The sequence below is a fragment of the Astyanax mexicanus genome, chromosome 6, assembly GCF_023375975.1.
Source record: "Astyanax mexicanus isolate ESR-SI-001 chromosome 6, AstMex3_surface, whole genome shotgun sequence".
Taxonomy (NCBI): Eukaryota; Metazoa; Chordata; class Actinopteri; order Characiformes; family Acestrorhamphidae; genus Astyanax; species Astyanax mexicanus.
In genome coordinates this window covers 3,326,349-3,470,527 of record NC_064413.1, presented here as the reverse complement: position 1 = coordinate 3,470,527, position 144,179 = coordinate 3,326,349, and the positions used below count along the sequence as shown (strand labels likewise).

At 38.3% G+C, this 144,179-nt stretch overlaps 2 protein-coding genes across 5 annotated transcripts in view; both read left to right on the top strand.

The window, feature by feature from the left end:
• rps19 (ribosomal protein S19) overlaps nt 1-3,866 on the top strand; it is a 7,107-nt gene extending 3,241 nt beyond the window's left edge. For both annotated transcript variants that reach the window (XM_007231140.3, XM_022674241.2), the window contains exons 4-6: nt 1,574-1,757; nt 2,708-2,762; nt 3,811-3,866. In XM_007231140.3, the coding sequence (XP_007231202.1) occupies nt 1,574-1,757; nt 2,708-2,762; nt 3,811-3,837 (266 nt within the window). In that variant the 3' untranslated portion in view covers nt 3,838-3,866. The remainder of the gene's footprint in view (nt 1-1,573; nt 1,758-2,707; nt 2,763-3,810) is intronic.
• Nucleotides 3,867-48,626: 44,760 nt separating this feature from the next.
• Nucleotides 48,627-140,015, top strand: bcam (basal cell adhesion molecule (Lutheran blood group)). 3 transcript variants are annotated; one of them, XM_022674239.2, is made up of 17 exons: nt 48,627-48,826; nt 108,474-108,601; nt 111,579-111,789; nt 117,050-117,123; nt 117,224-117,320; nt 118,041-118,223; nt 119,593-119,714; nt 119,862-120,006; nt 120,851-120,966; nt 122,473-122,614; nt 123,071-123,195; nt 124,263-124,404; nt 125,794-125,817; nt 126,347-126,367; nt 130,038-130,179; nt 130,824-130,917; nt 132,462-140,015. In XM_022674239.2, the coding sequence occupies exons 1-17, from the start codon at nt 48,763-48,765 to the stop codon at nt 132,465-132,467; spliced, it is 1,836 nt and encodes a 611-aa protein (XP_022529960.2). In that variant the 5' UTR covers nt 48,627-48,762; the 3' UTR covers nt 132,468-140,015. The 3 variants fall into 3 exon arrangements, with proteins under 3 accessions (XP_022529960.2, XP_022529961.2, XP_049336807.1); XM_022674240.2 differs by lacking the exon at nt 126,347-126,367 and having other exon boundaries at nt 48,628-48,826; XM_049480850.1 differs by lacking the exons at nt 126,347-126,367; nt 130,038-130,179; nt 130,824-130,917; nt 132,462-140,015 and having other exon boundaries at nt 48,628-48,826; nt 125,794-126,109.
• The last annotated feature ends 4,164 nt before the right edge of the window (nt 140,016-144,179 follow it).

Sequence of the window (144,179 nt, the reverse complement as noted above, 5' to 3'; positions counted from 1 at the left end):
GTTTTAAAAATTGGCAATGGAGGAATGGAAAGTGTGTTATTTTTGTTTTTTAAAAGGTGTAACAATTGTCTATCCTTTTATCCCAGTTTCAGCTGACATATATTTTTTAAAAGAGCGCATGATTGATGGGGCAGCTTCCACTGAAATGACCACTGAGCTCTATAGTTTTCCCACACCATTAGGAGAACTTGTGGAGTGGAGTGATTCACTTAATAGTGTGTTCCACTGTAATATTGTCTGACTTAACTAGAGGGTCAAGGCAGCTGTTGTAACTATAAAGCTGTGTGTGAAACCTCAGTAATGGTGTATTAACTTACCATCCTAATTATTATCTCAAGCATTTATTATATAGAAAAAGTATCAGTGCTGTGGTATCAGTTTGAGCCAGTGGCGTGTTTGGAAACACTCTGCAGATGGATTAGCTTATCAAGTGCTTATTAGACAGTGCAACACTTATAACATGTAAGCAGAGCCTGTAATGGATACAGGAGGGAAAAGCAATTATTGGCTTACCATTTTTCTGCTTCATTTTGTTTCTAAGCTACATATAAATTATGCATTCGAATGTTTCTTTATTCGTGGGTTTGAATGAAGAAATATTTCAATGATCGTCTCAAAGCTTACTCATTTCTGAGAGTATTGAGTTAAAAAAAATTGTGCAGCAGGGTAGAAAGTGAAATCTGGCGTTTCATACTCTTCATATCAGATGAGTGCTTGCTGCTATTCGTGGTTAATCTTCTTGTGTATATTTTAGGATCTGACTTGCAGCAAAGCTTCTCGCTGAGGTTCCCCAGCTTGAAAATTAAGCTTTCAGAACTAGAATAATTTGGGCAGTCAGCATTTATGGCATTTTACAAATGGATGCCCCTATTTTGAACGCTGTGGGTGGGTTAGATTTTGTTCTGCAGTCAGACAAATTAAATGCTTGTTAGAAACTGAGTGACTCCCATCTGGAACTGCCATTTCTCATGACTTGAGAACAATTAGTCAATAACAGCAGTCTAAATTCCTGTAGATACTCTGTATTACTCTGTACCAGTACAGTTTTTACAGAACTTAAAATTGCTTGGTACTTTTTCTTGCCGGGTTCGTACAGTCATGCAAAACCTGGAAAATATTCAATTCCAATTTCCAGTCCTGGATAAGTTTTGGAAAAATAAAAATACTACATTTTGGAAAAGTCATAAAAATTTGGATCTGACACACATTATTATTAAATTCATTTATTTTAAAACTACTATAAACGATTATAGTTTTTGTTGATTTTTTGGGGGCATTTATTGTCCATGTCTGCATTGTTAAAAATTGTATGGTCATGAAAATTTGCCTTAAAGGCATGGAAAAGTCATTATAAAAATCTTGGAAATTTGTTGGTTAAGAAGTGTATGAACCCTGTTCTACTGGGTGAAGTACGACTTAAAGATGTTTGCTTGGTCAGTATGAGTCTGCTAATTGTAGAACTTTAGAAGAACTTGTACTTGACTTGTTAAATCCTGTAAAAAAAAAAAAAAAAAACATTTTTGACCAATTTACCTGCATCTTCCTGACCTTTCTGCTCTTGTTCCTCCCTCAGCCTCCACAATCCGTCACCTTTACATGCGTAGTGGTGTCGGCGTGGGCTCCATGATCAAGGTCTACGGCGGCCGTAAAAGGAACGGAGTGTGCCCCTCTCACTTCAGCGTGGGCTCCAAGAACGTTGCCCGCAAAGTGCTTCAGGCCCTGGAAGCCCTCAAGATGTTGGAGAAGGACCCCAATGGGTGAGTGCCGATAGCTGCCTGTATTTTAACACAAGTGTTTGACTAGATGAATTTCCAGCAGTATCTGGAAATTTGGATGAGTGTACTTTTGAATTACAGGGAGTTGAGTGTGAGCGTATCCCTTCATTAGAAGTGTGCCGTATTGTATATGATATTGCCAACGTTTTTAATATGGTGAACGATATTATACCCTGAAATATGGCGCCATATCGCCCACACTTAATTATCACATCAGGGTCCTATTTGTCTTTTGCTGGTTTTAGCAAAAGTAAAATTCACTGTTCTTATTTCCCATTATAAATCTTCTAGACAGATTATATCTGTCCAGTATCATTTATTTGACTTTAATCCTGGATATATGGAGATATTTGGAGTGCATTGTTATTAAAAGTCTGAGTCTTTTGTTGCAGTATTTCTTTTTTTAATTCAGTGTTTTGTCATATCACAAAGAGTATCATTACCACTGGAATGCCATTAAATAGTGTGATTTTAGGGCCGTATCTCCCACCTCTACGCTCCACAACCCTCTTGTTTTTGATGCACCTTTATCACCTGTTTTTAGTATATTCCAATGGACACCTACTATTTATATCTGAAGTTGTTACAGTACTAGACCTGTAACTGCTTTTGTCTTTGACAGTTTATTGTGCCAGAATTAATTGCTGTAATCAATATGGCCATTTTAAGACTTATAATGAAGTTATGCCAATTTTTAAGAGCAGTGAACTATTAAGAATATTCTGACCTCACGCTATTGGTTCACACAAATGTGCTTATGTTGCTTTAGTAAAAACAATAGGCAAAAACATTGGTAGTGTCAATATATTCAATGATTAGTTGATTAATTGATCATGTAATTGTGACAGGCCTGTGTTGCATGCTTAATATATACTGAAGCTTATCTGAAGAGTTTCTCTCTCTCTAACCCAAAGTGCTTTTTCTTCTGACAGTGGGCGCAGACTGACTCCACAGGGCACCAGGGACCTTGACAGAATCGCTGGTCAGGTAAAGACCCATCTCTTCTCTCTGGCTTATCTGGTCTAAACTCTCTCTCCAGGCCTGACTGAAATCCTAATTTTAGCCGCTACTGGTTACCATAATATCTCATAGCTCAGCATATGCAGTTAACCTGCAGGACTCAATTTTGCATAGTAATTGGGGTGAAACTCACCAAGTTTTTTTAAAGGCTATAGAAATCCAATTGGCACATCAGCATTCTGCTCGAGGGAGTGGGTCCAGATGCACATTTGCAATGAAAACCTGGATTCCGCAGTCATCCATCACTCTAAGACCCTAAGCCGGGTGTCCCAAGGCTTCAGAGAAAGTTTCGTCCGTGAAGAGTAACTGCCTTCGCAGGCACAATAACTGTCAAAGTTGTGAGCCTCGAGAAAGAGAAACAAACCTTAAGAAATTCCCCCCACACTCTTAAAAAAATAAAAAAATAAAGCCTGAGCTTCCGCTCGGCCCGTTTGCCGCAGTTGGCCCCTCGCTGCCAGCCGCGCTGCTGTGACAATCCAAGGCTGCGGGAAGTAAACAAGCCGATTGAATTTCATGCTGGCTGAGCAGCCATATGGCGGCATTTTTATTCCGCCTGATCCCAAATAATGAGCTGAATTCAGATCAGCTAACCTGATTTCAGCAGCATATATTTGAACCCCACAGCCAGGCCTGGCATTTCTAGCGCTGGCAAGTTTATTTAGCCAGTGGGTGCCAGCATGTGCCCGTGCACATCCTTCAGTGCATTACTGATGATGACCAGGTTGCAATAAAGCAAATTGGCAGTGATAACTGGGTTGGACTGGATAATTTCTCTGGGGTGTTTATATATTATATATATAATTTAATGAATCATTTAATGAATGATTTGCATTGAGCGTGCCAGAATGTTTAACAAAGAGTGAAGGCCAGCAGGGCACATGAGCCAGTCCTTTTTTTTTATTTTTTTAATGGTCCTCGTTGCCCTTCCAGCTTTTATTTGAGCTGTGGTAGCAGTTTGAAATAAATTGTCCCTCCTAAGCAACTCACGCTTGGCTCTCTTTTCTGTCTCCTCCAGGTTGCAGCTGCAAGCAAGAAGTCTTGAAATGTAAAATAAAGTTTGTGAAATCCAAAGCTCTTCTGTGGTGCTTCTTTTTTTGGTTACAAAAGAGTTTAGTTTCTGGAAATCTAGCTGTCTGCAGGATTTTCTCGTTTCTCATTCAAACAAGAAAATACTTCAGAGTAAAGTAAACACTGGATTATGAAGGATTCTTTTTGCCTTTGTTATATAGTTAAAAAAAACCATGTTAAAATATATTCTCTGAACAGTGTCGCAATGGCTCACAGAAAATGATGAACAAGTACGAGTTCTGTTTTAACCATATTCAATGTTTTTTTTTTTTTCTTTGCTATTTCTCTTAATGAAGGCTGTAGTTTGTCTGTTACATGTGGACTACATCCAAGATGTGGTCAAATTAAATAGTTAAATCTTATTACGTTAAAATTAGGGTCATCAACATTAGTGTGGAAACATGCAGTTATTCTGGATTTATTTTTAATTTTCTAACACAAATCGTGACCGTTGGCTGCCCGGTGACTGGTTGGCAGGTTTATTTAGTGATCATACCGACACTTATGATTGATTTCTGAAGGATTACTTTTTTGTTAATGGTCATTCTCTTAGTTGATGGCACATTTTTCCTCTAAATTGTTCGACGTGGAATATGGAGCTACACTATGGTCTTGTCTAGCACATTTACAATACTCTAGTTTATAAAACATCAAACTGAAATAGTATAATACAGTACATAAACTATCAGCATTTAAAAAAAATCGTTTTGTTTAAGCTCTCACCAACAATACAGATTGTTTCGAACGCTAATTCTGTTCACATTTTAATACCCCGTATAAAAAGCTTAGTCAAAAGAGGTCTCCATGTACAGCAAAACTGCTATTTTAGAATGAGGTAAAGAATGAAGTTGAAGTTTTCTCTCTCAGTTGTGAGCATTTTAAGGTTAACTACCTGGAACAGTCCTGACATTTAAAATGCCAGACGTACTGAAGTGTGTATTTAGAAATTCACCTTTAAATCAGTGCAATTGTTGTTTATGTCTTTAGGCCTGCTTTCAGAAGCTGCCTCAACAGGCAGTTATAATTGGCATTTAGCAGCAGAATGGATGCGTCCCCGGCGGATCGTGTACCTCAGCGGCCTGGGTTTTGTAATTGCGTGCGTTCAGAGGAACCTTAGACCTTAATCTCGGACCTTTCTCCTGACTGCAGGGCTCCGTTCTTGCTGTTAATGCAGTAAACAGATTAGTGAAGCTGCTTTAAGGTCAGCGCAGTGATTTTGAGGAGGGTAAGGATGGAGACGGTTGGCACAACATTTAAGCAGCAGTGCCACCTTATGGTCACGTGCGTGTTCATGAGATTTGGGAGGATCATTATTAAACTAGAAAAGAAAAGTCTGATACTTGCTAATAGTGTTAAAAAAACTATTTATAAACAGCAAAAAATGTATTTAAAAAAAAATAATCTAGTGCTATCTTAATTTCACTGTTAGCTGCAATAAAAAAATAGTAGTAGTTCCTAAATTTGAAAATGGGGTTAAACATGTTCTAATGTGAGAGAGAGAAGAGAAAGATAGTAACAAGTAGAGAGAGAAATAAAAAGAAAGAGGGATAGGTTGGTAAAAATAGACAATAAAAGTACCACAGAGAGACAAGTACAGAGAAAGGGAGAGGGAGAGATGGAAATAGGGATAAGCAGAGAGAGAAGTAGAAAGAAAGTGTGATGATTGGCAAAAAGAGACAATAAAAAGGCAATAGAGAGAGAGAGAGAAGAGAAAAAGAAAATTAGAGAGAAGTAGAAAAACAAAAATAGAAAGATTGTAACAAGTAAAAATAGAAAGAGGGAAGGAGAGATAATTAGAAAGAAAGAGGGATAGATTGGCAACAAGAGACAATAAGAAAAGTAATAGAGAGAGAGAGATAAGAGAATGGAAAGAAATAGAGAGAAACAGAAAAAAACAGAAATAGTAACAAGTAGAGAGAGAAAGAGTCAGAGAGAGAGAAGTAGAAAGAAAGAGGGATAGATTGGCAAAAAGATACAATAAGAGAAGTAACAGAGAAGAGAGAGAGAAAAAAGAGAAGTCGAGAAAGAAAATAACAGAAATAAAAAGATAGTAACAACTAGAGAGAGAAATAAAGAAAAGGAGAGATAAGTAGAAAGAATGAGGGATAGATTGGCAAAAAGAGACATTAAAAGAAGTAATATAAAAAGAGACAAGTAGAAAGAAAGAGAGCAGAAGAAAAGGAAATAGAGAAAATTAGAGAGAGAGAGAAAGAAATAGAAAGTGACAAACAGAGAAATAAAAATAAGTAGAATGAAAGAGGGATATATTGGCAAAAAGAGAAGTAATAGAGAGTGAGAGAAAGAATGAGGGATAGATTGTCAAAAGACAATAAAAGAATAGAAAGAAAGACAAGTAGGGAGCAAGAGAAAGAAATAGAGAAAAAGAGAGAGGAATAGAGAAACAGAAATAGAAAGATAGTAACAAGTAGAGAGAGAAGGAGAGATAGAGAGAAAAAGAAGGATTGTGTGGAAAAAAGAGACAATAAGCAAATTAATAGAGAGAAAGACAAGTAGAGAACAAGAGACAAAAAGAAAGTTAGAGGGAAAGAGAGAGAAGTAGAGATAGAAGAAGAAAAAAAAACAGAAATAGAAAGATAGTAACAAGTAGAGAGATATAGAGAGAAGGAAAGAGAGAGAGAGAAGTAGTAGAACAATAAGAAAAGTAATAGAGAGAGAAAAAGATGCAAAGAAAGTTTATTTTAACAAATTAGTTAAACCGTTTAAAAAAAAAACATTTAAAAAAACTTTGTTTTCTCTGAAACTGTCAAGTTATGATACAGATTTTTAATGCATCAGTTACTACAGCTTAACCTGTTTTGGCCTTGTGAGAATGTATTTATTTTATGTATTTATTACAAACAAGTGGAAAAAATAAAGTGGTTATAGATGAGCTCCATATACTGGAGTAATGGATCTGTGGGAACTGGAAAATAAAATAGCTTCCTTTGCTTTGGCACCTGTGTGCCCCTCTAGACCACAGTTTCAGATCATTTATTGTGCTGTAATGTAAAACGTTGGGTATGAATTGATGAAAATACTCGGGATGTGGTCACCAGCTGTCAACTGACACTGTAAACATAATGCATCATCATTATGATCTGAGGAGTGAATGAATGACAGTCACTCAGGCAGTCCCTTCTTTAAACACCAGGGGGAGACAAGTGATGGTTTTATTGCTAAATGTAGGAACCCTGATTTTTTTTTAGGTTGGTTTTGCCACAGATTTCTGATTGGATGAGAGCTGGGTTTTGTAGATCTTTACATTTTTTGGTTCAACCACAATTGTGATGCTTTGTTTCTGGGCTGGGGACTCCCACAACATGATACTACTACCACCACCATGCTTCATTGTTGGGTTAGAATTTGTTGAGGAACTGGAAGTGGTTGGTTTGTGCCAATCCCTGCTGAGGAAAAGCATCCCCACAATATGATGCTACCACCCCCATGCTTCACTGATGGGTTAGAATTTGTTGAGAAACTAGAAGTTATTGGCTTGTTCCAGTCCCTGCTTAAGAAATGCATCCTCACAACATGATACTACCACCCCCATGCTTCACTGTTGGGTCACAGTGTGTTGTGGAATTAGCACTGTAATGTTTGTATCAGTTTGTGCTGAGGAAAAGGACCCCCACAGCATGATACTATCACCACCATGCTTCACTGTAGGGTTAGGGTTTGTTGAGGAACTGGAAGTGGTTGGCTTGTGCCAGTCCCTGCTAAAGAAAAGTACCCCCACAACATGATACTACCACCGCCATGCTTCACTGTTCGTTTAGGGTTTTGTAAGGAACTGGAAGTGGTTGGTTTTTGCCAGTCCCTACTGAGGAAAAGTACCCCCACAGCATGATACTGCCACCCCCATGCTTCACTGTTGGGTTAGGGTTTGTTAAGGAACTGGAGTTGGTTGGTTTGTGCCAGACCCTGCTGTGGAAAAGTATTCCCACAGCATGATACTACCACCACCATGCTTCATTGTTGGGTCAGGGTTTGTCTTTACTCGAGTATGAACCACTAATTGTTGCCCTCTGTAATGCTTCACTCAGAAGTCCCCTTTTTGCCCCCTCTTGCGCAAACACACACATTCCTTTCTTTACAGTTTGTCAGTTTGTAATGGACAACTAGTGACTACCTCGCTGATGTTACTCACGAAGACTTCCTGCCCTGTCATTATCTCTGAGCTGCTACCTTTATCTGATTTTACAGTGATCTGATGTTTTGCCCACAGCTGCTTACATATCCATAACCAAATCCTGCCTGTCCTTTAGGAGTAAGTATCTTAAAATCAGGAGCCATAAAATAAAAACTTCCTTAAAAATGAACCTCTTGAGATCCTGCATCCTCAAATAGGGTTTAAAACGTTGACCCTTTGTCATCATACGTATAGAGACGCTGCCTGTACCTCTAGTGGTCATATGGCAACACTACATTCAACTGACTTAAAACAAGATGTCAGGAATCCCAGTCAAACGTTTCTACAGCCAGTCCAGACAGAAACATGTGCCAGGTAAAAATTTGCATTCAATTTTATGTTTAAAACTAGATTATTTACGTACTGTAAAAAGGTTACATTTAATTTTTAGACAAATAAGTATCATTTTTAAATGTTTAAATTGTTTTTTTTGTTTGTTTTTTTTGTTGCAAAAAATACTTCCTGTTCAAAGACCAAGTTTAGTTAAGAGTCGTACTAAGATTTGTCAGGTTATCAAACAAACTTTAATATCAGACAAATATAACGTGAACGTAAATGATGATTTCATTTAAGTGGGTAAAAAAGCAATCCAAACAATCATGGCTCTAAGCGACAACATATTTGCCTTATCATTAATTAACTGGGATTAAATAAATTATTTGAAAAGTTAAGTTCAATTTCTCTAGCTTTCCTAAATTACTCCAAAAGGGCATGGACAACTCATCCAGGAGGTCTTGAACTAAAGAACTGCAGGTTTCCCCCACTTTAGTTAAAGTCAGTGTTAATTATTTAATAAAAAAAAAAGATGAAAATGATATACTTATTTCCAAATATACTTTTGTATATTCTTAGCAAAGTGCGTAAAATAAAAACAACTGTTACAGTAGTTCACTTAAAGTACAATGTATCTTATATGTAACTTTTTTAGAAAGTAAATTAAATTACTACTACTAATTAAAAAAAATAAGTGAATTTGTAACATTCTAAAAATTGTAGTACAGTATATTAAAATATATTTTTATAAATATATAATGAATTATACTAATATACTAGAAGTGTGCTACTTACACAAAAGACAGGAACAAGAAGCATATTTGTGCTCTAATGCAAATATATCAAATATATTTAACATCAATTCTTACTACTTTCCTAATAAACCTGGTGTATAATAAATACAGTTGATACAGTTGCAATACTCATTAAATGTATAATATATTTTTTAAATATGAAAGCATATTTAAAATATGGAGCTACATACATGAAGTAGTGTGTTAATTTAATAATTAAAATATTACTTAAGTACTGTATATTTAAAAAGGTTTCATTTTAGTACAGCTAAGAACACTTTTTTGTACTATTATACTGTAATTAAAGTATAATAAGTATAATAAGTACAAAAAAAGTTGTTCCATTTTAGCACTATATATTAAATATACTGATTAATAATTAATAATGTGGCTATGAGTATATTTAAGTGCACTATAGCATAATAATGCTTAGTATAATTTAATCTATTTATTTTTAATAGGGATGAAAGGTGTCAATTTGAAGCTGTATTTTTTCCCACGTGGGTTTTAATATTGCGGTTCGGTTGCCAGATCCCACTGCTGTTTGTATTTCCCGTGTTTACTTATCTGTGTTTACCTATGTGTGTGTGTGTGTGTGTTCAGATGATCTGCGGAAACAAGTGAGCCGCCCCCACCCCGTGTATCTGTAGTGCGCTGGGTGAGTGTGTGTACACAGTGCCCCGGTCCTGTGCCAGGTTATCTACAGAGAGGTGTGTGTACAGATCTATATGAAAACTGGCAACATGCACATCAAACACCAGGCCTTTCATCACTCATTTACATCTCTCTGGGTATTCGAACAGTGGAGCCAGTGGTGTCTCTCTCTCTCTCTCTCTCTCTCTCTCTCTCTCTCTCTCTCTCTCTCTCTCTCTCTCTCTCTCTCTCTCTCTCTCTCTCTCTCTCTCTCTCTGCTGGTGTTTTTTTAAAGCCAGCTGTTCTGGAACACCTGAACTCCGCCCCCTCCCCTTTCCCCGGTCTCTAATTTGCAGTGAGAGGCAGATAAACATGTCCTTGAGGCCTCTGCGGGAATGTGAGGAATTCTGCCCTTCCCAGAGACGTGCCGATTCCCTCGCTACTGTGCCAGAGATTCGTCCCTGCTGAGCATCTTCCCCCTCACCTGGAGGCGGGGCTTAAAAGTTTTCCAATATGTTGCATTAAAGTGCCCATATCTGAATTTTTTTTTTTATTAAATCTTATTTTTTTCTCATTTTGTATTTTCTGTTTGTATATAAGAAAACTAGGTAGATAACTAGCTAATCTTAAAAATATATATCGAATAAAAATTTACTTTATTTTAGTAATTCAGTTCAAAATGTGAAACTCATATATGTATATATATATATATATATATATATATATATATATATTATATAGACATATTAAAAACACACACAGTGATCTATTTTATCTATATAAGCATTTATATAACCCAAAAATCAGTGTCTCAGAAAATTGGAATATTATATAAGACCGAGTGACACTTTTAGCAGTGTGGGCAGTGTGCCAAGTCCTGCTGGAAAATGAAATCCTCAACTCCATAAAAGTTGGGAAGCAGAGGGAAGCATTTGTTCTATTTCCTCAGCAAATATGTACACATACATTATCATACAGCTCTAAAAAAAAATTAAAGACCACTTAAAAATGATGAGTTTCTTTGATTTTACTAAATTGAAAACCTCTGGAATATAATCACGATAAAGATGGATGATCACAAGCCATCAAACCACCAAACTGAACTGCTTAAATGCTAAACTTTTTGGAGTAAAGCAGCTTAAAGTTATCCAAAAGCAGTGTGTAAGACTGGTGGAGGAGAAGAACATGATGCCAAGATGTATGAAAAAAAAACTGTGATTAAAAAACACCAGGATTATTCCACCAAATATTGATTTCTGAACTCTTAAAACTTTATGAATATGAACTTGTTTTCTTTGCATTATTTGAGGTCTGAGCGCTCTGCATCATTTCTCATTTTCTGTAAATAAATGCTCTAAATGACAATATTTTTATTTGTAATTTGGGAGAAATGTTGTCTGTAGTTTATAGAATAAAACAAAAATGTTCATTTTACTCAAACATAAACCTATAAATAGCAACATCAGAGAAACTGATTCAGAAACGAATGTGTAAAGTGAAGTGGTATCTTAATATTTTTCCAGAGCTGTATGTCTTTTTTTTGATGATCCGTGTTTTTTTTTTTTTTTTTACTAAAAATAAATTTAAAAGCACATCTACATCAGCACAGTCACATCGTATATAATGTTTTTGTCGTCCATTAAAAACAATCGATAAATATCCTCTAAAACTGAAAGTGAGTACAGTCGTGACTCCTGGAGGCTCCGGGAGCACCGGAACAGTCTGGTCTGAGTGCGCGGAGGCTAATGGAAAGCGCAGTGTCCTCTACGCTCAGCGAGTGTTTACACTGAGAGAAGAGTGCAGCAGTAATTGTGTGGATGAGCTGATTAGATCAGTTTTATGACAACAACAGAAAGCAGCACTTCCATAATTACTGACTCTTATCTGATAATGCGCCGCAGTGCATCCTAATGTGCGCAACAACAGGAAGCCCACACACTGCAAGTGCTGCTGCTGTGATATCGTGAAAAAGCATAAATATACAAAACTGCAGTATTGAATATTCAGGAGTTTCAGGATGAAGCTTTCTCGTACTTTCAGAACTTTATGTAGATTAGAAGCTGATTCTGAATAAAGACTAACCTGGCAGGTAAAAGGATTTTCTTTCTAGGCCAAAGATGTAGAAGTATTTAATTAAACAGAGGTCAGCAATAGGCATGAAACATCTGGCCTGTGAGGTTGTTTGAACTTTAATGGACGAAAATGCTCCTCTGGTGAGCTTTTGTTTATATTCCTCCCGTCTCTCTCTCTGACGCGCTCGGCGTGACTTTAGTTTCCGTCTGTTCTCATTTTTCTGCCCGTTCTTGGGCTCCCTATCTCTTTATAAGGGCGTTTTTTTTTTTTTTTCTCGGCCACGTCCCAATTCACTAGCCCAGGCAGCGGTAGTGTATTGGACCACGACCCTGACGACATGGGTTCGATCCCACGTGAGGTGCAGTGTGTTTATTTACTTATTTTTTTTTACTCCTTTCTTCTTGGTTTTACCTGCTTTGAGATCAACTGTTCTGCAATTGGGTTCAACAGCCCTCTGGGCTGGAGAGCTACAGACTAGTATCTGTCCATCCAATTACACTTCAATTTTTAAAACCAACAATTTTAGATGACTTAGCTTTGCACATCTTGTACAGCATTTTCTTAGTCAGCTTTATTATGAGGTAGAGTTGCCTAGAATTCAAGAGTTAATTACTTGAATTTCTTGTCTCTTAATAAAGTGTTTGAGAGCATCAGTTAAAGTAAAGTAGTGAAGAGGTAGAGTTACAGGTATACAGTGAGTAGTGAATATTTGAGTAATGTTCTAATCCAGATTATGAGAAGCAAGAACTACTCAACTAAACAAAAAGAAAAAAAAAAGTAAAAAAAAAAAGATCAATCAATCTGAAAAAAAAAAAAAAATCATCAGAGTTACCAGCTTTAGAGAGCAGTTGTCCTTGCTCTCTCTCTGGGTGGGTACAGTAGATGGCGCTCTTTCCCCTCATCACTCCTAGGGTGATGTAGACCAGCATAAGGCTGCATCTGTGAGCTGATGTATCAGAACCGAGTCGTTGCACTTTTCTTCCGAGCGTTAGCGCACTCACTGTGATGCTACTCGCCAATGCTGCATCAGCAGCAGTTCAAAAATTTATTTTGCTAAGATTACCTTTTTTTTCAGGGCAGAGTTACTGCAGAGATTAGGAGTTAAAAAAAAAAAAAACATCTACTGTTCCCATCTCACATGCCCTCCGGTTTCCCTCGTGAATCGGTATTGTGGTGGCACTGTTTGTGGGTCAGTCTTTAGCTCTCTCTTCCTCTGAGATGTATAAACACTGTATCTTTCCTCCACACAGTGCCAAAGTGTGTGTAAATATTTTTGTCCACTCTCTTTCTCTGGGCCTTCGGGGTCCTAATCTAATCTTAACACTGTCTGCCGGCTGATTGGAGAACAAGGCGGGTGTTGTGGGCTGGGAATGGCGGGTGAGGAGTAAAGCAAATGCCCTGAGAGGAAGCTCTCATCCAGCTCGTTAGCTAAACAAATGAACACAGAGGGCTGTCTGGCCTTTATGTGTGTGTTAAAGACCTCTGGAATCTTCATTCTTTAGTGTTTTTCTGAGCTCTCAGCCACACAGTGCTTCTGTTTAACGCCAGGTTCACACTACATGAATTTAGCCCAGTTTTTTAGACATCTGATCCAGTCAGTGACTGGGAGTCAAGAGCTGTGGCTCGCTCACTTGCTCAGTTGTATAGTGTAAACTTATTATAGACGCTTGCTGAGCCATCACTGAGTAATCACAGACATGTCACAGATGCCCAGCAGATATTTAGCATGCTAAACATCTGGTCCAGTCAGTGACTGGGAGTCAAAAGCAGCGTCTCGCTCACTTGCTCATTTGTGTAGTGTAAACTAATTAAAGACGCTTGCTGAGCCATCACTGAGTAATCACAGACAAGTCACAGATGCCAATTAGATATTTAGCATGCTAAACATTTGATTCAGTCGTTGACTGGGAGTCAAGAGCAGTGACTTGCTCACTTGCTCAGTTGTATAGTGTAAACTAATTAAAGACGCTTGCTGAGCCATCACTGAGTAATCACAGACAAGTCACAGATGCCCAGCAGATATTTAGCATGCTAAACATCTGGTCCAGTCAGTGACTGGGAGTCAAAAGCAGCGTCTCGCTCACTTGCTCAATCGTGTAGTGTAACCTAATGAATGACGCTCGCTGAGCCATCACTGAGTACTCACAGACAAGTCACAGATGCCCAGTAGATATTTAGCATGCTAAACATTTGATTCAGTCAGTGACTGGGAGTCAAGAGCAGCGTCTCGCTCACTTGCTCAATCGTGTAGTGTAACCTAATGAATGACGCTCACCAAGCCATCACTAAGTAATCACCAACATTTCACAGATGCCCAGCAGATATTTAGCATGCTAAACATCTGATCCAGTCAGTGACTGGGAGTCAAGAGCAGTGACTCGCTCACTTGCTCAGTTGTATAGTGTAAACTAATTAAAGACGCTTGCTGAGCCATCACTGAGTAATCACAGACAAGTCACAGATGCCAGTTAGATATTTAGCATGCTAAACATCTGATTCAGTCGGTGACTGGGAGTCAAGAGCAGTGACTCGCTCACTTGCTCAATCGTGTCCTAATGAATGACGCTCGCTGAGCCATCACTGAGTAATCACAGACAAGTCACAGATGCCAATTAGATATTTAGCATGCTAAACATCTGATCCAGTCAGTGACTGGGAGTCAAGAGCAGTGGCTCGCTCACTCGCTCAATTGTGTAGTGTAAACTAATATAAGACGCTCGCCAAGCCATCACTGAGTAATCACAGAAGAGTCGCAGATGCCCATCATATATTTAGCATGCTAAACATCTGATCCAGTCGATGACTGGGAGTCAAGAGCAGTATTCGCGGCATTAAGAGAAAGGGAACCACAGGTCCAAAATGCATCTTCTGCATGAACAGCCAAAGCATTACCAGTTGTCCTCGCATGCTATGCGCATTGCCTTTCTGTTTAACAGTTTGGGGGCGGGGTCAGGGTCATCTCCCTTAGCGAACTGACCACTTTCTCTTTTTTCTCTATATTATCAGAAAATGACTTAAATTCTAGAATCTTTTATGAATGAGGTGAATAGAGCTAAAAGCTCAAACTTAAAAATAATATTTAACTACTTGTTCTAAATATTTATTTTAGAAAATTTTAGAACGTAGAATAATGTATTTTACTAAAAAAAAACAAAAAAGCGTGCCTATATATTTCAGTTTTTCTACAGTAAACAGGTTTAAGGCAGTAAAAGCGCTAGCATTACTGCTACTGTGAGCTGATTGGTTGGCGAGCTGATGGGTTGGTGAGTACATATTTCAGTATATCTGTGATTTAAAAAATGATCAGACATGTATAAATTCAATTGCTCACTTGCTTCATTTGAACCCATTCATTTAAGACTCACTTTAAGTGGGTATTCGCCTCCCTAGATATTTTCCGATATGGCATTGCTGGTTTTGTTTTTATTTAGGGATGTTTAAGTTTAGTTTCGTTTAGAGTAAACCTGACATCTGGCATAAAGAAGAGCTTGAGTGGGCACCAAAAACATTATCAGCCAAAACATTAAAACCACTGGGAGGTGGTTTACTGCAACCCTGTAATGTCAAGTCCTAGGTCGTATTCCATAAGCAGGGCATCACTGCTAATCTAGCACTGTTTCTGTGTTTGTTTTAGGGCAGGTGGTATGGTGAGTTGTGTGTGTGTGTGTGTGTGTGTGTGTGTCAGTGTGTTTATGCATGTGTGTGTGGCACAACCCGAGGGCAGACTGGCGCGTGGGTTGTATTAACTGAAGAGACCCACAGTTCAGACCTAATGGCTTCAATTCCACACCTGTTCTGAGGGCAGAGGGGGCAGGGAACAGATGCTAGTCAGAATGAGTGTTTGTTTTAGCCTAGCGCTCATCCTGAGAACTAGCTATACACCCGCACACCTGTTTATTAGAGGAGAGAAAACTGAGAAGCTGACTTTAAAAAAGGTTCTACCTTATCAGCACTGCTTGATAAAAGTGGAGATAATTATTTTAACTAACTTTATTTAGAAATGCACTTTCCGAGAGGAGGTGCGTTTCATGGCAGGGGTGCAGGTTTTTGAGCGCTTTCAAAATAAAAGTTTTATTTAAACAATTCCTACCTTTTCTTTGGTATCGTTTTTTTTTTTTTTTCACCTCTTTCTGATATTGGGACATGTACCACCCATCCCACCCCAGTTGAACATTTGTGGGCACATAAACATTTAAACTGAGATCTTTGAGTTGAACCAACTTAATAATAACTGAGTTTAGTCTGTTTTGCTATTGGCAGCTTCTTTTCCATTGGCTTCTGTCGCAATCTATTTGCATACTGGGCGTGTCCAACAGATTCTGAATGACACTCACCATCGGTGTGTAGTGATTCCACCTGGGCTATCTTACAAATAAATCAACTTCCATTTAGTTGTAATAACAACTTGATGTTTTACTTTATGCTAACTCAAGTTTTCATTCCCCATTGCTTAAAAAAATTGAGCAAACCGGCTGCTTTAAAGTTAAATCAGCTTCCCCTATAGTTGAAATAACTTGATGTTCTAAGTTATGCTAACTTAATTTTTTATTACCCATTACCAGTTTCCTCAAATTTGTTAAGTAAATTCATTTTATCCGGGCTTACAGTATAGTTCCTAAGCAAATGGTATGCAGTATAGCCATGTTTTTTTTTTTTTATAGGAACTATGCTTTTTCTCACAAACCGGAAACTGGACTGCCAGTAAAAAACTAAAGGAAACATGCATTGAGCCTGTTAGCATTGTGTAGCGTATAGCTTGAATAGTCACGCATTGACCTATGTAACAAATACAAGCACACAATGCTATCTATAAGAACAGCAGGGTAATGACGACACAATCCATTCCACAGCACTATCTGTGATCTATTATTGTACATACTGTACATACCTGCCTCGTGGAGTAGCTGGACCTCCGCACTATCTGGAGTTTGATAATCTCCAGACATGCTGTAGTATGTACAGCTTTATCTATTACATATATATATATATATATATATACCTTTGCGGGTGCGTTTAACACCTTACACACATGAGCTCTACTGTTATACAGTCTGTCTCTGCCTTCACTCCTCAACAGCCATTATCAATCTAACCGTAAACACTGATAACCCAGCAGCTTATCTCCAACGTCTTCAGCGCTCTGCTTCTCCGTCACTGCCCACACGAGACCTGAGCATTTGCATCTGATCTCCTGCCATCTCTCCTTCCTTCTCATCCTCCTCTCCACCTTTTCATTCCGCAACCCCCAATTCCATTGAAGCGCCAACAACAAATTGCATGCGTGCAGTGGTGCTTGAACGTTTATGAACCCTTTCAAAGTCCTGAAAGAAGATATTATACTTTTTACTTTAATTTATTGAGAAAAATGACCCAATATTACATATTTTTAAGCTTTCTGCATTTGCTTTTTTTTTAAGTAAATTTAATTTCTGATAAATTTAAGTAACTTCAACTCGATTTTAAGACTTAAATGAGTAAATATAGAGTAAATAAGTCAATCCTTTCTTTTAGTAAACTTTACCTAATTTCTGCATACAATATTACCTAATTACAATTACTTAGTTTATACAATATATGACAAAATATATACCAAATATGACAAAATACATGGAGAAACAACATCATCAGATTAATAAAAAAAAAAACTGACACTTAGAGCAGCATATGCCTTTCAGTATTTTAATCAGGACACACAGAAAAAAACATATATATATATATATATATATATACACAAATGTAAACTTTTTAATCTAAATATATAAAAATGTGCAAGTAAAGATGTGCGAGGACAATGAAAACTATATAAAGTAGTGCGCACACCATACCATAAAGTTTAGTTTGAGTAAAGCAGGTAGTTTCACACTTTTTTTCTGTGATCACTTTCGAGTCTTTATTTACTGATATTATTTGGTTTGAATCATCATATAAACGTGTTTGAAGCACTAAAGGTAAATAATATTGGTTGGGGAAGGAGATTTTTCACTTTTTTAGGTCTTTTTCTCTCAATGGGTTTCTTGTATATTTCTTGTGCTTTACCGCACTGGGATGTTAACCATCACTATTTTTAGAAAGAGTAAGCTCCGCCCTTTCTAACCAAATATGGATTATGTTTATTTGTGAAGGGATTCCTGAGTAATTAAGCTATGAAAACAAGGTGTGATTTTGGACGGAAAATCCGTCAGTAGGCAGAAAGCTTAGACAAGAAAAATACTGCATGTTCCTTTTGCGTCCTGCTGATGGACGTGTCTGTAGCTCTATAGAGTCTAGGAAGAGTCTATAGAGCCCTGCTCCTGACAGACCAGCAGAACCGGACCATTTCTCATGTCTGAACGCTGCTGTAGACCATGATAATGTACCATGTCACCGGGCATGTATCAGAGCCGATCGGTTCCAGGAACATGACAGTGATTTTCAGCTCCAGTGATCCGCTCAGTCCCTGTACCTCCACTCTACTGAGCGTCTCTGAGACGAGGTCGAGACGCCTGATAACACCGGACTGTTCAGCCATCCATTCTGCAGCAACCGTCCTGCTGAAGTCATGCATCACTGTCTGATCTGCAGCAGCGGCAGGTCACAGGAGAGACCCTGTAAACATTAATATACAGAGGTTCCCCCTCAGGACGGTTTAATACAGCATTTTAAAACATTATATAAATGTATATATATATATATATATAAACATGCTCTTTATTATAAGGTCTGGTGCTACAGAATCTCATACTCGTCAGCATTCACTGTCCACATACCCCTGATTTTTGCACTTTAAAATTAAATTTTACATTTAAAAGTCCGGCATTTTTGCCAATTTCCTGCTAGATATTACGTGTCAATTCTATTCAAGCATTACATATAAAAATAATTGGTTTAATATTTGATAAGAAGTGTAAACCTACAACTGACAAAATACAGCTCTGGAAAAAAAAATGAAGTCAGTTCCTCTGATTTTCTCTGCTATTTATAGGTTTATGTTTGAGTAAAATGAACATTGTCGTTTTTTTCTATAAACTACAGACAACATTTCTCCCAAATTCCAAATAAAAATATTGTTATTTAGAACATTTATTTGCAGGAAATGAAAAATACAAAGAAAACAAGTTCATACATTCATAAAGTTTTAAGAGTTCAGAAATCAATATTTGGTGGAATAACTCTGGTTTTTAATCACAGTTTTCTTCATGCATCTTGGCATCATGTTCTCTCTCCTCCACCAGTCTTACACACTGCTTTTGGATAACATTATGCTGCTTTACCCCTGGTGCAAAAAAAGATTCAAACAGTTTAGCTTGATTTTTAATGGCTTGTGATCATCCATCTTCCTCTTGATTATATTCCAGAGGTTTTCAATTTGGTAAAATCAAAGAAACCCATCATTTTTAAGTGCTCTCTTATTTTTATCCAGGAAAACATGCCAAGATGCATAAACTGTGATTCAAAACCAGGGTTATTCTAGCAAATATTGATTTATTTTTTTCTGAACTCTCAAATTAGATTTTTTTTTTAGTTGTTGCATTATTATTTAAGGTCTTAAAGCTCTTCGTCTTTTTTTTTTTTGCCATTTCTAAATTTTTCTTGCAAATGAATGCTCTAAATTACAGTATTTTTATTTGGAATTTGGGAAAAGATATTGTCCGTAGTTTATAGAACTCTACTGCTACTGAGCATGCTCAGATACTGCAAATTAATCATTGTTATTCAGAATACTACCCTATTAAACAAGAAAAAGCCCTATTTACTAGTTGTACTAGATTAGGTATTAATAAACTGTCAGCTCATCAGTTCCTGAGTGGTTGATGGGGTTTGGTTTTCTCTGTCTTGGGAAATGGTCCCGTAACCTTTCGTGCTAAAATCTAATCGAGGGTTTCTTCCACCTTTTTGGCCTTCAGGATACAGGCGAGGATTTCCCCGAGGGCAGGAGCACAGGGGAGGTCTGGGAAAGCCTTCATTTTACAGAACAGAACACAGGGCGAGCTTCCTGCTCCATCTATACCCACCCTACCCACCCCCACTGCCCCATTAGCCCCATTAGTCTATGCTAACATCCACTGCCCTCCCCTCAACCTCCTACTGTTTACTCTTCTCCCTCCATTTCTTCACCATTTCGCTCCATTCTCCGTTACGCACCACTCATCATCCCTCTCTCTCTCTCGCTCTCTCTCAGTCTGCACACATTCCTCTAACATGAATTCTCTATTAAACATTTACTAGACAGATGTCCTGCACTGGTCAGCGGTTTGCAGAGATAAGCCTCCTGCATTCCTGCAGTTACTCCATTTATTTCAGTTCTCCACACAGTACACTTGATCTTTCCTCACCAGGAAGAGCAGGCATGGTGCAATCAACCCATGCAGTTCTGTTACAGTTCTTTCCAAGACCTATTTTATATTGTTTTTATTAATTTTTATTCGACATATAAAACCATAATTTGTCATTTTCCACTACTGCAAAAACGTGTTTTTCAGAACTAATGCCCAGAAATGTTCTGAAAATTTGCTGTAAAAATGAGTTGAGGCTTTAATTCTAAAAACTAAGATCGTTGTTTAATGGCTAAAAACAAGAACATAGTTGTAATGGCCATACCGTACAATCTGTACTGTCTTTGTAGTGAAATCAAATAAATATGGGTTAAAAAAAAGGATTTGCAAATCCTCGTATTCTTTTATAACTGTATAACTTCATTGGAATTGAGGTTGTACAATATTTGAACTATTCCCTCCAGTGGCTGGAGGACCACAGCGCAAACACCCACATTACAGACATACTATGGATTTAAGTATCATTCATTTTTTTAAAGAATTAAGTTTTGTTTTTTTATACATTTATTTTAATTTTTTCATTTTCTCCCAATTTAGCTAAGCCAATTGTCCCACCCATTTAGCATTGCTGAGTAGCATCACAGCACTAACGCTTGGAGGAAAGCGCAGCGACTCGGTTCTGATACATCAGCTCACAGACGCAGCCTTGTGCTGATCCATATATATATATATATATATATATATCCCGAAAATAGGCCTCTAAATGTCCTTAATCCTCAAGCCTGATATATTTTTTCATTTCTAGCCATATACACTGGCATTTTGAGGGTAAATTAAAAATTTGCCCAAAATTCTCAGCACAGGAAAGCCTACATGTTGTGTTGTTTTGTCATTAAAACATATAATGGATGGATGGAGCTACATGTCATACTGCAAACAGCCAGCAGGGGTGCTAGGGCTATCTGTAATAAAAAAAAAAGTCTCCACCTGGATTAAAGTAAGTAAATGATGTGGGGTTGGTTGGTTGATGCTGCAGTTGGTCTGCAGGTTTAGGTTCAGCAACAGTATGTGCTGGAAGAAAGAATGAGGTCAGCTGAATATACTGAATATAGACCAGGTTATTCCATCAATAAAATATATTCCATATTTCAATATAACAATGTCAGGATTCATGGGGCTGGAATTGTGAAAGAGTTCAGGGTTCAGGGAGCATGAGATCATCATTTATCATTTTCACACATGGATTGAGAGAGAGTTCACCACAGAGTCCAGATCTTAACCTCATTGAGAATCTTTGGGATAAAGTGCTGGATGGAGAAGAGCTGCTTTGTGCAGTGGTCAGACTCTACCATCATCAATGCTGCTGCAAGAGCTTGGTGAAAAATTAATAAATGAATCCAGCAACACTGGATTGAATTCAATCTTATGACTTTTTGAAACATTGCCACAGTAAATGCGCGCAGCAATCAAAGCTAATGGCGCTCCAATGAAACATTAGAGTGTGTGACCTTTTTTTTTTTTTTGGCCAGGAAGTGCATATCTGATATAATTTCCTCTAATTGTCCACTCCAGTTACATCACACCCACAGGCTGTCTGCAGTAACAACACTCTATATCACTTCAACATGAACAGACAGGAATACACTGCTGGATTCTGAATGATGAATGCTGAATACATTCTTGAACCGGAACGTTGTTTAAGTTTTTACACTTAAACTTCAACAGTGGTAATATACTATATGGTACTTATATATTCCTCCCCAAAAAATTCGAATTTTTCATGACAAAGGCCCTGTAATAGCCTCGGGATGGCGGAAGATAATTTATGGATGTGAGATGTAAGAGGTGGTAAGACGTAGGTGGTAATGATATGATGGCTCTGGGCTGGGGTGAGATGGTTTTGGACTGGAGTTTGAGGGTAGGGACTTGTTCCAGCAGCCTGGAGGGATAAACCCCCCCTCATCCCTCTTTCTTCTCCTATTCTTCCTTTATCAGCGCTCAGGTATTCTGCTGTTCTGCGTGCTGAGAGTGTGTTTAGAGTTGGATTGGCTGTAGAAGGTCTTTTGTCTGTAATCTTCTCTCTCTCTCTCTCTCTCTCTCTCTCTCTCTCTCTCTCTCTGTTTCCCCCGGGTCAAATACCTGAGCTCATTTCATGGTTTAGCCTCTCGCCTCGTCTGTAATCACACGCTCTTCCCTCTGTCACCTTTTCATCAGGTGTATTTACCCTGCCGCTCATCCCGGCAATTGACCGAGCCACGCTCTGGACACTAATGCATTTTTTTTTTTTTTTTTTAGTTTTTTTTTGTTGTTGCAGCGACTGATGCAATCCTGGACAAGCTTAAAAGAGTGCTGAAAATAATAATTAAAAAAAAAAAATAAGAATATCATCGACCAGTTAAGTTATTCCAGTAATTTAGTTCAAAATGTGAAACTCATATATTAAAAAGATGTATTAAACACAGATTGATCTACTTTAAGTGTTTATTTTGAACTTTTATTGTTGATGATTATGGCTTTCAGCCAATGAAAACAACCCTAAAATCTGTATCTCAGAAAATTTGAATATTATATAAGAGGACCAATTTGAACTTTTTTTAATATCCGCAGCAGATGTTGAGACGTGTCTCTCCAAACCATCACTGATTGGTGGAAACTTCACACTAGACCTCGAGCAGTTTGGACTGTGTGTCTCTCCACTCTTCCTCCAGACTCTGCTCCCTTGATTTACTAATGAAATGTAAAATTTCCTGATGATCAGTGATGGTTTAGAGAGTCATGTCATTTGCTGGTGTCCACATCTGTTGTATCGTCAAGTCCAAAGTTCCAAAAAGTGCACCTCATGCTTCCCTCTGCTCACAACTATTACGGAGATGTGGATTTCATTTTCCAGCAGGACTTGTCACACTGCCCACACTGTCAAAAAAGTACCAATGGGTCTTTTAATAATATAATATTATAATTTTCTCTTTTGGTTTTCATTCATTGGCTAAAATGGAACAACATTTTTGGACACATTATACTTTAATTGTATAAAAATAGTACAAAAGCATTTTAATGTAGAATTGCTTAATTTTGCTGAATTAAATACAAGTAACAAAGTAAACGAGTAACAAAAATATGAACACCACACAAGGGTTAACTGTAAAAAGTGGTTTCAGCTAGAACTCTGAGGGTCATTTTCACAACCACGACTTCTTTCACAAAGGTGAACATCCACCGTCTGCAGGTCCATCTGCAGGTTCCCTGGTTCTGGATGAAAGGCAGGGTTCCTGCGCTTCATCTCAGAAACACGCGAGCAGTACAGACAGCCACTTAGTGTAACATATGCACTCGCCCGGGGCCATCCACTCCTGCAGTAATGGAGAAGGTCATGCTGGCCTGCCTTATGATAAATGAATGACTCCTTATTTCATATTTCATCACAGGCAGGCCTTTCTCCTGCGCAGCTGTTCCAGAACACACGGCATTTCATACAGGAGAATCCAGCACGAGCTCCAGATCGTGCAGCTGGATTTAGGGCGTGTCAGTGTGTCTTTGGTATCGTAATTGCACAAAAAATACACCTTGCATGAATCAAAATGCGCAAAAGACATTTTCTACTAATTCTCTTCATTAATCATTGGTGGGTTTCGGGGCGTAATAAACCAATCAGTGAGCCAGTTGCTATTTCCTTTAAGAGCCGGGTGAGCTCTGACTTTGGCGCATTCATATCTTAACAGTGTGGTGCTTTTGTGCTTCACTCCTATTCTCTCCTCTTCTTTTCATTTCTCTTGTTTCCCCATCTCTCCTATTCTCTCTTCTCTTCTTTTCTTTTCTTTCTCTTCTCATCTCTTCTCTTCTCATCGCTTATTTTACCTTCACTCCTGTTCCCTTCTTTTCTTTTCTCTTATTTCCCCATCTCTCCTATTCTCTCTTCTTTTCTTTCCCTATCTCTTCTAATCTCTTCTCTTTTCTCTTCTCTTTTATTATCTTCTTTTCTTTTCTCTTCTCTTCTTGTCACTTCTCTCCTATTCGCTTCTCCTCTTTTCTTCTTTCATCTTTAAATCTCTTCTCTTTTCATTGCTTCTCTTGTATTCTCTTACTTTTCTGTCCTCTTCTTTTCTTTTCTCTACTTTTCTATTTTCATCTCTTCTCATCTCTTCTATTATATTCTTTCTCCTTCTTTTCTTTTTCTCCTCTCTTCCCTTCTCTGCTCCCTTAGACTTCTTTTAATTTATTTTTTCTGTCCTCTTCTCTTTTTCTTTTCTTTTTTTTTTCTCTTATATTATCTCCTCTTCTTTTTTCTGTTCTTTCTTTCTCTTCTTTACATTTGTGTCACTTCTATTATTTTCTCTTCTCTTCTTTTCTCTTCTGTTGTCTTCTGTTCTCCATTAGACTTATTTTTATTTATTTTGTATTTTATTCTCTTGCCTTTTTTCTTTTTTTTCTGTAATTCTTTTCTTTCTTCTCAGTGGATTTAGTGCTTGATTGTGTAAATCCCGTGGGGGTAATTAGTGCTGTGATCGCTGTCAGTGTGTTACTGTCAGTCACCCTGTGTGTGTGTGTGTGTGTGTGCGTGGTGTGTGTGTTATGTGTGTGTGTATGGTTTATAGTTGTAGTTTAGCCGTGTGCGGTTAGCCTTTGGTGGTGAGGACATATGGCTGTATTGGCTGTGTGTGGGAGTGCATTCAGATGAGTCCTGAGTCTCGACTGCATTAACACATGACCTTTACACACACACACACACACACACACACTGCCCTTTCAGCACGTCGTCACACACACTGCACTATACCCCCCCCCCCACCCCCCACACAGCCCCCCGACAACTTTATATTATAGTTATATTACCATAAACACAACAACCCCATCACAACCCCCAAATATATCATACATCATAATCAGCATATAGAACACAGAGTTTAACCCTTTCAACACTGAACACCTGTATGACACAGGTTAGTATTGAATTATGTTTATTAGATAGATAGATAGATAGATAGATAGATAGATAGATAGATAGATAGATAGATAGATAGATAGATAGATAGATAGATAGATAGATAGATAGATAGATACTAAATAATTGAATTACTACATACATTGTAGATACTGAAAAGTTACCAAGTAATTAGTACTTATTTAACTAGTAATTACTTTAGGGTATTCTTGGTATTCTGTAGGTATACTGTAGGGTATTCTGAAATAATTAGTTGATACTAATTATTTATACTTATTGAATCGTATGTAGTAACAGACTAATCCCTCAATAAAACACCCAATAGTTACTCAGTAGTTATTGAATAAATAACTGATATCAAATACTTAGTATGTATTGAAAATGTAAAGGTTATTAATAATAATAAGTAGGTACTAAAATAGTCCATATTTAAAGTAATCGATTTTAATCAATTAGTAGGTATTGAACAATTAATGCTTAATAAATATGTAATAGACACGTTGTAATTAGCAGACACATTGAAACATGATTCCTTACAACAAAATCTTTAAGCTGAGCCCCTTTAATACTTTTATTCAGTATTCAATACAATATAATTGTACTATTTTACTAAGGTTAAGGTAAGTACTAAATAGTAGGTATTAAAAAGTTCATGATAATATGAAATAATGATAAGGTTTTGAAAAGCTTTAGAAAGAAATAAGAGACAGCTTCAGTTTTTAAATCCGTTTCCTCTGATGTTGCTATTTATATGTATACATTTCAGTAAAATTAACATTTATGTTTTATTCTAGAAACTATGGACAACATTTCTCCCTAATTCCAAATAAAAATATTAATTTCGATAGTCATTTAGAGCATTTATTTGCAGAAAATGAGAAATGATTTAGAGCTTTCAGACCTCAAATAATGCAAAGAAAACAAGTTTTAGAAGTTCATTAATCACAGTTTTCATGCATCTTGGCATCATGTTCTCCTCCACCAGTCTTACACACTGCTTTTGGATAACTTTATGCTGCTTTACTCCTGGTGCAAAAATTCAAGCAGTTCAGTTTGGTGGTTTGATGGTTTGTGATCATCCATCTTCCTCTTGATTATATTCCAGAGGTTTTTAATTTGGTCAAATCAAAGAAACTCATCTTTTTTTTTTAAAGTGATCTCTTAACTGTATTTTTATATATTCTATATATTTAGGCCACTTTACTGGAAACATGTCTTTTACAGATCCAGTACATTAGTGTGTAATTACAGACTGTAGACCATCTGTTGCTCGACATTTTATCAGCTACCCTCTACTCTAGTCATCAGTGGTCAGTGTTTGACTACAGGACCACTGGTGTCCAGAGCCTTCCCAGCACAGTTCAGTGACTCTGAATCATGTGGTCAAGAGAGTCTGACCACAGATATTAAGTGGTTAATGCCCGGCTTTAGATATGGTAATAAAACAATATTCCGATTCGCCTGCGGAGACATTTACATTACAAAAAGAAGAATCCTGGATGAGCAGAGGATCCTGCAGTCTTAAAAAAGACTTAAATAGTCCTTTATAAAGCCAAAACCTCCTTATACACTCAAGCTCTTTGTAGCCTGAATTAGCATTAGCTTTTCATATGCACTCTTTATACCAGCTGCTATTTTATTTCATATATTAAACCCTCTTCTTTGCACTTTTTTATGCCAAATAATTCTGATGCAGTCCTCATTTCTTACTATTCTATTCACATATTCACTCATGTTTAGAGAATGATGCACCCACCACCATGTTTAACAGTTGGCACAATATCCTAGGGGTTGAATGCTTCAGCTTTGATCATCCAAACATACTAATAATACATAAAATTGTGTCATTTGACCATAAAGCTGTGTATTTTGATGGTTCTCAGCTAAGGATAAATTTAGCACAGTTCCTACTTCTCCTAATAACTTTATTTTAGACACATGAACCATTGAGGAAACATGGTTCAGTGGTGAACCTTCCCAGGAGTGACCAGCCTACTAAAATTGCTCCAAAAGGGCATGGGCAACTCATCCAGAAGGTCCCTAAAAAAACCCAGAACCAGGTTGTTTAGAACAAGATTTTTTTTTACCTTAATAATTGAAAGTGTCATTCAAAAACTGCTTTATATTAGTCTATATTGAATCTGAAAAAGTATTACAAGTATTAAAAAGCAATCACAAAAAAATCTGCACTGTATATATTTAATTATGGGTGCATAATGTTGGCCCTTTGCCTTGAAATTCAGCAAAAAATCAATTTACAATTTGTATTCTTATTAAAAATTTATTTTTTTGCTGAATTTCAAGGCAATACTGGGCCTTCAGTGATTTCTCTAATTGCACAAAATACATTTTCAATTTATCTTCTTATTAAAAATGTATATATATATATATATATATATATATATATATATATATATATATATATATATATAATTAACGGTACAGAAAGGACATATAAGTGTGAGAAAGGCTCTAATAAGCACTTTGAAAAACCTTATATAAAATTATATATATATATATATAATATATATATATATATATATATATATATATATATATATATATATATATATATATATATATATATTGACCACAGGACCACTGGTGTCCAGAAGGTTTTATATATATATATACAATTAATGGCACAGAAAGGACATATAAATGTGAGAAAGACTCTAATAAACTGTTTTCATAATTACATAATTAGTAATTTGAATGAACATTCACAAATCCGATTCAATTAAACTGATGTTATTGAATGATTGTATTATTTTTAATTATTTAATTTATCAGGCGTGCAGGACGTGGATTAAACTGGCACACAGTTTTCATCTGCGTTATTCAGTAAAGACTCACGTTTTTTTTTATTTCTATAAGGTAATTACTGGGTAATTATTCGGTAACGGGTGAATGGGAGTGTGTATGGAAGTGGACCCTTGGGGTTTAAGGGGTTAATTAAGCTGTTAACCTTTATTCAGCCGGGCCCCCCCCCCCCCAACAGCTTTAACACACACTGCCCTTCCTCTACACCCCCCCCACACACTTAACTGCCCTTTGTTACTTCTGTTTTCTCATTTATTGTCTTTCACTCAATCTCTCTTACTTTCATTCATTCACTTACTCTCTCTCTCTCTCTCTCAATCCCTTTCTCTCTTTCTCGCTCTCTCATCTTTCTTCCACTTGTTTTCTCTCTTTCACTCTCTTGCATTCTACTATTCCCTCTCGCTCTTTCACTTTCTCTCTCGCTCTCTCTCGCTCTCTCTCACTTTCTTCCATTCTATCTCTCTCAAACTCTTTCTTGTATCCTACTATTCTCTCTCTCTCTCTCTCTCTCTCTCTCTCGTATCCTACTATTTTCTCTCTCACACTTTCTCTCTCTGTCTCTCACTCAATTCCTTTCATTCTTTCTCTCACAATCTCTCTCTTGCATTCTTCTATTCTCTCTCTCTTGTATTCTACTATTCTTCCTCTTTCTCTCTCTCTCTCTCATCTCTTTCCCTGTCTGTCTGTCTGTCTGTCTTTGATTTTCTCTTATTTTTTTTTATTTATCCTTTTTCTCTTTTTCTTTGTCTTTCTCTCATATTCTTCCATCTCAGCTTCTTTTTCTCTTGTGACTTCTTACATTCTCTCTAAATCCCTCTCAAACTCTTTCTTTCGTTCTATAACTTTCACTCTTTCTCTATATTTCTCCATAATATTCTTTCTTTCTTTCTTTCACACTTTTCTGATTCTCAGTCACTTACACTTTCTTTTATTTTTTTTATCCACCTTTCACTGGCTCCCCCCCCCCCCACCGCCCCACTCTCTCTCTCTTTCTTTCCTCGCCCATTTCCATTTCAATCTTTCGTTCACAGCTGGAGCGGCGGCCCTTTTGCACGCTGATGAAAGAGGGGAACGATAGAGCGGCAGGAGAGAGGAGTGCGGTACAGGAGAGTGAGGGGGAAGAGAAAGGCAGATGAGTGGGTGGGGCATAGAAGAAGAAAGAGAAGAGAGGGTGCAGGGAGAGTGTGTTTTGGAGTTTGTGAGTGTGTATTGGGAGTGTGCGAGTGTGTGTTGGGGTGGTGCGAGTGTGTGTTGGGAGTGTGAGAGTGTGTGTTGGGAAGGTGCGAGTGTGTATTACTTGCCTACTACTAGAACAATGTAAATACTCAATAAATGATTTACTCTGTCAACTTAATGTATACCAGCTCTACTAGTAAAAAAGAGCTATACAGCATAATGCTACCGCTACCATGTTTAACAGTTCATGTTTAAATGTTCTTGAGGTTAAATTGTGTGGTGGTAGTGTGATTGTCTGGGTCTGCTTTGCTGCTTCAGGACCTGGACAACATACTGTAAATGATGGAAGCTTGAATTCTGGTCTTTACTAGGAAATCCTGAAGTTTGACCAGCAGTTTGTGACATAAGCTAAGGCTTACTTGGGTTCTGCAACAGGACAATGACTCATTGGCAGTTATTGCTAGTGCATGGCATAAAGGTGGCACCGCCAAGTTACCTACAACCTAGTTTTAGGGGGCAAAAATATTTTCCCACAGGGCCAGGTTGGTTTGGATAGAGTATTTTTTTTTGTTTTAAATTTGTACTACAAGGAGGGTCAATTTAATAAAAAAGAAATATGCAAAAATGGTCTTCTTTACCCTGGTGAAAAAAATATACTTAATTGTACTTGAAACATATTGAGAAATGCCTATGTATGCTGTAAATGTACTACCAGATACTACAGATATAGTACATACTTACAATATATTAAAAGTACATTCATAATCCGATTTCATCGAATGTTTGAAAGTAAACTTTAATCATACCTAAAAATACTAAAAAGTACAATATAGTGTCTTTAAAATTAATAGACTACTATGAAGTACACTTTTTTATGTGTTTTAATGTAATTAAATGCGCTTCTAAAATACTTATTTCCAAATATACTTTTGTATATTTTTAGTGTATTTTTAAAGTGTGACAAAAGCAACTTTTACAGTAGTTCACTTAATATTAATGTAAATATAAAATATAAATATCAGCACATTTTAGGATACAGTGTTAAATAAGATATTTTATTGTCAGATAAAACATTTAAAGTAAATTTAAATAAAATGCTAAATATTTTAGTACAGTATTTTATTAAAATATATATATATTTTTTAATACCCAACGAAATATACTAGTATGCTAGAAGTGTGCTACTTACAAGAGACAGGAACAAGAAGCATGAATATTTGTGCTCTAATGTGTCACGAAGTGACCCAGGCAGGGAGACGAGGAGGCGGACGCAAGTGCAGGTAGGGTGAAATCAATAAACAATAATTTAATAAATAAATAACAAGTAAACAAATAGACGGATAAACACAGAACAAATGAATGAAACAAGACTATGAACTAAACAAAGCAGAGACAATAACCAGGAATAAACAAGATAAACAAGGAACTAAAACAAGACGGGATAAACACAGAGCAGGAAACCAAGGAGCGCAGGAATGAACACAAGAAACAGAGGTACGACAAACAACAGGGGTTAGTGCAAAGACCGACGAAGGACAAGTGACAGAGGAGGGCTATTTATAGTAACACAAACAAATTAGAATTGGAAACACCTGGGGAAGGGGCGGAGCTACAAATGAGACACACATGGAAAAGTACTGAGACAGGAGACACAGGGGAGCACAGGTCACGTGGGGAAGACACACAGAGACACGAGACGAGGCCAAGACGTGACATAATGTAAATAGATCACATATATTTAACAACATGAATTCTTAGTACATTTCTATAATATACCTGGTGTATAATAGTAATAGTGATACAGTTATAATACTCTTTATTATTAAATGTATTTGTATAATTTTACTGTAAGCATTTTTTTTTATATGAGGTTACATACATGAAGTAGTTTAAGAATGTTTAAATGTTACTTAAGTGTTTTTTTTTATTTAAAATAGTTCCATTTTAGTACAGTTAAGTACACTTAGCATAATTTAACAATTTAAGTAAGACTTTTTAAGCACTATTTTTATACTGTAATTAAAGTATAATAAGTACAAAAAAAAGTTGTTATATTTTATCACTCTTTAAATATACTGAATAATAATAATAATAATAATAATAATAATAATAATGTTGCTACAAGAACACTGTAGTGCACTATAGCTTTATAATAAAGCTTAGTATACTTTAATCTACTTTTTATCACTAACTAACTAACTGCAGGTCAGATCCTAACAGGAAGCTCTGAGTAACAGGTCAGTGTGACACAGCAGTGCTGGTACTTCAGGGTGCATGGTGGTTGAATGAGTCAGGAGCATGGTGTGTGTGTGTGTGTGTGTGTAAGCGCCTGCATGTGACCGAGGGACACAGTGGTTTGCTATTGTCCTCTAAATCCTCTTGTTTGATCAAAGCGACAGGGATCACATCAACAGAGCTGTAGGCTTCACTGCACACACACACACACACACACACACACACACACACACAGGGTACTGTTTCAGACTGCACTCCACCATCTGCTGAGTATTGATTATGATTGCCATTGATTAGTTCTCTCTGTTTCAGGGCTGAATTACGTCTCCAGCGCCGATGGAAATTTACAGTAATGAGAAGTGCATTACGCCCCGCCCCCTCAGAACAACACAGCGCTGTTTTATTACTTTATACTAATAACTTTTAAGTAAGTGCTGAGAACAGCTGAGTCGGACATAGTAAGATACACACAGCCAAGGATTAAATAAGCAAAGTGTACACTTTAACCTCTTAAGCCTATTTTTTTTTACTCAAATTACTCAAATTTAAAGGTTTTGACTCTAAAATGAAATAATTCAGGGGGGCTCAGAGTGGTCCAGAGGTCTAAAGCCACTATGCTGCCACTATGAGCAGGAGGTCGCAGGTTCGAACCCCTGCTCATGCAGCTTCGCCATCAAGCTGCCGGCGCTCAGAGGGAGCACAATTGGCCCTGCTCCCTCCGGGTGGGTAGATGGCGCTCTCTCTCTCTCCCCACATCACTCCTTTGGGTGATGTCCGCAGCACAGGGCGACTGTGAGCTGATGTATTGGGAGGTTATTAACTGTATTATTATTATTATTAATGACCTAAGAACGATGGAGGGATGGGTGGGACCTGTCCCAATATAAGAAATAAGTGGATTTGTCCCTATTTCTTTCTGTGATACCACAGAAAAAGCACTGAAATCTGCACCCCCACCATAAAAAAAGCACCTTCTCTTGGTAACGCGTTTGTAATTAAAGTTAGCTAAAGCAATTCTCTCTGCTTTCATCAACAAGACTGTGGGAAAGCAACCCCTCTCGGGAGAAGCTGAGGGTGACGTTTCTTTTTCCTTTCTTTTCTTACGAGTCAGTGGAGCTTAGAACAGTATCTTGGGTAAAGTGTGGGGATCATCAAGATGTTTATTGGCAAATGTAAGACGGGCCTTTGTGTTCCTTTTTTTTTTATCCCTTTTTTAAAATCATTAGAATCATTAACACTGACCTTGACTAAGGCAAGCATGATCCGCATTTTTCTCTTGATGTTGTTCTTTTAGGTTCTTTTGGGTCTTTTGTGACCTCCTGGATGAGTCGTCCATGCCCTTTTGGAGTAATTCTGCTAGGCTCTATTCGTGAAAACTGACCTAAAAACTGCATTGATGTCTGATTGGGGTTCTAAAACAGACATTGTGATCACTGTTGGTCTTATAAATCAGTATTTGGGTGAATTCACTGCTGAATTGAAAAAGTAAAAAAGTGCCCGCGGGTTTCCGGACTCCATGCCATGCTGCTGATGATGCAGAGCTTTGCTATGTTCCGGGAACTTGGCAGCTTAGAGCAGGATACTAAATCACATCACATCAGCCTGCAGTGCTGTAGATCTGGACTTTATTGCTCATGCTCTGCTTTCTCACTGCATTGGTCACTCTCACTTTCACTCGGCTTCGCAACAGAGACTGGCATTGATGCCGGCATTGATGCCCGCTTTTCGTCACCGCGGGTGAGAGTGTGTCAGAGTCACCCTTCCCTGAATACGCCGTCATCAGGGCCTAATGCCATAATAACTCCCTCCCAATATGAGTAATAGAGGTTATGAGACGGGCAGAAAGGATGGAGGGAGGGGGAAGGAAATAGGAAATATTGGACCACTTAAAATTATGAGTTTCTTTGATTTTACCAAATTAAAATTTTGCACCAGAAATAAAGATATAAAGTTATCCAAAAGCAGTGTGTAAGACTGGTGGAGGAGGAGGACATGATGCCAAGATGCATGATGGAAACTGTGATTAAAAACCAGGGTTATTCCACCAAATATTGATTTCTGGACTCTTAAAACTTTATGAATATGAACTTGTTTTCTTTGCATTATTTAAGCTCTAAAAGCTCTGCATCTTTTTTGGTATTTCAGCCATTTTTATTTTTTTTGCAAATAAATGCTCTAAATGAGAATATTTTTATTTGGAATTTGGGAGAAATGTTGTCTGTAGTTTATAGAATAAAACAACAATGTTTATTTTACTCAAACATAAACCTATAAATAGCAAAATCAGAGAAACTGATTCAGAAACTGAAGCTCCATAAGCATTTTTAGGACACTTTTTAATTATGTTTCCATAAATATGATTTATGGAATAAAAAAGGTCAATTTAAAATATAAAATGTCACATATATAAAAAATATATATATAAAAAAGCTACAAAATATTTTAGTTATTAGGATTTATTTGCTATATAGATTTGCATTACAGACATAAAAAATGCATTCTTACATTTTCTCCATCACCGGAGTTTATTCAGGTCTGAAAGGGTTAAAGGCATCAAACATGTCCTGGCTCATTCACTGCATTTCTGGTGGGGTGGGTGGGGTAATGGAGGGGGGGGGGGCAAAAGTGTAAATTCCATTTTTAGCTGCACTGTCGCTTTAAAGAGGGAAGGGTCAGGAGGCTTTAGGGCAGGGAGGTGGATGGGATGGGGAGGGGTACAGGGGGGGTTGAGGGCATGGCAGGGAGTAGATTTGGGGGGGGGGCTGTGGATTAGTCTGATGGTTGGAGGGTCAATAAGGGGAACATAAAAAAGTCAGGGGTGGGAGTGGGTGGGTTTGGGTGAGGTGTGAGGTGTGGTGGGGTCTGGATGCCAACATTAAGAGAGAGGGCAGTTCGTTGGGGGGGGGGGGGTTGGTGTTGTCACATCAACAGAGCTGTAGGCTTCACTGCACACACACACATACACACACACACACACACACACACACAGATGGGGCCCTGTGTACACACAGGTGGACACATACATCTCGGACTAGGGATTTCCCTGCATGTTCAAATATATGCCCCAATCACTAGCATTGTAAGTCTGTTGGGAGCATCGGCTAAAAGTGCTGTATTTCAGAATGCTGGAAGTGAATGGAGGTGGGCTATTCAACAAAAGTTTGTACTCATTATCATGTTTCACTACAACCCAAGTTAATTTCACACCAGATTTCTCCTTTAAGCCACAACAACTAAAACTAAAGCTAAACTAAAGCCAACTAAAATCACATTGGAGTGATTTGGGTCATTGTCCTGCTGCAGAACCCAAGTACACTTGAGCTTAAGGTCATGAACTGATGGCTGGACATTCTCCTTTAGAATTTTCTGGTGAAAAGCAGATTTTTTTTTACGACACAATCCAGAAACTAGTCACATAAAATGACCAGGTGTAAACAGAGAGTGCTAAAAAACTAAAATTACATTGAAGTGATTAGGGTCATTGTCCTGCTGCAGAACCCAAGTACACCCAACTAAAATCACATATTACCCTTGTGGAAAAAAGTGTTTGCTAATCAAAAATAGTAAAAACCTTGACCGGACCGCACTTGTTGACCGGAAAATTTACGATTTATTAGACATAAAAATAAATAAATAAATAAATAAATAAATAAATAAATAAATAAATAACCAACACGTTTCGGCACTCAGACCTTCATCAGGGGTCTGAATTTTACACTAAAAGAGTCTCGTTTAGGGAATTTGGGGAAATGGGTGTCTATTGCCAGTTTGGCTGTGTTTTTCCATTGTATGTTTTCTTGAACAAAATTTTAGAAGGACTTTTAGAAGAAATTTTAAGTGGAAGTAGTTCCCCTGTGGAATTGAGCGGTCAGCCTTTCATTGACTGATTATGTGTCCTTCGATACTTGGAGTGTTCTCATTGGTTGTTTTGTAATTGTGTGTGTTTTAAAAACTGGAATGTTATTGACTTTTTTGTCTTTTATCTTTGATGAAGGCCTGAGTGCTGAAACACGTTGGTTATTTTATCGTTTTTTTTTTTTTTTTGTAAATTTTTGGAAAATTCTCCAGTCAACAAGTGCTTCTGGTTTTTACCTAAACCTAATAATCGGTTGTGCCGGCAACAATTTCAAACAAGCTTTTGTGATAACTGGCAAAATAAATTTGGTCCAGTCTTCTTTACAGAATAGTTTTAATTCATTTTTTTAGCATTTAAACAGCCATTCAGAAGTGGACATGCTTGGGTGCTTTGGGTCATTGTCCTGCTGCAGAACCCAAGTATGCCTGAGCTTGAAGTCATGAACTGATGGCCGGACATTCTCCTTTAAGATTTTTTAAGGTTTTAAGGACACAATCTAGTTACTACCCAACTGAAATCACATACTTATCATTTATGCATCAAACTACAACTCAAAAACTACTGTAAATACGTGCATTCTTTGGTATTTTGGTAAATTAAACAACTGGCTATATTATGTTTTTACTGCATTACTGTTTTAAGTATGCAATCTATAAAAACCAAGACCTTTTAGAAGCTTGAGACTCAATAGGTTTGTCCTCCTCTCTCTTCATGCAGCTTTTAAAGCCTCGCAGTCAGCAGTTGATATTCATTTCAAGTTGTTTTAATATTCATCTTTAAAAGTGGGTTATGTACACATCGTTCAGTTTTTCACATGAAAAGCTTTAGGGTGAGAAGCAGCAGAACTCCCCCCCCCCCACCACACACACACACAAACACACACACTACACACTACTCACACACACACAGACATACACCGGGTTTCGGACTCGACGACCCCTCAGGCATGCTGAATGTGTGTGCGGGGAGGAAAGCGAGCGAGAGTGAGGTTTAAAAATAGAAAAGGGATTGAGACTCCAGGACTCGAGGCATGTTGTTTTGAATTTTGCAGCACGAGGTATTTCAATCCGTTTTGTGGGGGCAAAAAGATAATTACGTTTCTCATATTAAGAGCGTGCCGCGTGTCGAATGAAAGCTGAAACCCGCCAGAGTTTACAGGACTTTGTGGGTTTTGGTTGCCACTGTAGCTTTTTTATAGCTGCAGTTAAAAACTCTGGAAAACCTCTGGAATATAATCAAGAGGAAGATGGATGATCACAAGCCATCAAACCAAACCATCAAACTGAACTGCTTGAATTTTTGCACCAGGAGTAAAGCAGCATAAAGTTATCCAAAAGCAGTGTGTAAGACTGGTGGAGGAGAGAGAACATGATGCCAAGATGCATGAAAAATCTGTGATTAAAAAAACACCAGGGTTATTCCACCAAATATTGATTTCTGAACTCTTAAAACTTTATGAATATGAAATTTTACTTGTATATTTATTTGTTTAGCCATTTCTCATTTTCTGCAAATAAATGCTTTAAATTACTATATTTATTATATATATATTTATATGGAATTTGGGAAAAACATTGTCTGTAGTTTATAGAATAAAACATGAACAACAATGTTCATTTTACTCAAACTTATACCTACAAATAGCAAAATCCGAGAAACTGATTCAGAAACTAAAGTGGTATCATATGTTTTTCCAGAGCTGTATATTACAGTTTACAGGGCTGTCAAAAAGTATTTGCCTCCTACAGATTTTCTTTTATTGCCTTTTTTAAAATGCTTACATTTTTCATATTATTAAACACACTTTAATATCAGACAAATATAACCTGAGTAATTATAAAACACAGTTTTTTCTTCCTCTTGATTATATTCCAGAGTTTTTCAATTTGGTAAAATCAAAGAAACTCACAATAATTTTTAAGTGCTCTCTTATTACATACAGGGGTTGGATAATAAAACTAAAACATCTGGATTTAGAGCACAATAATTGATTGTGGTGACGGACAGTTTTGGTGGAAACAGGAGAGTTGAGGTGCACATTGAATTCTGAATTTGTGGTTTAATCAGCCGTGGTTTTATGTTTTTTTGGATACAATCCGGGTTAGCACCCGAACATCCCTTTCAGACAGCTTCCTCTTACAGCGTCCACAGTTAATCCTGTTGGATGTGGTGGGTCCTTCTTGGTGGTATCTCGCTGACAATACCCTGGATACCGTGGCTCTTGATGCATCACAAAGACTTGCTGTCTTGGTCACAGATGCGCCAGCAAGACGTGCACCAACAATTTGTCCTCTTTTGAACTCTGCTATGTCACCCATAATGTTATAGTGTGCATTGCACTCTAATATTTAGAGCAGAACTGTGCTCTTACCCTGCTAATTGAACCAACCTTCACACTCTGCTTTTACTGGTGCAATGTGCAATTAATGATTAAAGATTAGACACCAGGCTAAAATGAGACAGGTGTTTCAGTTTCATTGTCCAACCCCTGTAGGTTTTCAATTTGGTAAAAAATCTGAGCCGGGTCTCCTGAACTTAGCCACACAGTGAGTGCCGGGAGTGTCCTCAGAGGCACTTAGTGTAGCCGATAGTGAACAGTGAGCACAGAGTAGTGAGCAGTGGGCAGGGGGATGATAGAGGCTATTGTCTGTGCTTGATGAAGAAGAGCAGGGAAATGTCAGAATCCTCGCCCACATGGCACGCTGCTATAGTAGGCACAAAAATGCAAATGACTTGCGGTGGAATGCTGTATCGTAGACGCAACACACAGGGACTGTTGTGACAGGATGCGGAGAGCAAGACAGCGACTCGCATTCAGGAAAGGCGCCTTGGGTCGCAGATTAAATCTCAGGAACCTGTGTGGTCATGTGTAATCCACGAGTCTGGTTCAGTCAAGCTGGATTAGTTTTTAAAGCCGTATCTCTGCGCTGCATCTGCAGTATATAAACCTGACTAAACCTGAATAGACTGAATAGACAACATAAGTGAGTTTCTTTTTGTGCTAAGATAAGATCAGTCAATCCAGGCAAGTCTAAACTCAACTCGACGTGAGTCTGCAATACAGATCAGAAAAAAACGGGTCGTTTTCACGACATTTTCATCACAATTATCTTGTCCTTTTGAACATGATACATATGCAGCCACTAGACTGCAAAAATCTCACAATCAAAGATTTAGCAATCCTGTATAGCTCCACCAGTCTTACACGCTGCTTTTGGATAACTTTGTGCCAAAGATTCGAGACAGATTTCATACGGATTTGAATACAGATTAAATTTTTAATTTATGAATTTATGGAAGGAAATTCCACACATATCAAGAACCAGCTAATAAAATAGCTTTTTTAAAAAGAAAATCTCTCAGCTCCAGTTCGGCTGGAAAGCTTGATTTTAAGCCAAAAAGAAAAAAAAAATGCAGTTTGCATGTTTAAATTATGTAGTAAACTAAAAATCGACAAAATTGGAGATAAGTGTTTTTCATAGGACAGCAACGTATTGCATTTTTTTTCTTTCTGACTTAAAAATCAAATCAAGCTTTTCAGCAGAACTGAAGCTGACAGATGAGAAAAGCTGTTTTAATGGCTGTTTTTTAATAAGGTATGTGATAAGGTATTTCCTTCCCTAAATTTATAAATTAAAGATATAATCTGTATTAAATCTATATTACATATTAATTATATTAAAAGTCCACACATTTTTTTGTTTGTTTGTTAGACTCGTAGGGCTACAAACATCTTAACTAACAAGCAATAACTGAAATAACACATCAATAATGCAAATAATCCAAATTATATTCAGAAAGTTCAGAAAGGGTTCAGGTCACAGTTTTGTTCATGCATCTTGGCATCATGTTCTCCTCCACCAGTCTTACACACTGCTTTTGGATAACTTTATGCTGCTTTACTCCTGGTGCAAAAATTCAAGCAGTTCAGTTTGGTGGTTTGATGGTTTGTGATCATCCATCTTCCTCTTGATTATATTCCAGAGGTTTTTAATTTGGTAATTTTAAGCGCTCTCTTCGGTTTTGTCCAAAGCTGTATATTTGACTGGCTGAAAATCCTATACGTTTTAGTCAAAGGAGTAATGTTGCATTAAAGGGGATATGGCGGATGGCTTGCTTAAATTCAGAAGGAGCCGCCAGATCTGTATCAGTCTTCTTCCAGCCCAAATTTGATGGGTTTGCCACAGTCTGGAGCCCAGTGAACGCAGTGAAATGAGAGATTGATAGAGTCATGGAAGACTGAATGATGAAAAGAGGGACATAAGTGAAGGGAAAGGCTTTGATTCCTAGGCGAGAATGTGTTAACATGGAGCCTGAGGGAACGGAAAGGCGTTTGGGGAGGGAAGAGAGAGACCCCTGAATGACAAATTGAGGGTTAAAAGAGAGAAAAAGATGAACTGTGGGGCAGAGAGAGAGAGAGAGAGGGAGAAAAACGCAGGCAGACAAAGAACAAAGAGACCTCAGACCAGGCTTTGTAATCGTATCCTCAGTCAAATTTGTGTTTGGAACTGTATTTGTGCCAATTAGCGATTTCTTTAGTGCACTAGCGTATACTCTCAGTGTGGTTCAATTCACCTGCGCGTGCCCTTCCATTTCACCCTGAGTGGTTTTCCTGCAGTGGGCACGCTGTGATGGGAAAATCACTTAAGCACTCTTCCAGTCAGGAAGACAGAAAATGACTTATTTAAATGTAATCTCTCACAAACGCAGCACAAAATCTTTATAATGACTCATTGTCATCCGCTTTGCATAGAAGAGCCTCGCAAGTGGAAACATAGTAAAAAGGGGGAAGTGGGGAAAATTGCTACCGGATGCGAGACGCAATTTTGGTAGGACTGAAATAGAACTGGAAATCTTGTTCAATTATTGCCCCAAAAATATGCTTTTATGAGAAAGTGGTTTATCATCACTGTCCAATAAAAAAAAAATACTTATCTCCAAAACAGCAACTTTACAGGAGAGAGATAAAAAAAAACCTTGTAAACTTTCAATGGAAGTCAATGTAAAAAATAGTTAATTTCAGGTCATTTTGAAGAGTTTCTATTGGTCCGTTCATCAAAAAAAAATTGGCGCAGTGTAAGGGACAGTTTGTCTGTTCAAATTATGTAGCAAACTGAAAATCGACAGCAACGTATTGCATTCTTTTTGGCTTAAAAATCTCTCCTAATTAGTTTAAGATATGCTTTCCTTTGAGTTTGATTGGTTGGAGTGCAGTGTACATAACCTGGTGAAGACGGTCATGTTAGTTAACCCTTTGAAGACATACGGCTGCTCAAAAATATTCAATCGTTCAAAATGTAAAAGGAAGCAGAATTGTTATATTTTCCTGGAACTGATCATGTTTTGCTCAAAATTTGACCAATTTTTACCTATTTTTGAATGTATAGACTTTAAATATATTCACACATATATATATATATACAAAAATGTAAACTACTTAGTAAAAATGTGCAGGTAAAATAAAAACTATATAAAGTAGTGCGCACACCATACCTAGCTTTAGTTTGAGTAAAGCAGGTAGTTTCACACTTTTTTTTCTGTGGACACTTTTGAGTCGTTTACTGATATTATTTGGTTATAGAAACATCATATAAATGTGTTTGAAGCACTAAAGGTAAATAATATTGGTTGGGGAAGGAGATTTTTCACTTTTTTAGGAGTTTTTCTCTCAATGGGTTTCTTGTAGATTTAGCTTTACCGCACTGGGATATGATCATTATTTGACACAGACTCAGAAACAGCTTCATTCCGGAAGCTGTAAGACTCTTAAACTCCACTTAACAACACACTGCACTGACACTTTACAAGGACAAATTACTGTTTACTGTTTACCAACATGGTCACTTCACTTGCACTGAGACACTTTATCTCCACTGCTCTAATTCACATTATCATGCTGCTATAGCACACTTGCACTCTGGACTTCATGTTGCTGAACCTTCTACTCTCTATTTATTTTTTTTTATTCTTGGGATATTTATCTATCTATTTTGTATATTCTATTTCTTTTATTGTATTCTTTTTTTTATCTATATATCTATTAATAACAGCTCTTTGGGTGTAAAACTGGATCGTGAGATCACAATTTCGTTCCACCTCATGTACCACATGTGATGCGAATGACAATAAAATCTCCTTGAATCCTTGAATTATTTTTGGAAAGAGTAAGCTGTAAATACTATGCTGGAAACCACTGGCAATAAAAAGTGAGTGCATCCCTAATTTAATTGTGCTCAATATTTTTCCGAACAACATCATTTTTTAGCACAGTTTTCATGACCTTTCCAAGTTTTAGAACTTTCTACACTTTTCCATATTTATAAATGCAAGAAAAAGAAAATCCTGCCACTCAGGCTGGTTCAGTTTTCAGGTTTTAGCTGTGTAAATCCTCGGATGTGTTGAGGTAGCGAGCTGTAGCCTCGGAGAAGGTCAGTAGGTAGGGTTAGATTACCAGAATGTTCTCCTGGCCCAGACTGATAGCAATAATATGCGCTGCAATCCTATGCTACCTGCACTGCTGCCCAAATGGTGTGTTCACTCAGAGTTCAGAGCCACTATCAGCAAACCTCATCTCCTCTCTAGACCAAACAAACCAACATCTGAATCCTGGTGAAGCATCTCTGCAGCAAAATAACACAGCTGCTAACTTACCTGGTACATTCTGTCATGTCCCATAGAAGCTATGGAATATATATAAAGGATATACAGTATCTTACCACTCATATTAATGCAAAAAATAACTAATTCTTTGATTTTACCAAATTAAAAACCTCTGGAATATAATCAAGAGGAAGATGGATGATTACAACCCATCAAACCAAACTGAACTGCTTGAATTTTTGCACCAGGAGTAAAGTAGCATAAAGTTATCCAAAAGCAGTGTGTAAGACTGGTGGAGGAGAACATGATGCCAAGATACATATAAAAACTGTGATTAAAAACCAGGGTTATTCCACCAAATATTGATTTCTGAGCTCTTAAAACTTTATGAATGTGAACTTGTTTTCTTTGCATTATTTGAGGTCTGAAAGCTCTTGTTAGTGTTGTTAGTATTATTGGTTGGATATTGTTGGTGTTGGTTTTGGTATTGTTGGTGGTGTTGTTGGTTTTGATATTGTTGGTGTTGGTTTTGGTATTGTTGGTGGTGTTGTTGGTTTTGATATTGTTGGTGTTGGTTTTGGTATTGTTGGTGGTGTTGTTGGTATTGTAGGTGTTGTATTGTTGGTTTTGCTATTGTTGGTGTTGGTTTTGGTATTTTTAGCAGTGCTGTTGGTACTGTTGGTGTTGGTTTTGATGTTGGTATTGTTGATGTTGTTAGTATTGTTGGTGTTAGTTTTGATATTGTTAGTGTTGTTTTTTTTATTTTTAGCGGTGTTGTTAATATTGTTGGTGTTGGTTGTGTGCTGTTGTTGGTTTTAATATTGTTGGTGTTGGTTTTCTTGTTGGTATTGTTGATGTTGTTGGTATTGTTGCTGTTGGTTTTGATATTGTTGATGTTGGTTTTGATATTGTTGATGTTGGTTTTGGTATTTGTAGCAGAGTTGTTGGTATTGTTGGTGTAGGTATTTTTGATGTTGATATTGTTGGTATTGGTTTTGGTATTGTTGGTATTGGTTTTGGTATTGTTGGTATTATTAGTTTTTTAATGGTGGTATTGTTGGTGTTTGTATTGTTGATGTGGGTTTTGGTATTGTTGGTGCTGGTTTTGCTATAGTTGGTATTATTAGTTTTTAGTGGTGGTATTGTTGGTGTTGGTATTGGTTTTGGTATTGTTGGGGCTGGTTTTGCTATTGTTGGTATTATTAGTTTTTAAAGGTGGTATTGTTGGTATTGTTGGTGTAGTTGTTGGCATTATTGGTGTTGGTATTGTTGGTGTTGTTAGTTTTGTAATGCTGGGATTGTTTGTGTAGGTGTTGGTACTGTTGGTGATGGGTTTTGTTGGTATTGTTGGTACTGGTTTTGCTATTGTTGGTATTATTAGTTTTTAATGGTGGTATTGTTGGTATTGCTAGTTTTTAATGTGGGTATTGTTGGTGTTGGTATTGTTGGTGTTTGTATTGTTGGTGTGGGTGATGTTGATGGTACGTAGGCGAGCTCTATCTGGGGTTGGGTTATGTGATGACCGCTGCTTTTGCTGTGCTGTCATGGTTCACTCGGTGGCTAAAGTAATGACCCAGCTGGATATCAGACTCTATCTATAACCATAATGAATGCTGCCTTACCCGACCCCCACCTTCCACACCCCTACTTGAAATAGTACTCGAGGGGTATTTCTGATAGAAGAGCAGGAGACCTCCTCCACTCCTCCTCTCCTTTAATCTTTCATTCTTCTCTTTACCTCCGTGCCTCTGGTCTTATCTGGAGCGATAGTGGACTCTCTCGCTGTCTGTGGAGAAAAAAGAGAAGAGGCTTGGAAACGAGAGCAGCTGTTTTGGTCCAGTTATCCCAGGAATCCCTGCTTCAGACCCTGACTGAGAGACCATTATTATCTGAGAGAGAGAGAGAGAGTAGCAGAACTGTGGGCGAATGCCATATCACGCTGTCACGTTTGGCTTGATGCAGTTTGAGGGTCTCCTCAGCAGTCCTGTCTTTTCTAGAGGCATCTTCTCAAAAATTCCCCCACAAGACAAAAGCATAAAACAAGCCTAGATCCTGTGGATCACAATACACTGAACAAAATGATGAGTAAAAAACTTCCTGCATTTGCTTTTTTTTTTTTAAATAAATTTAATTTTAGATAAATTTAAGTAACTTCAACTCGGTTTCAAGACTTAAATATTATGTAAACATTACACTGTCTCAACACATAGATGGCATGTAATACATTCTTTATACCAGTATACTAAAAAAAAAAAATTATTACATGCATCCATGTGTTGAGACAGTGAGACTTGCTCTGTTTACAAAATAAATCTTTTTCTAATTATCTAAATATTTGAATGTGTGTTTTAACTAAAATTATATAATATTATTGTATAAATTAAGTAATTGTAGTGAGGTGATATTGTATGCAGAAATTAAATAAATGATACTAAAAGAAAGGATTGATTCAGTAAAAATAAATGAAGTAAAGTTTAATAAAAGAAAGGATTGACTGAAGTTCAGTTCACTTATTTACTCTATATTTACTCAAGTCTTGAAACCGAGCTGAAGCTACTTAAATTTATCTGAAATTAAACTTACTTAAAAAAGCAAATGTAGAAAGTTGCAGGAAATTTAACTACACTGAAAAAAATTACGAGTAAAATTTACTTAGATTTTAAGTAAATTCTAAGTAAATTTTACTCTTAATTTTTTTCAGTAGTTAAATTTCCTGCTACTGTAAATCAATTATAGAATTATAGAAAAGCACAAATACTATGGTTCCATTCCATCACATTCCTACACGAAAATACAAAATAAAGCCATAACTGTCGGCCATATTGTCAAATTTGCAAATAGAGTCTGTAAAATTGACCAGATGAGGAGTCAGATTCACCGACTCACCTACTGCTAGTTCTAGCAGGAAACTGCAGTGCTCGTCACTTGTCACAATCTCAACCAATCACCAGCTTCCACCTGTCTTTATAAGACTTTATAAGACTTCCTGTTAAAACTGCCCCTGTTCTACCAGTCCAAGTCTCAGACTCAAGTGTCTCAGACTGCCTTCATTGAGTTTTCAGCACAGACTAAAGGACCAGAAACAAAGCAGATGTAACAGTAAAATGCCGTTTCTGTATTTTATTATGCTATAGTTTATATTTGCATTAAGTTACAGTAGAGGAGAGACTCCAAGTGGTCAAGTAGACCACCAAGGTGATGCCACTATGATCAGGAGATCGCTGGTTCGAATCCTGTTCATGTAGGCGGTGGTTGACTTCACATGGGTTTCACCCTGCTGGTGTGTTGGGGCAATAACTAGGGAGTCCTATAGGGGTTTGGGTAATTGGCTGTGTAAATTGGGAGAAAATGGGATAAAAATTAGCATAACTGCATACACAGCAAATCAAGCATGATATTATGATTATCTATAAGTTTCTATACCCATTATCCATATATTTCCATATAGGATCACTGCACACTTTATTATCCTTATCCTTGTATCAGTTTTGTAATTATTATTTTCAATACACCAGGTTTTGAGACAGGGCCATTGTCTCATACAGATATTGTTTTTCTTTAATCTTACACAGGAAGAAGTCTATACTTGAGGCGTGTCTGAAACTTTACCAACGGAAGAGGAAAACCAAAAAAAAGCCCTGTGATAAATAGATAAGCATTTCCAGAACCCTGTAGGATCTGAGAAACCTCACCTCACAACAAAGGCTGCAACTGCACATAACTTACAGGAAGTGTGCAGTCATTACTTGAAGTAACTGAATAATGCAAAAGAGCATTTTCATTATTGCAAGGGCAGTGGAATTTATTATGTGTTATGTAATAACATTATTTAGAGGTGGGTAGAGTGGACAGAAACAGAACTGGTGTAAAAGTACTTTTATTTATAAATAATGCTTACTCAAGTAGAAGCAAATAAAAACATCTTGCAACATCTTGCTGCAGATGCTCTTTGCACAATGAGAGGCTCTATGGTAGAGTAATGCAGAAGAAGCCTTTTCTGAGCACACGCCACAAACAGAGTCGCTTCAGGTATGCTTAAGCACATTTGAACAAGCCAGCTTCATTTTGGAATAAGGTGCTGTTGAAACTTGGTTTATTTGGAGGGCAGTTATTTATGCATGGCAGAAAAAGAACGCAGCGTTCCAAGATAAACACTTTACTGCTCCCCACAGTAAAATTTGGTGGTGATTCCATCATGCTGTGAGGCTGTGGGACCAGTGCAAGTACTGAGAATCTTGTTAAAGTTGAGGGTTGCATGGATTCCAGTCAATATCAGCAGATTCTTGAGAACAAAGTTGAAGAATCAGTGAGAAAGTTGAAGTTAAAGCGCCGGGGCTGGATCTTTCAACAAGACAACGACCCTAAACACTAAACCCTAAACACTGCTCAACATCTACTAAAGCACTAAAGTATTCATGCAGACGAATAAGTACAACGTTCTGGAATGATCATCTCAGATCATCTCAGTCCCCAGACCTGAATATTATTGAAATATAATCTGTGGTGTGATTTAATGCGGGCTGCTGTTCATGATCAGAAACCTGAATCAAACCTGACTGAACTGGAGATGTTTTACAAAGAAGAATGGTCCAAAATACCTTCAACCAGAAGCCAGAGTCTCATTGGAAGCTGTAGGAAGAGTTTAGATGCTGTTATTTCTGCAAAAGCAGGATCTACTAATCAATTAAATATTGATGTCTTTTTCTGTTTGGTGCCTTTATTTAATACTTTATTTACAGTACCTGTCAATTTTCTCCTACATAGTAAATAAATAGTGGCGTGATCTATCAGACTATAAAGGACCACATAAGGAAGTATGTAGTAAATTAAAAGTGTTAAACAAACCAAAAAAGGCCGGTAACTCTGAAGAACTTATCCTATACAACCGAGAAACTCTTGCTCTTCCTTTCCCTGGGTGATCCTGATGAGGGCCAGTTCCATCATAACCTTTTCGATTATCTTTTTATTTATTATCAAGCTAAAAATGAAATAAAAAATATTTTCGGTGTTTGTTCGAATAAGTGAATAAGTCTAATAACTCATACTAAAATGTTGTGTTTAATTGGTTTAAAGATCTGAAACTGTGAATAAATCAGGGTGAGAAATTTTTTTCTCAGCTCTGTATACACAGTGTATTCATATAGTTAGAGAGAGTGTTTATGCTGCTCCACCACTGTAGCGTAGCTCCGGGGGGAGGGTCACCTTTTGTGTAAATATATCAACCAAAGCCACTGCCGCCCTCATCAGATTTCCAAAAGAGAGAGAGAGAAAGAGAGAGAGAGAGAGAGAGGTGTAGGAAGAAAGTAAGTGAGGGACCATCTCTAAACACAGTTTACAGCATACAGTCTATTACTCGTTATATTTCTTCTGTCCTATTATCTTGTAAAAGTGTTAAATACAGCTTTGGGATTACAAATGTGAATAATTATCATGCTAATAAATGTAGTGGTAGAGAGAGTGAGAGACTGGAGCTAGCTAGAGGTAGAGAAAGAGAGTGATGGAGGTAGAAAGAGAAAAAAAAAGTCGTGAGAGGAAAAGAATGCCAAAAAGTGAATATAGAGGTGGAAAGAGAGTGAGAGAGTGGTTAAGAAACAGGTAGAGAGTGGTAGAGGTAGACAGAGAGCGAGAAAGTGATGGAGAATGAGAAAGCATTAGAAGGATAGAGGTAGAGTAAAGCCCTATCAGGATGGGATTAGTTTCTCAGGGGGTTCTGGGGTAATTTTCTCTTTTTTTGGAGGGTCCTCTGTGATTTTATTCCCGTCCAGAACGACCATATATGTGTTTTTCTCAGACGTCCTCTGAGATAAAAAAAATTACAGACTAAATTGTCTACTGTTTTAATACTGTAAACACAACAGCGAGTGGAAATGGAGGAGCTACTGAACGTGATGTCATGTGACCGAGAAAGCCAAAAAAACTCATTGGTCCTCCTGTTTTTCAATTGCAATTGAGTAAAAGTGTGAAATATTTTTCACAGACGACCCCCTGAGAAATTAATCTTGTCCGGATAGAGCTTAAGTGAATTTAGAGGTAAAAAGAGATTGTATTGTATTGACTGGTTTTATAACTGTGTAAATATGATGTGCCCTCAAAATAGAACGTTTATGAGAGTGAGAGAGTTAATTAATGCTCGGGCAAAACTGTAATTTACTATGTATATATATATATATATATATATATATATATATATATATATATATATATCAATACAATGATATCAAATATCAATTACAATGATAATTAATGTCTAATTTAAATGTATCAAATTATTTATGTATATGTGAATTGTTTATGTATGTTATAACTGATCAATTATTATTCTTTATTTTCTTCAATTAATAATTTAATTAATTAATGCTTTGGCAATACTGAGAGAGTGGTAGAGAGAGAGAGAGAGAGAGAGAGAAAGAGAGAGAGGTAAAGAGCAGTAGAGGTAGAAAGAGAGAGAGAGAGGTAAAGAGGTAGAAATAGTGAGTGAGAGAGTGGTAGAGAGAGAGAGAGAGAAAGAGAGAGAGGTAAAGAGCAGTAGAGGTAGAAATAGTTAGCGAGAGAGTGGTAGAGAGAGAGAGAGAGAGAGAGAGAGAGAGAGAGAGAGAGAGAGAGAGAGAGAGAGAGAGAAAGAGAGAGAGGTAAAGAGCAGTAGAGGTAGTAGAAAGAGAGAGAGAGAGAGAGGTAAAGAGGTAGAAATAGTGAGTGAGAGAGTGGTAGAGAGAGAGAGAGAAAGAGAGAGAGAAAGAGAGAGAGGTAAAGAGCAGTAGAGGTAGAAATAGTGAGCGAGAGAGTGGTAGAGAGAGAGAGAGGGAGAGGTAAAGAGCAGTAGAGGTAGTAGAAAGAGAGTGATTGGGTGAGTGAGTAAAAGAGAGTGGTAGAGAGAGAGACAGACAGGAGGGAGGGAGGGGGGTGAGAAAACAGCGCTGGTGGGTGTGTGTGCGCGCGCAGTGCGGAGTGTGTGTGTTGGTGTGTGAGGCTGAGAGGAGTCTTCTCACCGAGGCGAGACGGACTGAAGAGCCGCAGCGGAGCAGCAGGAGAGCCGGAGAAGTTTGTAGAGGAGCAGCGATGGCGGGAGAGACTCTGAGGAGCGCGCTGGTGGTGCTGGTGGTGCTGGTTTTGTCACTGGAAGGTAAGAGCAGGACTTTCTCTGGGCTTTTTATTCTTTTAAGAGACTGTCCCCGGTCTCCTGCGTGCGCTCTGAGCTTCACACACTTAGTTTTTAAGCTTTTATCCGGTTTCTGACAGGGAATGTATCGAGTCAGCGTGTTTTTCTGTGATTGTTTGGTATTTTGGATATTTTGGTTGGTTTGGCGCCACAACCTGTTCCTTACAGAAGCGCGCACGGCTTGTATAGACAGGCGCGCGCTTTAAATGGCTCGAGGCGAAGGATTTTTTCCACAAAACGGATTTAAAACAATATGAACAACCCAAACTTGCGGAGTTTAATTCGGTTTAGTCCAGATTAGGATTCTAAGGAGGGTTAAATGCCAGGAGGGTTGTGTTGTGGCGTTTTACCCTGTCCTGCAAAGACGCGGAGGCTCCGTTCAGCGCGTGCGTGTGCGCGCATGCACTGCACTGCACAGTGCGCGAGCGTGTGTTTGTGTGTGTGTGTGTGTGTGTGTTGTAGCGGCCCGTCTCTTTGAGGTTCAGAGAAGCTCGAGGGACAAGAGCCACACCGAGAAGAGAGATATATAAAACAGTAAAAAGAAAAACGAGAAGTGAAAGAAAGTGTGAACAAAGGGACAGAGGAAGAGAAGAAAGTGATGGAAAATTAGCGAGACGTCGAGGAAAAGCAGAAAAAGACAGACAGAAAAGTCAGGTGTGCAAAGATAAAAGAAACAGAGAGAAAAAAAGAACTGTAGAGAAAGAGAGAAGAGGAGAATAGAGGGAGAAAGGGGTGTAGAGAATGATATAAAGAGTGGTGTAAAAAGAGAGGCGGGTGTAGAGAAAGAGATTCAAAAAGGTGTAGAGAAAAAGAGATATAAGGAATGAGAGAGGGGTAAGAGAAAATAGAGAAAAAGAAAGAAAGAGTTGTAAAGAATGAGATAAAGAGTGGTATAGAAAATGTGAGTAGAGATGTGTAGAGAATGATATTAGGGAAAGAATGAAGAGAGGAAACAAGAGAGAGAGAGAGAGAAAGGGGTGTAGAGAGTGAGATAAAGAGTGGTGTAAAAACAGAGGTGCAGTGAAAGAAAGAGGTGTAGAGAATGAGAGTGGGAAAAGAGAGGAAGAGAGAGAGGTGTAGAGAATGAGATAGTGGTAGAGTGGTATGGAAAAGAGGGGTGTAGCGATTGAAGAAAGAAAGACATGCAGAGAAATAACAAAAAAGAGAGAGGGGAGAAAAAAAGAGTGTGAAGTGAAAGAGGGGTAGCGAAATAGAGTAAAAAGGAGTGTAAAGAAAGAGAAAGAGAGAGAGAGAGGAAGATGTATGAAGAAAAATAGAAAGAAAGATAATTTGGTGAATTATTGTTGGTGTTGTTTTGCTGATGGTGTTCTACTGCCTGATGGACCGATCAGAGAGAGAGAGAGAGAGAGAGAGAGAGAGAGAGAGAGAAATAGAGAGAGGGAGAGAGAGAGAGAGAAAGATAGAAAGAGAGAGAGACAGAAAGAGAGAGAGAGACAGTTTATGACACTCAGACTTGAGCAGTGCTAAAGAACACAGTCATTTTTAAACAAACACTTCAGTCTGATCAGCAGCACCTGGACAGACTGGGCTCAGGAACAGCTGGAGCAGCGCAGCTGTTAGATGAGGGTTATTGATATTAATCCTGGCGTTGGATCAGGATTAAGCCTTGGATTAAGCCTAGACCTGCCAGTGGTTCCAGTTGTGACCATTACAGATTATTCCCAGTCTAGATTTAGACTCAGTTTCAGAATCACTGGAATTATAATAAAACGAAGACCCTTATTTCTCTCAAATTTGGTGCAATCTGTCTTTTCTTTCTTTTTTGGTTTTCGCTCCCTGGCCGCTCCCCTCTGCGTCCCCCCCCCCATACCCCTTCGAACCCCCTGCTCCTCCTTCCCTCTCTCTCACTGCGCTTCTTTTTTATGCCTCTGCCTCTTTTTTTTCTGCTTTACTGTCTGTTAAATATATAGTACTGCATGATATACAGGGGTTGGACAGTGAAACTGAAACACCTGGTTTTAGACCACAATCATTTATTATCCTATCGTGATTTGATCAGCCGTGGTTTTATGTTTTTTTTGGATACAATCTGGATTAGCACCCGAACATCCCTTTCAGACAGCTTCCTCTTACAGCGTCCACAGTTAATCCTGTTGGATGTGGTTGGTTCTTCTTGGTGGTATGCTGACATTACCCTGGATACCGTGGCTCTTGATGCATCACAAAGACTCGCTGTCTTGGTCACAGATGCTCCAGCAAGACGTGCACCAACAATTTGTCCTCTTTTGAACTCTGGTATGTCACCCATAATGTTGTGTGCATTGCAATATTTAGAGCAGAACTGTGTTCTTACCCTGATAATTGAACCTTCACACTCTTACAGCTCTTACTGGTGCAATGTGCAATTAATGAAGAATAGAATGAAATAGCTTTATGACGTGTTTTCTCAAGGGCCATCTTGGAAACATCCACTCTTGGTGTTCGTAAGTTGTGAGGTGCTATCTTGTGAGGTTGAAAAGATGCCAAGTTAGCAAGTAATGCTAATGCTTTGTAGGTTATCGAGTTTCGAAGATATAAAGTTTGAACAAGGCCTGATAGATGTCATAGAAGGCACTGTCCACACCCTGCCACTATGATTGGGAGATCACTGGTTCGAATCCCAGTCATGCAGCTTGCCATCAGCTGCCGGAGCCTTGAGAAAACACAATTGGCCTTGCTCTCTCTGGGTGGGTACAGTAGATGCCGCTCTTTCCCCTCATCACTCCAAAGGGTGATGTGGATCAGCACAAGGCTGCGTCTGTGAGCTGATGTATCAGAACCGAGTCACTGCCTATCAGCTCTTTTTTATTGTATCTGCTGCTTTCCATCAATTTGCCTTCAAACTCTCCTCCAACACATGTTCTCCACACCTGTTCCTGCTGTTTAGGAGTTTCTCTCTCTTTCTCTTTCTCTCTCTCTCTCTCTCTCTCTCTCTCTCTCTCTTGCTTTCAATATTTCACACTCACCACGTTATCCATCCTCTCTGCAACCACTCACTTATTACAATCGCACCCACTTCTATGAGTGCTCTCAACACTCTATGCAATCTACTCTCTATGCAAATATTAGACACGACTTTGCACACACTCAACCTCACTTCTACTGTGTGTGTGTGAACATTTATGTGTGTGTGTGTGTGTTGTGCTAGCACTTGTATTGTGGCTGTAAGTGGCTGAAGTGAGCGGATGGATATTTTGAGTGTGTCCTCATGAATCTGACGTTTTTACATAAGACACAATTCAAGATTCTAGAACATTTCTGCTTTTTTTTTATTCATGCTCCGCCCACAAATACATTCTGTCGTAGCAACTGTTGCTCGATTTGCAGAACATTGGCAACAGTCCCATTTGGCCTGACTAGAAACTGTAGGGCACTTGATAGGGTCTGGTAAGCAATTTGGAAAACAAGCAGTCATAAAGATTTGTAACTCAGTGATCGATTAGCTAAAAATAAAACTCAGATGAAGTGAAAAGATGCCCTGTTAGGCTGGTATTGGGGGTTTTGAGCAGCTCTGACCAATAAGCAGAGAGAATGTTATGAGTTTGTTTTCATGCATTTTGATACATTTGGATTTTCCCCTGTATGAAAACAAACCAAACCAATGGAGGAATGGTTCAAGTTTACAAAACTAAATATCTACTAGAAACAGATTATATCTGTCCAGTATCATTTTCTTAACTTTAATCTTGGATATATGGAGATTTGCATTATTATTATTAGTATCATGACATTCTGGATCATTGACTTCTGTTACAAATCTGATCAAATTCTTGTAATGTAAAAAGTATTCTTGAAATAATTTTATCATTCAGTTTTTTGTCATATCGCCAAAAGTATCGCTATCGCAAAAATACCATGAAGTATCGTGATATTATTTTAGGACCATATCACCCTGCTGCATCAGTGTTGTTTATATATGTTTATATTTAGTGTTTAAGCTGGTAGTCACTGTGTGTAAACTTTAACTTCAATTATTTACACTTTCATAGGCCCTACAATTGAACCCTGTGGAACACCATGATTCACAATAGTTTTAGTGTTAGTCTATCTATCTGTCATTTACAAGAATAATACCTTTTATTTGTTAGCTCCATTAAAGACACTCATGGTCATCTTACATCCAAGAGATCCCCTGTACATAAATCAAATAGCAAGTAAATAAAGATAAAATTAAATGAGTAAAGTAAAAACAAGACAAGATTAATACAGATTGATTAAAATTACTTAAAAACAACAATGACAATAAGTAAGCTGTCTTAAAATAAATTTTAAGAGCAGTTTTAAACTGTGTAATCAACTGTGAGTCCAACCCACGTATGTTTAGTCACTGCATAAGAAAAGGCTCTAGCACTAATCAATAATCAATAATTTGCTTATGGAAAACTGAGTACGGCCTATAAACTAGCACCAGTAGGAGGTACTTAAGCTTTTAGGTTTGATCATGGGTGGGACAATACTTTAAAAGTTTAAGAACTACTGTTTTAGCTGATTTAGACCAAAGCAAACCAACCATAGGTGCCAAAAAAATATATAAAATATATATTCCTTACCTTTGTTGGCAAGTCAATTTTGCATCTCTGCATTTATACAGGTTCATTTTCATTCCCTCTATCTATAACTGACTGCCTTATCATTGTTACCATAGTATTCTTGGCAGCTTGTTCATTCATGTGTCCTTCCTGCTACTCTATGCCAGATATATTTACCCAAGTAGCTGCTAACATCTAGAAGCTAACTGGCTTAAAGAGAGAAAACTGCAAATACTGCAAATCGTATTGGAACAAATCAATGGAAAACGTTTATCAGCCCCCCCATTGGCCCCCCAGCATCTCAACCTACGCCACTCAAAGGTGCGTCTGTGATCACGGCCGTAGAGCGCTGGAACGGTGGTGTAAAGAATCGCTGAGACAGGTCGAGTCTCAGGTTAAAGGCGGCGTTCGGAAACACCACGCTTCCCCTCTGTGTCTATTAGGAGCTTATTTCCCCGCACTCATTTCCTTGCTGTAATTTCACCTCTCAAATGCACCCCCCCCCCCAACACCACTACCACACACACACACACACACACACACACACAGACTTGCACTCTCTATCTCACACACAGGCACACACCACCCCCCACAGCCATCAGTAATTATTATGGTATTAGGCGCCTTCAAATGAAAAAAAACGCTCTTTTCATCTGGGACACCAGATAAAAGCCAAACCCCCGTTTTAAGGCCCTTCCTGGGCTCAGAGGCTCACACACACTAACACACACACACACTAACACACACACACACACACTAACACTCACTTGTGCATTCTCACCCAAAATGGTAAGGGTGTCCTGCACAGTTTAGTGGCCTACTTGCAGAAACACAGGTTTCTTTTTAAGGGTGGATCTATACTTTAACAGTAGTGTATGGCCATGGCCATGTAGATGACTCATACAACAGCAGGATTTTACATTATTTTAAAGCTTTTATTTTCTGGACGAATTTTCATCATTAACCCGAAAAAGCACAGTTTTGTAAAAAAAAAAAAAAAATTAATAATTTGTACAACAATAGCCTATTAATGGCAAAAATTGCAGTCACATGCCAAAAAGATGTAGGATAGCATTATATTATGAACCAATCATGATTTTGTATCAGGTACCTGTGCATTGTATGCTTTACACCACTACCACCAGTGTTTACATACACTCTAAATCACGCATTCATAATCGTATTGAAGTCGTAGAATGATCTAAATCTAGAACAGAGTATGGTCTAGAAAATTCTACTAAGAAATCTGATAATAGAGCTGAACATCATGCGTTCCTCTATTAACAACTTGTATGGAGGTGTGAATTTCATTTTCCAGCAGGACTTGGCACACTGCCCACACTGCCAAAAGTAACTTAGAGTTCTGGAAAAAAATAAGAGATGAGTTTCTTTGATTTTACCAAATTGAAAACCTCTGGAATATAATCAAGAGGAAGAAGGATGATCACAAGATATCAAACCAAACCATTAAGCTGAACTGCTTGAATTTTTGCACCAGGAGTAAAGCAGCATAAAGTTATCCAAAAGCAGTGTGTAAGACTGGTGGAGGAGAAGAACATGATGCCAAGATGCATGAAAAACAAATCTGTGAATAAAAACCATTATTATTCCAGCAAATATTGACTTCGAACTTGCTTTTCTTGTATTATTTGAGGTCTGAAAGCTGTACATCTTTTTTTTGTTGTTGTTATTTCAGCCATTTCTCATTTTCTGCAAATAAATGCTCTAAATGACTTTTTTTTATTTGGAATTTGGGAGAAATGTTGTCTGTAGTTTATAGAATAAAACAACACTGCACAATGCAGGCGGTCAGTGTATTTAAATACTAAATACAGTGTATTTTATCAGTCAGGGTGGTAATTGTGATGGCAGGGCTGTTGTTAGGACTGATATAGAGCTTTTTTTTGTGGGGGGTTGTGGGTTGTGATTTAGCATGTAGCTCAGGGCCCCTGGCTTTTCTTATTAGCTGTGATTCATGCATGGCGAGCAGGAGGGGGACCCAGGCTGGAATGAGAGGCATTCAACTGGACAGGCTGTATCTCGCCCTCAGACCCCAGTCAGTCAGTCAATCTCTCTCTCTCTCTCTCTCTCTCTCTCTATACCTCCCCCTCTCTCTCTCTCTCTCTCTCTGCTCGGCTGGGCGTACACAGGTTGCCACAGTGTGGCACGCTGGTGCCAATCCAAAACTGCAATATGGCACGTTGGTGTTACTCTGTGTTCCATTCATTATGTGCTGCCCACATTTTAGGGGTTTAGTGGTTTTCCTTTGGAGACCAGCACATGGTGAATTTCATTTTATTATTATTGTGTATTTAATTGTGTAGTATATACAGGTGGATCTTAAAACATATAACATCATTGAAAAGCTACTTCATTCCAGTGATTCAGTTCAAAAAGTGGAACTAATATATTATATACTGTAGATGTATTACACACAGTGATCTATTTAAAGCATTTATTTATTTTATTGTTGATGATTATGGCTTACAGTCAAGTCACAACCCACATCCCCCCACCAAAAAAGCTCTATATCACTCCCACCAACTGCCCTGCCATCACAATTACCACCATGACTAAAATATAATAAAATATACAGTATAAATCCTCTGACTGCACTTCATTAAAACCATTAAAACCATCTTTTTTCCACACTATATAGGAACCAGCTATACGAAAATTAGTATATCATTGAAAAGTTACTTTATTCAATTCAGTAATTTAGTTCCAAATGTGAAACTCATATATTATATAGATGTATTAAACACAGAGTGATCCATTTTAAGGGTTTATTATTGGCTTACAGACAATTAAAACCCAAAAATCAGTGTCTCAGACAACATATTAGAGAATATTATATAAGGCCAATTGGTACTTTTGGCAGTGTGGGCAGTGTGCCAAGTCCTGCTGGAAAATGAAATCTGCATCTATATAATAAAGGTTGTCAGCAGAGGGAAGCATGAAATGCTGTACCATTGGACTTGATAATAAAACACAGTGGACCAACACCAGCAGATGACAGACATGACTCTCCAAACCATCACTGATCATCAGTAAATTTTACATTTCACTTGTAAAAATCAAGGGATCAGAGTCTGGAGGAAGAGTGGAGAGACACACAGTCCAGAGTTTCACATTTTGAAGTGAATTACTGAAATAAAGTAACTTTTCAATTATATTCTAGATTTTCACGGAAATAATTTAATTTGTGGTATGTTAAATGGTGCAAAAACTGTTCAGTTTGCAGTCATGTGCAGTTAAGAGCTTTTTGTTTGATATTAGTATTAGCAGTGCTACTTTAAGGTAGCACTTCTTAAGGTACGGAGAGATCACTCACCTGGCTGCTAATCTTCTTTTTGGGAAGGTGTGTGTGTGTGTGTGTGAGGGGTGGGGGGGGGTGAATTTGGCATGAGACAGCTGCTCTCTCGTTTAATTCTCAGATCGCAGTAGATCAGTTTGATGTGGCTCTCAGAGGAAGAGCAGCTCATCCTCACCCGTCTACCTTTTCATCCTAATATCATCAAAGCTCAGCTGGAGATCAGGAGGATTGATACCACACAGACACGATCTGCACAATAAATACATGCCCGTCTATTGTGCTGGATTATCTCTGTCTGCCTGTCTCGTCTGTCTCTCACCACGTCCCTCTCTTTGTCTTCAGTAGAGCGACAGCGAGTCATGTGGATTTGTATTGTTGCCATATTTGGTGCTGTTTGTTGTCCAATTTGGAAACGGCAGCTAGAACTCCCCAACTGATGCTACTAGTGCTGAGAGGCTGAACAGTAACTGCTGATTCTGTTACTTTAGGTAACTGTTACTTTAGATAAGTGTTATTTTAGGTAGCTGTTACTTTAGGTAGCTTTTACTTTAGGTGACTGTTAATTTAGGTAGATGTTACTTTAGGTAACTGTTAATTTAGGTAACTGTTACTTTAGGTAGCTTTTACTTTAGGTAACTGTTAATTTAGGTAGATGTTACTTTAGGTAATTGTTACTTTAGGTAGCTGTTACTTTAGGTAACTGTTATTTTAGGTAGCTGTTACTTTAGGTAACTGTTACTTTAGGTAGATGTTACTTTTGGTAACTGTTACTTTGGGTAACTGTTACTTTAGGTAGCTGTTACTTTAGGTAACTGTTATTTTAGGTAGATGTTACTTTTGGTAACTGTTACTTTGGGTAACTGTTACTTTGGGTAACTGTTATTTTAGGTAACTGTTATGTTAGGTAACTGTTATTTTAGGTAGATGTTACTTTAGGTAACTGTTACTTTGGGTAACTGTTATTTTAGGTAACTGTTATGTTAGGTAACTGTTATTTTAGGTAGATGTTACTTTAGGTAGATGTTACTTTAGGTAACTGTTATTTTAGGTAGCTGTTACTTTAGGTAACTGTTACATCAGCTAACTGTTACTTTAGGTAACTGTTACTTTAGGTAGCTGTTATTTTAGGTAGATGTTATGTTAGGTAACTGTTATTTTAGGTAGCTGTTAATTTAGGTAACTGTTACGTTAGGTAACTGTTATTTTAGGTAGCTGTTACTTTAGATAACTGTTACTTTAGGTAGCTGTTACCTAAGGTACTGTAACTGTTACATCAAATAATTGTGACTTTAGGTAACTGTTACTTTATTTAATTTTTTACATGAGGTAACTGTAACCCTAGGTAGCTTTTATTTTAGGTAACTGTTATTTTAGGTAGCTGTTATTTTAGGTAGCTATTACTTTAGGTAACTGTTACATTAGGTAACTGTTACTTTAGATAACTTTTGTTATTTTAGATAACTGTTACCTAAGGTAACTGTTATTTTAGGTAACTGTTACATCAGGTTAATGCCACTTTAGGTAACTGTTACCTAAGTAATTGTTACTTCAGGTAACTGTTATATCAGGTAACTGCTACTTTAGGTAACTGTTACATCAGGTAACTGTTACTTTAGATAACTTGCTTTAGGTAATTGTTGCTTTAGATAGCTGTTACATCAGGTAACTGTTACTTTAGGTAACTGTTACGTTAGGTAACTATTGCATCAGGTAACTGTTACATCTGGTAACTGTTAATTTATGTAATTGTTTCATCAGGTTAATGATACTTTAGGTAACTATTACTTTAGGTAACTGTTACATCAGGAAAATGTTACTTTAGCTAACTGTAACATCAGGTAACTGTTACTTTAGGTAAGTGTTACTTTAGTTAACTGTAACATCAGGTAACTGTTACTTTAGGTAACTTTTACATTAGCTAACTGTTACATCAAGTAACTGTTACTGTAGGTAACTGTTACTGTACATCAGGTTACTTTAGGTAACTGCTACATCAGGTAACTGTTACCTAAGGTAACTGTTTCTTCAGGTAACTGTTGCATCAGGTAGTTGTACCTTTAGGTAACTGTTTCTTCAGGTAACTGTTACTTCAGGTAACTGTTACTTTAGTATTGTACATGCCAACACAAAGCCCTAGTTTCCATGGTAAGCGAGACAACAGAGGGAAAATAACCAACATACTGGTTTTATTAGTTGAGTGATTATTAAAATGCAGGTTAAATTGTTGAAGCTTAAACCTAGGATTCAATCCAAGCCCTGCACATTTTAGTGCACAGACTATTCGTTTGAATAGTGTCTGTGCTAGAGTTGAAAAAGTCACAGCCCTAGTCAATGACAATTCCACAGTATTGTGAGCCGTGAGTCTGCTGTGGTTTAAGATGATTTACTGCGTTTACCGCAGGCCTGTTGCGCAATGCTTGCTTTTTTTGACGACTCTGTCCCCCCCTTTGGAGCTTTATTAGAGGAAAGTCCTGCTGTGCGTTAGTGTGTGTGTGTGAGTGTGTGTGTGTGTGTGTATAGACGAGAGAGGCAGGAGGGAAGGAAGGGAGGAAAGCCTGCACAAAAGGCTGAGGGAGATCACTCCTTCTTCACTTCAAAAAAAAAGAGAAAGAAACCTTCTCTGTACACAGCCTCCTCACCCCCACCATCTGCACCATCCGTCGTTGTGAAGTCCTGTCTCAGTCTGCCCAGTGTTCAAACACCGTCCTCACACAACAAAGTGCTGGAGCTGGGCAAGGACTGAGACAGAGGAAGCCCAGTAGCTCTTCAGCCTTTGATATCGCCAAGGCTGTACTTTCAAGGCGGCCCTGTTATTAGTGGTGTACAGGAAACATAGAGTGTGGAAAAAAAGGAGGGCGCCTGGGCACATCAGTGTGTGTCTCTGAGTGTGGATGCAGTCGTTTCTGTTGGAGGGATGAGCACTTTGAACAACAGCCTTCAAAGTGGGGTGATGGCGGTGAGAACGAGTCTCTAGAGCTCGTTGGGGAGCCGAGGTTAAGTGCAGCTGATCCATTTAGCCGTGGAGAGCGGCGTATGATCTTCCAGCAGGCACCTTTCAGCCAATATGGATGCATTTGGAGCTCATGACATGGCGACTTTCCTTTGGGGGAAATAGTTTTTGAATGTCTTTTCCTAAGTAACCCGGGCCACAGGCTGCCCTCGGCTGTACCGCATTACAGAAACAACAAACAACCTCCCTCTTTTGTACTCTTGTTCCATTAGGTGCCGATCAATAGGGACCTGAGCTCTAGATGCACCTGATTGATCTGTTTACTCTTTGTTTGCACATCTATCACCAAACTGTTGCAGGTTACCAATCTATTTGTTCAAGTTCCCTTTCTATTTTAAACCTTCCCCAGTTCCCCTTCACTTTCCAGTTTCACTTCTTCCCGGCAGGTCTGTTTAAAATAATCTGTTTAAATAAAGTGGTCACCATTTGGTTTTTGTACCTTTCTTCCTTGGAATTCTTTTGTCTCGGGATTCTTGAGTTGCACCTTACTCAAGCTGGTGCAACTTTAACACACACAGGTCAAAATGCCACAGTGTGTTGATACAAGCCCAGAGTAAAGAATGCTCAAACATTCCTGTCCCATTCTCGTCCCCCTTAAGACTGTGACTATTGTCCTCCTCTTCTCGGTGGGTAAACATTCGCAGGAGGATAGTCTGCCGACAGAGAAGGAAGAAAGGGTTTTATTGCCCGGAGTTAGAACAGATTTCAGCTGTTTGGTTAGCTGAATGTACCGTACCTTCAGGCTGATGGATCCTCTAAGCCTTGTTCTCAAGAGAGCAAGAGGGGTGGGTCCCTCTGGAGATCCTGGTGTACTTGCCTTTTAGAGATCCTTATCCTTAATTTCTTTCTTTTTATCTGTTTGAAGAGGATCATTCTCATTGCTGGAATACTTTCCAGGGTGACGGCTGAGAAACGCTGAGGCTGAGCTTTCTTCCAGTTTACAAGAGGTAAAACCGCAAACTCCAAAATGAAGCAAATCTGAATTAAGAGAGGTTGAACCATGCAATTAAAGGCCCTTCCCCCACCTTGGGAATTAGGCTATTTAACTCATGAGTTGAATCAGGTGTGTTTAAGCTGGGCAATCACACAGCAACACACTTCAGTGTTGCACTCAAGTCCACTGAGACCAGGGTTCGACAACCCTGTGCGACAAAACCAGTGCGTCAACCCTGTGCAACCCTCCTAGCAGTTTCCTAGCATGGATTACCTCCACAGAGGGAAGGCGGGAAGAAGAACCATGCCACCCTTCCCACACAATAAGAGCATGGCCATCTGTACAGTCAGGCTCAGATCCCAGTCTTCAGTGAAGATCCTCCACCATGAAAGTTGTGGCGCCTTAGCCGGCTAAGCCCCTCGTGGGAACACCCAAATGTTGGCCAGTTTGAAGATTTGTTTTGCCTCAACAATCACAGTGCATGCCAAGTGCATCCACTGAAATCCAGCTTGTCTTTTGCTCCAAGACTGTGGCAAACAACCAGTCATACTTTTTCCTGCATGTCTTTCATGTTGTACAGTGATTCGTGTTGTTTAGTTGACTTGAGATAACTTAGGGGCCAAAGCAAGTTCAGCAAGTAAAGTCAGACAGCAGGGTAGATTATAATCTGAGATAATCTGAGATAATATATATATTTTTTGGTCAGTTTTTTTTCACCGTTCTCCTTCCGTTTGCCTAGCATGCTCATATAGCATGAAAGGGACCTTCTTTCTTCATGTTTTTAATCTAGTTAATGGTTAACGGCACATTGTTAAACTCTTCAGGGAAAATGGTCACTGTTTGACGAGCTGTTTGACCCCTGCAGCCATTGCCAAGCATTCCAGGGAGATTTTTTTTCTTGTTGAATTTTTCTTCCCAAGGTGGAGGAGGGAGTAGCAATACCTAGAGAGAGAGACACTGAAGTTCTGTAGAGATCTGAAAAAGGGCTAAGGTTGTGCAAGAGTGTGAAGGAAGAAGGGTCACCGCTAACGTTATTGCGGCGAGGTTAGCGAGGCGTGTACTCCAGTTTCAGCTGGCAAGCTACCGCTGACATCATCCGCTGGCCATGTCCTCACGCCATCACGCCTACTGTATACTTTTGAAGTCGTATCTGTTTTTATAAAGCAGGACTTGCTCCAGAGGAATCTGGGTAGGCGAATCAGTGCAAGAAGGGGCTTCCCGCATTAGCTGTTGTGGCTCAAGTGACATATCAGATGTCCTGGAGAGAGGCACATGTTCAGGTGATTCCCTCAGGGACATGAGAGCCTTACTTTTTTTTTTTCTGCTACCCGTACACAGACACACAGACACACACAAGACTATGTCTTGTCTTTCAGAGATGATGCAAAACCTGTGTCAGCTTGACGTTAGGGCAGGCAGTGACTTAACTCATTGTCTACAGTTACTTGTGCTCAAGATTAAATGAGCCATTCCATTTCCGTCTCAGTTTATTAGATCAGAGTGTGCAGCATGTTTCTCTGTTTGAGCATGCATGCTTAATCGCCGTCCCAGGATGCCAGGTAAGACGCTGGGGGGGAGGGGGGAGGAGGCGGTAGGAAGGACCCATCGGAGGAGCCTGTGGTGCCAGCTCTAATTCTAGCCCTCTGTTTGATTGACACTCTCTCTGATAATCATATTCAAGCCGGCGGCAGCTGAGCTCGCATGCACTCCCAGCGCTAATCTAGCCCAATCAGGTCTTTTGCCTTAGTATGGCCCCTGACTGGATGAGTGGCAGGTAGAATTGCTGAATTTTCTAAACGGATCCATTGGTCGATTTCCCGGTGCCAGTCCTTATAATGCTTGGGAATATTACCCCATGTTAGGGTGTACACCTACCGATAAATCTACCTTCCATATACTCTGTTCATTATTACTATTCAACTTCATATGATTCATACTCTCATGGTTTTGGATGAGAGTATCATATGACTTCTTTATGAATTACTCTACGTCATGCACAGTAGTTGTTTGTGGCCCGGAAAACAAACTTTTGCATCCATCTGGACAAAGATTAAACACATTATCAATGGAAATAGCCTCTACGCAATCAAATTACTACTCCCCTCCTCAGAGTAGAGCGAGTCCCTGCTTGCACATCATCCGATCCAGAGACCAGCATCTTTCATAAACGAGGCTTGCTTGGCCTCCCAGCGAGTCGACAGTAGTCGAGTCGGCGCTGTGTCTTGCAGATATGCTCCTTTTTTTTCGGAACCACAGGGAGCCGTACGTTTTTTAATGAAAAGTTAATTAGAAAGTCAATTTAGAGGTCGGCGCTGGGAGGATACGGGTGTTAAGATCAAATCTGTCAGGGCATATGCTGGGGTGTTGGTCCTGCTAGGCCAGGGCAGATATCATGCTTGAGGCATGAGACGTAACTAAGGCCTAGACTACAATTTGGGCCCCCTTTTTGCCCCACCCTCCCACCCCTATCAACTCACCTACACATAGTCTCTAGAGGCAAGGGACTCTCCGTATCGCAGTTGGACAGTTTTCAGTGCTGGCGGCTGGAATCCTGCATCCTGCACCCTGCACCCCTCCCTAAACTGAGAAGACCCCCCCTCCGGTCAACTGATTGCAGTTGGAGTGGTTGAGGGTGTGTGGGCGCATACTAAAAAGCCTCGCTGGGGAGGGGCCGACACAGGGACGATGCATGTTCATTAAGAACTGATTGCTTACTTTGTTAGCAGTAAGGGATTTGAAGGGGTTATTACCCAAAGCCACACTTACCCCCACTCCCAATTCCACTTCCAACCCTCATTCCCATGCCCCGTCTTTTTCTCTTTTCTTTGAGACAGTGCCCGAATTGCTCACTTAAATTTTTTCCAAAAATCAGCAGTATGCCTTATAATCTAGCGCTCCTTATGTATGTATTCTACCAGTCAGGCATTGAGCAGCAGTAAAGCCATTCTGCTAAAGTACAGCACTAAGGCTGGGTGCAGCAACTTTAGCATTAGCCGCTAACCACAGCGCTATCTCTTTCAACTTTCAGAGGCGAGTATAATTCAAACTGTAGTCTGCATGTTTGCCATGTTAAAACTACAAGCTAATAGGACGAACCGTTAGCTGATGGGTTACCAGTGCCATGGGTTACCAGAAAACTCAGGGTTCCTCAGTTCCGCACTATTAGCTCTACGGTTAGTGGCTAATGCTAACGCTAATGCTGCTGCACCCAGCCTTATTGCTGGAGAAATTTCACTGACAACTCTAAGCTTACAGTTAATAAACGGAAGGTCTTTACTCACACAAATAAACATTTTTTTTAGAGAGAAATCTGTATAAATTAGCATCCAGTGCTCATTTGACTTTAAAAGAAAATGTTTTTTTTTTTTTTAAGAATTACAAGGGAAACATTCACTTGCGACACTCTTGCTCACTTCAATGTAGGCATCCTTACTAGTGTTGCTTTATGCGACCAAAAAATTTACTTTTATTGATAGTGTTCCTATATAGGTTAGCTTGTGGGCTAGCACACAACACCCTACCCAGTTTTGTTCTTTTGTCCTTTTATCTTCGATCTTCCTCTGTGGCTTCCTCCTCCTCAAACAGAACTACCAGAGCCTCAAGTCGATTCCTTGTTTCTTGATGCTCATCTTCGGGTAAAGACAAGACAAGACAAGATTCCTACTGAAGCTACGACACTATTAAAGCTGACAAACAGAGGAAGCTTTAGCCACCAATTAGCCTCGATCACCAAACGTTCACCTCAAATTAACTTGCCTGTGTTGTCTCTGACACAGTTTGGCACAGTTTGGGCTCCGGCTCCAGGCAGGGACTGATCTGGCTCTCTCGCGGTGTGGCAGCGAGAGGACAGGGCTACATTGTTAAGACATTCCTCAGGCCACTGGAATGCAGGTATTAATGCGGGGTAATTAGACACAGTGAGCACAGGAGTGAGGGAGGGAGCGCAAAAGGGAGGGAGACGGATCGGGAAAAAGAGAGAGGGATGATATGGAATGGCAGAGGAGTGGAAGTGAAGAGAGAAGGGAGTGGTGGGAAGGAGACAGATGAGGGAGACTATGGGAGGGACTTGTTGATTTGTGGGTGTGTTGTTGATGAAAATGTGTCCTTGCAATGAATTCTTTACCAGGCATGTAATTTTAGTTAGTGTGTGAAATGTACAGGGGTTGGACAGTGAAACTAAAAAACACCTGTCATTTTAGTGTGGGATTTTAGGTTTCATGGCTAAATTGAAAAATTGGAGCAGCCTGGTGGCCAATCTGTAATCATTAATTGCACATTGCACCAGTAAGAGCAGAGTGTGAAGGTTGATTTATTTAGCAGGGTAAGAGCACAGTTCTGCTCAAAATATTGCAATGCACACTATAACATTATGGGTGACATACCAGAGTTCAAAAGAGGACAAATTGTTGGTGCACGTCTTTCTGGCGCATCTGTGACCAAGACAGCAAGTCTTTGTGATGCATCAAGAGCATCCAGTATCCAGGGTAATGTCAGCGAGATACCACCAAGAAGGACCAACCACATCCAACAGGATTAACTGTGGACGCTGTAAGAGGAAGCTGTCTGAAAGGGATGTTCGGGTGCTAACCCGGATTGTATCCAAAAAAACATAAAACCACGGCTGATCAAATCACGGCAGAATTCAATGTGCACCTCAACTCTCCTGTTTCCACCAGAACTGTCCGTCAACACAATCAATTATTGTGGTCTAAAACCAGGTGTTTTATTTTCATTGTCCAACTCCTGTGCATCATCATCATTATCATCATCAGAAGAAAAACAGTTGCACCAAGAAGGAAGTGCTAGATTATTTGACCTTTTGGAAGGAAGATTCGGCTAAGGTTTTTGTTTTTTATTTTTGTGATAACGATATTCTTGGTGATATAACTAATCATTGATCTTTTTAAAATTAATTTCAATAAGAATTATTTGTAGTAGAAACAATAGAAAAATCTATAAATGTTTGTCAGCATATGTAGTGCATGAATCTAAACTGCAAACAAAATTAAATACAGTAAATAAAAATACTAAATAGACTGCTTTCAAGGATATTGCAATATCACTGCTTAATGAGTATAAATATGTGTGTGTGTGTGTTGCTGTGTGTGTTGCTGTGTGTTGCTGGGTATACACACTGGTCACTATCAAGCGAGCGGCATGTGAAAGATAGCATGTGAAAATGAATCAGGGAGGAATTTGGACTCGACTTGTGGTTAAAAATAGGAAGAGGGACCGTCTGGGAGGTCCTGCTACAGCGATATAACTGTACCGACTGGTGACGGGACCTGCCACGGGTCAGTGGCTAGCTGGGTCTGTGGGTGGGTGTGTTAATGGTTGGGTACGGGAGGGTGTTTGAGCAAGCATGTGAGTTTTAGGGGTGGGAGTGGAGGAGTGTATTGTTTTGTAATCGTTTTTGCAGAGTAGGCTTTTGTAGTAATTACCAGTGACAGTTACAGATGAGCATTTCTGTGATTAATGGAGATTATATGGATATATATTTTTAGACTATACGGTGCACCGGACTATAATAATAAGTGACACTAGTAAGGATGCCTACGTTGAAGTAAGCAATGGTTTTGCCATGTCTCCCTTCTAAAGTGCTTGGTTAAGTTGCTCCAGCACTAAGGCTGGGAGCTGCAGCATTAGAATTAGCATTAGCTACTAAGCTGCAGCCCTAGCGGGGTGTAAATATCATCCAATAGCGCTGAACTGAGGAACCATAAGAGTTCCGGTAACCCAGGGCGCTATCAGCTAGCGGTTTATCCTATCTAGCTTTTGTCTTTTCTAGCTTTAACATGGTAAACATGCAGACTACAGTACTGTATACTCACCTTTGAATGGCGAAAGAGCTAGCACTGCCACTAGCGGCTAATGCTAATGCTGCTGCACCAAGCCTTGAAAGCTTAAAATTCAACCTCATAACACTACTATACTTCAGCAAAGTAGCTTTTTTTTTACTGCTTTTTAATCTGCTAACCTGACTGGTAGAATTCATACTGCATAAGGCTCACTGTAGATTTTTGAGAAAATTAAAGAATATGTAAATATATATATATTTTTTTGCACTATGCAGCAAAATATCACGCAGTTCCATAGAACCATGGAAGGGTTGCCTTATGGTGTTTCCATGGCTGGCACCTTAAAAACCCATCTCCTTCAGCCAACTCTGAGCTTTGCCACGTCTTCTAAGTGCCAGGTGGCACGAAGCACCCGCGTGCCCTGGCGCCAATACAGCTGTCCACCCTCACCGCACAGAGGGTGGTATGATCCCTGTCAAAGTCAACCACCCCCCTTCACAAAGCCCTCATTGGCACAGTCATTACTCAGGTGTAGCCAATCATCGAGGCTTATTTTCCATCCCCTCCCCTCCCCTCTTCTTCTTTTGGTCCCTCTCTCCATCTGTTTCCTGTGTGTGCCCACAGCCCCCAAGAAGCTCTGGTCTGGGAACCGTCCCTTTCAATGTTTGTACCTGATTCGCGCTTTGCGAGAGGCAAACGCGAAAGCTGGCAGCCCTCGCAAGCGCGATAGGAGCAGCCGGGGGACAGTTGGTGAGAAAATGAGGCAGAGGGCCCCCGCCGCTGTGACAAGATGACAAGATAGCGATAATCGTCGGTGGTGTATCTCTGACCTCAGAGTGATTTGAGGGATATTCTGTGGTTTCACAGCACTACAGCCTCTTTATATGGTATTCTGTAAGTCATACTAATGCAAAATATTAGAATATCATTGAAAAACTCATATATTATATAGATGTATTACACATAGAGTGATCTATTTTAAGCGTTTATTATATATTATATATTATATAAGACCAATTGGTACTTTTGGCAGTGTGTGGGCAGTGTACCAAGTCCTGCTGGAAAATGAAATCCGCATCTCTTTATAAAAGTTGTCAGTAGCAGAGGGAAACTGTAAGATATGAAGTGCTGTAAGATTTTGCGGGAAAACAAAACTGCACTGACTTTGGACTTGACAATAAAACACAGTGGACCAATCAGTGGAATCATTGGTTTTGAGAGCAACTTCACGCTTCTCTCTCTCCTGATAACTTTTATAGAGATGGAGATTTCATTTTCCAGCAGGATTTGGCACACTGCCCACAGTGCTAAAAGTACCAACTGGTCTTATATAATATTCTAATCTTTTGAGACACTGGTTTTGGGGTTTTCATTGGCTGTAAGTCATAATAATCATCAACAATATGTTTAGCTACTTTTTTATTATTTTAGTCCTTTATTTCTTTATTTGTTGATATTGTATTATTCTAATTATTTATCTCTTTATTTTTTTGCTTTACATTTAAGCCTATCCACCAAAGAATTATATTATTTCTTACTAATTAAAACTTAAATTGTTTGCTTGTTTTTTACTGCTCTTACCATTTAATTTGTATTGTTTTGTTCACGAAGTTCCTTATTTTAGCTCACCTGATTAAGTACTTGATTTAGATTTTTATTTTTATTTATTTTTCACTCCCTTTAAGTTGTAAATACTCGGCTGCATTGAAAATGAGGGTTAAATTGACTCACGAAATCACACACTGAATGGACTCATATCTCAGTATCTCAGCTTGAGAAGCCTGTTGCATTCGCTTGATACTTTCCCCCCTTTGGTTTCTCTCTCTCTCTCTCTCTCTCTTTCTCTCTCTGTGGGAAATGGAGGGATGAACAGTTGTGGTGGAGGTCTGGCCGGAGTGTGACAGAGAGACAGCTGGACACGCTGCCGCCCGGATCGGCTTACACATGCCGGCCTGCACTTCTCTTTCTACTTCTGTTACTTGCGTTTTTTCCCTGTTTTTTTTTTTTTCATGTACTCTCCCTCTTTTTGTCGCTCTCTCTTTCTTTTTCTCTGTGCATTTCTCTTTTACGTTTTTTTTCTTCTCTCAAATACACAGCAATGTTGTCGCGGTGTGTGCATGAGCAATAGTCACATCGCAGGACGTGTGATGTCAATTAAAGCAATTAAATCAAACAGGTCGTGTTGCAAAGTTTTGATTCTTGACACAAGAAGAAGTAGATGCACAGCACTGTCTCTGTGTCTGTGTGAGTGACAGGCTGCTGCTGCCTGAGAAGCACAAGTACTTGTAAACGTGAGAACGTGTCGTAAGCTGTGCACCTCAGTCAAGCACAGTTTTGCATCACAGCAGATATTTCCAGTTACAGCTGAATTCACGCTTTCTTTTAAGCCCAGAAAAACAAACGCTCTTATTAACCTTTTAAAAAGCCATTTTAATACCTGATTAAAGAGCCGATTACTGTTGTTTTGTTGTTTTGATGTTTTCCTCGGTTTTGAGTTGAGCTCAGCACTGACTCAGCTCTTGATTGGTCCGGACGCAAGACAGTGCACAAGTGGGGGGCAGGGCTGGTGACGTCATGTGTCATGTGCGCTGCATTGTTCAATATTGTGATATATATCTAATAAAATATATCTAATAAAAAGTGTAAAAAGTATAAAAAGTTAGGCTTTGAGGCATTAATATGCCAAATTATGCCAATTAATGACAATATATTTCTATTTTAAATGTGTTCTCTCTCTCTCTCTCTCTCTCTCTCTCTCTCTCTCTCTCTCACACACACACACACACACACGCGCAATTTACAGAGCTGGATTATCGGTCAGTTGACTCGAGAGAATAGAGCCAAAGCCGGAGCTCAAACACACACAGTTGACAATGAAAGCGAAGCTGGCGTCTGGAGGTGAAAAGTGCCCCAGGCTGCGAGTAAAAACACACGCGCGCACGCAAACCACACAGTTGGATAGAGACACGTTTTAAGAGCGTTAGACCCCCCGGGGGGGGGCACTCATTCAGGAAGAATGGAGCAGATCACTCACGGAAAAACCCGCAGGCTGCAGATGAGTAATACACTGCCAGCGCCAACAAATGAGGGTCTGCAATGAGGAGAGAGTACAATTCCATTTATTTTACCAATATTATTTATTTATGTTATTCATAACAATGATACATTAGGTCATAAATATTTGGGTTAGCTTGACAAAACACTTCAGGTGGTTAATAGGTGGTCTCAAAGTGGTTTGTTGGGTATTCCAGGTTGTTGCATATGGTGTTGCATAAGGTGGCTTCTATGGTGTCTAAAGTTGTTGCTGTGGTTTTGCTAGACGGCTGCTATTTCATTGCTAGGTGGTTGCTAAGTGGATGCTGTAGTATTCCATGTGGTTGCTGTTTTGTTGCTGGACGGTTGCCAGGTGGTTTCGAGGTGCTTGCTGTAGTGTTCCATGTGGTTGATATTTCATTGCTAGGTGGTTGCTAGAGGGTGTCTAGGTGGTTGCTGTAGTGTTCTATGTGGTTACTAATTCATTGCCAGTTGGTTGCTAGGTAGTTGCTGTAGTGTTCCATGTGGTTGCTATTTCGTTAGGTAGGTAGTTCTAATAGTGTTGGTAGTTGCTTGCCGTTAGTTGCAAGGTGGTTGCTTGGGTGTTGCTAGGCACTTGCTATGGAATTTTCATTGGCTACTAGTAGGGGTGACCAGTGTATACAAAACAATGTGACATGCGATAACGCTGTTGCTGGAATTTCCTGGAATCAGTGTCAAAGGTGATAAATTAACATTGTAAATCAGTAAATTAGTTTGATCTGCATGAACACATTAATTTAGATTAGATTAGATCGAAAGATAGATGCTTTATTATCATTGAAAAAATACAAAGTACAGATACAAGCCAATGAGAATGAAGTTATCTGCATAATGGTGCATTGCATCCACAGTTATGAAACGGAAAAATATTGGCTGCATATTGATGCGGATTTCATTTTCCATCAGGACTTGGCACACTGCCCACACTGCCAAAAGTACCAACTGGTCTTATATAATATTCTAATTTTCTGAGACACTGATTTTTGGGTTTTATTGGCTGTAAGCCATAATCATCAACGATAAAAGAAACAAATGCTTAGAATAGATCACTCTGTGTTTAATACATCTATATAATGTAAGAGTTTCACATTTTGAACTGAATTTGCAATGGAAAAAGATTGGTTATCTGTATTTTGCTGCTTTGCTTTGGTGGACAGGTAGTGGAAAAAGATTGGATACCTGCACACTGGTGCATCTGCAGATATAGAGTGGAAAATGCTGGATATCTGCATATCAGTGCATTGCTTTGGCGGATATAAAGTGGAAGATTGATCAGATTCCTGCATAAGTTAAAATATACATAGATAAAATATTTCCTCATGGTTCACTCGGTCACCCAGCGGCACTAAACCCCCTGATTTTGGCTGACTTCCCTCTCAGCTGAAATTTGAAAAAGGTTAAAAAAATTGTTAGGGGTAGTTTAATAGTGGCATAGGGTGATGTATGGGTTTAGAGGCAGGGCTGGAGGGAGAAAGAGCTGATTGGCTGAGCTGCCTCTGTTAGCGCAGTGGTGAGACGCAGATGATTCTAGGATGTCAGCAGGGGGCGGTATTATTGATCGGCTGATTTGCATATCGTGATGTATCTGCGTACCAAAGTAGACGGAAACATCATCCTCGCCTATAGCACAGTTGAACCTGAGAGGGCGCTGCAGAGGCAGAAATTGCCACAATAAAAGTGTTTTTTAAAGGTTAGGAAATGTTTATAAAATTTTAATCAGGATTGATATGTTTCATTACATCAAAGGAACACATTTCAGCTATTAATAAAAAATATATAGTTTAGGATTTAGTAGCTCTTTAAACAAATAGGTTCTATAAGGGTTCATATAAACATCATATATTTTATACAACACACACACACACACCCCCCCCCCCACACACACACACCCTCTCTCTTTCTCTTGCTGACAGATGGTCTCTCTTTACTACCCCCCTCCACCTCTCTCTCTCTCTTGTACCTGTCTGGACATGGACTAACCCCCTCCTCCTTCTCATGGGCCCTTATAAACACACACACACACACACACACACACACACACACACACTGAGGCCGCAGCCTGAGGGCCCACATACCACTTGTATGTGTCTCTCACTACCTGAGATGTGTGTCCTGTCCTCACATCACAAAGGAAACACAAAGGCAGAAGGTGAACTAGTTTCTTGTGAATGAGCCTCTCTTTAACAGCAGTGAGTTTTATACGCTTACAGTGACGTGCAAAAGTGTTCACACCCACAATCAAAATATCCGTTACTGTCAGAACTAACGTTAAATCTGAAATATTCGTTTCAACTGCTAGAGGATCTGATGTTTAAGGCCTTCAGTTCTGCTCCTGAAGTCCTGGCCAATAGGAGAGCTCGCTTAACTCTTTCTACCTGGATACAACCAAGAAAAAAAAAACACAATATAATCAATATAATAGCAGAGCAAAATAGATCAGAGTTGATTGTTGATGTTTAAATGCCCTTTGGATGAGTACAGTCAACTCAGTGGGAGGTGTGTGTGTGTGTGTGTGTGTGTGTGTGTGTGTGTTATGTCTGAGTGTAATGTTGTGTTTGTCTCTTGCTGGTTGTCCTTGTACTGAAGCAGACAACAGAAAGAGATAGAGTGTGTGAGAGAGAGAGGTAGTTTTGCGTGAGAAAAAGAAGAGAGTGAGAAAGAGTGAGAAAGAATGAAGGAGAGAGTGAGAGAAAATAAAAGAGAGAGAGAGAAAGAGAGAGATTGAGAGAGAATAACAGAGTTTTGTGTGAGAGAGAGAGATTTTCATTCTCTTACTCGGAAAAGTGAAAGAGAGAGAGAATGGAAGAGAGAGAGAGAGAATGAAGGAGAGATTGGGATAAATTGAAAGAAAGAGAGTCTCACCAGTGGTCTCCTCTCCTGCCCTTTTCACTGTTATCTCTCCCTCTCTCTCTCCCTCTGTCTCTCCCCTGTGAAATGTGTAGTTTATTACAGTATTATTACAGTTTATTACAGTGTTATAAACGTTTTATTAGCGCAGTGTTTTATAATAATGCTGATCTATGAGGTAATCCACTCTGAGGAGGAGGAGCAAAGGGTCTGGAGTTCCCCTTCATGCAGTTTGATCACTGTTTAAACAGGGAGTTCAGCTTGTTTCACAGCCGCTGTGTTCTGGATCCAGAAGCTTATATTGAGCCGTATTGACGGTACTGTATTTAATTAATTGAGTTCAGAGCTGCTTTAAACACAGGGAAGATTAACTATCCCAGTACAAACAATCCTGGATTAAGTACCTTAAAAAAGCTTTAAAAGCTCTTAAATTCAATTAGCTAAATTGTTTTAATTTGTCTTAAGAATACACAATACTGATTTAACATGATTTTGGCCCAGAGGCTCATTCATTCTGTCATTCATAGTGTAGATCAGGGGTCGGCAATTAAGTTTGTTACACTTAAGAAGTGTAATGGGATGCAGTGCTACAGACTAGCAGCTCTCCAGCCCAGAGGGTTGTTGAACCCAACAGCTAAACAGTTGATCTCAAAGCAGGTAAACCCAAGAAGAAATGAATAAAAAAATAAATAAATGAACACACCACTCCTCACGTGGAATCATCAATACACTACAGCTACCCCGGCTAGTGAATTGGGACACGACCGGGAAAAAAAAAACGCCCTTATAGGGAGATAGGGAGCCAAAGAACGGGCAGAAAAACATGAACGGGCGGGAACTAAAGTCACGTTGAGCGCGACAGAGAAAGAGACGGGGGAGGAATATAAACAAAAGCTCACCAGAGAAGCATTTTATTGCTTTTTTATTTTATTTATTTATTTTTTTTGATTATCATTCATTATAGTCCAATCAACCTTATGGGCCAGATGTTTCATGCTTGTGGGCCACATCTGGCCAGTGGACCACCTATTGCCAACCCCTGGTGTAGATTGTACTAACTGTTGGCATGAAGAAGTGATGAATTTGATTAATTAATGAGTTAGATAACCCAAATTTTGCACTAGACACTATTTTCCACATTAAACTTAAACTTAAACTTAAAAGGGAAATCTTGTGCAACAGATACACTAATACACTACTTTATTATTTATAATAATAAAGAAATAATACAACTGAAGAAAGCAAACAGGATTACAAGATATATTTAGCTTTTTACACATGAAAACTGATCATAATCTTTTCACTTTTTCTCTCTTTGCGTCACTTCTTGTTTTTGTATGATCTTATTTGTTTTTCTCTTTGTTTCACTATCAATAAAAAAAAGGATTCTCTTTGTTCTCCTCCTCCTTTCTGAGGAATGTGTAGAGATGAACCTGCATGTCCACCTCGTGCCCCGTGACTCCGCCCGTCTCCGGCTCTTCGTATCTGTTCGTATCTGCAGCGCGTGTGTCTGCTGTTTGTATGGGGGCGTCTGCTGTAGTGACGGATTGTCGCCCTGTTGTCTTGTTAACCCGAACGCTCGGCTGACCTTGACTGAGCGCTGAAGGTCGAGGTTGCCGCTGGTTACTGGACTGACCTTGTCAACAGAAAGGCCTGGGAGAAGCGTGGATGATCTGAGAGGAGAGGGAGGTTTTGATTAAAGCTCCTCTGGGTTACTTATTATGGGTAGAGAGGGTTTCTGTGTGTAGTATCCAGACAGAGACTGAGGGGATGTTTCTTATTTCACAGCTCCTCAATCCGTATATGATCTTTATCCTTAAGAATGAAGAAGAAGAATGAATTTACAATAGCATTAATATCAATATTCAGAATGCATTAAAAATGGCATTAATGTCTAGATTGACTGAATTAGTGCTTGACTGACTGAATTATAAAAGTAAAAAGTAAAAATTAAAAGTTGCAGTAAAACTAACTATGTTCTACAGCGTTATGGTTCAACTTTGGGTGTTAATCTGTGGTTCATGTGAATATTTAGTTACCCTTTTAGGGGGACTGATAAAGGTTTATTAGTGTTCACACAGTTATAATAGAGAGGTAATAATAAAAAAAAATATTAACAACAAAAAAAGCAGCTATAAAAACAATAGAGAAATCATTATGTTTGTTTGTTTTTTTTAATCCTAATTTCTTTCCAATTTAAAAGGCTAATTACCGAACCCACTCATTAGTCCCCCCCTCCCCCATCACTAGTGTTGAAGAGTAGCCCATGCCTCCTCTGATACATGTGAAGTCAAACTCCGCCTCTTTTTAAACTGCTGCTGCATAGAGCTTTGGAGGAAAGAGCAGCGACTCGGTTCTAATAGAACAGCTCACAGATGCAGCCTTGTGCTGATCCACATCACCCTAGGAGTGATGAGTGGAAAGAGCGCCATCTACTGTACTGTACCCACCCAGAGGGAGGGCAAGACCAGCCAATTGTGCTCTCTCGGGGCTCCAGCAGCTGATGATAGCGAGCTGCATTTAGTCCACTGGACCACTATTAAACTGGCTGATTGAGTTTGTCCTTCAGATGTTTCAGATGGATATACAGTGAGTGAGTACTGTGTGTGTGTGTGTGTGTGTGAGTGCTGAGGACTGAACAGTATGTTTCTGAAACACACTTCTGACAATATTTACGTAACACACACACACACACGCACTCTCTGATTTTGGTATGATATGGACGCCTTTGAAAAGTCGATGTGGGAGTTCTCCTTCAGGCCCGAGGGCAGAAAAGCACGCCTGCAGGTTACACACGCACACGTGAGGGCGTGCCAGCGGCGTGCGGAGGAATGTGTGTGTGTGTGTGTGTGTGTGTGTGTTGGGAATGTAAAGGAAGGCTGTGTTTAGAAGTTTGAGGGAAACTGTAGCTTGGTGTGTTCTTCATATTTTAGCTGCAGTCTCAGGGATTAGGTGTCCGTATCCGACACCGAGTGACAGGTTTTGAACAGCTGTGTGTGTGTGTGTGTGTGTGTGTGTTTGTGGGTGTGTGTGTGTGTGTGTGTGTGTGGTATAGTGTTAAAGGTGACATGGATTCCATACCTAATCCCACCAACACAAACCTCCTCGTTTTCCCAGCAGTAACTTGATCGTTAAACATTTTGAGTGTTGTCTACCTCTGTATTGAAAGAGATACAAAAGATATCAATGGGCCATAACATTAAAACCACCGACAAGTGAAGCGAAAAACGATTTGATTATTGATTATCTGATTCCTGTAGAATCTGTCAATGGATGCAATTATATAATTAGCGGAAAGGGATTAAAAAAAAAAAAAAGGTTTTGGAAGGTGATGTATTGTTTCGTATGCGTTTTTCACATACCGCCACACCACTAGAGGCTCTGTAGAGCGCTGTGTAGAACAGCACCGCCAAAAAAAAAAAAGCACAAACAGCTCACTAACTAACACTAGCCAGTTAGCAAAACAAGCCAAGTCAAATGCTTGTCTATAGCGCTGTCCTGCCTGGAGAGAAATAAGAACAGCACTTTATCTGAGGAGCTCCTGCTGCTGTTTTTCACTGTATAATCAAATAATTTAAAACCCTCAGAATCTTGAAAATGATATACATTTTTGGTCATACCACTCAGCACTATGTGCACTAAACTTTACCATGAAATATAACTATTAAAATCGATCAGAGATGTAATTTTTTGGCACTGTTGTGTGACTCCAAATCCCATCTGTGCTTTAATTTTTTTTTATCATAAATCCATAACATTTAAGTAAAAAAAAAAACACATTTTAGTTGTGTCCCTGTGTTTCACTCATTTCTGTTACTGTAACACACAACCCCATCTGACAAATCTCACATTTTTCCCTCATTTGTTTTTCTGTATATTTAATCTTATTGTAACTATGGCTGAGAAGGTCAATCTCAACACTCACTCCTGTTACCTAAATTAATTCTTGGAAGTTTTTTTTTTTAAATACAAAATTTGCTAATTCTTTGCTAAAAACTCATCCCGGCTACTTTAAATCCTGTTACTCAAAACATATAAAATACCAGGAATGAATGCCAGTAACAGGAGTATTTTTTTTTTTTTGGTCATAAATATTCACAATCAATTATTTGAACATGCATTCAACCATTTCATTAAAAAAAAAATCTTTCTTAAAAGAGAAAATCGAAGGAATTAGTGGATTGGCTTGTAAGCATGCTTTTAAATGTCACATTTTTGTTTTTTTAAGCATTTTTTGATTGGAAACCTTGTGAAAAATTAAGCAAAGTTGCCTGAATTTGATCAACACATGTTTTGAATAGGTTAAAATGATATGTTTTTAAACTCATCTCCGTTAGGTGTGATCTTTAACAGAAACCTTATCCATTTCATAATCAGACGATTGTGAGGAAGCTGTAGTCGTGGGCAGGTGTTTGGCCTGGTGCTGGATGTTTTGACAGTAGATGGAGTCTGGTGTTGGTTTGGAGTGTGAGACAGCTGTGACATCATGGTGAAAATATGGTGGAAATGATTGTGTATGAAAGAACATCAGAGCCGTCTCATGCCTCCCGCCTCCCGCCTCCCGCTCTCACATTCCTCTGTTTTTAAAGCTGCTTTTGTGGACTTTGCCAGCTTTTCCAGGTAATCATATATTACCAATATATATTAACAATATTCTCTTCTCTTCCCTTTTTTTTCACTTCTCTTCTCTTCTCTTCTTTTTCTCTTTGCTCATCTTCTTATCTCTTTTCCTCTCTACTAAATTCCCTTCTCTTCCCTTCTTTTTCTCTTCTCTTCTTTAATCTCTTCTTTTCTTTTATTTAATATTCTGTCTTCTTATCTTTGCTCATCTTTGTATCACTTTTCCTCTTTACTATATTCCGTTCTCTTTTCTTCACTTCTCTTTCCTTCTCTCACTTCTTTTTCACCTATTTTCCTAGTTTTTTCTTGTACTGTATCTTTTCTTATCTCCTCTCATCTTCTCCTATCTTTTCCACCTTCTCTTCTCTTCTCTTCTCTTCTCACTTCCTTTTCTCCTTTTTCTCTTCTTTTCCACCTCTCTTTGCTCATCTTCTTATCTCTTTTCCTCTCTACGTCTCGTCTCTTCTTTTCTCTTCTCTTCTCTCCTGTTCTCACTTTTTTTATTTTTTTCTCTTTGCTCATCTCCTTATCTCTTTTCCTCTCTACTATCTTCTCTTTTCTTCTCTTCTCTCCTCTTCTCTTCTCTTCTCTTCTCTCATCTTTTCGTATCTTCTCTCATCTTCTTCTCTCTTTTCCACTTTTCTTTCTCACATCCCATCTTCTTCATCATCTTCTTTTTTTCTCTTTTCTCTCTCCTCTCTGTCTTCTCATCCTGTTCTGTTCTTTCTATCATTTTCTCTATCAGATTTTTTTTATTGTCTTCTTTTATTTATCTTTCATAAGTTTTTGTTTCCCTTGTTTTTATCATCTTTTCCATCTCTTTTTTTGTTTTGTTTTTTTCTCTTTTGTTCTTTCGTTTCTGATTTAATGTGCTTTTCTCAGTTCTTTATTCAGTCTGAAGGTAGTTTTTAATGTAATGCGGACAGTAGGGGATGCGGTGGAGGATGATCCGGGCTGTTATCTGTTATTGAGTCGAGTCGGCGCTGTGTAGAAACTGATTAAGTGAATCACAGTAATGTGATTAGTTCTCTTACAGGACGGTATGTGGGAGAGAGTGAATGAGCTGAGTGAGCTCTCTCTTACTCTCTCGCTCTCTTACACACTCTTACAACGCCCCCCCCCAACACCCCCCCCCCCACCCACACACACACACACACTTACACCCCACCGCCTTTGAAGTCTTCATCCTGAATGCGCCCCTGTGGCCTACAGCACTGTTCCATATGAAGCCATAGACGAAGAACACATCAATTCAGACCTGTCTCTGATCTGACCCCACCTGAGACCACTCTGCCTCTTCTCCTTCTTTCTCCTCCCCTCCTCCTTTTCTTTTCTTCCATCATCCACCCACCCATCTCTGTTCTCTCTATCTCCACCCCCCCCCCACCCTCTCTGTCTGTCCTCGTCTCCAAAGACAATTACCCCTCGTCTATAACAGGCTTGACGTCCCACTTGCGGCCGCCTCCGCCCTTCAAATACAGAGCGAAATGGATCTGTGTGTGTGTGGTGGGAGAGTGTGTGTGGCGGGAGGGTGTATGTAAATGAATATTTAGATTGAATTCATATCAACCATTCAAGAGTCCATGTAAAGCAATTGAGGAGATTTGGTTTAGGGCTGCACGATATTGGGAAAAAAATTACATTGCAAATACTCTTTTTTTCTACTATATATCGCGATAATAAATAATGCAGGGCTTATGATGTCACCAGCCCCGCCCCCAGCCACTCGCTGTCTCTTGTCTGGACCAATCAAGAGCTGAGTCAGCGCCGAGCTCAACTCAAAACCCGAGGAAAACAGCAAAACAACCAAACAACAGTGATCGGCCCTTTAATCAGGCATTTAAATGGCTTTTTAAATGGTAAATTAGAGCGTTTTTCTCTGGGATTAAAAGCGTGAATTCAGCTGTAACTGGAAATATCTGCGCTGCAAAACTGTGGACTGAGGTGCACAGCTTTCCACACGTGCTCACATTTACAAGCACGTGCCCAACCATGTGGATGGAGGCCATGCGTGCGGTTACCTCTTGTTTACCCCTGCCCAATCCCACGTCTCTCGCGCTTCTCAGGCAGCAGCAGCCTGTCACTCACACGGACACAGAGACAGCGCTGTGTATCTACTTCCTACTTCTTGTGTCAAGAATTAAACCATTCCAACACAACATGTTTGATTGACTTAATTGGCTTAAGTGACATCACACGTCCTGTGATGTGACTATTGCGAATGTGCACATTGCAATGATGATGCTTAAGCGATATATATATATATATATATATATATATATATATATATATATATATATCGTGCAGCCCTACCTTGGTTGATGAAGCTTTTATAGCTTAATTATAAATGATTTAGTTAAAATACCGTAAAATATTTTACAATTCTTAAAAGCTTCTGGTATTTCTGTTGGGCAGATGTGTGTATAACTGCTAACTCATGAATATGTAGATTGCTGTTGACCCTGATATGATTCAAAAGGGCAGGTGTGTGTGTGTGTGTGTGAGTGTGTGTGTGTGTGTTGACAGAGCAGGACAGGGCAGGTGGGCCATAATGACAGCCATTAAACTGGAATGTTCCACATTAGCAACAGGCACTGGAACACCGTTCTGAATAGCTCTGCATGAACAGTATAGAACTGTTGAGTTCTTGATGGTTAAAAAAGTTATTCTGGTAACACTTTCTATGAATGTTGTGTCTATTACACCATAGAAACACTCATAACACATTATAATGCAGTCGTAAGGCCAGTTAGGGTATTTACATTGGCATATACTTTTAAAAATAAAGCTGATGCAAAAGCTGATGCAAAAGAAAAATAGAATGAAAGTTGGCCCGCTGTTAAGCAGGTTTTTAGCGCAGAAAACGGTCCAAAGTGTCTAAAAGCAGAGTGTGCATTTCTAGCGGAAAAAAACGGGCCAAAGAGTCTAAAAGCGGAGAGAGTGTACGTTTGTAGCGCAGAAAAACGGTCCAAAGAGTCTAAAAGCGGAGAGAGTGCGCGTTTCTAGCGCAGAAAAAATGGCCAAAGAGTCTAAAAGCGGAGAGAGTGCCCATTTCTAGCGCAGAAAAACGGGCCAAAGAGTCTAAAGCAGAGAGAGTGTGCATTTTTAGTGCAGAAAAAATGGCCAAAGAGTCTAAAAGCAGAGAGAGTGTGCATTTCTAGCGCAAAAAAAAACGGACCAAAGACTCTAAAAGCAGAGAGAGTGCGAAGTTTTAGCGCAGAAAAATGGCAAATGAGTCTAAAAGAACAAACAACAAAAAAGTTTGGACACCCCTGCTTTAAAGGCTCTTTATGTGTCCAAAAGTGGTTCTTCTCTGGAATCAAATGAACCCTTAATGAACTCTTCCCAGCATTTATTTTTACACATCTTTTAGTTTTCTTTGAATCTAGAACATGTCCAGACCCTTAACTCTCATTCCTCCGCGGCTCCTGGTCTATCTGCAGCCGTCCATTATCACCCCGTCTGTCTTGGGCTGTCAGCACACCTGTCTCACGCGCGCGTGTCAGCGGCGTGAGTGTGTTATCCAGAGCTATTCCTTTTGTTTCAGCTATTTGAACTCACACAGGCATCAAGACCTTAGAGATTCACCCGTACGGTGAGGGACCTGTCCGGACGGGGCTGAGGGAATGACGCAGTGGAGGAGGAACGTGATGATGACCTGTTTTCTTTAATCTGTTATCTCTCTGAGACTCTGTTAGCAAAACAATGCAGGAAGAGTTGAGATAGTAGCGACACACACACACACACACAAACACACTCACAAACACACTCACAAACACACAAGAACATACTGTATTATATTAGCCTATGAGTGTAATGCAAAAACTGGTGCACTGCTAATGCTAGTATGCTAAAACATCATATGGTACTCATCTTATTAACTCATTACACCAAAACCTTCTAAACACACAGTCTTGGTCTTGATTGGGTCTCAAAATGTCCTGGTCTTGGTCTTGATTGGGTCTTGACATGTTCTGGGCTTGGCCTTGATTGGGTCTCTACATGTCCCAGTCTCGACCTGTCCTGGTCTTGGTCTTGATTGGGTCTTGACCTGTCCTGCTCTTGGTCTTGATTGGGTCTTGACCTGTCCTGCTCTTGGTCTTGACATGTTCTGGTCTTAGTCTTGATTGCGTCTCGACATATCCTAGTCTCGACATGTCCTGGTCTTGGTCTTGATTTGGTCTTGACATGTCCTGGTCTTGGCCTTGATTGGGTCTCGACATGTCCTAGTCTCGACATGTCCTGGTCTTGGTCTTGATTGGGTCTCGACATATCCTGGTCTTGGTCTTGATTGGGTCTTGACATGTCCTGGTCTCGACATGTCCTGGTCTTGGTTTTGATTGGGTCTTAACATGTCCTGGTCTTGGTCTTGATTGGGTCTCAACATGTCCCGGTCTCGACATGTCCTGGTCTTGGTCTTGATTGGGTCTTGACATGTCCTGGTCTTGGTCTTGATTGGGTCTTGACATGTCCTGGTCTTGGTCTTGATTGGGTCTTGACCTGTCCTGGTCTTGGTCTTGATTTGGTCTTGACATGTCCTGGTCTTGGTCTTGATTTGGTCTTGACATCTCCTGGTCTTAGTCTTGATTTGGTCTTGACATGTCCTGGTCTTAGTCTTGATTGCGTCTCGACATATCCTAGTCTCGACATGTCCTGGTCTTGGTCTTCATTGGGTCTTGACATGTCCTGGTCTTGGTCTTGATTGGGTCTCAGCATGTCCTGGTATCGACATGTCCTGGTCTTGGTCTTGATTGGGTCTCGACATGTCCTACTCTCGACATGTCCTGGTCTTGGTCTTGATTAGGTCTCGACATGACCTGGTCTTGGTCTTGATTGGGTCTCGACATATCCTGGTCTTGGTTTTGATTGGGACGCGACATGTCCTAATCTTGGTCTTGATTACAACTTCAGTGCAGTGTTAGATGTTGCTTTGTGTATTTTATCTTTTGAAATATTTAGTAAATATAGTAGTAAATTGTAGTAAGTGAGCTGATGGTGAAGGTGTGAATGAAATGAATCGTGCCACAGTGTTGTTCAGCCGCAGTTTAAGCTCGCTGAAGCTTGAATTTGAATAGATAATATGTTGAACCATTTTGCCTGCAAAATACATGTTCTTACTCTTTTTTCTTGCCTATCAATGTCTTACTTTACTGACATTCAAGTGAAGTGGAGGGTGAAGAGTAGATAAGTAGATAATCGACGAGATGAGGAAAAATCAATGCTGTTCTCAGTGGCTACATCTGAATTCTAACAGATGATCAGCTGTTATTGGCTGTGTGAGAGAAAGATATGAAAGAAAAGACATTTCCTAGACGCGGTTGGACGAGGTTGGTAATATATGTGGTGTAATTAAAGTCAGTGGCTTTTCACTGGAGCTTCCTTGTCCTGAGTTTAATTTCCTGCTGTTGTAGCTGCATGTCTGATTTTCTGCTATCTGGCTAAACTGAGTTCACTGTTTTAGATACTTTAGATGCATGAAATGTGGCAAATGCATAGAACGCAATGTTTTTACCCCTCTCTGACTCGAGCTGTCTCTCTCTCTCTCTCTCTCTCTCTCTCTCTCTCTTTTACTCATGCTGTCTCTCTCTCACTCATGCTGTCTCTCTCTCTCACTCGCTCTGTCTCTCCCTCCTTTTACTCGCTCTGTCTCTCACTCTTTCTCACTCGTGTTGTCTCTTCCTCTTTTTCACTCACGTTCCCTCTCTCTCTCTCTCTCTCTCACTTGCGCTGTCTATCTAACTTGAGTTGTCTCTCCCTCTCTCTCACTCACGTTGTCTCTCCCTCTCTCTTACTCCTGCTGTCTCTCACACTCTTTTATCTTTTATCTCACTTGTGCTGTCTCTCTCTCTCACTCACGATTTCTCTCTCTCTTGCTTGCGTTGTCTGTCTCGCTCTCTCTCACCCGTTCTGTCTCTCCCTTTCTCTTACTCACTCTGTCTCTCTCTCTCACACTCACTGTCTCTCGCTAACTCGCTGTCTCTCCCTCTTTCTCACCCATGCTGTCTCCTACTAACTTTCTCTGTCTTTCTCTCTGTCTGTCTCTAACTTGCTCTGTCTCTCCCTCTCTTTCTTTTTTATTCGCGCTGTCTCTCGCTAACTTGCTCTGACTTTCTCTCTGTCTGTCTCTAACTCAAATTGTCTTTTCCTCTCTTTCACAGAATATTGATTTTTGTATTTTTGGGTTACAGTTTAGAAAAAAGGTATCGAAAAAAGTATCGCTTGGGTATCTGTACCGAATTCAAAGTATCGTATCGGTACCCATATAAAACAAAGATCAAACGATACTTAGCCTTAGTTACTCAAGCGCAGAGTAGTAGGAAGAGAATAGGTGAGAGAGGCGAGAGGGCTGTGGTGGAGAAAGTGAAGCGAGGGAGGGGTGGAGGAGGAGGAGTGTAATGATTAAAGAGAAGGTGCTGGTCGTGAGCAGGCTTTAGATGGATTAGCTCTCCATGAGGCGTATCGATCAGGCGTCTTCTACTCAAACTTGTTTACATGCTGTCTGCCTCCAGTCCCCCGGTGCATGCTCACACACCGGCTTACGTGTGTTCCTCTGTGTGTGTGTGTGTGTGTGTGTGTGTGTGTGTGTGTATATGTGTGTGTGTGTGTGTGTTCCTGACTCGTTTACCCCCCACTTTCCAAAGTTCATCCAAGCATTGTAAGTTAATCCGCCATAATAGGGAAAGAAATGAAGGCGGGGGGAGCGCAGGGACGGAGGGTGAGACGAAAGGCCGAGACGGAGAGGATGATGGGGGGATTTGGGAGGAGACAGCGTGGGTCTAAACTGGAGGCTTAGCCCTGTGTTTTGGTTGGAATTAGACTGATAACCTGTACAGACTGTTCCAGGGCTGGTTGCTGTGTCTGTGTTTTCTGTTTTCCACATTCTTGCCCGAAAATCTTTCCATAATCGTAACCTTGAATCGCTTTACAGATGGACAGATACACCAATCAGCCAGTCAAAAACTTTAAAACCAAGCACCAGTTTAAAACTGTGTTGGCTGACCTGTTGAGGCTTTGGTTCCACAGGAACCACGGGAAGGTGTGAAATCTGTGCTAAACACAGCAAAAGAACCTAAAAATCAACCATTAAATAAGGCTACGTTCACATTACCAAGCTAAAGTGACTCAATTCTGATTTTTTTTTTTGCTCAATGTGGTTCAGATCCGAGTTTTTTTTTTCCTGGCTGTGTAAACGTACCAATTCAGATTTAAAAAATTTCAGATTTGCTCTAAAACAGCAGCTTTACAGGAGAGAGAATAAAACATGTAAACTTTCAATAGAAGTCAATGTAAAAAGAGTTTATTTCAGGTCTTTTGAAGACTTTCTATTGGTCCGTTCATCAAGAAATTTTGGCACAGTGTAAGGGATATAATAGTTTGTCTGTTCAAATTATGTAGTTAACAAAAATCGACAAAAATGGAAATAAGCGGTTTTCATTGGACAGCGACGATATATCTGATCTACGGACATGCGACATGAACGTGAACGGTCAAATCTGAACAGAATTCATACGTTTTTACACATTAGCATTAGCATTAGCGCTACGTTCTTCTCTCTCATCCCCACACGGCATCTCTTGGTGCAGCTGTGCAGCTATAGCTGCAGAAAAAAAAACAGCAAAAGCAAACCGCCTGTCCTTTTTTCACCTCTGCGACCTGAGCATTGACTGCAGAGCAGCTGTTTACTCTCCACTCGCAGCATTCTGAAATACATCACTTTTAGCCGATGCTCCCAACAAGCTTACAATGCTAGTGATTCAAGGGGCATTCAAAGAAATCACTATTTTTACCCCCTTTAAAAAGCAAAATGTAGCTCCACACTTCACTGGTAGAATTCCAAGGGTCCTGATTCTGCCCATCACCATTCCCCCAACCCCATTTCCACACCCAGGGTTGCCATGTATCGAACACAACAGCTCGTAAACAGTATTTCTCTGCTCTACAGGTAATCACTGGGCTTCAGTAAGGTTGCTGACCGTAGGTGGGTAATTTTTTAACACCACTAGCGTAGTAGAGATGGACATTTTGCACGTTGAAACGTATATATATTCACTCTATGATCAGCTACAGAGTAAAAGTCGTCATCTCTTGCCGCTTGCCACTCACTTTGTGTCAGTCTGGCAACCTTTGACTCCTGTACCATTTATTATCGGTACTGATTGTTCCTTTAAAGTACACTCCTTTAAACTCGTTACTTTTTAGTAGAGCACTTTTAAAGTACTTTTGTTCAAGTCTCAGGCACTAGTACATTATACTTTATATTTTCTTACGAGGGACATATACAATAAAATACTAAAAATACTAAAACTATCTAAATACATCTATATATTTAAATTTCCATGTTCCCAGTCGTCTCCTGTCTGTGCTTGTGTTTCTTTGTGTTTGTATACCTTTTTTTTTTTACCTCCGTTCATGTTCTTTTACGTGCTCCCGTCTGTGTGCTTACCTGTTCATTTGTAGCTCCGCCCCCTTGTTACCTTCCCTCGGGTGTTTTCTGTTTTTGTTTTTTTTTTGTATATTTATAGTCCGTGCTGTATTTCCTGTTCTCCTTTGTCGGTTCTTGTACGTGTTTGCATCTGTTCAGGTTGCGTGTGTTTTCTTACGTTCTTAGTGTTTCTTTGTTTATCTGGTTCTGACACTGGCTTTTAGGAGGATGTTCTTATATATTAAATTTATATTGTTTCAAATACGTGTTAGTTATGTTAGCTTTTTCTCCAGTGTCCAGCTCCAGTGTAAATCTAAAGACGTAAAATCACACTTTAAAATTTGCTGACTACACTTGTTATAATATTCGGGTTGATTTTATTTCTGCTGAACTATCGCTTTAATAGGAATACGGGAACATGAATGAATACGAAATGGGTTTAGAAGGAGAAATGGGGGACAAAAAGGGGGAGATAAGGTGGAGGGAGGGGTAAGTTGGAGGGAGGTGGCAGGTGTGGGGCTAATGGCAATGGCAGCATGGTGGACAGCTCCAGTGACTTTACCAGCGGGGCTTCAGCCGGCTGCACTTCGGACCCCCGTCTTCTTCCCCCCTTTTTTTTCTTTCTTTCCTTTTCTCTTTCTTTCCCTCTTTCTGCCCCACCCCCTTTCCCTCCCTCTTTTCCCCCTTTCCTTCCCTTATCTCCCTCATTCTACCTTCCTTTTTATTTTCCCTCGTCACCCTGCGGAACAGCTTTCCCCGATCTTGTCCGAGATTTACACACACCAGTGCGTTCCACCCTATCTCTGCCTTCCACACACTACACACACTTCACACACACACTTTACACACACACACACACACACAGATGCCCACGCTGCGGTCATGCTGCCCTCGTGAGACCCGCGCTCTCTTTTAATTGGCTCTGGCTATTAAGTTGCAGAGGGAGGCCGTTCCGCTGAAACCGAAGCCCCGAATGCTTCAGTCTTATTAGTTTAGTGCTCGACAGCGGAGGAAAAGATGCAAACAAACTGGTTTAGGTTTCTTGAATCCTATATATTAATCCTATGATAGGAGGTTCCCAACCTTTGGCAGGTCGTGGACCCCTAAAGGACCACAGTGGAAACCCCTAATTACTTGAAAGGTCCCATGGAAACGATTTAATTTGTTTTTAGATGTATAAGTAGTGAAGGGATTTTTAGACCACAATAATTGATTGTGGTGACAGACAGTTCTGGTGGAAACAGGAGAGTTGAGGTGCACATTGAATTCTGCCGTGATTTGATCAGCCGTGGTTTTACATTTTTTTGATACAATCCGGGTTAGCACCCGAACATCCCTTTCAGACAGCTTCCTCTTACAGCGTCCACAGTTAATCCTGTTGGATGTGGTTGGTTCTTCTTGGTGGTATCTCGCTGACATTACCCTGGATACCGTGGCTCTTGATACTTGATCACAAAGACTTGCTGTCTTGGTCACAGATGCGCCAGCAAGACGTGCACCAACAATTTGTCCTCTTTTGAACTCTGGTATGTCTCCCATAATGTTGTGTGCATTGCAATATTTAGAGCAGAACTGTGCTCTTACCCTGCTAATTGAACCTTTTTATTGATAATTAGAGTAAATATTATTAATATCACACCATTTTTACAGCCCCGTTCTCTGCGCAGTGCTAGCCAAGGACAGCATGTTCACAAAACCAGCATGGATGTCATGGAGTGGGGCTCATTTTGTAGTCTGCAGTGCACACGAGCTGAAGCCTTTCTGGATGCCGGCTGACAGGACAGTAAGCCCTGGGCTATACTGTAATACATCAGTGACTCTGTGGCCACAGGGATTTTTTTTTAGCTTCTCTACATCTCTCTCTCTCTCTCTCTCTCTCTCTCTCTTTTACACACACACTTACAGTGTCTCCATCCTTCTTGCCTGCCAAGCCTCGGCCTCATTAGCGGAATAGGGATTCCTGTCTGAATGGAACTGGCCAAGTGCCAGACAGAGGTGAGAGAGAGCGATCGAGAGAGAGAGAGAGACAGAGAGAGACGGGAAAAGGAACAAAAAAAACATTTATTTAAGCAATATCCCATTACTGAATCTCCAAATTCATCTAGATCCAGGTGTCCTCAGTCTAAATGAACAGGTACTAGAACTGTAACCTTATGTAGCAGCTGTTGGAGATGCTAAAAGCTTCAGGAGTATCAGGTTTTTACAAGATAATGAGATGTCTGTGTCTGGGTTTTGGTTTTGGTGAAGGTGAAGGTATTATAGAGGTTTGGAACAAACCACAATAGAGTATGTAGTGGTGCACTGATGGATGGATGGATGGATGGATGGATGGACGGACGGACGGACGGACGGACGGACGGACGGACGGACGGACAGACAGACAGACAGACAGACAGACAGACAGATAGATAGATAGATAGATAGATAGATAGATAGATAGATAGATAGATAGATAGATAGATAGATTAAATGGATTAAAGTCAGCAAGATAAAACAATGGCTCCCGAGTGGCGCAACTGTCTAACTGCAAGTGTGTTGAGTTGTTCAGTGACATAGTAGTAGTTTAAAACGATGAGGATTGCTCCCAACATGCAATTCTATCAATTTTAATCTTTATACTAAACTACAACACAAACAGACAAATATTAATACCCAAAATCCAACCGATATCCAATTTCGTTTAAAATGTATAGGAATAGAAAGGGAAATATTAGAAATACAAATAGATACGTACATATTACACTCCATTCAAGACATGATAAACTCAATTAAAAATGTTTTGGTAGTTATACATGGAATCACTTAATTGTCTTTAATAAACAACTTTTAAGGAACGCTATGTTTTTGAGAGGTAAGTATAGAATCTCTAGCCCATCTATAGCTAGAACTTCCAGGGAGTAAAACTGGGTATAGAGCTGAGAATGGCAGATGTTCAGTTACAAACAAGATTGGAAAATAAAACGAAGAAAACTCTGAAGAAGAGTCAGTTTTAGGATGTTTCTTCCATGAAGAAATGAAAGGAAAAAAAATAAAGCACTCTATGTTGATGTGCCATGTCGACCAATATAGGCTACTGAGTAGGAATCTTCATAGCAATCCAATTCTACCATAGAACCCATTGGGACTTCCACTTACGGTTGGCTGTGGCATCACCAGAGCCTGAACTCCCGATCTACAGTTCTACAGATCTAATACTTACCACTTGGTGCATTGGTGCCATTGGTGCCTTCTCCATCTTACCAACCTCTAAAATATCATATGGTAGTATGTGCTCCACATCTTAACCATAACAGTGTATCAGGATATCATGTTTTTTTTTATTTTTTTTTAGTATGCCCCAACAACAAGGAAGGTCATTGTTGCAGTGTGATGCAATATAATGGCAATACGATGTTTCGTCCATAATAAGCACCCGCAGTGTTGGGTTGTGTTGGACGGGGTAAAGGGGGAGTGGTTGCAGAGAGGACGAGAGAGAGAAAAAGAGAGAGAGAAAGAGAGGGGGGAGCACTCAATGTCCTAACCCTTTTAGCGAGATTAGTTTTAGAGTCTTAATGTCTCACATGGCCTTGCTATTCATCTTCTGACTCAGCCTTCCTCTCTTTCTCTTTCTCCTTCTCTCTCTCTCTCTCTTTCTCTCCTATAAATGGGTTTCACCGATTCGTCCCCGTCCTCCCAACCCTCCCAAGTGTTGTCAGGCCTCTCCCTCTCTGCATTCTGGGAAAAGCGTTGTGTATAAAATGCACACAATAATGTCACCGCTATCCTGACAGTGTCACCTTCTCGCTGTCACAGCCTCTCTCTACCCTTATCCTCGCTCTCTTCATCTTCATCCCTCTCTCCTTCCTTCTCCCTCTCTCCGTCTCTCCCCTCCTTTCCTCCGCTGCTCGCTGTCTTATTTAATTCGGCTTATTTTCACCGACTGCAGCACCATTAGCAGAAGTTTCTTCATGCTAGCGTGGACGATAAACCGAAAAAATAAAATGCCCTGTTTCAAACCTGTCACCCTTCCACTCGTTTTCTTCCCTCCTCATCTTCCCTCCATTCTTTGGCTTCCCCTTTTCATCTCGCCCATCAACTGCCCGCCCCATTTCACCACCATTCCCCCCACCACCAATTTCCTCTCATTACTCCATTTGGAAAAGATCTCCCAGCCTCAGCCCTCCACCTTTTTTCCTCCTTCTCCACATTTTTCCAACTTTTCCAGCTCACTCCAGCCAAGAAGCAGAGAGAAGGGTCCCTGAGAAAGAAGAAATAATTGTACAAAAAATAATAAAATAATAAAAAAGGTGCGCTGAGTAATTGGAGTGCCTGAGGGGTGCTGGGGCAAGTCAGCGGGGGGACAGGCTGTCCCCGAACATTAAATATTAACTGGCTTTTTCATCTCGCGCCCCTTTGCTGACGCTCCCTAATTAGGTTCCTGTCTCTCCATTTGTGCGGCCGTCAGGTACATTGTTCCCCAACTGTGTACCATTGCACCACTTCACCACTTCAGCACCCAACTACCCAGAATGCATTAAGGAATAACATGTCGCAACAATCAGATTTGCACCACTTACCTCAAAACGAAAAACGTTGAAGACTTCCTCGTAGTGTAGAATCTATAATTCTATATGTTTGCACTGGAGCTATGAAGCTAACTGAGATTAGAACCTTTAGTATTGATTTTTTTAGACTATAAAGTAGGAAGTAGGGCTGCAACGATTAGTCGATATAATCGACAATGTCGATGATTTAAATGTGTCGACTCCAAATTTTATTGTCGACTAATCGTTAAATTGTTACAGTACCGCATTATACAAAGTGATGGGGACAGAAGCGCAATGGAAGATGGGTTAACTGCATGTTTAAGCACTAAATATCAGTAATTTCCACATTTTAACAACATCTAGATATTTAAATGCCTTTTAAATCCCATGTTGAGCTGTTTCTGTCGTTTTATCCTTCTATCAGAGAGATGAAGGACATGCCAGAAATAATCGTTGACTAATCGACTAATCAACTAATCGAAAAAGAAAAAAGAAAAAAAAATAGTCATCAGATTAATCGTCTAGCAAAATAATCATCAGTTGCAGCTCTACTATAAAGTGCACTGGATTATAATTTGCATTAATTGACACTTGTTAGGATGCCTAAATCGAAGTGAGCAAGGGTGTCACCATGTTTCCCTTCTAATGAGCTGGAGGATGTAAACAAAATTATAATTCTTAAAAAAATGAGTAAAATAAGAATGCTGGATGTTAATCAACACAGATTTCTCTCCTGAAATCTGTTTATTTGGGTGATTAAAGTTTTTCAGTTTATTTAGAAACTTGAAACTTGAAACTAATAATTACAGAAGAGATAGTAGTTACTTCAACATAAGGTGAACTAAACCTTGGTAATTCCAATATTGGAATTGGTGTTCCAATATCAAGAATCAGAAATTCCCATATCAGACATTGGGAAAAGAAAAATTGTCGTTGGGATGGGACACGAAAGTAGCCAAACATCGGCTATTAGAACTGTGTCCTCTGGAGAGACTCCAATGCTACAATGCTATACAATATTTTTGACATAACTTTCTCCCTAATCTTTTTTTGGCTTTGAATGCAATCAAATCCTCACAGCAGCAATGTTTTACAATCACAATCTACTCTTAAAGAAGAGAAGAAGGATAGAAGGTTAGGGTCTGTTGCAAAACTTTCCAGTAGAAACTCTCCAAATAATACCATGATGCTAACCCATGGCTAACGTAAGCTTCCCCATAGCTTCTCTAACTTATTAGCCTAATTAGCCACGTTAGCCACCATACAATAAGTCTTAACACAACACAACACAAACAGAGCTATAATATATAAGCTAATGCTAATATTTATCCAGGCTACTACAGGCAGTATTTGTTTCCTGCTGTGGAGAAAAGGACCACACAGCATTTTAGCACTTCTTTACTTTATTTTTCCCGAGGCTTTTTTTTATTTTGCCGCAGAATGGCAACAGAAGATGATAAAAGGACACGGCGGCGTGACGGCAGCAGAAAACATCGGCTCGGCTCAATTCTTCTGACCTCGCAGCGATGCGCAAAATAAATAAGAATAAAACATCAGCTGCGCCGGCTACAAGTGAGATGTTACGTCTGAATTATTGATCGCAGTTTTGACGCAGCACCCCAGCATAGACAAAACGGAGCTGCTAACTAACTCCCGGCCATAAATTATAGATCGAGCCGAGCGTGCACGATAACCTTTAATCTGTCTGGTATATTAAGTTAGTGCGGGCTGATTTGATCGGATCTGCGCATACATAATCAAGACACTTGCTTTGCTCTTATATATATATATATATATATATATATATATATATATATATATATATATATATATATATATATGTGTGTATGTGCTTTTCCCATATTAATTTAGCATTCATATGAATAAAACACTAAGAAAATTATGCATTAGAATGCGAACGCGAACTCCACAAGTTTTTTCGAATTTTTTTATGCTACGCCGTGCCGCTAATGCTAAGCCAAACACTCGCAAAGCTAGCGCCCACATTCACATTCCTTATCATCTATTTCCCTCCATGTTTCTTTCCTTCCTTCCTTCAATTTTACTTTCTTCTCCTCCCTCCATCCCTCTCTCGCTCCGGCTTTGGCTAACCGGTTAGCCGAAGCGCTCAGATTCAATGGCTTTGACTTGTGACCCCCGTCGTCTGGGAGACCACCGCAGCCGTGCGGAATGTCCACAGGACAAAAGGCGGCGAGCGAGACGGCCGTGTAGACCACTTCACTCTGTTTGTCCTGAGAGAGAGGACGAAAGAGGGAGGGAGGACGTTTTACAGGAACGGGTTTCCTCACTTCAGTGAGAGGAAGAGAGAAAGAGAGAGAGAGAGAGAGAGAGGGAGGACATGGAGAGGATGTTTGTTTATCCAGCTTCAAGAGAGGCTTGAAGATCGAGCTCTCTGATTCGCAGAGCAAACACAAGACACTTGAGTACGAGACACGAGCGCCTCATGTTAGCAATGCACTAATCGCAGTCATACTGCTTCTGAATTACAATAGAAGCTGTTCTGGGTTTACGCAAGCAGTGTATATATATTGCTAAATGCTATACAATTAGCGATAGCCAAATTGAAATAGTCCTTCATGGAGTAATAAATTATTAATAGGGTAATTATTAGGATTATAATTTGTTATTATTTATGCCTGGTGACGCGTTAACAGTTTTATTTAGTAATTTAACAAAGAAACACTTAAAGTTCAAAGTTTAGAAGGTAGATAACCTTTTATTAATGCTGAAGTTTATTCTCTCTCTCTCTTCTAATAAGTGGTCTAGCGGGATAAACGCTGCCACTATGATCGGGAGAACTCTTCAGGTTCGAATCCCGGTGATGCAGCTTGCAGCATCAGCTGGCGGAGCCCTGAGAGAGCACAGTTGGGTGATGTCGATCAGCACAAATAGATAAAGAGATCCCAGTACACATAGTGAATTAAATATTGCACACAATAAAGCATTACAGCTATACTAAGTAAGCACTGTAGTTTAGCGTGTAGGTATTATAATAGGATATTATATACAGTAGATTTTAATGAGATATCTAAAAAAAATGCCAGGTGTAAATCAAACTACACCATTATTACTGTTATCTTTCCCAAAATGCAGTTTACTCTTTATTATTAAATGCAGAGGTTTATATAGAATATAATCAAGACATCTACTCGAACTATTTGTATGCTAAAGCAGTTCTGATTAAAGGATGGCCAATATTGAGATAACCGATAGCAATTTTGCAACACGTTTTTTGTGTCTGAGGGGAAGGAAGTTGGGTCAGACAGGGTCTGTAGAGTTCAAATCTGTGCCAGTAAATATAATAATGACTGAAATCAGCCGTTTCTCCAGAGTAGACGCCTCTTTCTCTCCTTTTTTTTTCTTTTTCCATTCTGCTTCCTCTTTTTGATGTGTGAGTTCAGTCACGAATGACCCTCTTTCACTTCTTTGTTTTTTTTTTTACCATCCGTCTCTTCATCTCTTTCCATGTCACTCTGTCACTCTGTCTGTGTGTCTGTCTCTTTGGACAATGACGCATTAAATACAGTGTACTGCAGTACAATGCACCACTTCGCAGATTCTAAAAAAAAAACCCTGTATTTTACACAGAGTTTGCGCTGATTTATTTTCTTATTTTTTGACAAATGAAAAATGTCAATCACAAGCTTAATAAATATAGCCGCAAGCTGGAATTGACAGTCTAAAAACACAATTGCATGGATTTAACGAGCTTCCTGGAGGCTGATTTGGCTCAAACTTGGCAGTTGTCATTAGTATATCATTTTTTACAGACTTTGACAAGGTTTTGCCATACGTTAACCTGTTTGATCAAGGTGTTGGGGCCACAAATAGTTAAAAAGTCAACAATTTTTAGAATAATTATTTACATTCAGGCTCTTAAGATTGCATTAAGACCAATCAAGTTAAGATTTAACTATTTGATTTGAGTGGTTAAAATTCCAAAGACTAGTTTAGAAAAGGTACATTTCTAAATATATATATATTTTGTTCAACAGACACATTATTGCGAAGTTGTGAAGTCTAATGCACTGCATAAAATTGGTAATGCTTCATATGGCCTTCACATTATAGATTACCATGGCATGCATAGATTGAGATACGTGTCTAGTTTCTCATGATTGATGATGAAATAATATTTAGCCACTTGTTTGACTTATATCGAACACAGTAGTTTTCATATTAAAAATTTCCTTTAGTCCACCAATAGAACATGGCTTGACATCAAGAAATAAGGCTACGACAAAGAATTTTGAGAATAGGCCATATGGTTTGGAAGTTATGGCCTTAAAACCAATATTGCTTTACTATAGCGCCACCTTCAGGTCATTGAATGGTCATTTTTGGTGGTTGAGTCGTTTTGCTCCTGTTGTATCTTCTTTACCAGTTTGGCGCTTCTAGTTCTTACTGTCTTTGCTCCACATCAAAGGTTTAATCATGGAAAAAAATAAATAATATACAGTAAATTTCAGGATTTGCAAACTGGAGATACTACACTACACAACTTCAGCCTGGTGCTGAAATGCCTCGCAATACAGAGAAGAAGCAGACTGGCAACCACAATGGCTCTGACCCACAATGAAAGAAAGGTCAAACAGCTTTAGATGAGGGTGGGTGTTGGATGATGGAGTCAGCGTGGTCTGTACAGACTCCGGAGAGGGAGTTGGAGGTGAGCAGCACAGCACATTTTGGATTTTTGTTGGCTTTTTTTATGAATTTCCATTCCACCTTAAATGGTGCTGCATTTTAAAACATGTACTAGTGCCGGAATGTACCTTCTGAATTATTTAAGGTCCAAAAACATGGAGATCAGGTAAATTGGAGACTCTAAATTGATCTGGTGTGTGTGCTATGTATGTAAGTGTGTGTAAATGTTTGTATGACTATGTGCCCAGATATTAATTGGCACACACCTGGGTAAATGCTGTAGTGCCGGATGCTGTAGTCCTCCAGGTGGACGGTGGTCGTTTCCGGTTGAGAGTACGCTGTGTGCTATTGGCTGCCGCTTCTTACCATTGTGTGGATGAGTACTGAGTATAATAACAATGGTTGTGTCTAAAACGTGTCAATTGTAAAGCGTCCTTGGGTTTCTAGAAAGGCGCTGTATAAGTTGAACTTCATACATTTGTTAAGGTGGAATGCAGAATTTAAATAAGAAACCGAGCCAAATAACTGCAGAGAATAGCAGTGGTTGGTAAAACCAATTAAAACCGAGTTGCTGATCTTTGTTTTTAGATAATTTGAGAGTTATTTTTGATGAACCCATGATGTCACTCTTCAGAGGAGATTCAAATAGGAGAACAATTTGCAATTGGCCACCTTAAATACCTTTTCTCATGATTGGATACACCTGGCTATGAAGTTCAAAGCTCAGTGAGGTTACCAAACCAATTTTGTGCTTCAGTAAGTCAGTAAAAAGTAGTTAGGAGTATTCAAATCAATACAATAATAAGGGTGTCCATACTTTTGCACCGGTCAAATTTTGGTTTAATGCATATTGCACATTTTCTGTTAGTACAATAAACCTCATTTCAATCCTGAAATATTACTGTGTCCATCAGTTATTAGATATATCAAACTGAAATGGCTGTTGCAAACACCCAAATATTTAGAACTAAAAATGATTAAGATTAATAGGGGTGCCCAAACTTTTTCATATGACTGTATGAAACACACAGAGTGATTAATTTTAAGCGTTTATTTCTTTTATAGTTGATGATTATGGGTTATAGCCAGTGAAAACCCAAAGAGACCAATTGGTGGTTTTGTCAGTGTGGGCAGTGTGCCAAGTCCTTCTGGAAAATGAAATCTGCATCTCCACAAAAGTTCTCCAAACCATCACTGATTGGTGGAAACTTCACACTAGACCTCGATCAGTTTGGACTGTGTGTCTCTCCACTCTTCCTCCAGACTCTGATCCCTTGATTTACTTTAAATGAAATGTAAAATTTGCTGATGATCAGTGATGGTTTGATGGAGAGTCATGTCTGTCATCTGCTGGTGTTGATCCACTGTGTTTTATTATCAAGTCTAAAGTCAGTGCAGTTTTGTTTTCCCACAAAAATCTTACAGCACTTCATATCTTACAGCTTCCCTCTGCTACTGACAACTTTTATGGAGATGCTGATTTCATTTTCCAGCAGGACTTGGCACAATAATATTCAAATTTTCTGAGACACTGATTTTTTTGTAGTGTAAATCTTGTAGTATAACGCTGGCTTAAAACATCATTATATCCTACCCCATGACTCTGCAAGTGTGTGTGTGTGTGTGTGTGTGTGTGTGTGTGTGTGTGTGTGTGTGTGTGTGTGTTCGTGTGTTTGAGAGCCAGCAGCTGTTGGTCATGCTCTCGCACCTGTTCTTGTCTCATCACGGCGGTGATGACGGATGCCAGGCCCTACATGGACCCACCCTGACCCGCTACACACCCCCCCAGGCAGACTAAACACACACACACACACACCCACACACACTTACACACACTTACACACATTCACACACATTTACACACACACACATTCCCAGTAAAATTTTTGGTGTTATGATGTAATTTTCTTTGGTAGTCCTCTCTCTTTATAATTCTATTTGTTTTGTACACTATGAGAACAACACCCATAAGGGATGATGCTACCACCACCACGCTTAACAGTTGGGTCAGAGTTCCTGGGGTTGAATTCCTCGCCGTTATCCCTCCATACCAGCCAACATACCTCTCATATCTCATATATACTGACATGCCAAGACCTATGGAAGCTAAAGAATGCTGCGCTGGTTTGTGGGAAATGTGTGGGTCCTTCTGTGGATGTGATTTTTCTTTTTTTTTTTTACATGGACTATTCTGTCCAGACTGTGCTGTCTACTGTGCTGTCCACTGTGCTGTCCACTGAGGGTGATAATGCCTTCCATGATACACAAAAGACAAAAATAGCTTACATACAGATTTTACAATGCTTTATCAGCAGTCATACACAGTTCATACTATTCATACTATTATTTATTTGGTACTGTTAGCCTATAATTGTAATAATAAATACGCATAAATAAGTATTTTTATAAGGCTTTTCAAATTAAACATTGTTCTCCAATATTAAATATTTACTCTTTCTACTTATTCAGACAAATAAATTTTAGTTTTAACCTTTTTTTTTTTTCTTTTGTAATTCTTTTGTCATTATGATAGAAAAAAAACAGAATTTTTCCTACAAATATGCAATAAAATAACATAAAAATATGCAATATAAGCAATAACAAGAATATAAGATGAAATAATATATAAGTAATAATGCATTTATTTTACATAGAATAAAATAAAATTAGATACATGTTTTCTGCCCCCTGTTGGAGTATTCATTAACTGCATGCACCAGAATATAAAATACAAATACAAATTTACAGCTATTGTAAACTGTGAACAATACATTCTCACTATGAAATATAAAAATATACATATAACTCCTATATAACATAAGTGTTATTTTATTTGTTTATGTTAATTTATTGTTTAGAAGGTCAAATCAGTTCTACGATTTTCAAAAAAAAAAAAAAAAACTTTTCTAGTAATTATTTAATTATTTGACCGTGGTTAAGAATTTGGTACCACTTTAAAATAAGGCTACCTTTATAAAGGGTTTATAAATGGTTTACAACTAGTTTATTAATGGTTACTAATTAGATTGTAAATGCCTTCAAAACGCATTAATAATCAGTTATAACACAGTTATAATGTAGAAAGGGCAACATTATAGAAGGCTGTGGGTTCACTATTTGGCAAACAACAGGTAATCGTTGCCATTTCTACTGTACGTATGTGTTATAACTGATTATTAATGATTTGTAAGACATTTACAACCTAATTATTAACCATTAATAAACTAATTGTAAACCATTTATAAACCCTTTATAAAGGTAGCCTTATTTTAAAGTGGTACCAAGATTTTAAAGGCTTAAGTTTGGCAAAAAATAGGTACAGTTACTTAACAGAATGTACAGCTCTGGAAAAAAAATAAGAGACTGCCTAAAAATGATGAGTTTCTTCGATTTCACCAAACTGAAATCCTCTGGAATATAATCAAGAGGAAGATGGATGATCACAAACCATCAAACCAACAAACTGAACTGCTTGAATTTTTGCACCAGGAGTAAAGCAGCATAAAGTTATCCAAAAGCAGTGTGTAAGACTGGAGGAGGAGAAAAAGATGCCAAGATGCATGAAATTAAAACTGTGATTAAAAACCAACCAGGGTTATTCCACCAAATATTGATTTCTGAACTCTTAAAACTTAAGTTTTTGTTATTTCAACTATTTCTCATTTTCTGTAAATAAATGCTCTAAATGTCAATATTTTAATTTGGAATTTGGGAGAAATGTTGTCTGTAGTTTATAGAATAAAACAGCAATGTTCATTTTACTCAAATATAAACCTTTAAATAGCAAAATCAGAGAAACTGATTCAGAAACTGAAGTGATCTCTTATTTTTATTCAGAGCTGTATATGAGATATACGTTTATAAAGAACACTACAGGCGATTAGGCCGCAGCTCCAGTATTCACACAGTAATATGTAAATTCACTAGTCAGATACTGCTGTGTTGTTTTTGTGGGAGTGGGTTTAGGAAGTGTTTTTTAGCAGCGATACCAGACTCTGGTTTTGCATGTCACTTGCTCAGACTGTGAAGTGCACCAGTGGAAAGTAATTATGGAAATCCACTTTATCATTAGGACAGTGTTTACTCAGAGTGTGTGTGTGTGAGTGTGTGTGTGTGTGTGTGTGTGTGTGTGTTCACAGTGTGGCTGTCACCTTTTATAAATGTCAGTGGGCTGCGGCTGTTTTGGAGGTTCCTTTTGTCGTAGCTGATATACTGTATCTTTTGGGGGTCTGTTGTTGCTGATATTGGTTTTGATGGTTTAGTCGCTTTGTTGCGCTGGCAAAAAAGACCACTTCAGTTTCTAAATCAGGTTCTCAGATTTGGCTATTTATAGGTTTATGTTTGAGTAAAATTAACATTGTTGTTTTTTATTCTATAAACTACAGACAACATTTCTCACAATACCATAAAAATATCGTAATTTAAAGCATTTATTTGCAGAAAATTAGAAATGGCTGAAATAACAAAAAGAAAACAAGTTCATATTCATAAAGGTTTAAGAGTTCAGAAATCAACATTTAGTTGAATAACCCTGGTTTTTAATCACAGTTTTCATCATGCATTTTGGCATCATGATCTCCTCCACCAGTCTTACACACTGCTTTTGGATAACTTTAAGCCTTTATTTACTCCTTGATGGCTTGTGATCATCCATCTTCCTCTTGATTATATTCCAGAGGTTTTTAATTTGGTAAAATCAAAGAAACTCATCATTTTTAAGCTATACTAGTATACTAGTATATATTTTATCAGCATCAAAAGCATAAAAGCAGAGACGCGGGTTAATCCTGTTCAGAGTCGCATACCGTGACTGTGCCCTCATATCTCTCGCCAGGTCACACCGAGGACGGGCACCTTTACGTGCCACCTAGTACGAATAATAGGCCTGGAACGCCAGGATTTCCTGTCTGATATCAATGCAATCAAATACACATTAGTAGTGTTTATATTATGAATACGTATATTTTGATTCCAGGAATCCAGAGAAACATGACGTTAATTTTAATTGCTATTTTTATAACTAGACCTTTCACGATGTTTGCATGCTGTGGTCTATACCTGGCAATACTGAGTGTGGAAATGGCTCCTTGAAATTGTGATTGTGATGAATGTGTGATATTGAATAGATCTTAAATTAACTGTGATTTACCATATTTGGAATTCAAAAAACACATAATTTCAGAAAAAAAGAACATCATACTGAAAGTTAAACATGGTGGTGGTAGTGTGGTGATGGTCTGGGGCTGCTTTGCCTCCATCAGTTTGTTACCCAAAGCTCAGGCATACTTGGGTTCTGCAGCAGGACAATGACCCAAAGCCAAAAAGCCAAAAGTGGAGCCAAAATTTCCCCACTTTTATATTATACAGTTCAGTTTCTGAATCAGTTTCTCTGATTTTGCTACTTAGTGTTATATGTATGAGTAAAATGAGAGCATTTAGAGCATTTATTTGCAGAAAATGAGAAATGGCTGAAATAGCAAAAAAAGATACAGAGCTTTCAGAAAAAATGAAAAATGTTCATATTCATAAAGTATTAAGAGTTAGGGAAATCAATATTTGGTGGAATAACCCTGGTTTTTAGTCACAGTTTTCATGTATCTTTGCATCATGTTCTCCTCCACCAGTCTTACACACTGCTTTTGGATAACTTTATGCTGCTTTACTCCTGGCGAAACAATTCAAGCAGTTCAGCCTTGTTTGAGACATACATATATAAATACCAATATATATATATATATACCAACTATAGTGGTACTAATCATACCGTTCAACCATTCATCTCCCAGCTGCATCAGGCCTCCCAGTCTGAGTGAGTGATGTTGTTATATATTTAATACTGGGTGGGGGGCTCAGGAGCACGTGCTGTGTTTTAAATCGAGAAAAAATATAGACAGAGAGAGGGAGAAGAGAGAGAAGAGTGACGGGGGTCTCCGAGTGTAATGGGGGGCTTATTTTGTTTCAGAGGCGAAGGATGCGGGACAGAAATGAAAGAAGGAGGGAAAAAACTCCGAATGAAAAGGAATAAAGAGAGACGTTGAGAGTTGATGAGGAGAGGCAGCTGCTTCTTCTCTTAATGAGGGCCTGCTCTCCTGCTGTGTGTGTGTGTGTGTGTGTGTGTGGTGTGTGAATACAGAGTCAGCACACTTCATCGTGCACCTGGGGCTGGATTCTGAACTTCAGTCTGCCTGGATATTATATATTACAATCATATCATTATTATTATATATAATTGACTATATTATATGATATACTAGCAGTGAATAGTATATAAAAAAAATACATCTATCTATATACATTCTGCGAGCCACATTGTCACAAATGTGGGACAAAGGAATTAGGCTGCACAATATTGGAACAATTTTACATTATAAAATATATATCGCAATATTAAAAAACAATGCCCACACCTGTGCGCTGTCTTGCGTCCGGACAGATCAAAAGCTGAGTCAGCGCCGAGCTCAACTCAAACCCAGAGGAAAACAGCAAAACAACAAAACAACAGTAATCAGCACTTTAATCAGCGTTTAAATGGCTTTTTAAAGGTAAATAAGAGCGTTTGTTTTTCTGGGATTAAAAGTGTGAATTCAGCTGTAACTGGAAATATCTGCACAACTGCAAAACTGTGCTGGACTGAGGTGCACAGCTTTTAACACGTTTACAGCATTTACAAACACAACATGCGCACGGTTCCCCCTTCCCTTTGTGCTTCTGAGGCAGCAGCAGCCTGTCACTCACACAGACACAGAGACAGCGCTGTGTATCTACTTCTTGCTTCTTGTGTCAAAGAATCTAAAGAATCAAAACATTCCAACATGACGTGTTTGATTGATTTAATTGCCTTAAGTGACATCACACGTCCTGCGATGTGACTATTGCGCATGGATCGCATGCATCACCATGACGATGCTTAAATATATCGATATATCACACAGCCCTATCTGGATTATGTTATGAAAAGCCAATTTTGTGTGTTTTAGCTCCAGCAAATATTGATTTCTGAGCTGTTAAAACTTTATGAATATGAATTTGTTTTTTCTTTGCATTATTTGAGGTCTGAAAGCTCTGCATCTTTTCCTTTTTTGGTTATTTTAGGAGTTTCTTATTTCTTATTTCTTATTTTCTGCAAATAAATGCTCTTTAAAATATGGAATTTGGTAGAAATGTTACTGATTACTGGTAGAAACTGATACTGATTCAGAAACTATAAATACATATAAAATATCAGATATATCATATCAGAAGCCCTCCCTGCTTTGTAAAGCAGAAGCTCTTTATTCCTAAGAGCATCTGTCCATTAGGGACGACTGTACTTGAGACTAATTGCAGCCATTGCCAAAACAGACCACGTCCATGTGTTGCGTTCACGCCCGTCTCTGGCTTTTTTAATGTCGTCTCTCCCCAAAAAGCATCCTTCTGAGATCAGAGGGGCTCCTGTTGTCCTGCTTCTACCCCGGGGAGCAGCTGGACAGACAGAGAGGGGCAATTAGGGGGTAATTAGTGCCCCCCTCTTTCAATGTGACCCCCAACGGAGGCTGGGCGGGGCCGGGAAAGTGTGTGTGTGTGTGTGTGTGTGTGTGTGTGTGTGTGTTTTTGGAGGGGCCCGTTAACTGACGGGGAGGTGGATAATCGGATTTGGGGGAAGAAAGGAAGATCGTAAAAGAGGAAGAGAGGAGGAGACAGATGGGGATGAGACGTCCTGACCGACAACGACAGACACTGATAGACACTCACACTGAGAGTGCAAGGACCCTTGGACAAATGGACACACACACACACACACAAACACACACACACTCACATTTAATATTAATCAGCAGCATAAGGCAGTCACTCTTCACTTTGATGCTTTGATGTGTGTACTATAGAGACTATAGAGCTGAATGGAGTGGAGAAAATCCACAGGTCACCACAGGTCACACCAGTGAGCAATCCCACAATTCATTACTGATTCTGTATTATGATATACAGGGGTTGGACGATAAAACAATAAACACCTGGTTTTAGAGCACAATAATTTATTGTGGTGACGGACAGTTCTGGTGGAAACAGAAGAGTTGAGGTGCACATGTTTTTTTGGATACAATCCGGGTTAGCACCCGAACATCCCTTTCAGACAGCTTCCTCTTACAGCATCCACAGTTAATCCCGTTGGATGTGGTTGGTCCTTCTTGGTGGTATCTCGCTGACATTACCCTGGATACCGTGGCTCTTGTTGCATCACAAAGACTTGCTGTCTTGGTCACAGATGCGCCAGCAAGACGTGTACCAACAATTTGTCCTCTTTTGAACTCTGGTATGTCTCCCATAATGTTGCAGTATTTTGAGCAAAACGTTGCTCTTACTCTGCTAATTGAACCAACCTTCACACTCTGCTCTTACTGGTGCAATGTGCGATTAATGATTAAAGATTGAACACCAGGCTGCTCCAATTTAGCCATGAAATCTCCCACACTAAAATGAGACAGGTGTATCAGTTTCATAGTCCAACCACTGTAGTATATTATATTATATTTCTCAATGCAATGCTGTATAATACAGGATTTACTTATTATTTACTACTATTTATTCTAGATTTAGGAATATTCTAAAACTGTACCTATTTATTGTACAGTATGTATTAATAGTTTTATTTAGAACCAACTCTGACCAACTTCCATGTCCCTGCTGAAGAAAAGCAGCCCCAGAGCATGATGCTTCCACCACCGTGTTTCACGGTTATGTGCAGTGTTAATTCTCCACCACACATAACGTTTTTTGGAAGTTAGGCGAAAAAGTTCAATTTTGCTCTCATCTGACCAAAGACCCTTGTTCCACATTTTAGCTGTGTCCCCAACATGGCTTCTGGCCAATAGCACACGTGATTTTTTTTGTGGTTTTATTCTTGCCACTCTTCCATAAAGACCACATTGCAATGTCCTGTGGACAGATTCCCCCACCTGAGCTGTGGATCTCTGCATTTCGTCCAGAGTCACCATGGGAATCCCAATTGGTTGCACTCAGAGAAAAGGAGGCTGAATACTTTTACTTTCACTGAAACCAGTTTACATATTAGTGCATCCCTATTGGTGAAAAATGAGAGCGAAATTATTCATTCCAAACTACACTTTGCTTCTGTTATCGCTGGAGAAAACATATATAACAACTGAAATATATTCAACAGAACCACAGACAGGAGAGAGAGAGAGAATACCATCAGAGTCATCCTCAGAGAATGTCAACACTGGTTTGATCTCTGACTTCATACTGAGGTGTGGAGGTCCAGCTGTGTGACCCTAGTAGAATGTCACACTCTCTCTCTTACACACACTGACACACACACTCGTCGTTTCAAATTATGTTTAAGCGAACTGTGCCTGTCAGGTACGAGTCATTATTATTTCATTAAAGAGGCGGTGTGGCCAGAATCAATAGCTCAGCTCCGCTTCGATCTTCCGTCATGAAAAGAAAAGGCTTTTTTACCGCCGCCCTGCTTTGTGGAATATTGACGTGCCAACCGTAGTCTTTGTTTGGAAATGAAACGTTCATTAGGTCAAAACCCAACCAGCCGGGTGATGCCATCCAAAGAGTATGTCGGATTTATATGTTGGGAAACACTCCCTGCTAAAATATCCAGCTCAGGACCAGCTGGTCTTCCAGAAAAAGCATACTCTACCATACCATGCTGGTAGATTAGCTTGTTATCTGGCTTTTGACCAGCATAAGATACAGTACAGGCCAAAAGTTTGGACTCACCTTCTCTTTTTCAATGGGGAGTAGTTTTCAGTGAAGTTTCTCCAGCACTAAGGCTGGGTGCAGCAGCATTAGCATTAGCGTTAGCGCTAGACTGAGAAATCCTGAGTAAAACTTCACTGAAAACTCACCCTTATAACGCTGTACTTCAGCGCTGTACTTCAAATAAAACACCTGAAGGTCTAGACTGCTGGTGTTGGTCCACTGTGAGAGATGCAGATTTCATTTTCCAGCAGCACTTGGCACACTGCCCACAGTACTGCCAAAAATATCAACTGGACTTGATTTTTGGGATTTCATTAACAATAAGTAAAATAAACACTCAAAAAAGATCACTCTGTGTGTTTAATACATCTATATAATATATGAGTTTCACATTTTGAACTGAATTACTGAAATAAAGGAACTTTTTTAATGATATATTAAGTTTTTGAGATGCACTAGTATATCTTAAAAGGCATCGTAAGGGTTAATGATGTTCTGTATTCAGGCTGACTCCGCTGCATTAGACTGATTGGTTCTGCATTATATATGCTCTCAGATCATAGCGATCTCATCGAGTGCTTTAGTCGTGCGTGTGTGTGTGTGTGTGTAGCATACTGCAGTGTTCTGGGTTTCTGTGCCGCAGTGTGTTCAGTGTGTTGATGCTGAGCTCTGTTCTGGACTGTAGTGCTTTTAGCACCTTTCTGCCTTTCTGACAGACTGTACACACACACACACACACATACACACACACACACACACACACACACATACACAGACACCTGAGTGTGTTGATGTGCCTTATAGCTCTGTGGGAATTGATGGCGCAAGTCTTTCATAAGGCTTTGTTTTGTTTCAGGCTCTCTATGGGAAGGATGTATGAGATTCTGTCAGTGTGAAGGCTGTGTGTATGCTTTCATAGGTGTGTGTGTGAGTGTGTGTGTGTGTGTATGTGTTAGAGCTTAAAAAAAACCCAGCCCGAGTCTGTGCCCGATTTAAACACTTTTTTAGTAAGTAGAGCGTTAAAACTGAGCTTTTTAAAACAAGAAGAAGCAAATTAACATTGCAACACTGAAGAAGCATAGACCTGTTATTTAAGAAAAAGGCTTATTAAGAGTGTATTAGGTGTGTAATGCGGAAAATGTGAGTGTGAGTGAGCCCCAGAGCTGTGTGATTATTACATTCAAACCTGTGCAACTTTTTTTTTTTTGTTGCAAATTTTAAAACACAGTTTGATTTGTTGCTTTGCTGTATTGCGATTGTCATGCCGTAGCTTTATATAAAATAAAAATGCGATTAAAAAAAAAAAGACGCTTAATTACAGGGTGTTTTCTTGAGCCTGACCCAATTCCTGACCTAAACAACCCCACCACTTTTTTTTTTTCAGGATGGGCATTGGGTCGAGCTCAAGCAGAGAATCTAAACTCTAGTATGTGTGTGTGTGTGTGTGTGTGTGTGTTAATGTACTGGGAAATGCATGAATACAGCTCTGGAAAAAAAATAAAGAAACCACTTAAAAATGATGAGTTTCTTTGATTTTACCAAATTGAAAAACCTCTGGAATATAATCAAGAGGAAGATGGATGATCACAAGCCATCAAACCACCAAACTGAACTGCTTGAATTTTTGCACCAGGAGTAAAGCAGCATAAAGTTATCCAAAAGCAGTGTGTAAGACTGGTGGAGGAGAACATGAGAACATACCAAAATGCATGGAAATTCCGATTAAAACCAGGGTTGTTCCACCAAATTAATAAATGCTCAACACACTTAGAGGAGAAGATATGGCACACATAGTAGTGGACACCTATTAACACACACACACACACACACACACACAAACACACACATACACACACACAGATTGTGACCAAAAGCCTTTTACAGTGTGTAGACTCCACCATGGCCTCCATATCAAATCCTATCACAAGGTTATCCACAGAACAGTCTCTCTCTCTCTCTCTCTCTCTCTCTCTCTCTCTCTCTCTGTGTCTCTCTCTCTCTCTGCACCTGGCTCTGTTCACACAGCTGCTCTCAGTGTTTGCACACAGTGGACGCACAATAGCTGTAGTGTGTGTGAGTGTGTATCATCTGTCAGGGCTGAGAGGTGGGCGTGTGGTCAGAGTGGTTACAGTAGAGAGAAGCTGATCCACTGAGTCTCTGAATCTTCATCATTTCACTTCGTTTAATTTATTTAATAATAAAAAAAATCAGATCATCAGTGATTAAGTACAGAATAACCAATAAGCTTCAGAGTGACCAATCACCACCATCACAGTTCATTATAGAGTTTTATATATAGACTTTTATACAGGATTCTTTACTCTCTCTCTTTACCTTTTTTGACGACTTTTCGATGTCTGCCTAATTTAGTATTTCTCAGCAGTCTTTATCTGTGTATCTCTACCTCTCTTTTTTCTTTCTTTCTTTCTTTACATTATCTTTTGTATCTATCTGTCCCTCTCTACTGTCTCAATCTGCCCATTTGTGCTTAATTTCTACTGTCTACCCCTTTCTAATAGCTCTTTCTCAGCTTTTCTACATCTATACCTAACTCTCTTCTATTCTTTCTTTCTTTCTTTTTTTTCTTTCTTTTTTAATTATTGTCTACCTATTTTTTGCTATTTCTCATCTGTGTCTCCCTTTTTTTCTTCCATTCCTTGTTTTTCTTTCTTTCTTTTTTTATTTTTTTTCTTTCTTTCTACATATTTTTTGGATATTTTTCTGCTCTTTCTTTCCTCTTTCTTCTTTTTTTCCACTCCTTTTTTGCTATTTTTCTGCTGTCTCTCCTTTTCTTTCTTCCCTGTTTTCTTTCTTTCTTTCTTTCTTTATTTATTTTTTTCTTTATTTCTTTATTATTGTCTACCTATTTTTTGTTGTTTCTCAGCTTTCTCTCCCTTTCTTTCTTCCATTCCTTATGTTTTTCTTTCTTTCTTTTTTTCTTTTTTTCTTTCTTTCTTCATATTTTTTGGGATATTTTTCTGCTGTTTCTTTCCTCTTTCTTCTTTTTTTTCCACTTATTTTTTTCTATTTTTCCTTTCTTTCTTTCTTTCTTTCTTTCTTTCTTTTCTTATTACTCTCTACATTTTTTTGCTATTTCTCAGCTGTCTCTCCCTTTCTTTCTTCCATTTCTTATGTTTTTCTTTCTTTCTTCCTTTCTTTCTTTCTTTATTTCGTTCTACCTATTTTTTGGATATTTTACTGCTGTTTCTTTCTTTCTTCTTTTTCTACCTTTTTTTGCTATTTTTCTGCTGTCTCTCCTTTTCTTTCTTCCCTGTTCTTTCTTTCTTTCTTTCTTTCTTTTCTTATTACTCTCTACCTATTTTTGCTATTTCTCAGCTGTCTCTCCCTTTCTTTCTTCCATTCCTTACGTTTTTCTTTCTTTCTTTCTTCATTTGTTTCTTTTGTTCTACCTATTTTTTATATTTTTCTGCTGTTTCTTTCTTCTTTCTTCTTTCTTTCTACCTAGTTTTTGCTATTTTTCTGCTGTCTCTCCTTTTCTTTCTATCTTTCTATTTTCTTTCTTTCTTTATTACTCTCCACCTATTTTTTTGCAATTTGTCAGCTGTCTCTTCCTTTCTGTCTTCCATTCCTTTTCTTTCTTTCTTTCTTTTTTTCTTTCTTTCTTTGTTACTGTCTAACTATTTTTCGCTCTTTCTCAGCTGTCTCTCCCTTTCTTTTTTCATTCCTCATTTGTTTCTTTCTTTTCATTATGTGATCTGTCTGTACCTTTCTTTTCACTTTCTAGTATCTCTCTCTTTCTCTCTCTTTCTGTACCCTCTGTTTTGTCTCTACCTATCTGTACTTTCTCTTTGTCTCTCGACTTATCTGTCTCTGTTCTCACTACTGTCTTTATCTCTTTTAACCATTGTCTCAATGTATTCTCTCTCTCTCTCATTCTACTGTCTCTACCTTTCTCTGTACTCTCCTGTACTCTTTCTCTACTGTGTTTCTCTCTGTAGAGTGTTGGATCAGCAGGTCTGGGTGTGTGTGTGTGTTCAGCGGTGTGTTAAAGATGTATTTGGGATCTGATTGCCTGATTAAGAGGCAGCTGATAGAGATTACACTAAAAAAACACAAATATTACTGTATAAATATTGTTACCATCATACACATATCCTATAATCCCTGTCTGTCTCTCTGTCTGTCTGTCTGCAGTGTGTCTGGCTGGAATCACAGTGAAGGTGACTCCTTCAGTGGACGTGATTAAAGGAGAGACCGCCCGGCTGCCCTGCTCCTACACCACCACCGACAGTTCTGCCCCCACCGTAGTGAAATGGTTCATCGTGAGTACATCTGACTCTGTTGGCTCTGTTGGTGTATTGTGTGATATTTTGTGTTAAAAAATAGTTCTCGGTCAATTAAAGGCATTTTTAACATCTCACTCAGTGTTTTTAGAGGCTGCTAGAGTAGTTAAACAAGATCGAGTTCCTAATTCTTAGTAAATTTATAAAATCTTACTCATGTTTAGTAAGCATCTTAAGCAAGTTAGCTTTACCATTATGTTTTCACTTCCACCTTAAATTCCACCTAAATGTTCCTAGAGCCTGCTAGAGTAGTTAAACAAGTTTAGGTGTCCTATTCTTGGTAAATGTATATATAACTTATGTTTAGTAAGCATCTTAAACAAGTTAGCAGTAGGATTATAAGTTTTCACTTCCACCTTAAATTCCACCTTAAATGCAGCAGCTCGGCCAACTGTTCCAAAACCAGCCGTAGTTTAAGTCAAGCCAACATTAGCGATTAGTTCTATTTGTTCTGTCATTTAATGTTCCTAGAGGCTGCTAGAGTAGTTAAACAAGATCAAGTACCTAATTCTTAGTAAATTTATAAAATCTTACTCATGTTTAGTAAGCATCTTAAGCAAGTTAGCTTTAGCATTATGTTTTCACTTCCACCTTAAATTCAACCTTAAATGCGGCAGCTTGACCAGCTGTTCCAAAACAAGCTGTAGTTTTAGTCAAGCTAACGTTAGCAACAACTTATATTTGTTTCTTCGTTTAATGTTCCTAGAGGCTGCTAGAGTAGTTAAACAAGATCAAGCGTCTCATTCTTAGTAAATTCATATCTTACTCATGTTTTTTGAGCATCTTAAACAAGTTAGCATTAGGATTATAAGTTTTCACTTCCACCTTAAATTCCACCTTAAATGCAGCAGCTTGACCAGCTGTTCCAAAACAAGCTGTAGTTTTAGTCAAGCTAACGTTAGCAACAACTATATTTGTTCCTTCGTTTAATGTTCCTAGAGCCTGCTAGAGTAGTTAAACAAGATCAAGTTCCTTGTCCTTAGTAAATGTATGTCTTACTCATGTTTAGCAAGCATCTTAAGCAAGTTAGCTTTAGCATTTTTTTTTCACTTCCACCTTAAATTCCACCTTAAATTTGTCAGCTCGACCAGCTGTTCCAAAACTAGCTGTGGTTTTAGTGACGCTAACATTAGCGACAAGTTCTATTTGTTCTGTCGTTTAATGTTCCTAGAGCCTGCTAGAGCAGTTAAACAAGGTCAAGTGTGACTCGCACATTTAGCTAGTTTTCCATTCCACCTTAAAATGCTTTAAAAAATTAAGGACTTATTTCCCTCTGATGTATTTTTACATTAAGTACACATTTACGTTACATTATTTCGTATCGGTCAAAACTAAATTAATTACTAACTGTCACATTAATTCTTCATGTAAATTTCCTGTAGATTTTTAATAATTGTAGGTTGTGAGTTCCTTATAAATTTAGAAAATTTGTTTTTTATCTGAGTCGATACAGCCCTATAATGCCCAACTCTAATGTGGACTGTGCTTAAAATCTACAGATTATATTAAAATCAAACAATTCTGTCAAGAGAAATAATGATTAATCAAATATTAAATCAGCATTGATCCAGAAGCTTGTTGATGGCTATGCAACGCATCTGGTTAAGATGCAGTATTAAAAGAAATATTATGTGATGCATATAAAACCCTGGGAACGCTGGGAGCAGCACTGTGTACGTGCTGGACATGTTTATTTGACTTTTCCAACAATTTCCTACTTTTAAATTGATACCCCTTTTATCTTTGTGGCTCTTTGCACGCCCTTCTTCTTTTTTCAGTCAGCTTTTCAAGTCCAAATGGAATCATGTTTTTTTTTAAATCAACCCTTTAGAGATTTGCTGTTTTACTTAAACATAATTATATAATTACAGTAATGATTAAAAGTTAGTAATAAGAGTAAGTTGCATGATAATAGTTTTTTTTTTTACTATTACTATAAATTTATTTCTAATTTTCTCCCGTTTTTCTCCCAATTTTAGCCAAGCCAATTGTCCATAATTTTTTTTTTCCCCAAATACACCAGTAGCACCCAAGCAACCACATGGGGAAACACAGCAACCACTAGGCACCATGCTAGCAGCAACCTGGGACATATTGTGAACATCTGTTGACGTAACATGTAATCTGTTTTTGTCTGATTATATAAAAACAAGAAAAATCCTAATTTAATTTTAGTATTTTTTAGCATTTTATTTAATAAATATGCACTAGTCTTTGCACTAATTTTGTAATTATATAAGGAACACACAATCTACCCAAAAATAAATTAATTGACTCACTACAGCCATGGCTTTGGTTGGCTTACTGCCCCACATAAGGGAGTAACAGCTGTACAATTACATGTGTATAATAGTGTAAATCCAATTAATTGAGTATTAAAGTAGCTGCAATACATTTTAATAATTGATTTTAATCAATTTAATTGATTAGCTGTTGCATAGCTACTAGCAAAAACCTAAAATGCCTTAGAAAGCACATAAAATACCTTAGTTTTTCTATTTTACTCCCTTACACTTAGTGGTTTCTTGTCATGAGCAGGCAGTACTCCTAAGAGTAGTCAGAATGTGCAAGGTCAATGCTGGTAAAGAAACGCGTAACAATCCAGGGTTCAAACACAAGAAAACAGTAATGCAGAGCAGACAAGTCGAGGTACACAAGAAAAAAGGTCTTAAACAAAGGCAAACAAAGAGCAAGGAAAATAAAAATGTGTTGTAAAGCAGAATAAACCAAACAATACTCAGCGAAGAGTGTATGTGCTGAAGGGGTATAAATACAGGTGGTTGCAGGTGAAATCAATATTCCGGTGATTTGCTTCATGCAAGTGTTAGAGCTGAGTGCCTTTTACAGAGACAGGTGCTCTTTCAGGGCAAGGCATGTAATTTCTACTAAATGACCTACTCCATCTTTTGAATCCAGACTGTAGCTTTGAGACCTTTCTCTCTTTCTTTCTCTCTAGGAAAATCAAGGTTCGAGGAAGCGCGTAGCTTTCAGATCCTCCACAGACTCCGGCGTGGATAAAGACACGCCGTTAGCAGGGCGTGTCATTATAGAATCTGACATGACCCTGGTGATCTCTCAGACCAACGTGGAGGACCAGAGGAGCTTCTACTGCCAGGCCAGCGGCCCTGTGGGCGTCAAGGAGGAGGAGACCAAGCTCAAAGTTTTCTGTAAGTCCTGTTTACTTGTCTGATAGGCCCAGATTTGTCCAGCAGTCTAAACCGCTGCTACTATCATCTGGAGATTGCTGGTTTGAATCTCACTCATGCAGCTTGCCATCAGCTGCCGGAGCCCTGAGAGAGCATAATTGCACAATTGGTCTTGCTCTCTCTGGGTGGGTAAAGTAGGTGTCGCTCTTTTCCCTCATCACTTCTAGGGTGATGTGGATCAGCTCAAGGCTGCGTCTGTGCGCTGATGTATCAGAATTTCGAGTATAGTCTTAGTTAGTCATTTGTTTTTATTGTCCATGTCTGCCCTGATGTTTTAAAAATCATATGGCAATGAATTTTTTTTTTTTTTTCTTCATATTCTCCCCAATTTTGCTCAGCCAATTACCCAACTCACTCATTAGGACACCCCCTATCACAAGTGATGCCCAAACAAACCAGGAGGGGGAAGACTAGCACACGCCTCCTTCGATACCTGTGAAGCCAGCCACCGTTTCTTTTTGAACTAGCGAGTAGTATCACATCACTAACGCTCGAAGAAAAGTGCAGCGACTCGGTTCTGATACATCAGCTCACAGACGCAGCCTTGTACTGCAGCTAGAGAGCGCCATCTACCCACCCGGAGGAAGCAAGGCAGATGATGGCAAAGCTGCGTAAGTGGGGGTTCGAACCTGCGACCTCCTGATTATAGTGGCAGGGCTTTAGACCACTGGACCACTTGGCGCCCCCCAAAATTAGCTTTGAAGGCATAAAAAATAAAGGAATAAAAATAATGGAAATGTATTGGTTAAAAAGTGTATGAACCCTGTATAGCTGTATAGCTTACTTACTTTTCTGAAATAACCCCAGTATTATGAAGGGGTTAACGTGAAGGTGTTTTGGTCATTATTGGGTTTTCTGGTCTTTAGCTTCTGCAGAGTCTCTGGGGTCTGGTTTTGTCGAGTTGCCTAAAGTGAATTTTACACGAGGCATATGGAGGCAGTCTCTTTAATTCCGTTTATTAGCCTAAAGTAATGTTCCTAATGAGTGGCTCAGGAGTCAGTTATGACCGTGAAGATTGCATTTGACACAATTGATTAGTCGGGCGATTCCACCTGTCGTGTTTGATGGATGTCAATTTGCTGACCCTAAGACATTTGCTGGGGGGGTGAGTGTGTGAGTGTGTGAATGTGAGTGTGTGTGCTGGTCACTGGTAATGACCATTACTGGACCAGGCCCATCCTTTTTCATTTACTTTTAAAAATAAAGGTGTTGCCAAAGTGCGAAGGGTTCTTTGAGGAATGGCATTTTTGGAACCACTTTTGGTTGGAGACCCATGGTGGTAATAGAGATGTGTGAGTGTGAAGGACCCTTTAATTAGTGAAGATAAAGTTATTTTTAGAGCTTTAAATGGTTCTTAACACTTCTTAATAATTACCCAAAGGGTATGTAGGCAGGAATGCCCCCTGAACGAACAGGTTGCCAGTCCATCAGCATTCTTTATGGCATTGCTCAAAAAAATATTTGAAGCACAAGGAAATAAGGAAAATATATAATAAATAAACAGTATTTTTGCATTTTTATCATATTTACATTTTTTCAGATTGTCCACCAAACTTTAATATCAGGCAAATGTGACCTGAGAAAATATAAAAAGCACTTTTTAAATGATGATTTAAGTTATTAAGCTTAAAAAATCTATCCAAACCAATCTCGCCACAATAAATTAACTATGATTTATTGCACTTTACGAAAGGTTCAATTTCACCAGCCACAACCAGGCCTGATTGCTGGTTAATCACTTAAATTGAACCTGTCTTGACTGAACGAAGCAGATAAAAGATCTCAAAAAGCAACAAATTAACAAACAGATGAGAAAACAAAGTCATTGATCATCTATTAGTCTGGAAAATGTTATAAAATTATTTCTAGAGCTTTGGGACTCCAGCAAATCACAGTGAGAGTTGTTATTCACTAATGGAGAAAACATGGAACACTGGTGAACCTTCCCAGGAGTGACCGGCCGACCAAAATTACTCCAAAAGGGCATGGACAACTCATCCAGGAGGTCCCAAAAGAACCAGAACAACATTTAAAGAACTGTAGGGTCTCACTCGCCTCAGTTAAGGTGTTTATTGTTAATGATTCAATAATAATAAAAAGACTGGGTGAAAATGGTCTCCATGGGAGAGTTCCAAGATATCGGTCAGTTATCGGTAAAGCTTGATTGCAGTTGTTGCCGCTAAAAGGATGGCACAGCCATGTTATTAGATTTAGCTAGATAGGTTTGGATAGATTTTTTTTTTCCTTTAGTAAATAAAATTTGCATTTAAAAAGTGCTTTAAAACACAAATTCAACCCCGACCCAATGGCTTCTATTCTATTTGTTGGAAATAAGTCTTGGGTAAAGCAAGATATGCTTCATATAACAGAGGTGGACTGAGATTAAGCTAAAACACCCTAAAACACTCCACTAACACTCCAGTAATTTCCTGATCTGCTTCCACAGGGGTCTCCAGTGGGAATAGGCCACTAAAACACTATTAATAGCAGGGCGTGTAACACACAGCGGTGTTGTATCCTCACAACACTTGACCTGAAGTTACTCCCAGGAGCTCCTCACTGCCTCCAGCCCTGCTGCTCTCTGGCCACCAGCCAATCTAAATGATAATGATCTTTATTGCAAATGATCAATAAATGTCACAAAGTCTCCAAGACGCTGGATAAAGACATATAGAGCCCCTGGCTTTGTGGTGACATTTTTTTTATTAGCCTCTAATTTTGAAAACCCTAATAGATGCCATGTAAACATAATTACAAAGTATCGGTTTTATAGCTATTGTGAATATTCCAGTCACTTCAGTCGCTCCTAGGGTGATGTGGATCAGCACAAGGCTGCGTCTGTGAGCTGATGTATCAGAACCGAGTCGCTGCGCTTTCCTCCAAACACGCTGTAATGCTACTCGGCAATGCTGCATCAAAAAAAGAGGCGGAGTCTGACTTCACATTTATCGGACGAGGCGTGTGCTAGTCTTCTTTACCATTCTGGTGTGTTAGGGCATCACTAGTGATAGGGGGAGTCCTAAAGAGTGGGTTGGGTAACTGGCTGAGTAAAATTGGGGATAAAAAGGGTAAAAAATTCGAAATAAAATTATAAAAAATAAATAAATAAATATTTTTTTAGTAAAATGATCTAATTTCACATCAATAAATCATATTTTTTCTCTGATAAGATTTTTTTTTTCGTATAACCAATCACTGGAAGTGTAAGATATGTAAGATTATTTTTGCTTAATCGCTTAGAATTTTAAGTACTTTGAATTTTAAAATAAGCTTCAGTTACTTTATTTAGATTCTTGTGTCCAAATTTAAGATATAAAATCTAAGAAATCTTACTTTGGCAGATTTTCTTGCTTAGTATAAGCATATATGTCATAATAACATTTTAATATATTTTTTAATATATCCAGTTTTTTACATTAGACTTTGCGCAGTGAAAATATATAGCTGTGTGGCTTATAAACAAAGAGATCAAAAATTCGAGTCACTTGTACCTGATGTGTGAATATTGTCCATATATGTCCTAGAAGAAAAATGTTTTAAGTGGAGATTAACCGCAAGCAATTCAAGGGAGTGTCTACAAATTACATTTATTGTATTTGGAAGTATATATATACACATATATATATATATATATAGGTGTATATATATCTAAAAAAGCCTTTTTTTAGATTTAACCTTTTTAAGGCATATTTGACACATAATATATAACAAATCCAATCAAATCTACAGTATATTTAAAAATAATAATGCATATAACATGTCCATGTTTGGTGTCAGTGATAACAGGTTACAAAATATAAAAATCTAGCCAAGCAAAAAAAAATAAAATAAAATAAAATAGTATCAATCAATGATTTTATATGATTCTGACATAAAATCAAGGCATTTGTTATTATTTATTATTAACAAAAATCTGATTTTTATATATGACAGTCGCATTATTACAATATAATCACAATCCTAGTATTCTGTGCACATCATGCAGCTCTGTTATACAAGCAGCACTCTAATTGCACGGCTGTATTGCGTCTATTTGGCGTTCGGTGCCGCGTGCTGTGGGCTGGGGCTGCAGCAGACCAGGCTATTATTGCATTTCCCATCAAGCTGGATCCCTGAGAGCCGTAATTGTATGATGATTATGAGTGAGAGTGGAGAGCCCGGGCTCCCAGGAGGAAGTGCTGGGACTAAACTAATGGCTAATGCTGCAGCTCAGGGGAAATGGGCTCGGGGACAGAGAGATGGAAGCTGGATCATAGATACTGTCTCTCTCAGTTAAGCCCATTTATGTCAGTTTACTCCCATTTAGCCTGTTTCAGCTCAGCTCAGTCCAGTCAGTTCAGTACATTACATTAAACAATTAGAATATCATTGGAAAGTTACTTTATTTCAGTAATTCACTTGTTGTCAGTTCAAAATGTCAAACCCATATATTATATAGATGTATTAAACACACAGAGTGATCTATTGTATTCTAAGCGTTTATTTCTTTTATTGTTGATAGTTGATTATGACTTACAGCCAATGAAAACCCAAAAATCAGTGTCTCAGAAAATTAGAATATTATATAAGATCTATTGTTACTTTTGGCAGTACTGTGGGCAGTGTGCCAATTCCTGCTGGAAAATGAAATCTGCATCCCGATAAAAAGTTGTTAGCAGAGGGCTGATATATGGTATGTCCTGAAGAAGAAAGTCATCACTGGTGTACTAAGTCTGACCAGTACTTTTTCAGTACTGTCTATTTTAGTACTTTTTAGTATATTTTAGTTTATTTCAGTTCAATTTAGTTCAGTTTCAATGAGTAAAAAATACATCTAAATAATTTATTCTCTGTCGTACTGGTGTCAAATCAGTGATTAAAATATAACACAACCATAGATTAAAATATTACCTTACATAGCATACAGTAATGCTTAAAACTGAACCAAAGAATCTTCACTTTAGATTTCAGCTATAGGTTTTATTTTTGTTGGCATTTAAAAAAAATATATATATATATTTTATATATTAGTTCAAATCAGTTCAGTAAAGTTGATTTATGTTTTGTTTCACAACACAAATATATATGCCAAACAAAGCAGCTCCCAGTTTAAAGTCAATGAACACAATGAACTACAGTACATTAACGACAATTAAAAGTCAGTTAACAATAATCTTTGTCTAATTTTCACCTTCTTGCTTTCTTTTCTCTCTTCTTTTCCCTTTTTTACTTCTTCTCTCAGTTGCTCCAGAGAAGCCAGTGGTGTCCGGCCATGATCAGACCATTTTAATTCAGGGCAGTGACTCCTCCTCTCAGGTACAGAAACTCTACACAGCACCGTATGCTGCTTTTGCTTTTATTCAATATTTCAATTTAAGATGGACATTAAAATGCTGGATTTAAATATCTTGCTCAGGTTGGCACGTGTACCAGCAATAACGGTCACCCGCAGCCTCGTATCATCTGGTATAAAGACGCCGTTCCTCTGCCGGAAGTGACGGATACTAAAGAGAGTGAGTATTGCACTGAAAGTTCCTTCAATTTAGATTGTGCAGATGAAACAGATCAGTATAAATATTGCAGAAATATGAGCCATATCCCTTTAAATCATTTGGAATGTCCTGAAGAAGAAAGTCGTCACTGGTGTACTAGGTAACAGATGACTGAAGACTACATGAACAAAAGGATAGAGGCTTAATGGAATCTGATTCCAGGTGTTGAAGTTGCCAGAAGAAGAAGAACTCCCGCGAAGAGTGACCAGACACCCCGACAGTTATTAGAATTAATTAGAATTAATATGTATTATTCGGCTTAGCAGGGATGGTGGTTCCAGCACACTGGCACCATTAATTAAACACAATATTATATCCGTATTCTTCTCCACTCAGAAATGCTTCTGCTTTCAGTTTATCTGATCTAAAACTTTTGCTTTCAAGAAAATTTAGTGGGTGCAGACATCAAGTGCTGTCTTTCGAACTGTGTGAATCAGATCCAGGTATAAATAGCTAGAAATAAAAGCTAAAATGTTGATTTTTTTTGTCTCATATACTATTTGAGACCCAAATGTTTTCAGACTACAGCACAAATAAAGGGATCAGACACCTTTCGGAGGGAACTTATGGCGAAGGGATATTAATCTCAAGGTTGTGGGTTCGATTTCCAGGTCAGATAAACCTCTCTCTCTCTCTCTCCCTCTCTCTCTCTCTCTCTCTCCCCCTCTCTCTCTCTCTCAGAGACCTACATGGTGCCGCGGGTGGTGAAGGAGTCCTCAGGTCTGTACACCGTCTCCAGCTCTCTGTATGTGCACCTAACAAAGGCAGACGCCAAGTCAGTGTTCCACTGCACCGTGGAGTACACCATGCCCAACGGCATGGTCAAAAAAGAGAGCTCCGACAACTTCAGCCTCACACTGCACTGTGAGTTTTACACACACTTACACACACTACACACACTCATATACTCTATCTCTCTCTTTCCCTCTCTCTCTCTGTGTTTTATATGTCGGTCTTTTTAAAGTGATAAAGTAGTAAAACATTAATAAAAAAGTTTGAAAAATTTAAAAAAATGAAAAATTTGTAAATTATCCTAATTGAACCTTTAATTAATTCATTAAATTAAATTAATTTAATTTAACGTACCTGTTAGAGCTATGGAACACCATTGCACTAAATATTGATAGAATAATTAGCAATGGAGTCAGTAGTGAAATATTCACACCACTAAATTCAAAATAATGATAGTAATGGGAAGTCAAAACTCATTTTTTAATGTAAATCAGATTTTTGAGGGCTATAAAACCAGTAAATCAAACTTTCATCAAATGACACTATTAAAAACTTCCCAGACTATTAATATATAATTGATATAAGTATCAAGTTATATTACTAAGTGCTGACACTATGAGCAGGAGGTCGCAGGTTCGAACCCCCGCTCATGCAGCTTCGCCATCAAGCTTCCGGCGCTCAGAGGCAGCAAAATTGGCTCTGCTCCCTCCGAGTGGGTAGATGGCACTCTCTCTCTCCCCACATCACTCCTAGGGTGATGTCCACAGCGCAGAGCATCTGTGAGCTGATATATCAGAACCGCTGTGATGCTACTCTGCAATGCTGCAGCAGCAGCTCGAAAAGTAGCGGTGGCTGACTTCACATGTATCAGAGGAGGCATGTGTTAGTCTTCACCCTCCTGGTGTGTTGGGGCATTACTAGTGATAGGGGGAGTCCTAGTGAGTGGGATGGATAATTGACCGTGTAAATTGGGGAGAAAATGGGAAAAATTTGAAATAAAATTAAAAAAAAAAAAAGTTATATTACTGTAGCATTTTAGAGTAATAGGAGGTCAAATTTGAATAAGAATAAATGCACACCAGCATTTGTGCACTGGCCGGCTGCACAATATTGGAAAACTTTATTCTTTTTTTGACGCTGTATATTGAGATATTAAACGATGCAGGGCCACGCCCCCACCCGCACGCTCTCTCGTGTCCGGGGTCAGAGCTGAGCTCTCAAAACCTGAGAAAAACAGCAAAACAACAGTAATCTGCCTTTTAATCGTGCATTAAAGTGGCTTTTTAAAAGGGAAATAAGAGCATTTGTTTTTCTGGTATTAAAAGTGTGATTTCAGCTGTAACGGGACATATCTGCACCATAAAAAACTGTGCCGGACTTAGTTGCACAGCTTTCAACGCGTGCCCATGTTTACAAGCACGTGTCCAACCATGTGGATGGAGGCCATGCGGTTAGTTACCTTGTGTTTACTCTTTACATCTTCTCTCTTGCTCTTTTCCAGATGCAGCAGAGAAAGCCATGTTTACGCTGTTAAATTCTGGCTCCATCAAAGAGGGAGATGATGTTCAGCTGAAGTGCGAGACGGACGGAAATCCTCAGCCTAAGTTTGAGATGACCTCGGAGGTAAGAATGAATTATCTGCTGAACGCTCTAGAGATGAGTAGCTGAATAGCTCCTTGTGTTTTCTTATGGTTGATCAATCTGTCTCTCTCTCTCTCTCTCTCTCTCTCTGTTTCTCTCTTTCTCTCTCTCTCTCTTTCTCTTGTGCAGGGCAAACCGTTGGAGAATATTAACGGCTTACTGGTTCTGAAGAGTGTGAATCGGAGTAACTCTGGCACCTACAAATGTGAAGCTCTGGACTTCGATGCTTTGGATCCAAGTGCCCTAACAAAATCTGTTACCATCAACGTGCACTGTGAGTAGTCGATTCATTTTTTATTTTTGTCGTGTTTAAACTCCGCCCACTAGAAAGCAGAAAACAGTTGTACTTCATTGGAAGATCCACTATTGTGATTGGATAGAATGTAAAATTTTCTTTTACTTATATATGGAATTATACCTGTATTATAACCCCTGTATTGGGATAAGTTCTTGCCAATGTATGGTCCTAATATTTTTGTGGGTATGATTAGCACACTTGCTTGTGGTGAACAACAGGCAAAAAGAACAAGCCAATAAAAAAGTGGTAAATGTCCAAGAATGGTGAGAATGTCCAAGTAAAAAACACAGTAGGGTAGTATAGGAGAGCAAGGCTAATTTGTGGTCAAAGAGACAAAGTCAGTCACACATAGAGAAAACAAAAGGAAAGATAAACACTTTGAAAAGATGGATGGATGCATATTCTCCTCCTCCACCGGTCTTACACACTGCTTTTGGATAACTTTATGCTGCTTTACTCCTGGTGCAAAAATTCAAGCAGTTCAGCTTGGTGGTTTGATGGCTTGTGATCATCCATCTTCCTCTTTATTATATTCCAAAGGTTTTTAACTTGGTAAAAATCAAAGCAACTCATCATTTTTAAGTGGTCTCTTAAATTTGTATTTATATAGAGGAGTACAGGTGAAATCAATACTCAGGTGATTGTGGTCTGAGAGGTGCGTTCTGTCAGTGTAATTCTGGGCAGTGGAGTCCTAAGCTGGGAGATCGCTGGTAGATACAGGTGCAGGAGGAATAGAAGCACTAGGACTAGACAATAATACAGAATAATCTAAATAACGATACATTAAAAAAGTCCCTTTCTTTCTCTCTCTCTTTCTCAGATCTGGACCCCGTGTCTATTGCTCCAGCCGGCCCGCTGACGGTTAAGAAAGGAACCGCTGTGGAGGTTCAGTGTCAGACCAAATCTCCTGATCAGTATACACTGGTGTGGACCAAGGTGAGCTCCACTGTTTCTTCCTCCAACCTTTTCTCTTCTCTCCACTGCCTCTGAGTGTGTTTCTGTTTGCTGTTTCTCTTGGGTTTGAGTAAAATGAGGAAAACACCTGTTTTGTTATGGATGAAAGCGTGAGATCAGAGTTACACCATTTAGATCTTTTACAATAGAAGTTACAGCGGGTTTAACTAGATTAAATAGACTGTGGATAATGATATATAGTGATAATTTCTCTAACACACCTGTATTCTAGTGTATTCTTCACTTTATTACTAGGAATTGAAATATATATATATATATATATATATATATATATATATATATATATATATATATATATATATTAAAATTAATATATAATATATAATTAAATTTAAAATACTACCTAAAATAAAGTGCTAATACATATTACAGAATATGGTTAAATCAATTTAATGGAATTTATCAGTCATCCAATCATAAAGCTAAATTATTTATTTCTTGAAAAAAAAAACAACCATTATATTAAAAGGACGTGTGAAGTTAAAGTAAAATTAATGCCAAGAAAGTCGTTCTACTAAACTAAAAATCCAGAGTAAAGGTATGATAATTTATTCAGAATGAAATTGCATTCAAATTTTAATCTGGAATAATGTTATTATAATAACATTTATGTTACAACATGTTGTTAATGTTAATAAAGAATTATTTATCTGAAATGAAGTTCTAATGAAAATGCAATATCCACAATCAAGGCATAAATAAAAATAAATGTGTAATAATTTATTCAGAACAAAATTCTATTCATTTTTTTTATCTGAAATAATGTTAAAAAAGAATGTCTAAAATGAAGTTCTAATAAAAAACAATATCCAGAATTAAGGTATAAATAAACATAAAGGTGTAATAAATGAAATTTTATTAAAATTTTAATCTGAAATAATGTTAAAAATTAGTAGCCTAAATGAAGTTCTAATAAAATGCAATATCCAGAATCAAGGTATAAAAAATAGAGGTATAATAAAATTATTCAGAATGAAGTTTTAATGTGATTTAAATTTAATATAAATACATATAAATATGATTTAAAATGAAGTTATAATAAAATTCATTTCCATAAAGAAAAGTTATATATATATATATATATATATTAAAGGTCATTATCCATTAAAAAATAATAATAATTATTTAAAAATATATAATCGATAGTGAATTTCTAATAAATATGTAATTAAATATTAGTAATGTTAATATGCTCTTAATAAATATAAACGGTCAATATCTAAAAGAAGTAGTGATAAAATATTCACACACACACTTATTTATATTTATCATTGATAAATTAAATATGAGTAAAGTAAAAATATTTTTTTTGTTGTTGTGTAGTTAAACCTAAAATAGTGTCATAACAAAAAGATCTACTTATATACATATAATATAATATGGATAATTAATATAAGACATTTATTCAAATTTTTGTGTGTATAACCTGTGTGTGTTTATGTGTGTGTGTGTTTGTGATATATACAGGATAATAAGGAGCTGTCTAAGACGGGCGTGTTGAGTCTGGAGACCGTGACTCTGGCCAGTGCTGGTGAATACGTGTGCACAGCGTCCGTGCCCTCTGTACCCGGCCTGCAGAAAACTGCTAACATCACCATCAGAGTCGAAGGTGAAAAACACACGCCTGATGTTATCATGCGTCCTGCGTGACCTGTTCATAAAATGTCTCGAGGACACACTGTCCTGAAGAGCATATAACCACAAGACCGTACGTCCACCGTCCGGAGGGGTTAGCTGTGTTAGCATGCTAACACATCCCCATTACATTATTGCTGATTAGCATCACAGCGCTAACACTCGGACGAAAGCACAGAGACTTGGTTCCAATACATCAGCTCACAGATGCAGCCTTGTGCTGATCCACATCACCCTTTTTTGGTGATGTGGATCAGCACATGATGAGAGGAAAGAGAGAGCGCCATCTACTGTACCCACCCAGAGAGAGCAAGGCTAACTGTGCTCTTGGTTTTTGGTGTATTATAAATTATTATATTTATCCAAACCCACTCTCTCTCTCTCTTTCTTTCTTTCTCTCTCTCTCTTTCTATGTCTTTCTCCCTCACAGGTGCCCCTGAGATCGAGGCGCCTAAGAAAGCTGAGGTGCAGAAGGAAGGTGACCCGGTCAATTTCGAGTGCTCCGCTCTCGGGTATCCCGCTCCACAGTTCACCTGGAAACCTTCTGGCAAAGAGGTAAGTAATAATACACACAAGCTGCGGTTGTTAATGTTATATAACAACGTTATATACGTTTACACAAAGATGTAAAAAACAGAGAAACGTTTTATTAAATAGGCTACGTACCCAAAAAACTGCTACGAACCGCGAACAGTGCCTGCAACGTGGCTGGTTTAAAATTAAAATACAATAGTGTATGAGAAAAACGTAATGAAATTTAAGTCGTAATATTACGAGAATAAAGTCGTAATATTAAAATATTACAATGGAAAAGTAGTCCAGGTTTTGCTGTGGAGGCGTCGCAACCTGTAGCCTAGGCTAGTTTAAAAAATACAGTCTACCAGAAAAAGTGAAGAGAGTAAAGTCATAATATTACAAGAATAAAGTCGTAATATTAAAATATTACAATTGAAAAGTAGTCCAGATTTTGCCGTGGAGGCATCGCCATGAATTTGTTTGCAGAGGTTGTGCTGTCCTCTTTATCACGCAGCAGTCTAGCCTTTAAAACCCACTGCTGATAGTGAACTTTTTGACAAAGAGCAAAAGTTGACCAAAAGTTGCTCTTCACATGCCGCAGGTTTCGGTTAATTATTTCTCGCCGCTTTTCATCCAATCCTCAGATCACAATCCCATTGGAACAGGACAGGCAAACCAACCAGTTGCCTGGGACCCCAGACAATGACTGATTGTGAATTGAATTAATTGAATCAATTGAATTGGGGCTTCTCCCACTAGTTGCTGACAGTAGCATACAACACGACTGGAACATGTTCAGCAGTATCCAGGTTAAAAGCACACCAGCTTTAACATCCCTGTCTTTAACACTAGAACCAGTAAACTACTGACTACTGACTGACATTAGTTTTTCTTTTTTAAATCATAGAAACAACACAGCAAAACCTTAAAATATACCACTCAATGCCTTGAAGCGGCCCTGGTAGATGAAAAAAAGGTCAAATATAACGTTCTTGATGCAAGAAAATGAATAGACAATGCTTTAAAAAATGATTAAAACACTCTTCATTCTTCCTTTGTGTGTGTGTGTTTCTGTGTGTTTTCTGTGTGTGTGTGTGTGTGTGTAGTCAGTGAGAGTGGAAGGACATAAGACCATCAGCAAGATCTCGCTCCCGGCCACAGGTTCAGTCCTTAAAGACGGCGTCATTTGTGAGGCGTCTAATTCTCACGGCTCAGACAGCAAGAAGTTCCAGGTGGAAATCAAAACAGGTCCGTTTTTCAATGTTATTTGTGCAACGATTATTAATTACATTAAGTAATTATATTAAGTAAAACATTTGATGTAAAAACTCATTATTTATTATATGTTTTTAGTGTAGTTTAGTGTACAAGAAATAAGTTTTCATCCATTTTTCCAATTTTAATTTTCCATCTCTGCCCCTCACAATCCGCATTTCAGGAAAAATGAAAAAAAGAAATTAATCTTTATTATTTATTATTTATTTATTTCAGATTTTTCAATTTTTGCATTTTGCAAGTTGAATTATACAATCAGATTTCTGTTACAAGATACAAAAATGGACAAATCTGAAAATCTAAAGAAGATTCCAATTTAAATTTTCCTTAAAATTCCGTTTGTGAATGGCCGAAATAAAAAAAATAGATGATTTAAAAAAAATGTGGATTAAAAACACATTTTTTCTTCACTATACTAAATGAAAAAAATATAAAATTAAGTTTTTCACCTTTTTTATACCCGTTTTATATCTAACAGCTAAATGTTACACTGATCGATCTATCACCCACTGTACAGTTTAAAAATAAATATAATAATAATAAGAGTAAAAAACAATATTTCAGCTTTTATTACCAGCTATTTACATCTAGAACTGACACACAGTTCAGAAAATAGTACCTTCTGTCTGAACCCACACATGGGAATACTTTTTGATGGCATTGTATCTACCAGAAGAAAGTTTTTTTTAATTATATTGACTATATGTTGCACTATGTGTTGGATGATTGACTTTTGTAGAAGTTTTGTGAAAAATGATTCATTTATCATCTCAAAAAATAGGAGATCATTGAAAAGTAAATTTTCCTGCTGGAAAATGAAATCCATACCTCATAAAAAAAAAGATGTCAGTAGCAGAGGGAAGCATAAAGTGCTGTAAGATTTTGCGGGAAAACACAACTTGACTTGACTTTAGACTCACAGTGGATCAACCCCAGCAGATATCAGACATGTCTCTCCAAACCATCACTGATCATTAGTATTAAAATGTTACATTTTATTAGTAAATTAAGGGAGCAGAGTCTGGAGGAAGAGTGGAGAGACACACAGTTCGAGCTGATTGAGGTCTAGTGTGAAGTTTCCACCAATCAGTGATGGTTTGAATAAAGAGACATGTCTGATATCTGCTGGTGTTGATCCACTGTGAGTCAGTGCAGTGTTCTTACAGCACTTCATGCTATTCCCTCCGCTGACAACTTTTATGGAGATGCAGATTTCATTTTCCAGCAGGATTTGGCACACTGCCCACATTGCCAAGCGTACCACTTGGCCTTATATAATATTCTAATTTTCTGAGACACTGATTTTTGGGGTGTTGGCTTATATATAACATATTATAACATATTTCTCCTCTTATTCCGCAGAGAACGCTGCCGATGACGGACGAGGTAGACACTTCTCCCTGCTCTCTCTCCTCCTCTTCTCCTTTTCAGGACTTTGTCTTGTACATACCCTGTAGACTCTCTCTCTCTCTCTCTCTCTCTCTCTCCCAGCACTGTACATTGTATATTGTGTATCGCTACCAGAACCACTGTGTAAATTGTATATTGTATTACTGTTTCCCATCTTTGTATGACGTCCGCTCCCTGAATTTCCCTGTGCGATTCCTGCACCTTTTTTTTTTTGTTTTGTTTCCCCGCCTTGGGGACAATAAAAGACTCGGTTCTATTTTCCTCTCTTCTCCTTCTCCTTCTCGTCTTTTCGCTCCGAGCGTGTCTCGTGTCTTAACTTTCTCTCCCTCCTTCACCTCTGTACGCATCACTGTAGTCTGTGTCTTGTCATGGTGGTGGGCTTGTCACTAGCATTGTGAGTATCTTTCAGTGTCACCTGGGTTTGTGGGGGTTTTTTCTGGTCTGATGCTCAAATGGTTTATTTCACTGGATTCAACTCTGTTTCTTCTTGCAATGCTGCTCACAGGAAGCCCTGTGTTTGCAACAGGTCTGTACGCTTTCTGTTATGCTTCTCTAAAAGAGTGTGTGTGTGTGTGTGTGTGTATAGACAGCTCTGGAAAACAATTGAGAGAGCACTTCACACTGTAAAAAATGTCCATAGAATTTACGGTGAAAAACTGTCAAACCATGACAGTAAAAGACTGTAAACGCTAAAAAGGCTAAATACTGTTTCGGTAACAACAAAATACCGTAAATTCATATATCATCCAATACACTAATTTTTACACATTTTCTCTGGAAAAAATACATTATTTCAACGTAAAATTCTCTTGCACTGTGTTTATAACAGAAATTTTCCGTATTTTTGGATAACTGGTAAAACCGTAATTTCTACATTATTTTTTTGTGAATAATACATTTTTTCTTTGTTAAATATACAAGCCAGTATTACATTTCCGTATTTTTATTAAACAAGCAAAACTGTATTTTCTACATTCATGTTTTGTGAATAATACATGTTTTTACTGTTAAATATACAAGCCATTATTACATTTCCGTATTATTTAGATAACAGCCAAAACCGTAATTTCTACATTCATTTTTTGTGAATAATACATGTTTTTACTGTAAAATATACAAGCCAGTATTACATTTCCGTATTTTTATTAAACAAGCAAAACTGTATTTTCTACATTCATGTTTTGTGAATAATACATGTTTTTACTGTTAAATATACAAGCCATTATTACATTTCCGTATTTTTACTCAACAGGCAAAACCGTAATTTCTACATTCATTTTTTGTGATTAATATTTTTTTTTACTGTTAAATACACAAGCCATTAATAAATTTCCATATTATTTGGATAACGGCTAAAACTGTAATTTCTACATTTATTTGTCATGAATAATATTCTTTTCACCATTGAATACTGTAAAAAATGTCCGTGAAAATTACAGTGAAAAACTGTGAAATGGCAACAGAAATAAACCGTAAAGCAAGAACTAGCTTATTGTTGTAGAATAAACATTGAATTACCATAAATTAAAAAACTGACATGGCAATGGTAATAGATTGTAATATTAAAAACAGCATATTACTGTATAATCACTGAGAAAAAAATGTAAAATTTACGGTAAAATACTGGCAGCTGTGGTTGCCAGAATTTCACCGTAAAATAAACGGTTGCCAAGAATTGTACTGTAATATCTTCTACATGGCAACCGTTTATTTTACAGTAAAATTCTGGCAACCACAGCTGCCAGTATTTCACCGTAAAATAAACAGTTGTAAATGTATAAGATATTACAGTTTAATTCTTGTCAACAGTAAATTTCACATTCATAAACCGTTTTGTTTACAGTATATTCTTGTGAAAAAAAGTATATTACATTGAAGGAGAAGGATATTATTAGGGCATTGTATATAATGAGTTTGTTTGCTCCTGGATTTTATTGATATCCGCAGGGTCTGAATGGGATGTAACGCAGCTGTCTATGGGGCGTGGTTATGTTAATTAGATGTTTAGTTTAGAGAAGTCACCATGATGTAGTTTCATAGCGGTTTTATCCACCTGGCTGGGTTTTACACTATGAGTATATAAGTGATTTTACTCTCCGAGCACATCTCTGTGCTGTAAGTGAGCAGTAGTCCAGTTAATGAAATGATTTTGATAAAGATCATGCTGTTTAAAATTGTATGTTGTTAACAACACACGTTTACAGCGAGAATCAAAATTATTGCATTACCAAGTGTTTTAACAAAAATTGACCATAAAATAGGACAATAAATGCTGTGGAATGGATAGTTTTTCACGTAAAAAGCAACAGGGTTACATTGTGAATTATACAGCTATACCATGAGTTTATACACAATTTCACCGTTATTTTAACAGTAACTCCTCTTTATTAGTACATTTTCAAACTGTTGTTTTTACAAGTGTTAAAATACCTTACTGTAAAGCCATATACAATATCACTGTATTTTTTACAGTAAAAAATGGCAACCACAGCTGCCAATTTTTCACCGTAAATTTGACAAGAATTTTTTTTACAGTAGGCTTTTTACAATGTAATATACTTTTTTTTTACAAGAATATACTGTAAACAAAACGGTTTATGAATGTGAAATTTACTGTTGAAAAGAATTAAACTGTAATATCTTATACATTTACAACTGTTTATTTTACGGTGAAATACTGGCAGCTGTGGTTGCCAGAATTTTACCGTAAAATAAACGGTTGCCATGTAAAAGATATTACAGTATAATTCTTGGCAACTGTTTATTTTACGGTAAAATTCTGGCAACCACAGCTGCCAGTATTTTACCGTAAATTTTACGGTGTTTTTTTTTACAGTGCAGTTTCTGAATCAGTTTCTCTAATTTTGCGTTTTATAGGTTTATGTTTGAGTAAAATGAGCATGGTTGTTTTGTTCTATAAACTACAGACAACATTTCTCCCAAATTCCAAATAAAAACATAGTAATTTAGAGCATTTCATATTCATGAAATATTCATATTCATTCAAGTTTTAAGAGTTCAGAAATCAATATTTGGTGGAATAATCCTGGTGGTTTTTAATCACAGTTTTGTTCATGCATCTTGGCATCATGTTCTCCTCCTCCACCAGTCTTACACACTGCTTTTGGATAACTTTATGCTGCTTTACTCCTGGTGCAAAAAAAAAAAAAACAGTTCAGCTTGGTTTGATGGCTTGTGATCATCCATTTCTAGCGAGGTCATGATAATGAATTACCACTGTGGGTGTTAATTAGGGAGATAAACGATATATCGTTTAAACATCATATACTAATATATGTATATACAGTTATGGAAAAATTTAAGAGATCACTTCAGTTTCTGAATCAGTCTCTCTGATTTCGCTATTTATTTTATTGATGTTTTATTCTATAAACTACGGACTACATTTTTCCCAAATTCCCCCAAAACTATTGCCTTTTAGACCATTTAATTGCAGAAAATGAAGAAGAAATGAAAACATAGAGAGCTTTCAGACCTCAAATAATGCAAAGAAAAGAAGTTTTAAGAAATCAGATCAGAAATCAATATTTGGTGGAATAACCCTGGTTGGTTTTTAATCACAGTTTTTTTTCATGCATCTTGGCATCATGTTCTCCTCCACCAGTCTTACACACTGCTTTTGGATAACTTTATGCTGCTTTACTCCTGGTGCAAAACAAATTAAGCAGTTCAGTTTGGTGGTTTGATGGCTTGTGATCATCCATCTTCCTCTTGATTATAGTAGATTTATATATTTATAGATTTAAGTGTATGAATAAGTATATTTTATATGTGTGTGTGTGTGTGTGTGTGTGTGTGTGTGTGTGTGTGTGTGTGATTGGTATCTCTCGGCTGGGGGTCGTTCCTTCTTTTGTCTTTGTGATTCCCATGTGGAAAGATATGCTCTGATATTAAAACTAACAATCCCTTATTGTTCTCTTATTTCCTCCCCACCCTCTTTACTACCACGCCCTCCACCCCATCCTTTCTTTACTCCTTAACTCTTCATCTCTTCACTTTATCTGCTCCTCCTCCTCTTCCTCCTCCTCTTATCACACTCCTCTTCTCTACTCTTCTCTCTATCTCTATCACTTACTTCTTTACATTCTTGTCTATCCTTCATATATCCATCATATTTCTTCATCATATATCATCGTTTACCCTCATGTATCTTCATATATCTTCTCTCCTGGTAGTTGAGACGCAGCAGGGTGGCTCCAGCGGTGTCGTGATCGCCGTGGTGGTGTGTGTGCTCCTGCTGCTGCTCCTGGTGGCGTCGCTCTACTGCCTCAGCAAGAAGGGAAAGTTGCCGTGCAGCAAAAAGCGGAAGATGGAAGTGTGAGTACCTGAGTGGGAAAGTCCTTTTGATTAGAAGATTAATTGCTATCTTACATCCCGTCAACTGTCTATTTTCACCTCTATTTTCCGAGTTTAGGAATAAATCTGCACCGATGGTTTGGTGTGGTGGTGGCGGGAAAAACACAGACTGGGTGCGCCACTGACAGATTAAAACCCTGACAAAAACAGTCAACGCCCAAAATTAACCACACCCTGGATTAATTAAGAGATTTAGTACAGTACATGCATTTTGCGCGTACTTTTCCCATCGTTATGATAGCAAAGACACACTGACGCGCCCAAATCAAGGGCTCGCCTTTAGATTTTAGACATTCAAATAGAGCCATTTCAGAGAGAAACTAAAACTAAACAAGGTTTAAATATATATATATTTTTTTTATGTTTGTATTGTGGATTTACATCATGTTTTATTCTGTAAGTTTATTGGCTGATTGCAAAGCAAAAATCTCATTGTTGTCCGACTTACCACTAGCCATTATCTGATTACCCCAGGTACCAATATAAATGCAGAGAAAATAGAATTTTCTGTGTTAATTGTACTACAAAAAAAAAATGAAAAAACATGATTAGCATTATCTATGCTAGCTAGCTTCTATGCTAACTCTTTCTATCTATATGTGCAGATCTGGGGACGGGAACAATGCTAACATAGTGATGACGGAGACTGGCGAAAAAGAGAAGCAAAACGAGGGGTCAGGACTGCTCAACAAACAGCAGGTAGGTGATCAAGATCAAAAGCAATATGCATGCTTTATGTTTTCTCAAATATTTAAGAATTTTTTTAGGATACACAATATTTATCACAATGTTTTGACATGCAGGAATGAATAAAAATGCATCAGCAGTTGCAGATTCTTTTAAACTGGTATTTAAGTACTTTTTCATGCATCATTAAGTGCAATGATTTTTTTTTATTACACTTTTACTGCACTTTCATTTCAAAATCAACAGGTTGTTTTACACTATCTGTAGTGAAATCTACTGGTGATCATCAGTGATCTGAAAGTTCTGATGATATCCTCAATATTCTTCACAAAGTATACATACGATCAGTCCTCCACTATTTCCTCATTTATTTTAACATTTATTTAAGGTGACCTAGGCAAATTTTTAGGACATATAACAAACAAATAAAGTTTTATCAAAAGCTGGACATTGTGTGTTTCCAACAGCCTGCACTGTCTATAAGACATAGTTTAACAAATATGTCATAAATGTATCATAAATATGTCATACACTATATAAAAAAAATGACTGTATCATACCATATTATGTTTCTATTAATTAAAACCACTTTTACTGCTCTTTATTATCAAAACGAACAGGGTTTTTTTTACACTCTCTGTAATGAAATCTACAGGTGTGTCAGTGATCTTTAAAAGCAACAATTCTTGTCAAATGCATGTGTAAAGCGTGTCCTTAAGTGGTGGTTTAAAGAATGAATTCTACTGCCTGACTTTTGGGGCAACCCAGCAGCAAAAAAATGACAATTTTTTCCCCAATCATGCTTTAATATGATGCTATTTTATAGCTATTTTATAGCTATTTTATGACTAGATGATGTCATCCTAAGAAAGAATATGATACATGTATGTTTATATCTCAGTTTTTTTTTTTATCTCAGTGTTACCAGGGTTCAAGTAAAGTGTTAAAGTAAAGAGTTTTGAATTCTAGCATATTGTCACACTCTAGTCCTGCTTCCTCTTGCTCCCGCCTTCCCGAGTGCTCCCCTGTACATTTTCATTCCTATGTACTCTCCTCTTGTCTCATTTGTGACTCCGCCCCCCTCGTTACCTGCCCAGGTGTGCCTTGTTTCGTTTGTGTGTTTCCTGTGTATATATTTATATATATATATATATATATAGTCCTGGTGTTTCAGTGTGTCTTCGTCGGTCTTTGCACTTACCTCTGTTGTTTTGTCTATCACACATTTTCTTTCCTGTTTCACTAGTTTATTTCCTTGTTTATTTCCTTGTTTAATTCTTGTTTATTTCCTTGCCCTGTTTAGTTTATTCTGTCTTGTTTTTTCCCGTTTGTTTTATTATTTACCCCTGTTTTTTCTACTCGTCTCTCGTTTGTTTCGGTTTGTTTCTTTGTTTATTTATTTAATATGTATATATATATATTATATATATTATTAGAAATATATATATATATTTCCTTATCTGCACATACGTCCGCCTCCTCGTCTCCCTGCCTGGTCTCCAATGACACATATATATCTTGCAATTAATATGACGTTTTTTTTTTTTGTCCTAAAGGTCTAATAACAGAGAAGAATGTGAAAAAGAAGGAAGATCATTAGAGAAGATGGAAGATGGAACAGTGAAGGGTCTGGGGTGCCTTCTTTTTCCTCCAAAAAAAAAAATAATGGCACTGACCTGAAGGGGGCGTGGAGATGAATCTGAGCTGTACATTTTTTTGGATGTTTTGAAAGGGGGTTGAACTGGGGATGTTGATGATGATGATGATAATAGGGGGAGTGGGGTTAAAGTTAGGGTAAATGGGAGGGACTTGGGAGGAACACAGTGGGTGGGATTTTGATAGAGGGTGGAGCTATGGGACGTAGGGTGGGACTGGGATTGGGGGCCTTATACTGGAAAAGTGGTGTTCTTTCGCCACTGGGGTGAGGTAAATGTAAATGGTACATTATTTTGCTACAGTGTCAAGTCAATCAAGCCAGTCTTGTGTCTGTAGATCGCAACTCGATTTTTTCTATTGTCTATTGGTCAGACTATCTGCGGAAAAAATAAAGCACTGGCATCGTGACGCAGCAGCAGCAGCATCATTAAAAGCTTCCTGCACTGCTCCCGGCCGAGTCCAAGGCTGTTAGATAAACTCTTGACCGTGCATTTCTGCGCAGATTAATTCTACATTAAACAGTCCACCCACTGTTCTTTCAGCACAGTTCCTCCCACTGTAGGTTCACACATCTGTGGTTATCTCAAAAAAAACAAAAAAAACACTGTACTGATGCTTCCAGGGACGCATAATCCACCCTGGCCATGACCTGTACAATCAGCGCGAAGTCACATGCTACTGAAACGACTGGTCACTCTTTTCCTTTTTGTTTTTAACTCCATTTGTATAGTTAATTTACTCTATTCACTTCCTTTTTATACCCAAATTAGACCTCAACTGTTTGTTCCCTAGAACACACTGAATGATTATGCTAAATTGTAGACAGAGATCAGGTCTTGAGTCGTTGAATTGAGTTGAGTTGAGTTGAGTTGAGTTGAGCTAATCTGAGTTGAGTTGAGCTGAGTTGAGCTGAGTTGAGCTGAGTTGAGTTGAGTTGAGCTGAGCTGAGCTGAGTTGATTTGAGTTGAGCTAAGTTGAGTTGAGCTGAGCTTATCTGAGTTAAGTTGAGTTGAGTTGAGTTGTGCTGAGTTGAGTTGAGTTGAGTTGAGGTGTGTTGAGCTGAGCTGAGTTAAGTTGAGTTGAGGTGTGTTTAGCTGAGCTGAGTTGATTTGAGTTGAGCTGAGTTGAGTTGAGTTGTGGTGTGGTGAGCTTAGTTGAGTTAAGTTGAGCTGAGCTATTCACTTTCTTTTTATACCCAAGTTTGTTCCCTAAAACACACTGAATGCTTATGCAAAATTCTAGACAGAGATCAGGTCTTGAGTCATTGAGTTGAGTTGAGTTGAGTTGAGTTGAGTTGAGGTGTGTTGAGTTGAGTCGAGGTGTGTTGTGTAGAGTTGAGTTGAGTTGAGTATGTTGGCTGCCTCATGAATCAACTTCTTAACTGACTTGTATGTATATTTGACTTTTTCATAGTAACTCGACTTGGACATAGCCTTACCAGACTCTCAGACAATTCTGAACTGAACTTAGGTTCACAATTAACTGACTCACAACTCAAGTTGGATTCACTTGTTCTTGACTTCCTCAAAATTGGACACATTTATAAAGAATTTGTGACTTTACTCAGGGTCAACTCAACTTGGGTTTCACCAATAACTACCCAACTCAAATTGGATTCACTGTTTCTTGACTTGCAACATTAAATTGGACACAACCTTGCTAGATGCATTACTCCAGTTAAATTTGCCATTATCTGACTTGCAACTCAAAATTGGACACACCCTAAATGGATTCATGACTCAAATTGGATTCGCCATTAAGTGACATACAACTCAAAGTGGACACACCTATAAAGAATTAGTGACTTTACTCAGGTTTACTCTTAACTAAGTCACAACTCAACATAGAAAAGCTCCTAAATGTCTTGTGAGTTTTCTCAGGCTCATTCTACACTGTCTTTTAAGTCGGTCACAACTCCATTTAGATCACAACTCCACTTCTTTTAACTAACCTGCAACTTGAATCAGATTCATGCTTGCCAGACTAACATATCTGATTAAGTTTGTGACTTGTGTCTCGGACTGACCCTACTTCAGCCAACTCATGACTCAACTAAAAAAATTAGTACTCAAAACTGTCTAAACTCAAAAATCTTCATGTGGTAAATTATCAATATGGCACGATACTATTTCCCACATAACAAGACTTTAATTGTAGAAAATCATTTTTAATCTGATGGACAGAACAGAGAGCTGTATGCAGTAAATAAATGGCGCCAAACATATTCAGTTTTGTTAGCATGTATGCTAGGTTCTAATATGTTTCCGAATGTATTGCAACTGCTATACAAACCACATTCTATCCATCAAGTTCACCAGTTCAAGTATTCTTCACCCTGTGTAGCTCCTCAGTTCTGTTCTAGAAGATCTCAGCTGATAAAGAGACTAAACTACTAAAGACTCGAGACTCTTCCTCACAGGAAGCCACTTGTGAACATCTTAAAAAATCAGTGAGCTGAAGCCAGAAGCCTCGGGTTGAGATGGAGGGAAAGATCAGAAAGAAAGAGATAGAGAGAGAAAGAGAAAATCCCACGACATACAACTTTGTTCTCTCATGGAAAGCCCTGTGAACTTCCTTCCTTCAGCACAACTTTTAACTCAATCTCCTCATTTCCTCCCCGCTGATCTGGATTCCTCTGCTCGGCCCGGTCATGTTCTGAGAGGCTTCTCAAGCCTAAGCATGTTAAGAGGCAGTGGAGATGAGTACAGAGCACAAGACCAGTCTTTAACTGGATTTTAAACTGGGTTATAGCTTTGCGACAGAAGCCTGTAGCCTGTAGTTTGGGTTCGTTGCTTGAGGCGGCGATTTTAGTGGCAGATTTAAAGTGATAATACAGACAAAAGCTATATTTACACAGTTTAACCCAAATCTCCCAAATGTAGCTCTAGTCGATGGGTCAAGACATGTTTTTTGACTGCAGTGAGCTAATGCTAATGTAGCTTGTTTTGCTTTGTATCTACCAAGCTTCCATCGTGCAAATTAGACCAAACATGGCTTAACTTCTTGAGTATAGTAGTGCATCACAAAAATGCTACTTTATTTCAGTAGTTCAGTTCTAAATGTGAAACTCTACGTATGTATATCATATAGGTGTATTAAAAACACAGAGTGATCTATTTTAGGCGTTTATTTATTTTATTGTTGATGATTATGGATTAGAGCCAATGAAGACCCCCCCAAAAAATCAGTGTTTCAGAAAATTTGACAATTATATAAGACCAATGGGTACTTTTGCTGGCCAGTGTGGGTAGCGTGCCAAGTCCTGCTGCTGGAAAAGGAAATCCACATTTCAATAAAAGCTTTCAGCAAAAGGAACTGTTATGGAGATGCAGATCTCATTTTCCAGCAGGACTTGGCACACTTCTCAAAATGCCAAAAGTAGCAATTAGTGAAGCACTGATTTTTGGGTTTTCATTGGCTGTAAGCCATAATCATCAACAATAAAAATAGATCATTTTTTTTTGTGTTTTCAATACATCTACATAATATGTGATTTTCACATTTTGAACTAATTAACCGAAATAAAGAAACTTTTAAAAAATAATATTCTATTTTTTTGAGATGCACTAGTATTTAGGATTTAAAATTAATATGTATGTGCTAAATTTTACTGGACATTTTAATTGGAGCAAACTTCCAATTGGACACACTCCAGGTTCCTAAAATTACTTTAATTACTGGCATATTTCAGCACTTCTCAGCCTAAACTAACTTAGTTGTCGCATGATGAATTTTAATTGATAAACCTGAACCTGCCACTATTGTTTCGTAGTATTAACAGTATTAAATAAACACTAAAAATAAACACCTAATAATCTGCAGTTTACTTACATACTCCTTTAACAAACAAATAAATAAATAAATAAAAAACTTCAGCTAGATTAGCTGCATAGTTGCTATACAAGCTAACTGGTTCATTTTTTGGTACATTTTAACACATTTTTCTGCGTGTAGCACTTCAGTTCTGTCCTACAACAGGTAATAACTTATAAAAAATTAAAAAAATAAATTAAATTAATGTAGACGCCAAAAAGATTTTCCAAATTATAGTGTTAATCTATGGGATTTACTGGGACTAGCAAAGAATTTGCGGTAATTTGTTTATACAACTTTGTAGAAATTTGTATGTGGATTTTTTCCAGCTGTATGAAATTTGAATTTTAAAATCATGTATTTAATATCTTTTTAGAATTACACAAAATTAAGCAACTACCAAATTAATTCTTTAATCAATTTGGTAATTAACACTGCAGATAAAGCAAATTAGAACGGCAGATTTAAAGGTAAAAGAGGTTAAAAGACAGTGGGATGTTCCTTTAATGATCTCTACTGTTTCTCTTCCCTCCACTCTCGCCCGTCTCAGCCCGCCTTCATTATTATTTACATATATCAAACTGTCTATTTAGTGTTTTTAAATGCCTTCATCTTTACATTATACATTATCTTTACGGCTGTATATTCGTGGCCTAATTTACTGTGTTCATACAGTAAAAAGAATCACCAAAAAAAAAAAAAAAATAGTATTCAGTGTCAGGGACAAGCAGGGTCAACCACAGCAGATTGTTGGGGAACGTTCTGAATTTAGTTCCGAGTTAAGTTTATGACCACTTCAGTTTTGCTCTTTATTTTATTATTATTTTTTATTTTTTAAAACCAAAAATATATATAAGAGTAAGGTATGGGGTGTAAAAATAGTAAAAAAAAAATGTTTGTGTAATGTCATATTTTATTTACCAAGATTTATGATTTATGATTTTATGATTTTATGCTTTGTGTTGATGTTTTATTGTATGTTACTGTACTTTTATTTCTATTTTTTCTGTTGTTGTTGTTGTTAAAAGAGTGCAAGCGCTTGCAGTCTAGTTGAAAAGATAAAACTGGACTTCACTGCATAAGTGATTAAAGGGGAAGATTTTCCACAGATTGTTCAATATATTCTGCATATATTTCAGTGATTAACATCTACAGAGTCATTGAGAGAAGATTAGTGTAAAAGTTTGTGTTTTAGAGACATTTATCAAATCAGAAATGTTCAAAGGGGTGGTTAAAAGGTCTAAAAGTCAAATAAAAGCTATTTTACAAATCGAAATTACATTAAATGATTAGGATCATGTGATAAATTCAGCAAATTTATGTATTTTATCCCAAAAACTTTTCAAATATGCAGAAATTTTAAACAATCTGTGGAATTCTTTAGTAAATGTAGGCAACATGTCTGATTAATGCATTATGTGATTGTTGTGAAATATCTAAAGATTATTTTAGCCTATTTCTGGATAGTTTTACTTATTTTAAATGGAACTTTAAATTAAATTGTTACAATAATTATTAAGAAATTTTAATGAAAATTAGATCATTTAAATTAAAAAATGTAATTGGACTTAAATAATAATTCAACCAAGTATTTAAGCTACAATTATATAATATAATGGAGGAAAACGTAGAAATTAATAACAAAAAAAACACTTTATATTAAGTGTCTCTAATAATGATGTAGTTACACGTTAATAATCCATGTATTAACAGTGTATTAACTACTGGTTAAATACACATGTGTATCAGTGTCAGATATATAATTTTTTTGTCCATAATTACATAGTGAACTCTGAATCATTTTATTTTTAATGTTATAAAACAATCACACAAATAATTATGTACCAGAAAATAACTTATTCTACACACACACAATATTATATGTGAAAATTTACACACAAACACACACTTATGACACATTGAGGTAGACTCAACCTGTAACACACTAGTCAAAAATGAATATGACATAGAAATAAAAAAATAACCTGTATAACTGTAATAAAGCAGTAACTATGCATACTAAACAAGTAATTACACTGTTATTACATGATTATTAATGTGTAACTACATAGTTATTAGACATACATATTAAAAAGTGGTACTAAAAGCTATTTTGGACTAATTGCATCATTAAATTAGCCATTAGGCCTTATATGATTTGACATGGAATGACCCAGAAATCATTTTACTGCGTAAAATGTGTCTAAACATAAATTTAAAAAATAAATAAAAAGTGAATAAATAATCTTTATAATAATTAAAATTCTCACAACTCTCTCAGAATGATGAATATGATGTATGTTGTCAGCGTTTGAGATGCTAATGCGTGTGTGTGTTTTTCAGTCACTGCTGTTTTGAAGCTTGTGTGAATCCCCTGTATTCATTCTCAGCGGATAGATAACACACACACACACACACACATACACACACTTATTCATATACACACACACACTCACATTTGCGACGTGCCGTCAGTCACTTAAGCTCATCACGCGTCAGAACCACAGCTAACACAGACAACGCTGCCTTCAACTGTCCGGCTTAGCTTCAAATGTGATTAGCTTCACACACACACACACATATATACACACACACACACACATACACACACACACACATTCTGTGCTTGAAAAAAAAAAAAAACATGTTGATTCCTTGACGCTTTAACCAGTATCACATGCAGGGTTCAGTTTCAGCAGTTTCTAATTATATAAGGCTGTGGAGGGGGGCGTGGCCATGCCATATATGGAGCGGGTGGGTGGGGTTTTGGTTTGAGTTCGACTTTTTTTCACACAGTCTTGCATGATGATGATGATGATGAGTTACCTAAAGCTTTGGTATGTATATGTATATACTACGTGCATCAGCCACACACACACATATATACACACACACACACACACACATATACACAACAACATACATACTGTACATACCCACACACACGCATACACAAAACACACTGGCTTGAAAATAAATCATAATCTCTGAATGTTCGTACATCTTTGATCATCTCGGAATAAAACACTGGTGAAACTGGTGTTGTGCCAAATTGAGCACCCCAGCCAGAAAAAGCACCCTCTCTCGGAGGTGGAGTTAAAGTGATTTTATGAAGAACTGCCAAGAGGGGGTGCTTTTCATGGTGGGGGTGCTCAATTCGGCACAACACCGGCTCCTAAAATAGCTTTTATAAACCAGCTGAATGTTCATATTTCATATTCGTCTACTGATCTTTTCCAGCCATAGCTTCATGAGACTGTTATTCAGATGTGATTGAGAGTTATGGTATTTTTTTTTTTTTTGGTTTGTTTGTTTATTTCGGGTGTATTCTGAAATTGGAGCGCAGTTATTAATAAAATGCAAAAAAAAAAAACTTTTTTATTTTTTACAAAAAGAAGCCTTGTGTTGAAACTACTGAATTGTTGCTCCTACATATCTATATATTTTTATTTGTCACTTCCACTGGTCTCTCGAGTCAGGTTTAGACATCTCGCCTTGTTCTATGGATTATTGTGACTGCTTTCCCCTTCTCAATGTATTGTATATTTTGTGATATTAGCTGTGAGCTTTGTAGCCTGTAAATCCCATTTTTTTGTGGAGCTGTGTAGAATTTATACTGACATAAAGAAATCACCAAAACACCACAAGTGTACCTGTGTCTGATTTTTTTTTTTTTATGTGCTTTTATGTGTTTCATACTACATCATTATAGTTTAAACAAATTCACGGGTCAGATGTTTCATGCTTGCATCTATTGCTGACCCAATCTTCATTAATTGCACATTGCACCAGTAAGAGCAGAGTGTGAAGGTTGGTTCAATTAGCAGAGTAAGAGCAGAGTTCAAAAGAGGAAAAATTTTTGGTGCACGTCTGCTGGAGCATCTGTGACCAAGACAGCGAGTCTTTGTGATGCATCAAGAGCCACGGTATCCAGGGTAACGTCAGCGAGATACCACCAAGAAGGACCAACCACATCCAACAGGATTAACTGTGGACGCTGTAAGAGGAAGCTGTCTGAAAGGAATGTTCGGGTGCTAACCCGGATCGTTTCCGAAAAACATAAAACCACGGCTGATCAAATCACGGCAGAATTCAATGTTAACCTCAACCCCTGTATAAGCCAAGAAAATGTTTAAATCACCTGACTAACATTCTGGTGGAGAAATCAGCTCACTATTCCCATTTCATCATTTCATTTTCTTACAGTTGTCCTGAACCCAGCAAGCAGCACTCTCCTCATTCGCATGGACCCACCGGCTCGGTCCACATCATAACAAATAAAACAGCTCCTCATTCAGCATTCTGCTGCCCAGCTGTCAATCAAACAGGCCAGCCTGTAAAAACAGACCCGTCTCCGAGCGCCATTACCATAGCAACCCGCTCCGGGACGAGCGAAGCTGGGCATTATTTACTGATTTCAATTTGTGTTGCAAGTTTCTCTTTCGCATCTCGACGCTGAAGCCCACAGCGCAGCGGCAGCAGCGGCATCGGCAGCATCGCTGAGGTCATGACCCGGCGCCGAGGCTCCTCCGCCTGCCAAACGCCCATTAAGAGATTGAAATACCTCCCGCCTCGGCTCAGTCCTGCCAGAGGACGGTGATTTGTGGACAGGAGCAACATCAATCCATCTGCCCTCAGCCCTCAACAGCCTGCGAAAAAAAAAAAAACCTGGAGCTTCAGCTTCACTGCAATAATTACTATACTTCTCTTAAGCTTAGCTAGCTAAGAAAATCATATATTATATACACTGTAAACCCATTCGTTGTTTGAACTCAAATAATTTAAATCTGTTTTACATAAAATTGGTGATTTCTAAACAATACTCAACTATTTTGAGTTAGTTGAACATTTGTGATCACATATACTGTACTGTATTCAAACTGAGATCTTTCTTTGAGTTGAACTAACTTATAACTTATAATGAGTTTAGTACGGTGGCCGAGAAAGCCCAACGCAGTGCAAATTGAAAAGCGCTGCAAAAGCACAAAACACATCCATCAAAATTACAACACAGGCGCAGCAAATAGAAAAACGCGCTGCAAATAGAAAAACGCGCTGCAAATAGAAAAACGCGCTGCAAATAGAACCACAACACAACGGAAGTGAGTCACAACAACGGAATTTTCCCGGGGGACCTTAAAAGATACTGTACCAGCTAAGCTGCGTCTTCAGTAACGTCTCGGACTTCACTATGTGTACAAAGGACAATAAGTGGCAAACAAGGCGTTTTGTGAAGCAGAACTTTTAATAATATGCACACAACCGTGGTAATCACAGGTAATAAACATAACTTACTTTTCAGAAGCTTGTTTGCCACTTATTGTCCTTTGTACACATAGTGAAGTCCGAGACGTTACTGAAGACGCAGCTTAGCTGGTACAGCATCTTTTAAGGTCCCCCGGGAAAATTCCGTTGTGTTGTGACTCACTTCTGTTGTGTTGTGGTTCTATTTGCAGCGCGTTTTTCTATTTGCAGCGCGTTTTTCTTTTTGCAGCGCCTGTGTTGTAATTTTGATGGATGTGTTTTGTGCTTTTGCAGCGCTTATCAATTTGCACTGCGCTGGGCTTTTTCGGCCACCGTAGTTTAGTCTGTTTTGTCATTAACAGCTTCTTTTCCATTGGCTTCTGTCACAATCTATTTGCATAATGGGTGTGTCCAACAGTTTCTGACAGAATAACACTCACCATCAGTGTGATCATAGTGATTCCCCCTCTGGGCTACCTTAGAAATAAATCTAAAAGCTCCCCTTTAGTTGTAATAACTTGATGTTTGTTTTAATTTATGCTAACTCAAGTTTTCATTCTCCATTACTTAAAAAAATTGGAGCAAACCATTTTTTTTAAGTTATGGGGGATTTTTCTCTCAAAATCTTACAGCTTTTATAGAGATGCGGATTTCATTTTCCAGCAGGACTTGGCACACTGCCCACACTGCTAAAAAGTATCAATTGGTCTTATATAATATTATTAAAATTTTTTAAAACACTGATTTTTGAGTTTTTATTGGCTGTAAGCTTCATAATCATCAACAATAAAATAAATAAACGCTTTAAAATAGATCACTATTGTGTGTTTAATACATCTATATAATATATATATATATATATATATATATATATATATATATATATATATATATATATATATATAAGTTTCACATTTTCAATTACTGAATTACTGAAATAAAGTAACTTTTCAATGGCAGTCAATTATTATTATTATTTTTTTTTAGATGCACTAGTATGTAATCCTATATAATCATCTGTCCTATATAATCAATCAATCCTATATAATCAATCCTATATAATCATAGTATGTAATCCTATATAATCATCTGTAGCTCTGTAGCCAGAGAGTAAATAGAAAATGACATTTATTCCACTCATTTAGCGGCTTATGGGACGCTAAGTTTTAGCTCATGATAAACATAAACCCTCCTAATGTTTTCTTTTTTTTAAGTGTGTTACAGTAAACTTGAACTTGATATGTCCAGATTAGAGCTGACCTTCCCTTGACCCGCTTTCACTATTTATTTATGGTTGCAATAAACGCACACGCCCGCCCACACAAACTGTAGCAGCGCCCTAATCTGATTTAAACTCCCATCAATCTGAGGCGGCGCGGGCAGCCTGCACTCTCATTTACCCAACTCAGCTGCCCAACCCAGAGAGAACCAGAAGGAGGGATGGTGAATAAAAATTACTGAATGAGAGAAAAGCTGAATTAGATCCAAACTATGAAGAAAAACATATGGAATTATTTATTAAACAAAAAAAAATCTCTGCTGAATTTTTTCAGTCAGTTTTATGAGGTAGAGTCACCTGGAATTCAGGCTTTCAGTTAACAGCTGTGCTGAACTCATCAAGAGTTAATTACTTGAATTTCTTGTCTCTTAATAAAGTGTTTGAGAGCATCCTAACACCTCTAACACACTAACTACTTCTAACCCCATTTCCTTCTTCCCTTCCTTCACTTCTCTATCCCTTTATTTCCCTTCGACCTCCTTTAAGCCCTATCTAAAAATGGGTTATCTAAATTCCTATTACTTTGTACTTCATTATTGTAAGTCGCTTTGGACAAAAGCGTCTGCCAAATGAAATGTAATGTAATGTAATGTAAAAGTAAAGTAGTGAAGAGGTAGAGTTACAGGTATACAGTGAATAGTGAATATTTGAGTAGTGTTCTAATCCAGATTATGAGAAGCAACAACTACTCAACTAAGTAAAGAAAAAAATGACTTTAAGAAGAAATGAAGGTCAGCCAATCTAAAAATGATCAAAAACAATATGATGAAACTGGCTCTCATCAGCACTGCCCAGGAAAGGAAGAGCGAGAGTTTCCTTTTTGGTTGTTGAGGTAAGGTAAGTTCATGGTGAGGATATTGTGTGATGGGGGAGTCTTAGTACTAGACTGAAGTGATTCAAATCTTTGTTTGAATGTTCAATGTGGCTCTGATCTGATTTTGTCACGGCTGTGTGAACGTGCCAAATCTGTTTTATTTATTCAGATTTTAGTCACTATCCGATCCAAGGACATGCAACATTAATGTTAACGGTCAAATCTGAATTCATGTGTCTTTTTTACGCTTTTACGCATCAGCATTAGCAGTAACAATAGCGCTACATGCTTCTCTCTTGTACCCACCCGTAATCTCTTGGTGCAGCTGTGCAGCTATAGCTGCGAAAAAAACAGCAAAAGCAAACCACCTGGCCTTTTTTCACCTTCTGGACATGAGCATGAACTTCAGAGCAGCTGTTTCCTGTTTCTCCACGCCAGCAAAAGATGCTCCAAATATGAGCTGCTTAC

Excerpts from the sequence above, each read along its gene's own strand:
- bcam (XM_022674239.2), top strand. The coding sequence starts at position 48,763 with ATGGCGGGAGAGACTCTGAGGAGCGCGCTGGTGGTGCTGGTGGTGCTG. Across the intron at positions 108,602-111,578 it reads CCGTAGTGAAATGGTTCATC|GAAAATCAAGGTTCGAGGAA; the intron begins GTGAGTACATCT and ends CTTTCTCTCTAG. Across the intron at positions 119,715-119,861 it reads AGTTTGAGATGACCTCGGAG|GGCAAACCGTTGGAGAATAT; the intron begins GTAAGAATGAAT and ends TCTCTTGTGCAG.